The sequence below is a fragment of the Semicossyphus pulcher genome, unplaced genomic scaffold (genome assembly GCF_022749685.1).
Source record: "Semicossyphus pulcher isolate SPU_LCO1_2020_fin unplaced genomic scaffold, fSemPul1.0.p SCAF_12, whole genome shotgun sequence".
Taxonomy (NCBI): domain Eukaryota; kingdom Metazoa; phylum Chordata; class Actinopteri; order Labriformes; family Labridae; genus Semicossyphus; species Semicossyphus pulcher.
In genome coordinates this window covers 14,515,707-14,638,520 of record NW_027211626.1, presented here as the reverse complement: position 1 = coordinate 14,638,520, position 122,814 = coordinate 14,515,707, and the positions used below count along the sequence as shown (strand labels likewise).

The window sequence follows — 122,814 nt, the reverse complement described above, 5'->3', positions numbered from 1 at the left end:
CAGTCTGTATCCTGGCAACTATTTCATGGAGAACTTCACATGAAACTTGCCTTGGGTGGGATGTGCACCAGTATTGTTATGATATGACTGAATTCAAAAAGTGGATCAGCTCAGCTGGAGTAGGGTGGTGTCCTCCAGATTTGCTCCGTTTCAATGAAAGAAGCTCTTCTCTTGAACAAACTCTTCTCCCCACTGAATCATCCATCAGTAGTTGACAAAACATGATAAAAAATACAACAAAAATAAAAATTCAGAGAAATTCAGAGCTACCAGACTTTGCTGCTACCAGTTGAAGCGCATGTTCTAGAATGGGCACGGAGAGTTTAGAGCAATAAACAGGTTTTTGAATTTGGTCCTATCATGGGGTATTGGGGAACAGATTAACACCTTAAAAGATGAAAGCAAATAAATACTTTTAAACGTACACACTGTCTTGACGTATATGTAACAGGACATACACACAAATGGCTCATGCATCAGCGACAGTAAGGTAATCAACTGTAACACTGAAGGATAGACGGCTATTCATAACCACTTTGAATACAAGGATTTAATCCAAACATGGACCGAGGCATTGAGTAGTTTGTGCTTTTTTCCCTCTATGCCTTAAAAAATAGCTTCGCTCTGCATTCCAGTGGATAAAAGACATCTACCATTGTGTACCTGAAGCTTTGGCAAGCTTTAGCAATACATACTAATATCTATTTTACACAAACTGCGTCTGTGGAGGAAATAATAACATTGATCGGGTTCCTGCGGCTCTATTCAGCCTTCTGGGCCTGTTTGTCTGCACCTGAGCACACAACAGCTTCTGCAGCTAAAACACGGTAAATAAGAAATTAGCATTTCTCCAGCTTACCGCACCAACGAGCAATACCTTATCAGAGTCATATAACCGAGACAGATTCAGGGCCTGTATTTTCTTTATAGTTTCGTAGAAAAAGGTGAATCAGTGAAGCTTACTGGTTGACAGGCCTTAAAAGTGCCAGCGATGCTCGTGTACACTTCCCTGAATTTACACCCATTCTTTTACAGTTTTGTGTGCACTTATATTTCGCAGAAGTACAGGAAACTCTCTCCTCGGAGACTCCACACTGATCCTTTTCAGTTTTAGCTTACAGACAGATTTTGCAGGATGTAAAAAAGTGGCTGCTCAGCTTCACCTCAGCCAGGTTTGGACAGCTTCTGTGGCTACAGGCCAGCCTCGCCACAGACTCTCTGGCTGGTAAGGATGAGGACTCAGCTGGTTGTTCTGGTTGTCCGGTAGCAGGGATTCTCGCTCCGAAACAAAGTCAAGGTGACTCATGGTGGGTGCGAAGTCCACTCGAGTCCGATCTGAGCAAAGCAGTAGAGGAAAGCAAGCATGGGCGGGGCCACGGTAGACCAGCCTGAAATCAAAAGAAAATATAATCATCGTTATTTGATTGTGTGCGGAAATATTTCGACTTTAAATCTCAGGATTTCTTCCTTTTATCCCACATCAGGGTTTCATTTATCAAACTACACTGCTATGCTGCTTTTTAAGGTAACCACTATGAAGACGAGAGACAGGAGTAACAGTAGCAGTGACAGTTGTAGTAGTTGTAGCAGCCAGGTCTCTCTGCTGTACACTGCTGTGTTATGGTGATTCTCTTTTTCTATTTATAGCTGCTTCTTAGAGAGTGGAGCGGGCAGGTAAGGACAGCTGTCTGCACCTCCTCTGAAACTGGCCTCCCTCCAGATTATCTCGGTAACCCGCACCTGCACCCACAATGCTTTCCAATAATCTATTCTTTTCTATTCATGTCAAAATCTGATTCACATACACACGGGCTGCTTTGTGCGCAGCTGCATTGCCGGTTTCCTGCCTGCATAAGAGGAAGGTTACATCAGCTAAGGCCGGAAAAGACACGTTTGATGACAGTTGCACAACACAAAACTGAAGTATGTGAAATAATAGTCTTTACAAGAAAGAAGTTTCCAGTAAATGCCAGTTAATTATAAATTAGTTTAATCACATTACATTAAATTTGATTACCAAAGCCTTTCTACTCTGCGCCCAGCATGCATCAGTCTTGCCGGCGTGCCAAGGCGTCCCAGCGTTCGGTCTTTGCAGGTATGTAAATTTCATTAACACCCTCAGTGTGAAATAAATTCTCCAACTAGTCGTCCAACTTCTGCTGACACTGACTTCAAACTAACACAGTGCTTAAAGGAAGCAAACACAAACAGCAATATGTGGGAACAATTGAGAAGAGTGTCAGATCTTCTTGCCTTTATGGAGTGTATCAGAGTTGTTGTGCGGGCTCTGCCGTTCTAAATTACTAATCACGAAGCTCTGGAAAAGAGATGAAGAGTGGAACAACTTTTAATGAATAACCTAGTTCTGCCAGTGGCTTGTAACTATGACTCTAATCAAGCAGTGATGTAATTACACAGTTTCTTTTGCAACTTGATTATCAGAGGGCTTAGAGTTCAAATGATGTGACAAGGCCAAGTGCAGAGACGCAACTCAAGACTAAACACAGCGCTGATTAGTGATCTGAAGGACGTCTCAGTGAAGTGAAAGCGGACAATGTATTGGCTTTGGTCTCTCTTTTGTATCTCTGTGAATGTATTATCATTAGGCTGAGTGAAACATGCAACAGCTCATGTGCTTGTGACATAATGTGAGCTTTGTGCTATATTAGTACTGCTTTACGGACGGCAAAGTCTGTTTTATCTGTTTGTCTGTCTTAAACATTTTGTCTGGACTGGAACGCCGCAATATTGAATTAAAAGACATGAAATTTTGTATTAGGGCTGCAACAACTAATCGATTAAAATAGATTATTAAAATAGTTGGCAACAAATTTCATCACTGATTAGTGGGGTCTTTGCCATCATGCATGGCATGTGCTGTGAAAACGCCACTGGAGGCAGTCAGCCAATGTCGTGGCTTGTGTAGCTCACGTGATGAATTACAGGAAGTTTAAAGTTCTCCTGTCTTCTTTGGGATAAACATTAGTTATTTTTTAATGAGGAGTATTCATTTGTTGTGCAGTGCTGATGATGTGTCCGCCTCCAGTAGATTGGTGTCTGTTTACACGGACAAATGCACAGTGATGGTTTCGATTGAATCCTTCGGACTTTGGTGATTCCCTGACTTTTCTTATATGTGTGGTTTTAAGTGAAATGTCCCAACATCTGTTTGTGACTGTCACGAAAGATCGGCTATCAAGGCGAGGACCAGTTTCTAAAAGGCTTTCGTTAGCGGTTATAAGTAGATAAAAAAATGATTTCTGAACCAAGACATTCTTTTCCACGCGTTCTACATTGTTAAGAGTCCAAATAGCAACTTGAGACGCAAGAACACAGTTGGAGTGGTGAGACTACATCGTCGAGCAGGGTGTTATCTGCACTTGCATGCAGATGTCGGTTAATAAAGTTTAATAAAAAGTTAAATCAGCGCCTGACTACAGCTGACGGGGTCCGGGATTGCATTTTAGCCAATGAGTAAACATGGATTGTTTTCCTGAATACACCAAAGGCTGCTGAAACGTGATTGGACAATACTACTCAGACCATATAAACCATGTAAAATATATAATATAAACCAGAGCACTTTGACACCAAAAAACCTAGAGATAAAAGTTTGGAAAAATACTAGAGATAGACCGATATGTTTTTTTTCAGGGCCGATACCGATTAATAGTAGTCAAGGAGGCCGATAACCGATATTTGGAGCCGATATTTATTTGCAGTAAAAGTGAACATATTGGCGAGTAAAAAACCCAGCCAGCCGTCGGATAAAAAAAAATAAATGCCGATGCCGATATGCGTCAAAATGCCGAATATCAGCCCGGCCGATAATTTCTGTCATTCATCCGATTATAGACACAGATAGAGATAAGAATGTGAACACGTTCTCCATACTGTGGCTAGTGATATGTTGCGCAATAAACAACTCTCTATGTCGCTCAGCACTATTGTTTTACAGTGCTCTTACATACATACACACACACACGTGCAACTCAATGAGACACCAAGTACATCCTCAGTCAACACATGCGACTGCAGACAAAGTGTGATTAGGGATTTTCTTTTTTTCGCCGGTTAGGTCAGAGAGCAATTACGCTACAGCCTGCACCAGTAAAGATCCCAGACAGGCTGATTTAAAAGCATTGATCTTATGTTAATGAAGCGAGCCACCGCTCTCCCTCTGTGGTATATTATGCAGACACATGCAGACAAAAGAAATAGCTTTGGGCATATCCCATAGTGGGTGCATTATATTTCTAATTAAAACACAACACAAGCACACAGTGAACGCTCAATGTAAAATTCAAAGTAAGCATCAGGCAGTGGCATGTCAAATATCTATTTTTAGTATTTTAACGGGTGAAATGAATCGCTGTGAAAGCAAACTGAGATTCTCAGTTTAGTCTCTAGTTCTTACGCTCAATAATTCACAGCAGAAATGGTAATTTCAAACACCCCGTTCTTATTTTTAGGTTTCTCCTAACTTATTTAAAACAAGTCTACAGTATGGTGCGTGTGAAAGGGGTCAGGAGTGCAGGAAGCAGCGTGATGTTACATATAGTTTGCTTCAAGCTGCCAGGCTTCCAACAGCCTTTAATGTCTTAATAAAGCTTGAGTGGTGACTGGAATGGGACCTTTTTTAGACTGCTTCGACTCGACTTCAAGAGGCCGTAAGACTGTCAGCACAATCAGAGGAGAAATGTTATCCACTCTGAATAAGCGATAATGAGCGTAAAATAGGGACTGTAGAGAGAGAGAAAGTTTGAGACCAGAACAAGTGAGTTTCTTTCTTAAACAAAAATGGACTGATCACAATGTGACTGTGATTTAATGAGAAATCAAACCTTAAAAATGCTCTCAAAACGTTGGTTTTGTCACATCACAACAGATCTAACTTGAATGATTATAGACTGTCAACGTGAGCCATTGTTTTTTTACACAGAGAGGTTAATTTTTACTTATGACAGAGCCGCCTTTTGTGTTGCACATGATGCAGACGTTAAACTTAGCCTCTGAATTCAGAGAGATACAACATTTATCTATTTTAAAGCTGTACATATTAAAATTTGTAGAAAAACAATGGATCAAATTAGCTTTTGAATGTGATAGGGGTCACTCATAGTGACAAACCCAAAGACAATAACCACACACCTGGCCCTGCAGTCGTTCTAGACTGTACGGGGCATTTTAGTGTCTATAAGCTCATTGTTTTGGAGCTTAAAGAGCTCAGCAGTGGTTGGTCTGCTAGAGAGGGTAGGCGGAGCTAAGCGGCTGCTTTTCCGGTCTCTGCGAGTGTTGCGAGTAAACAGTAATCTACTATGGCTGAACAAACAAAGAAAAGATCGATGACTACAGATACAACTTCAACAATAAGTGAAAATCCAAAGAAAAAGAAACAAATCTGACGCTCAGATGAAGGCAAACAGTCTAAAAAGGAAAGCGACCGTCAGCGAGGTAAATCAAGAGTTACAACGGGATCCAACTGTGTGCAACACTGCCTGGATATCTGGTGCTCCCGCAATTACTGTTTATCGCCATAGGTGCCGCCAAAGACAACGAAGCTGAGATCTACGAGATTACAACTTGAAGCTGCAGTAGGCATGTGTTTTCACCAAAACACCTGTGATAAACATGCTACACACTACCTGTTTAGCACAAGCTTAGCTGGTGAACATAGTGAAGCATGTATCTATAGAGTCAGAGATTTCCTTCAGGGGTTGATGGAGACCAAAACAAAGCTAAAAGAAATCATAATGTTGGACTGTTATTTGGGTGGCCAGAAACAGTACTTGAAATAAATGCTAATGTTGTTTGTTTCTGCTGGATGTGTAAATAGGCAACTCTTTGCTAATACATGTCAGTGGTACTTTATATGACAATATCACTGTAGAGTTAACGGCTTGTTTCTCTAAGTGGTAAAAATCAGACCAATAAAATCTATTAATGCTTTAAATAAGTAAACTTTGCATTTTATTTCATCATTTATGAACAGTCTTCTTCAAAAGTTAGATCTCTATAATATATTTATAAATATAAATATATCAGCAGTGAGCTGAGCTCTAGGCACCGACTCTGCTCCCAGCCCAGCGGCGAGCGCAGCTCAGATTGCTTATCATTAGCATACAGGCTTCAGGAGGGGCTGCCATCTTGCTTTAGGTACCAAATGAGCCAAATAAAGACACAGGGAGCAAAACAGGGACTGGCACAAACATAAAGCAGATGTCTCTTTATTTAGGAGAGTTTGCCCATGCAGATGCATAAAATGCCCCAGTATAACCAGAGCCTCAGCATTTACTGATATTACTGCTGAATAAACAGACCTATGGAACAGCAGCATATTAAATCACTTCATGTTGCTTAAGCCTATCCTTAGCCGCCGTCACCAATGAAGGATTTTGTGAATTGTCCTACAACGCAACTAAACTGTCAAATTAAAAGACCGCATGATAGTCCACATGGGAAACAAATACATAAATCCCGGCTGAATCAAGCTGAACAATCCTGCACAATAAAAGGCAAACACAAATTCCATTGAGCGATTGTGTTGTTGAAGGCAATTTACCTTGAACGAAGACACGCTTCCAGAAGATTCTGCCAACATGTATCCCCCCAAGGAACACCAGATTAGAGAGGATGAGCATGGCAGTGGAGAAGGCAGAGAGAAGGGCAATGCAGCGCCTTTCCATTGCCGCAGAGAAATTCTGCTCCTGGGAAATCAGTAAGCACAAGTCAATTGCAGGAGAACACACAAAAGAATCTGATCATAAATCTGAGAAACAAAGAGCAGCAAAGCACCTGGCACTAATGAACTGTGTGACCATAAACTAGGAGGATAACACAGTATGCTATCTGCCTTTAACACTATTTTGAGACATGAAGCTTCCTTTAAGGTCAGAGGCCAACGAAGCACGAATAACGTCTATAATTTCAATGTATTGGAAAGAGACTTTAAATCATGTTAGTGTTGGACGTTAACTATACATGCCAATTAGATGTGACAGGATTCAACCAGTGTGCACTCACTGTTGGAGCTCCAGGCATTACCTCTTATTAAATCAGATTACATGACCCCTTTATTTCTAGCTAACAGGAAAGATGTCATCGTTCCCACACATCTTAAGTAAATGGTAATATAACAAAATACAATTATAATCTCTTTTAACAACATTTATGGGGCGTTGGTTTAGCTCAGTTGGTGGAGCAGGCGCCCCATGTACAGAGGTTACAGTCCTCGTCACAGTGGCCGCAGGATCGACTCCCGCCCTCTGCCTTTTTCCTGCATTTCATCCCCCACTCTCTCCTCACAATATTTCCTGTCTGTCTTCTGCTGTCCTGTCAAATTAAGGCAAAAAAAATTGCCAAAAAAACTTTTTTGTGTTGTTGTCACGGCCGACACAACCCTGGGAAAAGCCGGGTGAAAGTCTCTGATTGCAAACTTACAACAATGGAGCGTACAAATGATGACGTCAAGAGAGACTTTAGTCCATTCTCCACAAGAATTCCAGCCCAGTTCATCAGGGCCCAGTACTGCAAGTAGTCGTGGCCTCCGTGCCAGAGGCAGACGAATCCGAACGCGAGGCCAGTGGATAACATTTTGTAAAGAGGGCCGTGGTGTGAACCTCCCAGCGGCACATAGATGTATCTGCAACATGAGTACAAACCATGAAAAAATTACACTATCAAAGGAGATTATAACGTGTCCAACCAATCAGAAAACAGCAAATAAATGTTGATAGCACCAGACATATAGAAAGGACAGGACACAGATGCCCGTAGCCTGTAAATAGTGCTGATGTGAAACAGAGAGGGAGGGTTAAACAGCACCATAATGCACAAATGAATTGGTCTGCCTGTCACATAAATTATCATGCCATGTTCATTGATTTTTCATTAAATAAATGTTGCTCTGAAGTCCAGCGCAAAAATAGAGGCACTCCAGGGAATATCAATCCCTTCATGTTCTTAATAATGCTGCAACTGGGTTAATGGTTCCAGATTGGTCTCTGTGATTCACACCGAAACCCTGACACACGTTCAACACACTTTTTTTTATCATCACAGCTGGCTTCTTTTTTTGGTTGGGTAAGGTCTAATCTAACCTTTCGGGTAAAAATGAGTGTAAACAGTTCAATAAAAGGGCAGCAGGCTTAATGAGATGATCAAAACACATAACTCGTGCATGTAATTTTACTGTTATTACGCTTGACGTGGTGTTAAAAACAGCAGCTGTATATTAATGTGATAGCCCACTTGATGTGAAAAACATCCCACCAATCAGCGCAGATGGGGTGCATGCTGTGAAGAAAAATGGTCTCAGATATTGTGCGAACGTCGTCGCCCGTCCCAGAGGTACTGAGAGTCTCAACATGCTACATCACTTCAACACGCTTGGAAACAAACGTCAGGTTCTGTCTAGTGTTGCTGAGCTGGGAACTAATTATCTCAGCCGCCCTGTGGCTAATCAATGTTCCTGAAAGATGAGCCAGCATTTTCTGAGCCTTAAATAGAGTGGCCAGCTTGGCCATATTGAAGGATGAAAGTAGGTGCTGGAGCAGATGGAGAGGAACCAGAGTGTTAGAGCGAGAGCAGACTGGACACCTGAACATACCGAGGACCTACTCAGATATTTACATTATTGAGATGTAGATGGATTATAAGCAGATGTGATCCAAAATATGATAATTTTTGGACATACATTAACACCCTGAATAATCAGTGTGTTATGTTGCACCTGACGACTGGAAGCAGATGATGAAAACAACATGCATACAGACTTTACAGCTTACCGAAGGTCTCTGTGCTCTCATAGAGACATTCAGTGTACTCTTTTTTTTTTTGCATGGAGGGCAAACTTAAATGCTGACCCCCAGCTAACCCAAAACATGCCCCCACACATTTGTTCACAACTAATTTCCCTCAGGATTTGGGATCAAATGCCCCTTCTCATATGTTTCTGTAATAACTCAATCAAACAGCCTGTAAGAGCTCTTTATGCGTGTGAAACAGAGGACCTGAGACACGGCGGCGTACAGACGGAAAGCGTAATGGAATGGCGAAGAATGAGCCACTTAGCTGCCCAGGGAGACGGGGTGTCAGTGAGTCATGTGGAGCACATCACTAAACACCTACGCACTCATCTAGCGCTCTTCAGACAATTTCAACAGAATTTCAGCATCGCATTAAAACCTCTTTAAGAGCACTTTTACTAGAAGGAACGTCGGGGCACTGTGTCATGGGTATCATTCTGCATCTGCAGTAGCATAATTACAAGTGATTCCATTAAGCAGGAGAAAACAATTTCCAATGAACAAGGACTAAAATGGAAACTTACATTTGCAATTTAAATTCTGGGATCTTAAGCGAATTAATCAGAGCTGTTTTGACAAAATGATACTACATATTTCATCTTAAACTCGTCTTTAATATCTCAAAAGCAGATGTACAGGTACACCTTCATTCGTGACAAATAACATAAAAAACAGTCAGTACAAAAACTAATTAGAGAACATTTTCCCAGAATACCACAGTGTGTTCTCTGACAACCGTGCAAGTGCAACTGTAGCATTGCCTTAATGTAGCAACCAGCGTCTACCAAGTGGACCATAAAGCCCCAATAGGCTGCATTCAGCCGAGTGTGCATCATTAGAGGTAGACAAACTAACAATGTGTGTTGTCCAAAGTACGAGTGCGCAAACACATAATGCTCCCATTACATATGCACATATTAAACAAAGGGGCATTTCTCCTGGGCGTTACGGAAACAGTAACGCAGCAGAAGTACTATTCACCATTAACGTTCAACCTCATAATCATGAGAAAGCCTACATGCAAATGCAGCATCCTTGTCCATTGTGATGAAACATGTGGGCAGGCAGCTGGAGAAGGTTATTCAACTGACAAGTTCAGTACCCTGCAGGAAATGAGCTCTTTACAGTAAGTGTGCAATAAATAACAGATACAGTGCTATTAAACACATGATACTCCAATTATAAAGCAATTAAAACTGTAGAGAATTAATAGGGCTTATAAATGTTTAGTCAGATAGACGAACAGACAGACACACATGATAGGAAAAGAAAGACAGAAATAATAGGACAGATAGACAGACAGGCAGGCAGCAATTATAGGACAGACAGATGGACAGACAGATAGTGATAGGATGGACAGATAGACAGACAGGCAGAAATGATAGGATGGACAGATAGACAGACAGGCAGAAATGATAGGACAGATAGACAGACAGGCAGGCAGCAATTATAGGACAGACAGACAGACAGACAGATAGTGATAGGATGGACAGATAGACAGACAGGCAGAAATGATAGGATGGACAGATAGACAGACAGGCAGAAATAATAGGACAGATAGACAGACAGGCAGGCAGCAATTATAGGACAGACAGACAGACAGACAGATAGTGATAGGATGGACAGATAGACAGACAGGCAGAAATGATAGGATGGACAGATAGACAGACAGGCAGAAATGATAGGACAGACAGATAGTGATAGGACAGATAGACATGATAGGACAGACAGACAGATGGACAGAAATGATAGGACAAATAGACAGCAGACAGACATGATAGGACAGACAGATGGACAGACAGACAGACAGACAGATAGTGATAGGACAGATAGACAGACAGACAGAGAGAAATGATAGGACAGACAGATCGACAGACAGACAGAAATGAAAGGGCAGACAGACAGACAGACAGACAGATAGTGACAGGACAGACAGATCGACAGGCAGGCAGAAATGATAAGACAGACAGATGGACAGACAGAAATGATAGGACAGATAGACAGACAGACAGACATGATAGGACATACAGATGGACAGACAGATGGACAGACAGACAGATGGACAGAAATGATAGGACAAATAGACAGCAGACAGACATGATAGGACAGACAGATGGACAGACAGACAGACAGATAGTGATAGGACAGATAGACAGACAGGTAGACAAAAATGACAGACAGACAGATGGACAGACAGACAGACAGAAATGAAAGGAGAGATAGACAGAAGTGATAGTACAGATAGAGAGATAGACAGATAAGTAGATACTCTGATATAAAAGCTGTTATTTGATTTCAATGCTATTTCACATTTTTGTAAGCATTAACATCTGAATTAGTCCGTCCACCGCTCATTGAGTGCCTCTTACCTGATGAGCCATCGATACAGGCCCTCATCAAAGTGCCTGCGAGAGAACAAAAATGGATATTTGAGTCACAAATTTACATAATAATAATATAGCACTGAGTAAGGTACACCTGAGCACTGCACCTCACACAGTATAAACCGAGGCTGGTGCAGTATGTATGATGCATGCGTGTCTCTTTGTTACTCAGAAGATTAGAAAAAGCATTGAGGGTTTTTTCTTTTTGCGCAGCCTATAAACTGAAGCCGTTTTGTCAATGATGTCGGTGGACAGCTTTATGCATTCCATCAATGTTGTCAACATTGGCCAGCTCAGCACACGCAGGCCGGATTGGAGTGCATCGGCGTCAGCACATTGGTCGATCTTGTCTACAGCCAGTGCATTCTTCCTGTAAGACCACACACACAACCCTCCCTCCATCTTAACTTTATGTGCTCTTAATTAAGAAGGCATTTCTCTTTATTAATTACATTTAGGGACAGAGTGATTCTGTTATGAGAAAGTGATATATTATATGCTGTGATAATATACGGTCCTGGTGATTTTACAGTGTAACCATGACTCATTGCTCAATTAGTCACTGTCAAACACTGCGTTTTTGCATTATTTAATTGCATGTTTGTTCTTTGTTAGAGCCATGGTTATACACTCATTTGCCAGTTTATCAGGTTCATCCGGCTTAAACTAATGCAGACTTAAGTCCTGTAGTAAATGTGTTTGACAGGTTCGGATTGAACTTTATGATCATTGTTCTTAATATTTGATCTGAAATATACACTGTCTGAACTTTATTCGACCATTATTTTGTACCACCTGTTTTTGATTGTGTTCTATATAAATAGGCTTAATCATGTTTATTTCGAGGATGTAGTTTGTAATGCTGTTGAACTGTAACTCAACTGTAACTAAAATTACCGTACGAGGGAACAAACGTCTCTAAAACTGTTCAGCAAAAACTGAGCTTTAAAAACGCTGATGAGGGTAGGATTTAGTGAAGGACTGTTGTGTTTTTATTGTGGTGTAACTAATAAACCGGCAACTGAGGATCTCAAAAAACATCCCTGTGACACTAAAACCTTTTTTCTTAGCAGTCTGTTGTTAACCTTTATATTCTAAGTCTTGCTGATTAAGGAGTTTATCCCTGTGTAACAAGCACTGCAACGTGTGTTCATTAACTTGAGCAATTGTGACCCCTTCAGCATAAACCAGGCATAGTCTTTTCCTCTGATTTGTAACAAAGTGTGAAATTAGCTTATAAATGTAGCAATCAAAATCTTCTTACGTTACAATGCTTTTTGTTATTCACTGACAAACTGGCATTTGTGAGATCCTGACACTGACATACATTTATCATTGGCATCTTATTTTTTTTAGTTTAGCATTAAGACATGTTTACTCTGTGTTCTAAGCGATGCAGCTACTAACCTGGTAAATAGAAAAGACAAAAATGTGGGCAGTCAATGTAGGGATGCGCCTGCTGAACAACCCATTTTAGCTTCAGCCTGAAAGGACTATATAAAGCTGCTGGTGCAGAGGTGACCTATTGTTCTGATTGCCAGTAATGACAGGAGATGAGAAAGTCCCCCGTGTTCAGTCTGAATCTTATTGCCAAAGCAAAGTGAGTACTTGAAGCACTTGACATTAAATGTACCTTCTCCCCATGGATACCATGGATGCAAGCCTTTCCACTCATTTAAGAAATGGTGCAAAATCAAAAGAATGTATTGTATTTATGTCAGTGGTGTTAACTGGAGCTGGTCCGACTGTATGATCTTACCTCCACATCCCTGTGAAGCTGTACATGATGCTGACACAACGAGGAAGTTTTGGGGGAACTAGGTTATCCAAAGTAGCCAGCATGGAAGGAAGGCCGAACAGGACCAGATACTTCACAAAGAAGAACTGGACCAGGGCCAGGGCCAGACCGCCTGTGGGGGGGGAAATTAGGTATTCAGACTATTTTCGCTATTTTTAATAATTAAGACAAATTCTATCCTTTCCAAAGACCTTTTCCAGTTAATTTTATTTGTACAGCCCACATTTGCCTTAAAGGGCCTTACAGTCTGTACAGCATGCAGCATCCTCTGTCCTTAGACCCTGTGTTAGAAAATGGAATCATGTCCCATAAAAAAAACTTTAGGAAGAGCAAAAGAGAAGGGATTCTCTGCACGTCCATCACTGTTTGGATCTGCCACCAAACAGGACAGAAACTGCAACGGACAATCAGGACTGCAGAGAGGATTATTGGCACGGACTTGCCCTCCATCCAGGACTTATACCGGTCCAGGGTCAGGAAACGGCCAGGTAACATCACTGCAGACTCCTAAAAACCTGATCACAAACTTCTCCCTTCCGGCAGGCGTTACAGAGCACTGTACGCCAAAAACAACCAGACACAGAAACAGTTTCTTTCCTCAGGCTGTCACTCTGATGAACAGCTAACTCAGCCAGAGTGTCAGGGACGATAAATGTGTAATAACCTAATCAACTGTACATGTGAGTTATACAAAACATCCACTTTACATGGGAAATATGCTATCTATTATTTATTGTCATTGCTTAATTCATCCTCTTATCATGTATGTATTATCACTACATCGAAGGTCAATCCACATTTTCTGTAAATACCGTAAATACTAAAACCATCTACCTCTTACATAACAACTTGATTCACAACCATATTTATCTCTGCACCTTTGCACTCTCTATTGCTCCATTGCACTATTGTCTATTGTTGTCTGTCAAGGTCTGTATATAGTTTTTAGTGTCTAAGTGTCTGTGTTACCTGTCTAACCTGTCCTTGTATTTAAGTTTACTATGTCTGTTTATTATGCGAGTCTGTGCATTGAGAGCACAGAAAACCCAGAGTCAAATATATGCCAACATACTTGGCCAATAAAGCCGATTCTGATTCTGATAAATTATAATTATAATGACTGATTGAATTTAACACTCATTTATAATGAGTGAAACAAACTCAAATCCCAGAGGTGCTTTACTTCTAAGAAATTGACTTCAAGGATGCTGGATTAGCTCAGTGGTTAGAGCGTGCTCCTCCCCATGTACAGGGTTGCAGTCCTTGAGACAGGGGCGCCAGGTTTGACTCCAGCCCCCCACTTTATATTCCAAAAACCATCCACTGTCCTATCTAATAGACAGCAAAGGTAAAAAACAACAATAATAATAATTTTAAAGAATCTATAGACCAAAGTAGCCACCTGCAAAAAAATGTAAGGATATAAAATGTACATATATGCATGTACAAAAAGTTCAGGCTGTAAGTGTCCTGCAAAGACACAATGGGGCCATTAGAGGAAACATAACCTGGTTAATTATGCCTTCAATTTGTGAATCCTATCACTTTATTAAAATACAAACTAATTCACACCACTAATTATAATAACTTCATTATGAATTGAGGCAAATAAGTGAGTCAGTAATCAGCATATTTGATAACTCCTGTAGGGGTAACATATTTTTAAATTCTGCATCTCAAAAAACCTGTTGATGTGCGTCTGATGTGGTGGTTTCTGTGAGACACATCAAAGCTCAACACATCAAACTCACTTACCCAGGGCCCAAGGAGGAAGAATTTCCAAGTAGGTCTCATTGGTCTGGATGGAGTGCATGTACATTACATGGATCATGTATTCTGCGATGCACCACCACATTATGATCCGTGCTGATCTGAGCACCATGTAACTAAAAGCAGATTTGTCCATGTCACTTTCCTCAGCAGGCCTCCGCATCTGTAAGTGTAGAAAGTCAGCATGTTGTTCAGGGTGGCAAAAACAACAAAAAGGATATAGGAAAATAGCTTAAGTAACAGTCTGACAACATCAGACCAAATACATGTCAGATATTTCCCTACAAATTCAAATACTATCTTCTTGTAAACTTGTGTATTGTCTACGTTTCCAAAAAGTTGACCTGAGATCACCTGTACTAAGGAGAAGCAATCAGCCTCAACCTCCTCCTGTCAACAACCAAAGAGGCAATTTCAGACCAAACCGCAGTTTAATACAGGAGTAGCCTTTTTCGGTTCTCTTACCTGCTCAATGTAGTCTTTATATGAGATAACGGGTCCATTGTAGAAAAAAGGATGATAGAAGGTGTAAGAAAACAGCCAACAGAGCTGCACAACTCCACCACGGTCTAGAGGGCACCAGCAATGCTCCAGGCTGAAGCTGATGAAGCGTAGACCGCAGACAGCGACGCTGAAGAGTAGCAGATAGTACTCCTCCTCGGTCTCGTACCAGCCTCTCTGTGTAGAGGCAAGGCCAATTATTTTTAACACATTCCTGGGAATCTTTCTTTTTTTAGAAATAGTGACAGTTCAGAACTAAATTTAAGTCACACTGTATTTTAAATAGAATACCAACCAAAATGAGAACATTATGGGCAGATTACAGCAGATTTATACAGCTGATGATAAAAATCAGTTGGCACATCCTTATAAAAATATGCCTGTGACAACCGTTAATGAGATCTGCGAGACAGCGTGAGGAATATCATTGCTTTCCAAGTTGTGCAAATGCATGTGTGTGTGAGTGGGATGGGTGAGCAGGAGGGAAAGAGGCTGCTTTTTTAGGAGACATTCACACATCTGTCAGTTCTAATTCTCACTTACTTTATTCAAAATTGCTAACCATTGTGACCAAAGCACAGCTACTTGGCTGTACCTTTACCTAATTTGTCAGATACTTTGCAGGTAAAGGATGTTTTTGGATGACAACTAAATGCTTAAAGCAAATGTCAGCCATAACCAATCAATGTTCAAATGAATAGAATGAACTTCCTTAAGTCATAATAAACTGAGTTTTTTTTTGTTTTTGTCTGTATCTCATTGCATCATCATCGTTTTCTTTTAAAAAACAATGCAGTTTAGTAAAATCTGACTTTTCAATGATATGGCTTTTATGTTGATTGCAATAAATGTTTGAGACTTTGAGACTATGAGAGCTTTCTATGAGCATTTCTCCCACTGCCTCTCAGTGGTGGCTATTTTTAGATGCTTCTAGAAAGACACCGAGCGTCTAATCCCCAGAAAATACTGGAGATAACCTGCTTGATACAGATGCTTTCAATAAATTCCAAGAACTTTTATCCCGCTTTACAGAAATACAAATGGAGCCAAGCGACAAAATGAGTACCATGCGCCCCCTTGTGTTCTTTCCATATATGACATTTAGTAATGCAAAATAATTAATACAATCTGACTGAACAGTTATTCTCGAAATTGGCATATAAAGCAATACCATAAAATACATGGTATATTCATAAAATAAAGTATAGAAGCACATGCACATTAAGTGGCCTTGGTCACCTTAAATCTTCAGAGCCTTGTGACTCTTTATTCTTTCCTATTCTTGTAAAATGTGCCTTTTTACTCTCACCTGGGTCTCTTGAAGCGGTTTGATGTAAAGTGTTGACAGCAGCAGCAGGTTACAGGCCCATGACAGAGCCGGTTTGCGTAGTAGGGCCACTGAGAAGGACAGGCCCAAATGTACCAGCAGCACACCGATGCCTTTATTCCCCAGCACACTTCTGGCTGCTAAGAGGCCATATACAGTGAGTGCTGGAACCCTCAGCTGTTGAAGAAACATTAAAAAAAAAGTGTAGGATTAAAACACTTCCTGCCAAGAAGCAATATTCGACTGAAGAGTACTGCAGATGCTCTCTACCTTGGGGTAAAAGATGCTGGTCAATCTTGATATCACGCCATGACCAATAAGAGTCCAAAGCAAAGACTTCTTCGCCCATTCAGTCCAGAAACTCCACTCAAAGTCAGATGGGTCCTGGTCATAACAAGTAACTTTAACATGGGTTTTCAACACACCTGAAGCCTGTTGAAAAGAGGCTTTGAATGTTCAAAATATGTTTAGTGCTTTAATTTCTATATAACAATCAAATTAACTGAAATTTAGGAATGCGTTTTACTTTGTGTTATTCAAAATATCTTTAATAAGGAGTGTACACTACGTATGTAACAAAAAATGTTGGTTGTTGACTGAACTTTAAATCAGCAATTTCAACATTAAACTTACCCTTTTAAACCCCTTAAGAAGGCCCTTTTCCAGCTGGAATTCTCTCTGTAATCCTGATTCATGCTCTGAGGTAGAAAAAAACAAACAAAGAACCTTTATTCTAATTATTAGTTAACACCAACATACTGATATTTGTCCGTCTAGCTTACCTTTGGAGAATCTATGCAGTTGGTAGAAAGAGTACAAATGAGAGCCAAATGACAGCATCCAATACGCAAGGATCTCTATCCATGGCAGGGGTGCCAATTGGGCCTTCTGTTTAGATGTCATCCGGTAAAATCACTGTGCTATAGTGCACCCAAAGTACAAGTCATTAAAAATGAGTTAACTGAAATTAAATGTAAAACTAAGATTACTTTATTTATACTTTTAAAATGTTTTTTAATTATTTAAATAGCAGTTGAAGCTAGATGAAAGATAAATTACATAGAACTCCACATAAAAGCACAGTCAGGAATTTCCTTATCAAATAAAGAAATGGTGCTGTAACTACTTCAGCAACCGCATTATACTTAAAAACAGTTGTGTTTAACACCATCAAATTTTAAAACACAGGGAACATTCATGAACATCATGCACTTATCATGGTAGCGTGCATTACATAGCTGTTCGTGGAATTCAATACTAATTTTACTTTATTAAAACCTGCCTTTGAATGGTTAAACAATTTGAATTGCTGCGCTGTTAAGAACGGCGTAGCGAATGATAATAGAAGTCAGTCCAAGTTTGATTTTTTGTAGTATTTTTTATCATGCTAACTAAAGTAAGCTTCGTGAGTTTATGTCAAACCGTGAGCAATCAGAAATCACGGTCGTTGCTAGGTAACGCCGCGCGCAGAGGCTGCAGCCTATGACGTAGATCAAACAGTAAAAGTAAAGTAAGTAGCTAACGTCTCCAGCGCAGCGACCTAACTAGCCAACGCTACTTGACTTCGTTATGGCTTTTTTAAATGATAAAGACCCCACTGAGACATCGTTGGCGTGTATGTACAAGTTTTCGGGCTTATTTGGTCATTTCTTTAATACCGACATTGTTAGGTTACTGTAAAACTTCCGTACGCTTTCGTACTCGAGTGTGGCAGTTAGCTAACGTAAGCTAAGCTAGCTCATCATTCGAACAAGTTGGAGTGTTACCGAGTAATGCAGGGTTGGTGTCCATTTCTGTGCTGTAAATTGTAGTTTGCACTGTCTGGTAGCGCTTGGACCCTAGGACCATGACGTTAGTACACCCCGGCACATAACATTTAAAGGTATTGAATTCTTCTTCTTATTACCCGCTTCATTCATATTAACTGGAAAACAACTTTTTAGAGAATTACCGCCCCCACCTGCGCGGGAGTGGTTTGTCAGCTTATACCATTGAGGGTACACCGTCTGTGGCTTATACTAGGAAAATAAACTCTTATACTTGCTGTAGGTTTAAGTTAGAGATGTAAACTAACAAACTGCAATTAATTACTTGAATTAATGCTGCTAAATACTTTATTTAACTACATTTATATTAAAGCTATGGGCACTATGATAATCAAGGTTTCTAAAAACACAGCATGTGAGTAACTTTGAAAATATGATACATTTAATGAGTGAACGACCGACATAATTCATACATCACACATAGAGGATGGTTACAGTTTTAAAGGGTTTATTGTGGATAAACTGTGTTTGTACAGTAGGTAAAGTGATCAGCAACTGACTATGCATGCATCCTGAATTAGATTTCCGGGGGTTTTATACCACAACAAATTATCAGAGAATCTTAACAAAATATGCACAGGGAAATAACAAACATGGTAACAAGTTGACATCTTGACAATGTGCAAACCAGTAACAAAGCATAAATCTCTCCATCATACATGATTTATTTTTCCTCTTTAACAAAATCTCCAACTTTCCACCAACTTTTCTGACAAATTAAAAGAAGTAAGTAGACTCAACTTAAGAACTTAGCAGATAAACGTTTCATGTTTCGTCTCCCAATAACATCTATAGCTTGTGTCTTTGCCTCAAAAACAAATACAGAGCAAAATAAGAACATGACCACATTTCACGTACGCTTTCAGTAATCCACACTGAGAGATTCAAATTCATCAACATGACAGTTAATTGTAAGCTTGTCTATTGTGTGAGTGAACGTGTTTGCATGCATTCTTTCTTGTGGCGTTTGTGTGTGTGTGTGTTTTTGCATAGAGGGTGTATTCACAGTATGAATATTTTTTCACAGCTCATCGGTCTCTCCATCAAAGGGTACAGCATCCGTCTCCATATGAATACTGCTGGGCTCACTACTTCCCACCCAGCCAATAGGAGTGCGGTTGAAGGAAGGCCGGCAGCCGATGTCATGTTGGTACACCACTGCAGGTTCAGGCTCTGGTTTGGTTGTCTCGGTTTCTGGCATCTGGAATTTCAGGAACTGGTTGGCCTTCTCAAAGCCACCGAAGGGCATGGCAGACCTAGTAAAGAAAGGTGAGAGGATTCTTAAAACCCCTGTTTTTCTCAAAGCACCTATAGTACATAGGCCTTGAGGGAGGTACCTGTTAAAGCACTTGTACTTGGGTATATCCTTTTTGTCAATGGGACCAGGCATTGAAGTTTTCAGTGTGGCTATCAGATTTTCATCACCCTTCATGGCCTTCTCCCATGGCGACACGTATGTCTTCAGAAGAATTGTCTTACTTGCATCACCTTTTCCACCTCCTTTGGAGAGAGAGCATATGACACACTTGACTGAAGTTGGAAGTAAAACAATATTAAACAGACTGTGAACTGGCTGTAGTGATATATGTGATGCTTGTTAGTCATTTATGTCGATGAAAATGTTTTGGAACTATGTTTGTATTTGTTTAAGCCATACGAAGCAAAATAAAACAAAATACAACTAGTTTTATTTTTACGGGATGTACTTGTCTGTTTACCAGATTTGGTCCCAGCTGGTTTTCTGACAATCTAATGATGATGACAAGAGTGTTGAAACACTTGGGTTTTTGAACCACTAAAACAAACAAGATATAATGTTAAAAATATTGAGCTTTAGAGGTGTTGATAGGTCGATTTTGTTAACTTTAGAAGTGGAAGTAAACTAAACTGCTTTGATTAGTCAAGCAAAATCAAAAACATCTCAAGAGATATAGTTATTTTTTGCGAATTAATCCTTTGTTCAAAAAAAAATGACACCAACCTTTCAGTCCAGACCCCCCACTCCCTCCTTCTCCATGTCCACCTTTCCCTTGGTCGCCGCCGCCAAGACCTCCTGCACCTCCAGCTCCTCCTGCACCTTTGCTTCCAGGCTTTGGAGGAGGCACAGGGGCCCCTCCTGCGCCATGCATCCCGAAAATATGCACCTGCCCAGGCTGTTTGCTAACAAAATGCCCTCCAACATTTATCATCTGTCCTCCAATCTGACCTCCCATCTCACCTCCCAGAGAGGGGATAAACTTCTGCAGGTTGTCCTGAAAGAAAAAGTTTAGAATCCTGTGTGTTAATGAAATAAATCTTCTCTCAGACAAAAACAAACTCTATCTTAAAGAGTAAAGAAATGCTCTTTGTAATCACAGACAAGTGACTGGATTTGTTTTCCTCCATGAACTATGCTCTCACCATAGACTCACTGCTGAAGATGTCGGGGTTGTTCTCGTAGATGAACCTCTCCACTCTCTGCTGCCTCATCTTGAACATCTTGGAGCCTCGGTTCTTCTGCAGGGAAAGCTCCTCCAGCATGATGTCTTTAGGAGTCCTGATCTTTGTTCCCAAGTCGAACTCAGACGCTTCTGGCTCCGACTCATATTCTAGGTAAGAGACATTTGAACAAAATGTATTTTATTTCTATTCGGTTTAAATCTTTTACATTTAATTCTAACAACTTGTATCAATATATTCATAGGTATGTTTAACCAGAAGAATCAAAAAGTCCTTGCTTTGTTACCCAAATATTTATATTCACTGGAGCCAAAGAGGAAAACTAGAAAACGTGAAAGAATCACAAAAAAAACTGACTTAAACTAGTAATCAATCTTGTCTGGTGATGGGTTGTAATACTTAATATAATTAATAATTCTAATCAAACATTTATCATGTTCTTCTCTCATGGTACAATATTTCCTCATCTCTCTCCGTGCATTACCATGCATGTGTTTCGCCTCAAATAATGACACAATTTTTGCACATCTTAACACTTAAGACTTTATTTTACACACTTGTTGATGATTACATTTCTTTACACAGCATATGATTTTTTTTGTGTCATGTGGTATTTTTTATACATTTCTTATTTCACTTTTACTGCAGACATTACCCCAGTTAGCCTGTAAGGCTAGAACTGCACCAACAGTATCATCCATCTATTTATGTATTCTGTGTTTATTTGAAAGAGCTGTACCAAGCATATGGACATTTAGTTTCATATTCATGTAATGTCATGCCAGCCTTACCATCCTGAGTGATATGCGATAGGTCAGTTATGATCTTGGTGAGCTTTTTCCGCTTGTTTAGGGGGGCAGGTGTTCCCAGAGGCATGACTGGAGGTTCAGGAAAGAACATGATTTAAGCAGTTACAATATTTAAGGTTACAAACACAAAGAAAAAATCCCTACTTTGAAAGCGTGAATGTGCTTTTGGAATATGTTCAGCAGTGAAAGAAGTATTGAAACTAAACTTCTATTTGCTCATGAAACAAAAACAGACTAATGTCAGAGCTTTCCAATATAAAAATATGTCAATGTTTAGCCATGCAGTAATTCTCAATAACATGTTTCTATTGTAGAATATTTAGTACAAAATAAAACTGGAGCATGAGAGAAAAAAGTAAACATATTTTTTCTATTCAAACTAGTTAATTAGCAGTATAATAGAGCTAAATCTCCATAGCTGAAGTGCTCCAGCTCAGGTGAAATTGAACTGAATTTGGTGTTTTTGCTTCAGTTTTAAGATATAATTAACACAGTTGAAAGAAACTTCCACACACTGCTTTGCTATTACATCCGACTAATGACCCGAGTCCTCAAAATCACTCCTCACCGTCAACACTTACAGCCATCAACAACCCCTGAAAGTGAATCCACAAGGCTTGAATGTATCAGACGGACAGACACTAAAGACCCTGCTCATTTTTCAAGTTCAAGGGGGATGTCAGTGCCCTCAGATTCCCCACATTCCCCAGTGGAACAGATGTCTGCCCCAAGGAAAACGTATAGCTTAACGTGTGGTTCAGTTTTGTTTGGGGACTGTCAGACTGAGTCAACATAAACAGACGCATGCGTGGTGCAGGCAGAAGTCAGTGATCAATGTTTTCTGATGCTTCTCTACTGCAGTAAAATCGAAGGACTCAGGATCATAAAATAGGATCTGATCATATTCCCCAGTCTGCAGCCTGCTAGAGAACATGTATGCCTGTCTCATCTGTCAAAATATCACTCCGTATTGAAGCATTTTAATATTAACAACCGAATATTGAACATCTTACAACCTTTGGTGCCTGTCTATATTTTGAGATATACTCATCTTATGTGTTCATTTACACAGTTTTTTGTCTTCCTACATGCATATCCGCACCTTCAGCACACAACGTTTTCTTTAAGGCCTAGTCAAGGGGCAAAACATCACATCACATCTACTGACTGTAATTCAACCCACTGCAGCTATTTTTAAAAGCCATTTCCAGCCAAGACATTTAAGCGACGTGTGATGGCGTCATTCGACTATCAAATGGGCTTGACACAACTCTCAGGAACACAATACGCACCTCCAGAAAACAATTTATGATGTATGTTTGAACCACTGTCAAAACACTGTCGAGATCTGCACTGGCCATGATTGTTAAGAAGGAGGGTTTTGGATACTGTTTTAATGCCATAAGTAATTACAATCTTAGGGACCCTTGGTGCGCAGATTTACCACCCCCCATCAGGGTTCAGTAACACCATATAAAATCTCTGCAACGCCCACAAAGAGGGATGGTCAGCACATTCACCCATTCCTTTGGTCATTTTAAGATGTGCAAAGAAAATCTAAAAGCAACAAAGTTACTCCCAAAAAGATAGTATTCTTATTGTTGGTTGAGTCAAAAGCATTCTCATCAATAGCAAAGTAATAATCTGGTTTACTGAGTTGTTGAGGCCTTCGTCGGCAATTTTTTACCCAAAGATCTTAAACTCAAAACACGATTTGAAACATTTTGCACATCAGTATGCACTCTCCCCATTTTTGTAGTTTTTACAATCAAGCTACTGGTTGATTAGTAGAGCCAAGAAAACCGATGCGATGCAGATCCACTCACCGGGTTTTTGTTGTAATCCTTGGAGGAGAGATAGACCTATAAATACCAAACAGAGAAGAGGAGACCCTCGGCTCAATGCTGGTGATCTCGATCACAAGTTTACAAATCCCTCAGTGCCTCTGACCCTTCGTATGGCTGGACCCAGGTCCCGGGAAGTGCAAAACACCAAGCCTACACTCAGATGGCAGATCTTCCAGAGGGTTGGGGTTGTGGGTGGCAGCAGTGTTGGTGTCAAGACGGGAGGAGGGGGAAGGTTGAAGTTAGGAGTATGAATAGGGATGGGGGCATTAAGGCGGGGGGCAAGTCTCTGTTGGCTAGCTGAAAGTGCTGATGGGGATATTAAGGGAACAAAATCATTCTCACAGATGGTTCAGGAGCCTATATTTAGCAGCAAGACTGAGGGGAACAGAACTGAGCTATAAGATAACCTCAGGGGACTCTGGGGTGTGTTTGGGGTACACAGAGATATCGAGAGGGAGGGAGAGTATGTACGTATGTGAGTTCACAGTGCAGGTTTAAGGTTAAGCATATGTGTTTATATAAGGGCCATGTCGGCTTGTGTTTCACAGCAAGGGTTACCTCCTTCACCCCCTTCATTACCCTAACCTGACACTAGATTGTCACATTTTCAGTTTCTCCGAAGCATTATGTAACTGGACATGACAAACATGGAGACAGAGCTGACAGATACTAGCAATGTTTACATGTCCAAAACAGCTTATGCAAATACTAGAGTATCAAAAGGCCAATAACCAGTTAAAAGACATACCTGTCTTGTCCTGCACCATACTTTTTGATTTTGTTTACCATGAATAAATGAAAAATGTAATTACTTAAAACCCTCTGTCTCAGAGCTAGGCTGGTTGGTAATGAGCCTCTTTTGTGTGTGTTTTTGTAAATGTAGAATAGAAACTCTTCAAATTCCTTATAAAAAAATAATACAGGGGACACTCAATGGTTTTCTACCGCACTATAGTAATTGCAAAATTGTGCACATTTTTAGATTTTATAATTTCATAAAGGGGTTGCACTGTGGTGCAGTGATTAGCGCGGTCACCTCACAACTAGAAGGTTCCTAGTGCGAACCCTGATTCGTTCATAGGGGGCCTTCCTTCTGTGTGGAGTTTGCATTTTCTCCTCATGCATGCGTGGGTTCCCTCCGGGTACTCCAGCTTCCTCTCACAGTCCAGAGACATGCTCATTAGGTTCATTGGTGACTCTAAATTGCCCTTAGGTTTGAGTTGAGGGTGAGACATTGTCTGTCTCCATGTGTCAGCCCTGTGATTGATTGGCAATCAGTCCAGGATGTACCCTGCCTCTCACCCAATGACAGCTGGGACGGGCTCCAGCACCCCCGCAACCGATAAGTGGTATAGATAATGGATGGATGGATGGATAATTTCATAAAGAAAATTGCAAACCCTTAAATTAGGGCCAAATAGTATAATCATCTCATATATTGTACGCTGCGTAAATGTCTTATTTAGCATCAAGTTTGATAGATTTATTTATAATTCACATTTATATTGTTGACTTATAACTAATCATAACATAACTCATAACTAATCTTGATCCAGACTGAGAAAACATAGGGTTTAATTGCAGTACACAAGAGTGTGGACAGTATTTGTTTGATCAATAAAGTCCACTTATATTGCAGAATGTAAACTGTTGTGCATGGGAACGATGCTTTTTTTTCTGTGAATGTGACCTTGCATGCAGCATGATGCTAGGGCCATCAATGAGCGGAAGGCTCAGAATGTTGTCTGGATCCGCTTTGGCTCTGCAGCACATTGCTTGATATCACACTGTCTGTGTCTTCTCGCATATCACACCCTAATCTCAATTACTGTACAAAGTCCCTTTTTTCATTCTGTGTGCTTTTCTTTTCTTGCTGTTTTCCACATATACGTTGTAGAAATAACCTTCTGTTCCTATGTAGTTTTAATATAATGTTTTTTTGTGACAAAGTTGGGTACTACATATCAATAATAAAGGTATTTTTCTGAAAAACATGTACAGTACAACTTTGACACACAAGCTTCCATGCTTCCAGTGACACCTGAAAACATTCATTTCCCCGCTTTAGAAGATCCCTGAGAATGAATTCATTGTGAAATAAAGTGACATCAAGAAAAATTAAGAATAAGGTAATCTGATAAATATTATGCTTATCTTACTGTACTTCTATTTCTGAGACTAGAAATGATAAATGGATTTCACTATGGAGACTACTGTATGTTTCATTTTCATCACATCTTAAAATAGAAACTTTCCAGAAGCTGAGTTGCCATGTTTATTTTTTTATTTGATCTTTAAGAACCTAAATTAAGAATAAATTCTTAATTACATTTCTATCCTGGCAAATGTTATTTTCTCTATTAATAGTCTTCTGTTTGGATATTAACAGCCCTATATATAGGCACCCTGTGAGTGTGAAAGTTGGCAACCACATGCCCCTTTAATTGCACACTCGGTCTCAGTAGAGTGCACGGCAACTCCACATCACCACCTAGTGGCAAATATAAATTTGGCAATTTTATGTGGCTCACGAGGTCTAACTAAAGATATCAGAACATCCCATTAGGGTTGAATTTTTCTGAAAATATTTCTTGATTTCCAAACAGCGAAAGCAGATACTTAATGATGTGACTTTTTACACGTCAAGTTAACACTTTAGGCAAAGTTACTCAATTTCACAAGACTGCTGATTATGAATGTACCTTAAAATGCACCTATTTTAAAAAAAAATAGCCATAACAAGCAGAAATGTTATAATGTACATATATATTTGCAGTAATTTATGCTTTATTGAGTGATTCTTATGGGGTTGAGTGTGTGTATTTGCCAGACATCACGTTTGCCTCGTGGTCACATACAGGATGTTAAGGATGTTCTTTTCACTGCTGTAATGAAGATACAAAAGATAAACGTCCACTGTTTTGCTTATGGTCACTTTACCATTTAAAGACCGATACTGTGTTTGGTCAGTTTATAGAAGGGTCTGTAACCTTGCACCATTGACTCAGTGGACGAATAGGAATCCATGATGCGTTGAGACTCTTAACAGGGACCTAAAATTGCTTTTTAAAAATCTTTGTTTTCTCTTCAGCCAATTCACCTAAAGCAAAAGATGTGGAGCTCTTTTGTGGTTAAATGAAAGTCTTCGGGGCCAAACAGCCTGGAATAAAAAAGTTAGTGAAGAATCTCAAATGTATTCTGCTGGATTTTACAGTATTAGATTTTTTTATATATATATATATATATAAATCTCTCTCTCTCTCTCTCTCTCTCTCTCTCTCTCTCTCTCTCTCTCTCTCACTCTCTCTCCCTCACCAAAAAATCTCTTTCAATCTGGCAACCTCTAGTGGCAAATGTGGAACTGCATTTATGCATGTACATAACTTGTTTTATCAATCGCTTCGCTCTGCTTTTGTTTCTTTATGCTTATAAAAGCCTCCTCATGATGGAATGCTGAAATTTTCATTTTATGTCTGTTATAGTATTATTCTTTTAGTGAATTACTAAATCAAGTCAGAAAACTATCATAGAAGAATAAGCTTCCTTGGTAGGTCAGAGACTTTGTAAAGCTAGGACAGAACAACAGCAACTAGAGTTCACCATTTTATGATCTTTCTTTGTTAGTGACACTGCAATACATCTAAGGTCAAATAAATATAAATATCTTTCACTTTAAGATCAAGTAATGTATACTCATTCATGTGCATATGGTAGTGAGTGAATGGAGACCATGCTGGAAGCTAAAAGTTAATACCAACTAGGCTTCAAATACTTTATATTTGTGTGTGTGTGTGTGTGTGTGTGTGTGTGTGTGTGTGTGTGTGTGTGTTTGTTTTCTTCTGTATTAAAGACTGTAAATAATTTTTACCCCTTGAGTGTGTAGTCAAACATATTTTTTATTAAAACTAATATACACTTACAGTTATTGTATCATTTATTAATATCATTTTAAGCATGCATGCATGTGCATTAAAAGAAAAGAGCAGGATCACACAGTCAGCAGCAGGGGGCAGTGTAAAATCAGACCTGTCAGACAACTGGAGACCTTTAAAATCTAATTTTATTCCTCTAGAAATGTCTCCATGTCAGTATATCTACTCAGCATTTATAAATAGAGTTTTACATTCAGAAACAAGTATTTATTATATTATACCCTTAAACATACCTACATCAACAACTTGTAGGCATAATATTATGAAACCAATAAAAAGCTAAGAAAAATGGTTTTCTAAAACAGAAAATAAAAGTATTTCCCCAAGAATTCGACAACTGAAAAAACATATATAATTTTTGTTTCCATTAACATACCTAGTCTTTCAAGGTACATAGCCTTTGTATATATTTTCCTTACTTTTCTATTAGCCACCATTGTTAAAGGAGAGACACCAGTTTAATCTTCGCTTTTTTCCATCAGCTTCTTTAGCTAAACCAACAAGAGTCAAGTATCAAACTTTCCTGGCCATCTCCCTTTAACTTCTTCGGGCTGTGGGATTTCATAACTATGTACAATTCACCATAAATCTCAATTTTCTGCCATGCTCCCACTGACCATAACCCTTTGAGTGAAAAATTGGGCTATGACCTCATTCAGTTAACTGAATAAACTACATACTGCCTATATCCCCCCTCCACAGCCGCTCTCATTTCTTGAACCTTTTATTGTAAATGCTGGTGCCTCTCAGTCCGTCAACTTCCTGTTGCACCCCTTTAGATTAAATCACAATTACACAAAACAAAATACAAATTCCTTCTTTTGTGTTATTTGTTTAATAAAAGTTTAAGAATTTACATATACGTATATCTGCAAAGATCACACTCATACTAAGGAGGCTCTGGTGTGCCTATGGAAGCTGTGATGTCCAGTGACAAGTGTACATTCAGTGTCAGCCCGGGCACTTGTTGAATGTGACCCATGCTAAAAAGATAGCATTTCTCTCTGGATATAGTGAGCAGAGGTATTTGGCTCTGCCGCAGCTTCACTTGCAAGCGCAAACCTTGTCTTTACTCATATATCCAAGCTAAGCCTAGGTGTTTTAAAAAAAAGTCTTATAATTTCAGGGGCATGCATTATTTAAACCTCTGAATGAGAAGGGAAAGGTCATCATGGGTTTCTACTTGATAATGGTACAGACTGAGTGGGTAAAAAAAACATATTAAGCACATCAGTTAGTAAGACAAGTACTGAATGACAGAATTACATGTTCCAAGATAAAAGCCTGCAATTTTGCTTTATGATTCTCCACCTGTCAACATACTACGACAAACATCTTCAATGGTTTAATCCTGTGGTCAGGATTGAAACTATTCATTTTCAACATCTTTCAGACATTTCAAGTTTCAAAGTATAATCAGTTCAGGCTCTGTTTAGATGGTATTTCTGCTAAATTAGTAGAAAAAAGATCTCCAGAAGCCTTACACAAACCTCCCCCAGGACAGGCAAATAGTGGACTATACAGCATAAAGTATGTGCTTGTATAAGCTTTGTTGTTATTATCACTCAGATACATGTGTGAGTATACGGTATGTGAACAAATGGTAAAATTAATTACCAGAACTATTCATGAATTGAAACAAATTTTACTGCTTCTTACAATGCCCCTGGCCTCCAGACACGGGGCTGGACACCTCCCTTGGTAGCAACAAAACGTGGTTTGGGAGCCTGAACTGGGTCGGACTTGAGTGGGGGCAAAGACGCAAGGATACTGAGTTCAGGAGCGCTCTGGAACTGCTTAGCTGTCTGGAGCCCACTGTTGTACGATATTGGAGTGTAAGGTGTAGGGACTGCGGGGGGCACTGGGTTTGAAACAGGTGTGGCAGAAAATCTGGGGAGACTTGGCAATCCAGCTGGTTGGGAAGGAGGTGAAGCTGGGGTTTGGGCACTGACCATTGCTTGTGGCATGAAAGGGGCAGGGGTTGGATTGAGAAAAGAAGGTGGTGGGGAAGTCATGCCTGAATGAGTCAGACGTTCTCCAAGGGTAGTGGCTGAGCGGGGTGCAATGACTTTGGGAGTCAAAGTGGGAGCTGACATAGGAGTGGGTGTTGAGAATCGCTTGACCTCAAAGACACGGGCTGTTTTGACAGGGATCTGCTTCGGTGGGGTTAATGAGCTGCCCACCATTGTGTAGTCCCCCTGCTGCTGCCTTTGGGCCTGGTAGGAAGGCATGGCTGATAGATTAGCAGCACTGCCCCCATAGTTGAACATGGCAGAGTTAAGCTGGTACGGCTGCCTTCTCATGAAATCCAGAGCTTTGATGCCCTCTTTTTGGGAGCCTCCTCTACCCCTTCCATCTTGCTTGGTTATGTCCCTCTGAGGCCCTGTAGGGATAGAAGGGGCTAGGAGTGGGTTGTACCCAATGGGTGGAGGAGCACGGACATTAGGGGAGTATTTCCACTGAGATGGAAAGGAAGGATTTGAGGAGTCAAGGGGTTGAGCTGGACTGTACGAGGCCAATTCCTGCTTGTAAGGGGTCTCAGGTGGGGTCTCCACCACATACATACCCATGCGGTTCTGCCTGCGGGCAAACAGCTGGGCCCCCTTACCACCTGCTTGAAGAAACTGTGGGGCCTCATGGATGACCCGAGGCTTGGGGGCCACAGGTGGAGGTGCCCTGCCTATGCCAGCCTCACCACTTCTCTCCTCCTCTGTACCATCATAGAAAGTGTCAGACTCTGGTTGGCCATATTTGTGGCGGGTAGACCTGTCATCAAGGTTCTGCACCATAGACAGTAGGTCAGGATTGGGGGATTTTTTTGTGACTTCTGGCACATTAAACATAGGTTTGGGTTTCCCAGCACGCCGTCGAGCGTCAAGTAAGATTCCTGTTCGACCTGACGGACCAGGAACAGGGGTTGGAGCTACTGCCTCTGGCTGGGACACCACTGACACTGAAACAACAGGTGCCATAGAAAATTGAAGTGGAGGTGGCAGTTGAAGAGAAGGCACTGGGGCAACTGGCTCAGCTAAACCAGGAAAATGAGATACAAGAGAAACTGGTGCTGGAGCCATTGGGGTATTTGGAGCAAATGGCATTGAAGGCATAGAAACCGGGAGAGTAGTTGCTAATGGAGCCTGATGAACAGTAGTTATTGGGGTTGATGACGGCATTTTCTCTACAGCGGTAGAGATGGCTGGAGGATGAAAGGTAACAGAAACTTCTGGTGTTGGGGCTAAGGGACCTTGAGGTACAGAGGATGGTGGGGAGAACACTGAAATAGGACCAGGGGGTGGCTGTGATGTTAATGATGTAGCATTAACAGTTAGTTCAGTGGCAGTCGAGAATGGTGGTGGCATGACAGCTGCTGAGGCAGGACGCTGGGATGTCTTTGTGACAGATGGTCGGAACGTTACAGGGGCAGTCGCAGCTCGAATGCTGATAAAGCCAGGAGTGAAAGGACGTGCTGTTCTGTTGAGAACGTTACTAGCAGGTAGTTCTGGTAATGGTGTTTCAGCTGGTGGTGCAGGTCTTGAAACAACAGTAACTGAACCGGTGGCAGGTTTGGGTGCCACAGGCGGAGGGGACATCACCATGCTAGCAGTACTAACTGCAGAGTAGGATAGGTCCCCATTAGATATTCCATAGGCTGCAACCGGGCCTGGAGCATGAGACAGCTCTTGCTGCATGGCTGGAGGACCCGTTGGTAACATCTGTGGAGCCTGCAGGATTGGTTGTGCTTGCATCTCTGGATGCAACTGATACATGTGAGCCTGCTCTTGGACTTGAGACTGTGGAGGAGCCTGAGGTTGAGCTGCCTCTACCTTCTTGGCATGTTCAGCAGCCCTCTTTCTCTGCTGCTCAAACAACTGAGCACCCTTGCCTGTGGTGTCACTCAACCCTGGACTTGGAGCGTCCTCTGCCCCATCCCCACGACCTTCAGTGCCAGCAGTTGCCCTCTTCTCCAGCATATCCAAGTAGTCACTATCCCAAGTTGGGTCAGGAGCTGCTGAGAAGCCATCCTCATCAAACTCTGATTCACTTCCAGGGAATAATCCATCCTCCTCTTGTGAGTCAGGACACCTATCTTCATCCACACTACCAAAGCTGGTAAGGGTGTACTTCTTAGAGCGCTGCCGCCTCTTCTTGAACATCAGAACACCCTTGGAGTGAGGGTTAGGTGCATCAGTCAGTAGGGAGGCAATTGTTCGACACTTGCTTTTTGCTTCCTTTACATGCTTGTCTTGCTGTGTATCCCCTCGGTTCAGTTCTGCAGAGTATGAAGACCATAGATATTAGTCTTAGTTCCACAATAGCATAACAGTACTGGATGAACAGATTTAACTTTTAAACAAAAAATTGAAGCTGATGTGCATCTAAACATGCCCTGACCCCCATTCCTTTAACAGGCATCCATCTTTTAAATTGCCACAGGAGCACTTCCGGAGAAATTCCAGGCATGCTTTTAGCTTTACACATTAGCTTTACGCATGTACTCTGTCATCTAACTTAGCTAAAAATATTTGCACGCTGGTGCAAAGTTGCTGGTTGTAGGTGACTGGAAGGAGAACTTCAAAGAGTAGCATGTCCTTTAACTTGTCATGGTATTAAACAGATTATCATCGACAACCTTATTCTGTTTCTCTAATATGTACTGCCATGTGAAGGGAGTTCCTAAGTAGGACATCAGAATGTTAAACCTGCAATCAGTGATAGCAAATGGGGATTTACAAGGGTAACTTTATTTAAGTTCTTAAAACAGCCCCTTTGACTTCAAATAGCCCAGCTCTGTCCTCTTCCTGGGCTAATGATGTATGATGATAGATATAATACATGGTGAACAATGTAAAGTATAAGCTTTGACGTTTTAGATACACAAACTATAGTCTCTTGCGTGTCAAGGCGTGTTCCATGTGCCCTTTTATATTTGTAACATACCATCCTATCATCCAGGTTAATGGAAACACATCTCTCCATGTTGGTGCATTCTACACAACAATAAAAACTGATTCCATCATTGTGCTGTGTATCAACCTATGTCATATTGATTGTCATCATTAATTAAAAAAAATGTAAAGACAGGAAGAGGAAAAGTTGGAGAGAGAGAAGGGAGGGAGGGATAAGAGTATTCCAGTTTTGCTACTTGATACCTTGACACACAGATTGATTACCGGACCTTTATCAGAGATATGTACATCATGTTTGAAGAAACCATGTGAACTCAATGTTTTTCCTCAACTGTACTTACTGGCTTGCTTGGCCTTTTCCATGTAGGTTGTAGTGAGCTCCTCATCAATGGGCTTATTCACAGGACCTACCATGGGAACCAGCTGGCTGCGGGAGCTTAGCATCAGGGCCTCCTTTGCCCTCTCAGGGGATACCAGTGGCACGTTGGATGGCTCTAGAAAGCCGCTATCCTCCTCCTGCCCTCCATCTCGTGGCCCCTGGTCATCTGCTGAGGAGATGATGGAGGAGGTCTCAGTAGAGGTCTGGGAGGACCACATTCCTGGACCAGGAGGCTGGTAAATCACCTCCCTCCGTGCCACCCCCGGTAGCCCCCCTCCTCCATCTCCATCTATCCCACGTCCAGCCAACAAACTAGGGTAAACATGTGCATCAGGAGCGCTGTCATAACCACTCATTTCTGACGTCTCCCCGCCCTCAGGGGAGGCTCGTCCTGCTGGTTTCAGCGGGTTGGAGTTGCTGGGACTGCGACGTTTCTGCCTTCGCTGCCTCTCGTAACCAGCCACATCTGCATCACTGTCAGTCTCACCATAGTAAGCCTCACTACCGGGAGGAGATGTCAAGCCACTGGTTAAAGAGGAGCGGCTACGGTGGACCTCACGGATTGGTGCATGTTGGGGTTGGGTGGGTGACATGGCACGCAGAGCAGCGCGGTATTCTTTGTCTATACGAGGTGATGGGGCACGGGTCACAAGCACCACGGACTGAAAACCAGCAGGCACCCTGCAAACATGTGCATGGTTTGAAATATTGATGAGGCAAATCAAAGACACTTGGATATGACATTAAAAGCTCTTTTTCAAATTTGGATTATCTCCTTAGAGTGAGTAGGATCTTAGGATAAACATTAGATATATTTGTTAGTTCTAATAATTTTTTATTTATTTTCTGTAAAGAAGTACCCAAAATATGCGCATCGTAAATAGTGCCTTTTTGTGTCATGCCTAATGTAATTGGTTGACAATGGTTGCTCAAGACTAAGAGCATAAATCATTTGTTTCTCTGACCTTTTGACCCTGATGTGCAATACCCCAGGGGAGCTGTCGATGAGGTCCATGGCCTGGGCATGGGATAGCGTCCCACATGGCTGTTCGTTGATGGACATCAGCTCATCAGCCTCCCGCAGCCCAGCCCTGCATGCCTTGCTGCGTTTACGTACCTGCACAAGCAAAGACAAGAGATGAGTTTTGATGTATTTTAAAAATATTTTTAGTATGAAGCCAATCGGATTTTCAGTCTTTTAGGACCAGTCCAAGACAAGTCTGAAGTTCTCCAGGAGACATTAAAGTCAATCATATGTCTAAAGCGCACATCTCAAGTCAAGCCTCAATGCATTGAGGGCAAGCCCACATCCGACAAAAGTCTTCCACAGTGGAATGCTAGCAATTAAATGGAAGGGCATGTTGACACTCTGTGTAAAATGTTTCGTACTACTACTGCTTCAAAGCACAAGCCTATATTTAAGCTAAGCAGCTATGCAAACCTTGCTTGATACTGTTTTAATTATGTTGTATTTTTTTCAGGATTTTATCATATCAAATATGTCACGGAATTGGAGCCAACTATCGAGTCTCAGGTCAGATTTCTCTCTTGTTTCCCTGCTATTGTATTATTTCCCTTAGTATTGTATTATATGTTAGGCTGTTGTAACTGCAGGGACAGAAAAAAAAACGGACAGAGGTATTACTGTCTTGTCTTGGTTGTTGATAGTGACTGACAGCAAGCAGATTTTGTCCTGACAGCTTGATCTTGCTGCGGACGTATGCCACATATTGCAGCTTGAGTGGAGCACTCACACACACTTAAACAGTGAAATGCCAGCCAGCAGCCATCTTCTTTTGGTGCTCTGCTATTTGTGCCCAAGGTCTGTCAGGACCATGGCGTTCTGCCCACTCTAAATTGCCTCAGGTCTATGCCAGCCTTTTCAACACGTCCCATAATATATTCAATCCAGATTTTTCAAAGACAATTACTGCAGTGTTAACTGCATTCAATGAGTGCACTGCCATGCATTAAATGAATGTTGTACATTGGATTTCAGAGATAAGGAAACAGTGCTTTGGTTGACCTGATTAGTTTTCCTTCCAGCTATTATTGTTTGCCCTCATCTCCATTTAGCTAAGCCTTTCAAAGTGGCCTGGGCCTGCTTGTGGTCCAGGATGTCAGTTATTCATTAAGTGATACAAAAATACACATAACTGATATAAATAAACCCATAAACATGCACATACAAACCAACACTGACACACAGGCTCTTTCAGTGAAGCCCCAAAGTGTGCCACCTGTTATGAACTAGTATGAGACCTGACCAGATTACACCTTCCCGCTCTCAGGGGTGAAGGAGCATGCTGTTTTGGATAGTTGGACAGAAACAGCTGTCGTCCATTGCCATAAAGGTGATTTGGTGTCCTGTGGCAATGTGTACACACTACCACATTCTGCATAAGTCAACTACATGTAGGATTAACATTTTCAAGTGTGCTCATTCTTAGACTGCTAATTACTGTGAATGAGATTTGGGGTTTTTTTATGAATTTGGTGATATAATCGAGGTGCATGATCCATACAACCATTTATTTCTGACAAACCAGTATTGGCCGCTCACCCAATGAAGACTCTCTGTCAAAGACTGAACAAGCTTCTTCAATACCATCATTGGAAGGGACCATAATTGACAAATATTCTAGACAAAGATTTTAAAGGTACAACCAGAGAATATGCTATATGTGTGGGGAAAAAATGAGCTACTTCAAGGAAGATAAGGTTGACAGTTGGTTTCTCTCTCCTGGCCATATGTTCACAGCTGAGTTGGTGCATGAACAGGAACAATGTAAAAGTACAAGAGAACAGAGGTTTGGGATTCCAGATATTTTTTTTGTCCACAAGAACCTGCAAAAAAGACGTTCTTCTCTGTGCAGCAAGATACTAAGTAGCCCACGAACAAAAATAGTGTATGAGGAACTTTTTTGAGCGCTGAGCTGAAACGCACACCTTGGCCGAGCCTGTGACCTGCTGCTTCTCAACCAAAAATAGCCACTTAGGAAAGTAGTTCTGCTCAGTCAACAGTTATTAGAAATGTGTGTAGATATATGTATTTGTGTGATGTGTGAGCATGTTTGTATGTATTATATGTGAGCAGGTCTAAAACCAATGTTTTTTGACTTTTTCAACCATTTTTATCTCTCAGAGGCACGACCTTTTTCTGTTTGAAATCCCAATACGTCCTTGTATCCTATACACATTCCCCTTTGGCTTACGTACCAATCTTTGCTTTCTCAAATTCAGATCAAGATTCATATCTGGACTGTGTTACTGGTGCCAAATGTAGGCACCAAATTCTTGTAAAGAATTTGCTCAAGGGGGTAAAATGAGCTGAGAGGCTATGTATGCCAGTTGTAAGGTCAAATGCTTTCAAAGAGCCACTCAATACACAAAGGTGATGATATAAAAGTAACTGTAACCTCAAATATAATATATTTTCAGTATTTTTTCAACAATATCGCCTGAGTCTGGAGTAAACCACAGACAATCGACAATAGATACGCAAAAATATCTCAGGTAAACTGCCAGCTTCAACGTGACCAAGCGTGGCTGTTTGAAGGTTCTCCCTGAAATGGTGACGTAGTGGAAACATGCTAGTTCAATAGCACAAATCAGATCATGGCCATGGGTGAATGGTTTGTAGTATCCACATGGTCAAGTGTCAAAAGTCAAATAAGAACACAATGACCTTAATATACCAAAACTATTTGAATGACAGAAAATAAAGAACGGTTTCAGAAAGTTGCACAAAGTTATTTGGCAAAAGTAAGTTCAGGTTTTCTGCTCAGTATTATTGTAATTTAACAAGGACTTTGGGCTTCACGCAGTATAATAGGACAGGCTGCACTCAGTGGAAGATATGCAACAAGGTTGCCCTACATTTCCAGCTGAACTTGAAGTTTGAATTTCACCCAATCAATCATCAGAGCGCATTGCATGAAGACCATTCTTAAACAAGAAGATGACTCACATTCAGGCCCTAAACCAACTTGCGTGTCAGCCAATATTCCATATCAACTTTATTCACAGCTCCTTAAATCTCTACCTAATATATCTCGGCTTATGTTTCCCTTTCCCTTCAGCAAGGCTGATAAATCGAACACAGTTTTCTACTTTCCATTCAACAAATCATTAAGTGCGTACTTCTGTCCAACCTTTTTAGTGAGCGGCCTTACCTTAGCCACCTGGAGTGGTTTCTGATGTTCCACGCCTCCCTGGAGACGAAAGCCCCATGGCGCTCCACCGGACAATGTAATTATCACTTCCTCTGCAACCATTGTTCTGCTCTCTGTTTTTTCAGCTTTTCTTCTCGTTCTCGATTATTTTACGCTCCTTTTTGTTTTTGATATTTCTTCTGGGGGGCCCTCAGTGCGTTGGCCCCATGGTCAGCAGACAGGGCCCCCTCAGAGAGCTCTCACCTGCTCTTTGCCTGCCACACTGTCCGGGCACTGACGTCTCTCTGAGTCCAGCTCCAAGGCCGACGTTCACACCTGAACACACACACATGCACACACAAACTTCTGTGCGCCCACCCACACGCAGAGTGGGCCAACCATCATTGGAGGCCGAGGGAGAGAGTGAGGGAGAAGGAGAGAGAAATATGACTGGAGGGGGGTCTGTGTCTGCTTACACTGAGGAATGCCTGCTCCAAATGAGCGAGGGGAGGGTCCAAAGCAACACTTGTCCTGTCACTCAGACCTATGTCTCTGGGTTTCTGATAGCCCCTCCAAAAATAGGACTCCACAACCACCACCTCCGCTACTTTGCCTGGTCCTCTGCAGACCGAGGGAAAGCTCACATTCAGAACGTCCAAATGGCACTGTTTCATATCTGGCTTTACAGCACTGAGGTCATTAGTAATCTTTAGTAGGGCCACAGTGAGACTCTCAAATATCAGAGCTGAGACTTGCTATGATAGAACATTCCACCTCCTGATTAGTTACATTCAAATACCCTTCAAATATACACCAAGGGGTGCTGATAAAATGAATAATGTAGACAAGAGTGTAATGACTTTGCTGCTGAGGCTAATATGTATCCCTCCAGCTCCTCAGGACCATCCAACATTCAAGGCTGTCATCATAGAGCCTTTAGGATAAATACGTCTGCAAGCTCTGGATTAACAGTCTGCATAGCTACATTGAAATATGAAAGCTATAAGTTAAAATTCCACAGTGTTGACTGGGCGACAAATACTTCCATCCATGGTTGCTTGTATAAAGAGTGCCTGCTAATGACACAAGAAGTACAAACCTACTTTAATCATTTCTTTTCTATGCCAAGAAATTTGTCACAATCAGACCACACAATTTTACACCAAGCCAAACTCTTAGATGTGGTGTTGGCTGTGGCCATTTAACACACATAGAAACAACACCAAGAGCCTTCAGCCATGCTAGCTGCTCTGTGAGGCTGTTCTTAGGCACTGTGGTGCTTTGTGCGGAATGCTAACATCATGCTAACAAGCTCTCTGACAATGCTAACATACTGACGTTTAGGTGTAAGTGTAATTTTTATTTTCACCATCTTAGTTGAAGTGTTGACATTTGTTAATTAGCTCTAAATATAAAGTACAGTTGAGGATGCTGGAAGTTTTACATCCATCCATTATCCATACCACTTATCCTGTTCAGGGTCACGGGAGGCTGAAGCCTATCCCAGCTGTCATTGGGTGAGAGGCAGGGTACACCCTGGAGACAGGCAACCTTTCACACTCACATTCACATCGACTTTGCACAGAAAGGCCCTCTTCCTCTGAACCAGGGCTCAAACTAGAGACTTTCTAGCTATGAGGCAACAGCACTAACCTCTGTACCACTGTGCAGCCCATAGTATTGGAAAAGTTGATTCTATGACCCGGTGATGGTGCTTGACGAAATGTTAGTGAATCACCAAATTCAGTAAGACTCATTCTCTTAACAACATGGATGTTTGTACCAAATTTCATAGAAATCCATCCACTAGATGACGAGATCTTTAAGGCCCAGACAGGCTGACAAACAACAAAGTGATTCTAGTATTATTGATTCAGTAATATTTGGTGATATTCAAACTGGCGCAATAAGAGCTTTTTTTCCTTTTTCATGGATTTTGACTTGAAATAATCTTGAAATATTTTATTTATTTATTTATTTTTTCTCACTCAGATTTTGATTCTGTAGATCATTCTAGTTGCACCAATATTTATCACATACTGCAGTTTACACAAAGTAACTAAGTGCAGCTTGGCTTGTGTTCTTCCATGTGCACAGAAACCACTGCCAAGTAACATCTCAAGTTTAAAGTTATGTCCGAGTATTGGCCATCGGTTTTTTTATGAACGTGATCATGACCCAGTGTGACTTTGCTTCTATCTTTCATATTACTCCCATCTTCCTCTTCACTTTACCTCTTTCCTTCCGGTCCTTATCTTTACTGTTTCATGTACATTTTACTCTGATCTCAATCTTATTAAAGCGCTACAAAATAAGAAACAGCACAATCTCAAGAGTCTTACGTTAACTTGATTGACCTCTGCTGCAGTTTTTCATTCTGGCTTTGGCAGGCCTTGAAACCCGCAGATAGAGGCTGACCCGGTCGCTACAGAAGCAACGCTGCCATTATCAATGCTGCTGGAAGTTACCAATGATAGCTACTCCCTTTGGCAGCCGTGCTCTGCAGCTGTCTCCAGACCTCAGGATAGTAACCAAGATCACTCCTGGGTCAGACGCTCAGTAAAAATGTCAACCTCTCTTCCTGGAGACCCTCTCAGAGCTAACAGAACACCAAAGTTAAGTGGTCAACCACACAGATAGAAGTGATCCAATCCATATCAGATCTGTACTTTCACAGGGAAAGTCAATATTAGACTGATATCTGGACAGACATGTAGTTTCAGATCAACCGTGCCAACTGCCCCCCCTGGTGGTTAAAAGAGGGCTTGTTTTTGGCCTGCTGGAGCTTTTGCTCTCTACTAACCTTTCAATAATTCTACTATTTTAATGGTAATTTATGTCTCTCTTGCAGTTGAAAATAGGAGAGTTTAGTAAAAGTTTTATAGTACACGACCAGCAGTTTTCAGAGTTCTCCTCTGCTCACCTGCATGCCATCAAATCTACCTTGAATAGTCAGCACCAGTGTTTTAGAAAGACTGAGCTACAAGGTATAATTTTTTTTTCTGGTATGGCAACAAGTCAGGAAGAGGTCTGACAAGTCATTCTGCCCTGGACAGAACTTGGCTGTCTTTCAAGAAAAGTAAGAAGGTCACAATCCATATGCAGCAGCTTATGGCTGAAATAATTTACTTTCCCCGGTGGCTCCATATTTTTTTTTATTCCATATGCTTCCTATTGTGATGTGGTAACAAAATGAATGAAAATGGTGTGAGAGTGTATCAGAGCCTTGCTGATTGTTGCTTTAACTCAGGAAATAGAGGAAGCTGAGTGTTTTTTCCTGTGGACATGGGAGAACTCTTAAGTGGAGCGACAGCTTCTCCCCTCTCATGTTCCCCTTATTAATTAGTTTGTGTCTGTGTTTTTGTCTGTCACTGTTTCATAGTGTGTCTTATTTTCTTTTCCCTTTCAATCATTTTTACTGTGAAGAGCTTAAGACGTTTCTCTGTTCTCTGTCTTTTTTTCCATTTAATGACTTTTCTGTTGGCCAACTCTCCCTCCCAGGAGTTCTTTGACAGACAGGTTTGTCGAGTCGCAGCAGGCTCAGACTGAGTGGCCTTTAACTGAGGCATCTGTGCCAGCATGGCAGACACCGCCAACCAGCCCCCGCCGATCCTGCCCCCCGGCAAGATGAGGTGAAAGGAAACCACCATAGTAATAAACATGTTTTTTTACTGTGTGTTTAGGGAAGGCACAAAGTGAGCAGTTTATATAAAGGGGATGGAGTGTTTTATACGATTGAATGCCAAAATGCATAGAGTATGGTTTTTGAATAACTTAAGTTTTAAAGTGTAGCTTTAGCGAACACATTGCACTCAACACACTGTACCCTTTTAGAAGCCACATTTTATGTGACCCCAGAGACTCTCACATTTTTAAAATGTCAAGTTAAAAAGGTTGGTTTTCCCTTAGAAGGAGGTATAATTCTGACATTTTATAGTCTATTTTTAAGCTCTGTCCTTTTGCTAAGGTCAGCAATTTATATGATTTTGTGGAGTTTATTTTGTTATTTTAGTTAACTTTTGTTCAGATTTCAGTGCATGAGTACGTTCTCATAGTAGAGTTGATTGTACCACCCAGTCTGCCAAATTAAAGGACTTACAACACATCAGTTATTGAAAACAAGATGTTATGCAGATATCACACTCCGTAATGAAGGGTGTGTTTATCTTACTCTATCTTACTGGAAGTTGTGGTCATGTTTTCATAGTCGCCTCTTAATCAAGTTACACTTAGAGTAATTTGAGGTGTAGGACTTTTTACTTTATGAAATTTCCTTATAAATCTACCCTGGATTAAATTTGTATATAAAAAAAATGTGTGGCTGTATATAAAAAGTTAAGTGGTTTAGATTTGAGTTTTTTTGTTGTGTGGCGAGCCCTTCCTCCACTTTTGGTTTCTCCTGAAACTATGATGCCTTCAACAGCATTTCTCTTTATAGATTTGTGTTTGCAAAAAGCTACTGTTGTAATTGCTCCTTCACAGTGACTGACAGTGCTTCCAGCTCGTTCGCTGAACTCCTGACCCCGCTTTGTGACAGACTGTGCTGCATCTCTCCCAGGACTCCCACTGTCCGCTGAGAGATGAGTCCGGTGTCATCTGCTTCATAACACAGAGGCGGCAATGCGCCAGGTGGCCCTTCATAACCTCCATGTGCTGTCACCAGTGAGTCACACAAACACACATGCACACCTACGCACACACACCTGCCAAACAAAACAAAATAATGTCATAAAAAATATGTGATACAACAGGTGACTCTAACCGTGCTGTTATTGATCAAAGACAAAACCTGAATGATGGTTCCACTTGCTTGGGTTGCTTTAAAATTGTTTTGATTTTGTCTGTTCGTTTTATTGTTCTTTTGTTCAACTATTTAGCAGGCGTCATTTCAGGAAGTATGATCTGGAAACTCACAAGTGCATAATGAGTAATCCATAATCAGGATACCAAACGCTCTACAAGGTATTTGAGATTCATTAACTACTGCTATGTTAGTACTTACACACAGCAAGCTAAAGGCTAGCATAAGCATGCTTATATATCAACAGAAAAACCAACATGGTAATATTGCATGGTTTAACTTTAACCATGTTCACTTAGTTTTGTGTGTTAGTATGGTAACATTTACTACTTAGCACTACCTACAAAAAAACAGCTGAGGATGAGGGGGGTATGACCAGTTTTGCAGGTAGTTAAACCAAAGTATTGGACAAACAAAAATAAATGTAGCTGCATTTCAAGGCATAAATGCAGCTACTGGCAAACTCAAATACTCAGCAAACATCCTCCAGCACCTATTGTATCAGTTCTTATGTATTGCAAATTTCCATTTTATCCTCATGAATTTACTTCTAATTTCTACTAATTTACATTTTCCTTCCTCTCTGGATGATAGTACTTATAGTAAAATCAGCTTCTTGAGTAAAGATCATCATCTTTGCTATCAATCTTTATGCATTATTCCTTTAATCCTCAGGGTGGCACTCTCCACTGACTGTACCCCCAGTACTCACACACATAGTGTACACACTCTCAGCTTGTGTAATCCCTTCTATTTTTGATGAGTCAAAGCCAGCACTCACTCTCCTCTGGGGAAATGTCTGATAGGATGAAACAGCCCAGGCAAGAAAGTACCTTAAAGAGGAGGGGGGGGGGGGGGGGTTGTTATCTAAAGTTTGTGAACTTCACATAAGGCCCCGGCATCCTCCATGTTTGTTTGATGTGATGAGACTGAGTGGTCTCCCACCCACTCAGTCTCAGCTTGTCAATCCATCACAGAGTAAGATGAGAAGAATGGGGAGTAGATTGAGTTTCTGCCGGCTGGAAGATGATCCTCGAGTATGTCTCTGTCAGTGTCACCTTTAAGGCAGGTGGGAGTGAGGATGTTTGTCAATAAAGAACGGAGCTGGCAGACAATGGCACAGACAGTTGTAAAGTTGTAACTTTGGACCACCTACCCTTGGATTACTTTGGATATAATACAGTCTTCACTTAATCCTTCCTTTTAGTCAGCATAAATCTTCTGTAAGTTCCAAAACAGGAGGAGATTGTTTGCCAAGCAAAAGCTAAACATTACTGCTAGCTCAATGTTAGCAAGATAACACATCTCCAAAGTTAGCTGAAACTTACATTAGAAAAATTAGAAAGTAGCTTGTAGCCCTCTGGCAAGAGGCTGCGCTCCATCAGGACCAGAACCTCCCGCCACAGGAACAGTTTCTTCCCCTCTGCTGCCAGCCTCGTCAACAAGGCCCCGACCACCCCCCACCCCCCACTAGACATGGACTGTCATCCAGCCCCTCAGTCACTCAACATTTCACAAATGTTTATGACTCTAATTCAGACTTTGCGTTTCATTAACGCACACTGGACTCTTATACTGTCTGTTGCACTATTTTATAACTCTCACCAATATCCTGCACATCTGTGCAGTTTTTAATTACACCTGTTGTACATATTTTGTATTATATACATATTACTTTTTATATCGCTATTCTTATTGCTTATTTTTTATCTTATTCTATTTAAGTCTTTTACTTATTTTTTATTTTAGTTCTGTGTTAATTGTTCTGCACCAAAATCACCAAAACAAATGACTTGTATGTGTAAACCTACTTGGCAATAAACCCTGATTTTGATTCTAAAAGGAGCTTTTAGCTGCTTGATAAGAGGTGCTGCGGAGCAGGTATTTGTGCAATTGGCGTCATAATTTCAGCTGCTGTGCAGGAGTAGTGTCAGCAAGTATAACCTGAATTTGATGCTTTGTGAACTAGCCACATTCTTAAAAGTTCAATCGACTAAGAACAGAGTATTATTCTGTTTCTCCTGAGTTTAAATTTATATAAATAATGCAGTCAGTATAAAAATTGACCATCTTTTATGGAGATTCTGCAAAGCCAGCCCTGCATTTTGTGTTCGGCAGAGATCCATAAGTATCAATGAGATCGTTTTCCATTACTGATCCTCATCTACTGCATCTACTACATTAGTGCATCATGCTGGACTATTTGAAATACAAAAAAGGGACCTTTTAACAGAAAATAGGCATTAGTCATTTTTTAGACGCAGTTTAACACACACACACACACACACACTCCCCCCCCCACTTTAGCTTCAGCTCGACAGAGTGGCTCCAGACCGAGTGAGTCACTGATTCGTCGTCATGAATAAATCACACCCACTGCTACGCTCTTCTACTCTGCACAACTGCTTTTGCCAAAACATACTCTTGCGTACACACATGCATGCATGCTAACGCACAAATGCACCGTACAAATACACGCTGGGCTATAAGTTGCATCCTTTGGCCGGCACAGACACTCCGACCACTTTCCCCTTTGTTGCAAAGCAATGTGTTTTCTAGTGTTTGGCATTCATTGATAACATCGTGTACGGCGCAGAATGTCCTGAAACTGCTGCAAAAAAGTTGTGCGTAAAAGAGTTTTATATTTATTTATTTGACACATTACATTAAATTTTCATTTTACTTTCAAAATGAAGCTGTCATCATCATTATTGTGTACCCCTGCTGACATCATATATATAAAAGCATCTTTAACATGAGTTTCTCTGATTCAGTGTGATGCCTCTGAAATATACGGACAGTTGAGGAAAGAACACAATCCCTCGCTCTCTGTCCTCCTCAAGAAGACATTTGTCACTTTCCATTTTTACAGCCCCTCTCCCTCTCCTCCCCCCTTTGTAGCGGTAAAACGGAGTTCATGTCGCCCTGCATTTCCCTGAGGCAAACTGATGGCTACACCCAGAGACCCAGACGTACATACACAGAAGACTAAGTGGCTGCTCCTTTTATGCCACTTTGTTTATGCTTTACTCCTATCTTAGACTGTGAATCTTTTGTGTCCTTGTGTGCGCATCCTTCCTTTTTCTTTATCTCATTGTTACTTTACTTCTCTGTTTCATGCTATATATTTATTTTCCTGTTTCCCATCAATTCTTATACGTGTACCCCCGTCCACTATATCAGCTTTATCTAACCTCACTGCCATCTTTCCCTCCTATTTTATCGACCTTAATCTCTCCATAAACCTCTCACTCTTACCTGTGAAATTTCCCACTCGGTGAGACGACAACAGTTTACTTTTACAACGTAGGAAATTGACTCGTATCTGAGGCATTGATTTCCTCTGAGTATTATGGGAAGGAGATGGCAGTGATGTGAAGACTAAGAGCTCAGTGGTCGATACATATTCTCATAAAAACACCGGATGTTCCTCCGTAGCTGGATTGATCTCACTGCCCTGACATGAGCAGCAACCGTCATCGGGTGGCCTTGATTAATTGAGCAGCATCAAGCAACAAATAAAAGATGACAGGGGTTGTTTGATTGTCATAAAGGATTTAGTTTGAAGTATGTACTAAGGTCAATCATAGAGGAAATATTAGCTTTTGGCTGAGTGTCACTCAGAAAGGAATAGCAGTAATGACAAATTAGCAACATTAATTGTGGTACAAGAATGAGTGGAAGTAATAGTTCTACATATTGATTCATTATGGCTCAAATGTTCAAAGAAAAAAACAATACAATAGGGTTTTCTAGCCATTTTATTTGTCTATTTGTTTTGAAAGATTTCCTCAGCAACCCCATGAAATGAAAATAAATATTAATCTCAATCAAAGTAGTAACGAGCCAGGCTGAACTTTACTGAAATATTTTATTTTTCAACCTCAGTCCTTTCATTCTATTGAGCTAATGTCATTATGGTAGGAAAAAAATGCTATTCGCTCTGGGCCTTTGGAGGACACTATCCGCTTCTCCAACGGGCCCTGGAAAAACTCCGCCAGACGACGTAAAACACGTCATCTGGCGGAGGCCAGGGAGCTCGCTAAACTACACTTCCTCAATCTAGGATGCCCGCCTCCGATGTCTGCAGTGTTTAGTTAAAAAAAAACGTGAGGTGCCTTGAAACGCTGCCTGCACTTCTGTTTTCCCTTCCAGAAATTCGCATTTATAACTGAGTCATGTCTCGTTTAAAATCCTCAGGTTTGAATTGTAGACTGAAGTCCGGAAGTTTTTTTAGACGATCCACCGGTATATTCTCGTCGTATTTCAGATTTTTTTGGCAGAAGTTCTTTTAAACGGAGCCAGGTATGTCGCTGTTTCCAGACAACATGCTAAGCTAAGCTAACAGGTCTCCTGGCTGCAGCATTTACACGGATTTCAGGAAGAAAGCGAATAGTCGTTTGGTCTCTTTTTATGTTTTCCTCATTTATTCTTTTATGCATCTTTCACTTTGTTTCTCCTTTGAATCATCTTGTGATGTAATCAATGACTGCAGATTGAGTTTTGTGTTTTGTACCTTTAAGACAAAGAATTGAACATTTTGAGCTGCTATTAGTGTTTCTCATACTTGGTGTTCATACCACAGGAAAAGTTTAGGTTTTGAGTCAAGAACACAATGTCTCTCTATACTGTCTGCATAGTACCTATCTGGTGTATGTGCGTGTGTATTTATGAACGTGCGTATGTGTATTTTATTTGCCCAGGTTTTCTCAGCCATCGTAGGAGGCGCCTGCAAATACAGAGGAATGTAGCAAGGTACTGCAAAGAGGGAAGAAACTCTTAGTCTCTCACTTCACACAGGCTCACACACACCTCTACTCACCCTTTGCCCTTCTTATGGACAGCAGTTTTTCTCCACCCACCTCAGCAGCTGGCACCAGCTCAGCCCCATTTCACCAGGAAAAGACGACAAGTCATTCTTAATGGACGGATGAGACTTTTGGACGAGCTCTGGGACACACAGATCTGCCCATATTTCAGCATTGATCTGGTTTGAGATTTATCGACTGCAGACTTAGCAGAACTGAAAATACAGACAAAATCAAAGTTAAGAAGGTAGCCACCGAGCCTTGTCGGAGATGAGGGGAGGAATCTGCACTGTGTTTTCTCTGGTGATTGAGGTGACCTTGCTCAGTGGCCTTGGCTGCCTGGGTGAACACAAGTCTATGAATGACAGCGTTGGGACAGGGGAGAAGTGGAGGGAGGAAAGGTCCAGGCCACCACACCTTATTTTCGTCATGGTGGATGACCAGGGTTATGGAGACATCGGCTACCATGGCTCAGACATCCACACGCCAGTGTTGGACCGGCTGGCGGCAGAGGGGGTCAAACTTGAAAATTATTATGTCCAGCCGATCTGCTCCCCCTCTCGCAGTCAACTCATGACAGGGCGGTGAGTAATGTCCTCGTCATTATATCATTATTACGATGGGAAAGTGATTCAGTTTCTGCATCTGTTCTCAGATGATATAATTATGCATATGCTTTATAGGCCTTTTGTCTGGTTCTAACATATTTAACAGTGTACTCAATGATGGGGCGTCTTCCAGTAGAACTTAAGCCATAAAATAAAATCTTGCCAGGATCAAGTAAATCATTTTCCTTATTTAATCCAGACCAAATGTAGCAGATATGGATGGCTAAAAAGAAGCAAAGAGATCATTTTCCTTTTAAATCCAATTATACTGGAATAAAATCCAACATGACCTTTATAGGACAAACTGTATATTCATTGCAGAGAGTTTTCTGGCAGATGTTTTGCAGGTACTGAAAATTGGATGCAACGAATAAGTAAATTCACAGCTCGAAATATTTTGGCTTGATGGTGCATAAAAGTATGAGAGTAGCCAGGGGTGCAAATTTCTTAAACCATCTGTAAAATTTTAACATTATTGTGTTATTATACATCTTATCAAGACTCTGCTGTCTTCACATTTTCTCACACTCTTGCCAGCTACCAAATTCACACTGGACTCCAGCATTCAATCATCCGATCCCGCCAACCCCTCTGCCTGCCCCCGGATGTTCCCACTCTACCAGAGCAACTGGCTGAAGCTGGATACGCCACACACATGGTGGGGAAATGGCACCTCGGCTTCTGCAGGCGGAGCTGTCTGCCTACAGGACGCGGCTTTCAGAGTTTCCTGGGAACCCTCACTGGCAGTGGAGACCACTTCTCCTATCGGAGTTGTGACGGGACTGAAGCTTGTGGATTTGACTTGCATGATGGAGACCGGCCTGCCTGGGAGATGACTGGGAACTACTCCACTCTGCTCTACATAGAGAGGTGAGCATGAAGGTATAAATTCAACAGATTCATTCAAACAGAAAGACAAACCTTTAAAAACCTTCCCATGGTTCCTCTGTCCATCCAGGGTAAAGCAGATCCTGAGGAGCCACAACCCCCATAAACCCCTCTTCCTCTACCTGTCCCTTCAAGCTGCTCATACACCCTTGCAGGTACCGGATCATTTTCTCCACCACTATGATTCCCAAGGGAATCGTGTCAGGCGTCATTACGCAGCCATGCTGAGCTGCCTGGATTACGGGGTAGGACAAGTAGTCCAGGAACTGAAGACCAGCGGGCTCTATCAAAACACAGTACTGATCTACTCATCTGATAACGGTGGGCAGCCGCTCTCTGGGGGCAGCAACTGGCCTCTGAGAGGTGGCAAAGGAACATACTGGGAAGGGGGCATCCGAGCCGTGGGCTTTGTCCACAGCCCCCTCCTGAAGAGGAAGGGTGTAGTGAGCAGAGGACTGATCCACGTTTCTGACTGGCTTCCAACATTACTTGGACTAGCCGGGGCCCTGAAGTCCCACCATGGCTTAGACGGTCACAATGTGTGGAACACCATCAGCGAAGGCCTCGTCTCTCCCCGCACTGAGATACTTTTCAACATTGACCCAGTCTCCAGGAAGCCTGGGGAGCCATATGACAAGGCATTGCTCAATGGCTTCGGGATCTGGGACACTGCCGTAAGGGCAGCGATACGGGCTGGGGACTGGAAGCTATTGACAGGAAATGTGGGTGACGGGGACTGGATACCACCGCAGGCTCTCCCTGTTGGTCCAGAACGTTGGCAGAAACTTGAAAAACGGCGCAATGAGCCAGGGAAGACGGTGTGGCTCTTTAATATCACCTCTGACCCCTACGAGAGGTCGGACCTGGCAGCAGCTCACCCAGAGGTGGTGAAACATCTCCTGATCAGGCTGGCAGAGTACAACCAGACAGCTGTGATGGCCAGGAATCCTCCAGATGATCCTATGGCTGACCCTGAGCTCCATGGAGGGGTGTGGAGCCCCTGGCTGGGCCTGGAGGGACAGGACGGAGATAACGGAGAGGAGGATGGCAGGAAAGAAAAGATAATGAAGATAAGGCACTGCAAACTGTGCAAATTAAAAGCTCTCTTCAAGAAGGTCGGGTCACGCCTGCAAAGAACAACCCTCTTCTAAATGAATCAATATTTCTTGGAATAAAGGTTCTAGTATGCTTCAAAGGAACTAGAGAGTGTAGACTGAAAACATCCAGAGTCAAATAGGTAAATGATAAATCGGGATGTGGCTGTTTGCTAATCAGACAACCCTTCATTTGAAGCATACTGACACCTTGACCATGAAAAAGTGAAAGGGAAAAAAGACAAACAAAAATACAGACGGGCAGAAAAGCAGGCAGCTCAGATTGACAAGATAGACCCAGAATCAAATACTGAAGATCGCAGATAAACAGGCAGCCTGGAAGACAAAGCAGACAGGACTATACGGCTGACTGAGCAAGCTGACTCACTCACCGTCCTGTGGCCAAACTGCAGCAGGGTGACTTTGGGCCGTCGCTCGACTGCATAGGGCGCAATGTGTGTGTCATCGTGCATGTACGCCTGTATTCGTGAATAGCTTGATTAATACAGATAGAGTGTGTGCATGTGGAAGTAAAGCCTGAAGAGATGCGAAGAGGAAGAAAGGACCTGGAAGATGACCTCTCGATGTCTCATCGCCTAATCATACAAGAGGACCCTTTAAGGGCGACACGAAGACACCCACAGGGGATGCTTTCTGTCAAATGTCACCTTGTTCTCTTGTAGAGGTTATATAGATTCACTCCTGCTCATTCTGTCGCCTCTGCCTTTGAAAGACCTCTGACCACACCATGATGTCTAATCCCTGCAGCCATAGCTAAACTAAAGCTCAGTAGCAGATAGCATCATCCTTCATTCTCATCTATTGTGTTATAAAATGCTGGAAAATTGATTCAAAATATCTGAATAAAATCATGAATGCAAAAAAATCTTCACATCACAAAATCTCTGCAGAAAGACATGGGAAATGGTGGTTTTGTTTTACAGGTTCTACATTTTGTAGGCATTTCCTTACGATATCCAAGACATGAATTCAGGTCACCTGACCGTGCAAAATTTGAATACAAGTCAAAAAATATGAAGAATACAACTTCAGATAATAAATGAGTTATAAAGAAATTACTGACACATATAAGAGAGTTTAACCCTGACACCACATGATGGATTTATCTTTTTCGTAGGTGTTCTGAATCAGGTTTATAATGGGTTCTTTTTAAGGTTAAATTGTTAAAGCAGTTTAAAAACTAACTCATTAATATCAGCTCTTTGACAGGAACTCCGTAACTCCTGCATGAAGGTCAGATGTGCAAATAGGATCAAAGGTGGCACTGTTGGACTCATACAACATGTACGACATTAGACAAGGTTGTTTTGTGTGTCTCATTCGCAGCGTTTGTGTGTAAGTGTTTCTGGGTGTCAGCAGCATCCCACACACAGTAGCAACAGGATTTCCCCCCAGTGGCCTTCTAATGAATATTCAGCTTCTCCATTTCATCCCCCTCTGGTCAACTCTCCTCCTCCTCCTCCACCTCCCTCCCCTCATTTTATCCCTGAGCTCTTTGTTCGTTCCCTCTGCATACCCTCCCCTTGTCTTTTTTCTTATTTTGTCCTCATTTGGATGATCGAGTCAGAAGTATTAGCCGTGTTTTGCTCTGAGCTTTGTAGCATACAGTTAAATAAAAAGAGCGGAGGCGGGAGCAGAGAGTTCCCCAGGGGTTGCAGGGGGCTGTCATGTCTGAAAGGCTTGTACTGTAGATCAGATTAAACCATCTTTTTAGTGTAAAAGCTTCATTGCATACTTGAAACACGCTGACTTTGTGGCAAATTTAACGTTTTTTCATTATTTTAGGACAACACTGATACGATAAGCTATATAAGAGTTTGGATACATTGACAAAACTGGAAAATTGCATTATTCCATTGTTAGTTTTGGGATTTTTATGGGATTTTTTTCCCAAAAAAATCTGTGGAAGCGTATCCTTAAAGGGGTCATATCTTTTGAATGGATGTAAAAAGTGAAAACTGCTTAATTCTGTGTTTTTCCAGAATGACATGTTTAAAAAGGTCGCCTCTGAAATGGGCCGTTCAGAACATCTGCAGGTTTCTATGTAGAACTTTGCTTTTGCTGAAATCGACCAATCATTGCTCACCATCATTCACCTCAGGCCTTCTTGCGCTCGATTGTAGTCAGGTCGTCAAGATTTCAACTTACCATTCCGATACCTCCTGGTGATTCTGGCTCGTACATACATAAGGCTGCAGAACCGATCCTAGAGCAGCCATGTTTTCTACAAATTTGGAGTGACAGTGCAGTGTGGCTACGGGGTCACTCAAAATGCTGTCAGCCAATCGTGGCTAAGGTCTGACCTTTGAATGGCAACACGGCTTGTTCATTTCAGGAGGGAGGAGAGGCTCAGAAAAATGATTAAAAAAACGTGATTCAAAAACACATTTGAATAATAGAAAATTGATTGCATAGCTAAAATATGTCCCCCTTTAAGATATACCAGAAAGGTCAATTTGGTAATTTATTTAAGAATTGCATCAGTCAAGTCATTGTTGCTTCTGTGTTAAATGAACCACCACTTACAATATCAACAAAAAATAGAAAAAGTATGTTCAGTTGTGCATTACCAGGAACCAAGGAGCAGTTTGGACATCAGTGTCTGGGTCAAGGACAAAGTTACAAAGCAAAGCAATCCGTCCAATGGGTGCACCAACCCACTGACTGATAGACCAATTTTACCATCAATAGCGTGGTACCGTTTGAGCATGACACAAGAAAGAAAAACACTACTACTATACAGTTTTTAGCCGTGCTAGCATCACAGCTCTATGAATGGCAATCTTGTTCTGTCAGCCAATGGGCTGTTCAGTCAGCCACTATGGTTGGGAATACATTTTCTCTCTTCTCTTTTCTCTGGATGGAAGGCAGGGAAACACTGTACAGCCACTAACGGTCCCCAGAGGATGATTGCTAATGACTTTGGTGAAGCCTTGACTTGTCATTGGGGAAAATACAATCTGTCCAAATACTTGCTAAACAAACACATTAACCTCGGCTCTATTTTGTGGTTAGCGCTAACTTACAAATGTGAGCAAAAATGAAGATGGTTAAATCGTGTTAACATTCTTCGCATCACCATGTTAGCATTAGCTCTTTGATTCAGAGTTGGGTTGGGGAAAAAAGGTTGGAAAGGGTTAAAAAAAAGGTAACCCAGAAAAGGGGCAGTAGACATATTGGAAGACATTTATAGTGTTGCACTTTGAGATAGAAGTTTAAACCCTGGCTCCTTTCTTATCTAAACCCACAGAGTACATTTTTATTAATCTGATTATACAAGAGGGCTGCACGGTGGTGCACTGGTTAGTTCTGTGCAGAGTTTGCATGTTCCCCTCATGCATCAGTGGGTTCCCTCCGGGGTCTTTGGTTTCCTCCCACAGTCCAAAGACATGCTTGTAAGGTTAATTGGTGACTCTAAATTGCCCATAGGTGTGGGTGTGAGTGCGAAAGGTTGTCTGTCTCTATGTGTCAGCCCTGTGATTGACTGGCGACCAGTCCAGGGTGTACCCTGCGCTTCACCCCAATGACAGCTGGGATAGGCTCCAGCCCCCCGCGACCCTGAACAGGATAAGCGGTATAGATAATGGATGGATGGATGGATGATTACAAGACAGCGCTATGGAGATAGAAAAAATGTAAAGGGATGCCGGTCAGAGATTTTCCTCTTTACACACAGTATTTCGAAAGCAATCCAAGACATGTTTCACCAAAAACAACTGCAGGCTTTCTATTCTCAAAGACTCTCCATGTGCCGGTTCATGACTTATATGACATCCCCCCAAGAAGCATAAAGCTAAAGGCATTTTGTTCACTTCCTCTTTGTGTCCATGCGACAAACACACAACGAGAAAACCTCACACACCATGAGAACATAGACTACGGTGATGAGATTTGAGGAGACTAGAGTGGGTTAAGAACAGGAATGTTGCTCAGAGTCCCTCAGAGTCCTGTACATGTGAGAAACTGCTAAAGACAATCGTTAGATGCCCACTCATCTGATTCCCAGTATACTGTGATGGCCTGCAGAAATAAGGCACCGTCAGATGATATAAATCACGGAGGAGGTGTCACAAAGAAACACACACACACAAACATGCACACTGGAACACACTGCGATCCAGTACGTGGGAGAGAGCTGTCATACCCACTGTTGGATAATCAGTTGAAGGTAAAGTCGTGAAGTTATACACAATAGGCTAGTTGCAGTGTTTTAAATACAACTTTTATTTTGTTGTTGTGCTCCTGATGAGGGTATTTGCAACACAAGGAGAGTAAATGCAGCCCCGCCTCTGCACTCAGAGAGACAGAGAGGTATCAACGACTCGATCGGGACACATTCAGTAGAGTCTCTTGCATCGTAAATTGCAGCCCATTACACAGTGAAATAGCCCTGATGTACTTTTAAAGACTGGTGATATGTCCACTTTAATGGACTGTGCATGACAGACTGTTCCCAGAAAAAACGATTAAGGTTCAAACTTGGAAAGAAAAGATTTACTGAATTACATCCAGGCAGCTATCTCAGAGCAGCTCGGCAGCAGATAGGAAGGTCTGACCTGGGTGTTTTGCTATGGAACAACAGTGGTCACACCTTAAGACACACACGCACACGCACATACACACACATACACTTCAAAACCATTAAAGTGTTGTGATGTCACTGGTCAGTCTGAGGGGAGGAGAGACTCTCCAAAGATATGCAGCACAGCCACAAGCCAAGTTCAAAACATTCTTGCATAATGAGTCACTTCTCTTCGGCCTTAGCTCCACAACTATGCTGTACAATGTCACCACTGCGAGGGGCTTTAAGAGCATCAGAGCAACAGAAAGGATTGATTGTGAATAAGATCCAAAGCAACATGTGAACTTTGGATGCACAGCCTTTATTTTGCATCATATTAAATAAGTTCATCATATGGTTTGTATGTCGAATCAAAGTAACTTAAGTCACTAAAGAGCAGTAAGAAGTGCACAACATACTGTATGTTCCTCTGAAATGTATTGAACATAAGCAGCATAAATTGTACACTCAATTTAAGAACATGGTCTTTCTGGGCTCTGGATACATCCACTGCTGCAAGGTTTATTTTTCTACTGCTAAATAATGCAGTGTCATGTGAAGAGACAGGAGCTATCCAAACAGGAAGACAGCTCAGTGATATTACTAATGAGAGGCAATTAACCCACCAAAATACAGCCTGCTGATACTGCGTATGGATTAGAGTTACCAACCAGCTTTTGTGTCAGTATTTTTCACTGTCTAGCTTTACTCTTCTCGCTGTTGTCTTCTATAGCAGGGCTTCTCAAACCTTCTGGGGCCAGGGACCGCTTACAGGGGAGAACATTTTCCAAGGATACCCCTCATAATCGTAACACCCAATTAACTCACTGCAGCAGGGTCACTGCAGTGAACGATAGCTGCCATCTCTACCCGGAGTTTCACCTCCTCCTTACATGGACTTGTCTTTAATAATGTCACCTGACTTCCTCTTTTTCTCGCGCCAGAATTAAACAGTCACTAGAGGACTTTTGTCCCTTCAAACATGATAGGAATATTAAAAGCATACAGAAGTCCAAAACAAATACAACAGTGTTTAAACATGATGCAAATAAAAAAATTCTCAACTTGCAGCTTGTTGCTCCTAATGGAAATCATTTGGGTCTTTGCAGTGCATTTGCCCTTGTCTGCAACCGTAGATTTCTATTTTAGGCGTATAACTATAAGCCCAATCAAAGTAGAAAATCAGGTTAGAGGGGAAAGCAAGGGTTTACATGTAGACCCTACTTTATTCAAAGAGGTCACAAGCCTGTAAATGTGAGAAGAGCTGCTCTATACCAATGTTTCCACCGTTACCACCCACCCTTCAACCTGCCTCTGCACAGCCTGTCTGGGACTCGGCTGACAGGCACATCACAGAGAAACACAGCGATTCAGCAATTAATGCGACGGTACCTCTGAACTCTCACTAATTATGCTTTCATATCAGAGCGGCTCCCTGTAATTATGGCAGAAAGTGGCCGCAGTGCTCCTGCGCTCACTGCAAACACTCATTAATCGCCGGCAGAGCTCTCTAAACACTGTTCCACATACACACTCACAGTTCAGAGGCAAGGCTGAGGGAAGGAGAGAAAGAGCAGATACGCATAACATGTTAAATGCGGTGTACTGTTTTATTTAGTAACATTTTTCAAGCGATTGTTTTATTGAGAAAAGGCATGTTGACTTTTCAGTGCTTTTGTCCATGCAATCTGTCATCAATGCTGGCAACAGGAAACATAACCACACATCTACAGAGAAAGAAGGTTTTAAAGGCAATTTATTGTGAAAGGATGGCACGGTTACTTACTCCAACAGGCAGGCAGGCAGAAATGGCAGGAACACAATGGCTGCATCACAAATTAATGATATAGCAAACAAGAGCTTTCTATTTATAGTGTGGAGCTAATGACTGAACTGAGAACAGCTGTGGAGGAAGGCGACTGATCACCAGGTGATCGGTGAAGGGAAAACTTGACAGGGCGACTGGTGGACAGTTGAGGGAGCTTTTAGTGTTGAAAAATGGATCTACATACATTTGCAAATACACATGAAAAGTAAAGAAATAATCATAGTTTTCCCTCCTAAATTGCTAAGTTGTTCTTACTTAGATGCTTGAATCGTGGTCGTTGGCTCTTGCCCTGGGTTTTGCCTCGCAGGCTACTGAAGAACCAGTGCAGGACGCCTTCAGTTATTAGCGGTTTTGGGAGCTTTGTGCAGCCTGATAATAATACCGGCAGACGATACTCAGGGCTGAGAAAAACCACCAAAAATGTTTCCTTTTTGAAACTCTGCAAATAAGAAAATATCACATCGATATCTTAATTAATTCAGATAGGGTGACCCCCCCCCATGACCCTGAATAAGTTAGCAGTAAAGATAATGGAGGGATGGATGGATGATATGACTGAGATGGATCGGTTGGTGAAATATTGCCTCTTCTGTCTTTGAACCATGACTTTCGACTTTTTTCCATCATATCGGGGCGATAAAACAGTATCCACAATAGCCTACATTCCTGACATTAACATTACCTTACTGGAGTGTGTGCAGCTGTAATTACCCGCAAACACACACGCGCACGCACATACTTAAACATAGTGCCTAGAGGATATATTAATACCCTTCATGAGATATTCATGAAAGCTCAGATGAACCTTTACAGTGCAGCAGCCCCATTACATAACACATATAATTCCCCGTCTCTCTTACACCGATGCTCCCGCTCACAGTTTGCATCCCTAAAACTGAATATTTTTTTCTGTCTCTTTTTTATTTACTTAAGGTGTAATTTAAAGTCCTGAATTGCATTTTGACTAATTTCAAGAGTAAATAAGGGTGACAGTTAAGATGTGTGAGGTAAAAAACTGTGGCCATGTTGTGATAAAGATGCTGATTTTTGTAATTATGAAAAAGCCTTGTCAGCACTATGAACGCATGCTCACAATAGTGAAACACAGAGGAGGGCATGAGCATTTAGCTGTGAAGGTGAAGCCCATATGCAGCTGCAATGTTACAGGGAGCCTTAAGGGAACACTAACACAGTGTGATATCACAGTGACTTGATATTATAGGATAAAAGTAAAGAAAAAAAGATCATACCTGGTCATAAATGTGTTTCTAGCTCTAGATTTGCCTTCAAATCAGTCCCAGTGATATCGAAGTTATTTCCCAGTATATAGAATCTTGTGACTAAAGTCTCTTAACAGCCTCAGACAAATGCTGCATTTCAATATGAAGATCCTAAATGTCTCAAGACAATATGTCAATTTCAAATAATAATTCTGCACTATAAGCAAAGTTTATGCCAATACTGAAAAGATGACTGAACAACAAAAGGTGAAAATAAATGTAAAGAACTGCTAGCAGGAGTTTGTAAAATGATTTCTACTAGCTGCAGGTGTCTGTTACATAAGAGGTATATTTTTGTTGACATTTATAAAATGGTCTGTAATACGGACAGAACAGTATAAACTAAATCCAAACAGAGACTCACGATGCCAAATTTTGCGTGTTGAGTGTTTTCTTGTATTCTCAGGAGGCTCAGTTGAGGAAATAAACACCATAATATAGTGGGCACGCAGCTCATTGCTCTGTGCCAATATTAAAATATTGCGGCATTACATCTCCCAACACGACTTGTTCCTTCGAAGGACGCTGCTCCTTTCAGCTGATCCGGGTTCAGTTTTTCCTTTCCGCGTTTTTATTAAGGATAGAGGGAGGCGATTGTCAAGCTGAACCTGGATCTGTAGCTTTGGGTACATGAGGAAAGATCTCGCGTGGCTTTCATCCCACCTCCACCACTACTGCCAGAGAGGAGAAAACAAAAAGAGGTCTCACTCTGCCGTCTGGTTTGAGGAAAAAATCGAGTCAAAACACACCAAAACCTTAAAAAGAGTATCAGCTTTCAGGGTATGGGGGTATGGTTGGGATTTCACTGTGCATGGAAGTCATCTGCATAGTGACACTCAGGTAGGAGACATTACAGGCACTGAGCCTAAAAGAATACAAAAAAGAAAACTGCAAAGGTGGTTGGAAAACTACCAAAACCGGTGTGCATTTTACAATATATTTAAGTATTCATATCATCATATTTAAGTTTTTGCTTTATCTGCTTTCCAAATGTTTTATCTGACCCATTTATTATCTACGTGTTGTTTTGGAAATGTATTGTATGTATAGTCCACAGATACTTGATTCGAGCAGCATATTCTAATTAGTTCCCAAGCCAAGTCCCCAAAGACTGAGCTACTGGACAAAAAGGGTGAAATACCAAATGTCATCACAACAGAAGCAGAGAATGGCCATGATTGCAACTACTTTTTAAAATCCTGTTCATCTCGGCCCATCGTTATCTAGCTCTGTTAGTTCTAGACGATGAGATAATGAAGATTTTCACGATAAAAAAGTATGTTTAATGGACATCGGGAATGCCCATAGCTACAGGCCTAGATGCTGTCTTGACAACTGTAGCAAGTGATTTAAGCTTGAAATATTACATGAAAGACTTAATCATTTACATTCACCAATTAACTCTGAACTGTGGAATCTATTGATAATGACATAACATGACATATCCTGTAAAGTGATAATGAAAATTGTATTATTATGAGATAGAAAAGAGAATTTATACAATTATAAAAGTCATAATTACGATTTTTAAAAAGTCATAATTATGTGATAACAAATGATATGATTTAAACATTGACTTTTATCTTATAATTATGACTAACTAATGTGACATTTTTATTACCAAGGCAAAGTTTTCATTTCATTATTTTCTTTTAATGGCAGGAATGGGCTTCTGTAGAAATTACATAACCCCAAAATATCAGTATCCTGTCAGGAATAGTGTTATCAGAATCAAAAATACTTTAATAATCCCCGGGGGCAAATTCGGTGTTAGACTGTAAACGCCCTCTTTAGCAAACCCAGTTTTTAATTTTTATTACGTTTGATTATAAAAAAAATAACCCGAGTGATTCATCTTCTTAACAGAGGATCTTTGTTACTACAGCTAGGCTCTCCTCCCCCTCCCTCTCCTCTCCTCTCCGCTCTCTCCCCTCCCACTCCTTGCTCCTCTCTGTGAGCTTGAGCGTCTCTTTCCCCTCTCACTGCCTTCACGAGCTCTCCTCCCGAAACCTGCGCGAGGCGGCCACTGACTGAAGCGCGAGCCGATTCCCCCCCTCTATCCCCTCGTCACTTCAGTCAACATGGCTACAGTGGTAACCTCGACCAGATTCACAGACGAATATCAGCTGTACGAGGAACTCGGAAAGTAAGCGACCGTCACCCCCGCTGCTGCTGCTCTTGTTGCATTCAGTGTGTGTATATGTGTGTGTTGGTTTGCACGTTTTTCTCCTTTGCTGCTGCTGCCATTGTGCGCGTTTACTTCAGTATTGACAAGGCACGAGACGGGCTGTCAAAAAATACAGGGAATTTAGAAACACCTGAGCAACAATAAGCTGTAGGCAGGTTCGTGTTAACAGCACGCCGGCTTGTGTTTAATCCCTGAATGCGTATTTAAAGGTTTATCGCTTCATTACGGGCGCTCTGTGTAACAGAAAAGGTGTTAAACATCCGCCTTTAGAACCAACTTGTTTGTGAATTCATCTGCAGGTAGCACGCGCCGTTGCCTGGTGGCATCCTCGCGCTCATGTTCAATCATTCAGCGCTGTTTTTGTGCATTTCTGAGCACACTGCAGGGCTACTGTATGTCAAGCCACGAGAAAAACAAGAAGATGAGGTTTTGCTGCAAAACAACACGTTGTCGGGTGCACATTTCAGGATACGCGTTAATCTACTGCATTCAGGATTAAAACATGAGAGGACGCATAGGTTACAGTGTATATCCTGGCTACAAAGCCACTTTGTAACATCTAATCTCTGCGTGTGGCTAATAGAGCTGCTCCGCCTACCAATACAGCCGACAGCATGAGTTTAAAGGAGCAGTCTGTGCAGAAACAGACTGAGAAGACGCATTTATTCAACTATTTCCTTTTAACAAGCTCAATTGTACAATAAAGTCAGATGTTCAGACACCCATTAACGGGATTAATAGTGTCCACAAACACAGAGTGGAATATATAAATAGGATCGATAAATAAGTATATATACATTATATTCCTGAGAGTGATAATAATTGGAAGGAGATAACATTGAGTGTTGCTGATCAAAAGAAAAAAAGAAAGGAAAAAGAGAAGGGAACAACGTATAAAAACATTATTAAAAGTTACATTGTAATATGAAATAAAAATGAGAAAATAAAAATAAACATAATTAAATGAAGAATATATATATAATATATAAATATTAAAATAAAATAAGAATATAATTAAATTTAAAAAAAAATTAAATAAATAAAATATAAATAAAATATTTTAAATAATAAAAATGTTTTTTAGGGGACAAAATAATAATTAAATATATGAATAAATAAATATTACAATCAAAACTAAAAACAAAAAAATAAACAAATAAAAAACAAAACAATTGTGAAGATTTAAATGATACTTTTCCTCTTCTGTAATCCTGCTCACGTTTCTTCCTGCAAGCTAATGACAAGCCCTCTCCAGCAGCCAAGACCTCCTCTCACATCTCATACTCAGAATATCAGACTGTATTAATTATGCATGTGACTTCCTTTCCCCTTTCTTTAGTTGTAGGTGATTAATGCGTGCCCTTTATGTGTGACAGGTCCAGTGTACAGCGCACTTTCCCCTGTGACACACACACACACGCACACATGGACACACTTAATGCAGAGTTTTGTTATGTCTTTGATTTCACTGATGTTTAATCTGGGTTATTGATTTCTTCTGCTCCAGGGGTGCCTTCTCAGTCGTTCGCCGCTGCGTCAAGAAGTCCACCGGCCAGGAGTATGCTGCAAAAATTATTAACACAAAAAAGCTCTCAGCCAGAGGTAAGTGCTGCCAATACCATTATGTAGCTTAGCATTATGCTAACTGCTGCATAGAGAGGTCAGCTCAGCAACAGGTTTCTTTCTTCATTGCCTCAAGAGCGGCGTTCAAAAAGCAGGTGCTTTGTCCTCTAGCGCAGATTCCTGAGAGCTGGAGGTCTGCTGTTGTTGTACAGCGAGGCTCAGTGATCTTTGGCAGTTGTGTCTGCAGCCATTTTTGGTTTGTTATGGTTACTGTTGGTCTTGTATGTGTGCCAGCTTGACCCTTTCGCCGAAAATATCCTCAACTCTGACTGCAGCTCGCAGGATGAGATAAAGGAAAGTTCTGGGTCGTTGTTTTAGAAGTATCGGCCACAGCTGGTTTTGGTTACGACAACACTAATTCACAAAGTTAATCACTGAACTCTAGGAGGAACAACTACAAAAACGTCAAACAGAGAAAGAGGCAAAAGCAGCATGAAACGAGGCCCAAGTTAGCTGACGTCACAGACTTAACTCCTCGTTCAACTTTGACCCACTGTGCTTACCGTAGATGAGATGCGCAGTTTTCCTCCAGTGTTTTTAATGAAACTAAATGATAGAATTAGGATGTTAGCAGAGTCTACCAGCCTGTGTGTGTGTGTTCAATGCAGCAGTTTAACACATGTTGAAATACCACCACCTGTGCCTCAGTATTTGCAGCAGATTTGTTGTCGCTGTCTGCCTGTTACTCTGTCTTAATGTGTCACATCACTCCGTCTGCCATGTATCTGAATCCAAGCATCTTTCTTCTGTTGATTATTTTGGCTGTCACATGTTTTTGTGTTTGCTCATGCTTTCCACGAATCCGTCGCTGTGTCTCTCCTCGTCTCGGTGTGTGAACATGCTGCAGACTCTGTGTGTGTGTGTGTGTGTGTGTGCTGCGTGTTTGTCTGAGTAAGCGTCTGAGCAGGGCCACCAAAGGTTGAGTGATGATATGAGCTGCAGATCAGGGCCGGTTCTGGACTGATTGGGCGTCTCTTCTCCCCGGGGGGACGCAGGCTGAATTGCTCTGTCTCGCTCGCTGCCTCTCTGTCTCCCTCAAACACCCCCACCCAAGTGATTTCCCCTCCATTTTAAGTAGTTTCTCTCTTCCTCTCGCTCTGTTCTCTGTAAACAAAAGATTGATTTGAGGAAGGATCTTAAAAAGCCCTCTCACCAGGCGATTTGATCTAGTGTGTATGTGTCTGTCTTGGCTGTGGTCTGGAGCTAGTAACCCGGCAACAGCAGGGGTGAAACTCTTCATCCCATAGGCTGTCTGGCAGAGAAGCCGCGTTTGTGTGTATTTGTGTGTGTGTGTGTCTAAATCGTGGTCACAATTATCACACACAGACTACTGCTCTTTTCTCACTTGAAGCACGAACACAGTTGCTCACATTTTTTTCTCACCTACTTAACGGTTCTCACACTCAATGTGAACAAGGCCTGTCTGTGTACAGTTTCACATTGTGAGATACACACACATTAATCTCTCCTCCAGTGCGCAATGTCCTTAATCACAGATGAAATATGCTGGTGCTGCCAGTGTGTGTTGTTCACAAACACAAGAAGCATGTTCTCCCTGTCTCAAACCCACTCACTCACCATGTCTGTAGAGATGAAAGAAAGGGGAGGAGAAATGCTGATCAGAAGGAATAATTCTTGAGTTATTATGTAATTTAGTCAATTGTGTCTTTAGGTCATAACAACCTTGTTAACCGCTGAGATCAGGCAATGTTGCAACCGTGCTAAGAAGAAGTCAGACGATTAGAGGTTTTGAATGAACCCCCGGGCTAGCCAAATGTTTTTAAATGGAAGACAGAGACGAACAAACCTTCAGTTGTAAACATCCATCACAGTTTTAAAGCCAACAACTTTGTGCCACCATAATGTTTGTACTTCTGCGCTTACATTGTTTTCCGTAGACCACAGTATGTTAGAGATAGACCGATATGGTTTTTTCAGGGCCGATACCGATACTGATTATTAGTCTAGGAGGCCGATAACCGATATTTGAAGCCGATATTCATTTGCAGTAAAAGTGAAAATATTGGCGTCAAAATTTTGAATAATACAAACTCCAACACTTTGTTTAAATGCCTTTAAGCATATGCATCAGAGCCAAAGTAACCCAGTTTTAAATTGATCTCTTATCGGCCGTCGGATTAAAAAAAAAGGCAGATAATCGGTCTGTCCCTACAGTATGTATCTCAGTTACATGTATGCAGGGCTGCATCTACATTTTCTTCGTCATTCTCACATAAACATTGCAAAAGACTCTTTTATCAAGGAAGATCAAGGAACGTGGTTGACCGTTGATTTCACATTATATTGCAGTGAGCGTGGGCTGCATTAAGGTTTCAAAAGTGTAACCACACTTAAGACTTATTCTGGCTTGCCATTGGCCTGACTCAGTAGCGTAGTCCTGTGATGACATCCTATTAGTTATCCTAGCCTTCAGTTACACCGGATCGAGCGCTGAATTTTTTTTTAACACTGCAGGCCACCTGTTTGCGCCTGCTTTGTTAGTTAGGAATAAATAAATAAATAAATAGTTTGTTAATGTGTCAGTTTGTCAGTTTGAACCATTGCTTGCACCAGCACAGTGAAATGAAATGGACCAACTGTTCATTGGACCACCTCTCTCTTTCTTTCTATACATGAGGCTCCTACGTATAGAAATGTGGCAACTCGTTTGTCTCACCCTTTTTACACTGCGGTTTTTACATAGCGCTGCGGCGTTGCGGAAGCAAAGTTTGCACGGGGTGTAAACAACAAACATCGCATTCTTCAAATGCACACACACACAGCACTGTTCTGCCCTGCCGGCTCCGCTGTTATCACTGACGCCATTTCGCCTCTGATGCCCGCTCAGAGGCGGAACGACTTCGCCCCACCATTCTGCCTCCGTGCATTTTACACAGAAGACGGAACAGAGCCGTGATAATCCCGCCTTGAACTGGCAGTAACCAAGGGGCTACAGTGATGCTTCATCAATTCATCCTGGACTATAGAAAACATCTCATGTGTTTGTTACCTGCCACTGGTGGTCTTACCACTTTCTCTGATCCAAGGTCTGAGGGTATTCTATTACAACTTGAATCGGTCCTGGTAGTACGTACTTGATTTGGTTGGTATCCCCAACAGTACCAAGTCAGGTCCCCGACCGTACTTTTGTGTCACAGTGTTCGATCGCCTGTTCCTCCCTCCCTGTCAGACACTGTTGTAGTGCTGTTACCATGTTCCCAGCTCAGCTATGACTTGAGGTACATTATTATCATAACTAATTAGGGATAGATAGATTATCGGCCGGGCCGATTATCGGTGCCGATATCGGCATCGGCCTTTTTTTAATTTTTTAATTTTTTTTAATTATTTTTTAATCCGACGGCCGATAAGAGATCAATTTAAAACTGGGTTACTTTGGCTCTGATGCATATGCTTAAAGGCATTTAAACAAAGTTAAGTTGGAGTTTGTAATATTCAAAATTTTGACGCCAATATTTTCACTTTTACTGCAAATGAATATCGGCTTCAAATATCAGTTATCGGCCTCCTTGACTACTAATAATCGGTATCGGCCCTGAAAAAACCATATCGGTCTATCTCTATAACTAATTATAATTACGGCCTTTAACCCAAAAATAACCCCAATTTGTGTCCAAGAAAACAATAAATTGCTTCATTTTCAGTAATGGCTCGATACATGCACAAGCATTAGTACATCAGGCTTCACGACACACACATAGTCCTGTTTAATGCAACACGGCAGCAGCCCGTGTGTTCCTGTTGGTGTTTGCAAACACTGAACATACGTTAATACTGTTTTAGTGGATTGATGTCAGGGGGGAACTTTTGAGTATGGCTCCTACTCCAGAGATGTGTGTGTGTGTGTGTGGTTGTGCGTGGGCAGGATTAAGCCCTATTCTCTGTGGCTCAGAGAGGGCACATTGGCTAGCGGTGAGGTCAGCGATTACGGCTGGCTCGCGTGGCGTCACATGCATGCGCACGGTCGCTCAAGCGGATAGTGACACACGCACACGTGGTCCGTCACTTCCACTGACATTCACACACGTTTGCATCCGCATTGCAATAACTGAATGTTGTTATTTGAAATGTAGTCACACTTTTTATTTTATATATATTTCCTCATTAATTCACCTTGATTAACACACCTTAAAAATGTTGATATAAATACATATTTACATACATTATGTTAAAATATATTACATTATACAATATGACACCTCTTTTTTATCTGTCTGTTAAGTCTGACGTCTTTAGGATGCAAAAATGGCACATTGCTGTTTTAATTCTTCGAGTACCATCCCCTTTGACCTTCCTGCTACGCTGTAGGCTGTTAATACTGACTGCTTCTAAGGTTCATCACTGTATTTCACAAGTGATTCTAGCATCAGTTTACAGAAGTGGATAATGACAGTCATGGTCAGCCTGAGGCAGCAGTGACTACCTGATAAAAACCGTGGGAAGCAGAAGTTTAGAAGGGAAGTGTGCTCGTAAGCTTATGTTACTTTTCTTTAGCAGTGGAGGGCTCTCACAGGCTTTTGTGCACTCTGATGAAAAGAGGAGATAAAGTGTTCTCCTCTCCGTGGCTTTTCTGATGAGACAGGACTTCTGTACATCTCATGTGGAGCCTTGAACCCTTTTTGTACAAAGATAAAGAACCAGACGTCAGTGGTTAGATGTTAGAAATACAATAAAAGGAAGTTTTGGGAGATATTTTTATATCTCTTTTCTGACAGGAGATTCATCACAGTAGCTCATCTCATAGCGCCAAAAAAAAAAAGTTGCATATCTCCACGTATAAGAGCACGTCAGCATTTGCTTTTGCCCTCTCAGCTTTCCATTTATGGAGCTCAGTGTCTTCTGCTTTCACTGCTTCCTCTGATGGTGTTCACAGTTCATGAAATTACTTGGTAAAGGAAACAACAAGTGCACCAGTAACAACAACGCTAAGTCACTCAGGACTGAAATCTTATCTGTGAAATCGGTATTTTAGCGTCGGAAGGTAATGACAGGCTCTTCTTAATGCTATAGGACACTACAACATTAGACAGTTGGGCTCTTCCATCTTTGTGGCAGGCTTTTTGCTTTCCCAGCGTGGACGTGTCCCTGTGCACAAAGCGACATCAAGAAAGACGTGATTGGACGAGTTTGATTTCGAGGAACTTGATTGGCCTGCACATGACCTCTTCCCAACTGACCACACTGAGGAGGAATTAGAACCTTCCAGAAGAAGGCCATCTGTTGTAGCCGCAAAGGCAGCCCAACTGCTGTCTACTGACTTCTGGTCATAAAGTAGACATGTCACTGATAATCCCCCGTCAGCGTGAGTTGTGTTCTCTTGCAGGATTCTCTTTGTGCATCTGTATAAGTCCTCCGAAGCTGCGAGCCTGTGATTAGACTGGTCCTTAGTGGCACTGTCTTTAAAAAACGCAGGGGACTGCAATGACGGAGGCGCGCTGCTGCTACAGGGACCAAGAGGAAGATAAAACTCGAGCTGTATGAATAATACACTGCAGAGTGGTGGTTCAACTCTTTGGCTGAAGCATCTTCATCAACTCAAGTGTGTGCCTCACTTCCTTCATCTTTCCCATCTTATTGTTTGTTTTAGTTGTGATCAGAACAAAAAAGATTTCCTCAGAGCTGTAAGGAACTAATCCACTTTTAATTTGCTCAATTAATTGAACTTGTTTGGTCTATAAGATGTCATTAAATGCTAAAATCTCAATCAGAAATCATTTGTTTTGTCTGACTAACAACGCTAACATATTCAGTGTTCAGCCACAGAAGACAGTTTGTCAGTCATCCAGTCAAACTTCATTTTAAAGCTGCAGGTGCACATGCCCAAAACTCTCTGTTTCCAGCTTCTCAATGTGAGTATTTGCTTCTTTTTCTCAGCAGTTAATTGAAGATCAGTTAATTGAATCCAGGCTCAGTATTGAATGTAGGTCACCCACGATTTGGTAGCACACAGAGCCAAATACACAGTCGCTGTAGTTACGTGAATACGACGTAAGATATTACACTTGAAGCAACTTAAAAAATGTGCGTCTGGTCTCGAGGGCGAGTGAATTATAAGCAGTTCCCCGGCCTGTGAAGAAAGACACATGCATAAAAAACATATAAGAGCTCATCTCCTGCACTCCACTGAAGAATGTGGCTGAAACGCCATCTGTGTAGATGTAGCACCCAAAGGAAACACTGTTGACAGTGCGATATCTTGGTGCTGTTTCATGTTATTTTTAGCTACAATTATGTGTCACGTATTGTGTGTATTTTTACACCGTTATTAGGTAAGGCCTTGTGATGTCAGGGGGAGAGGGAAGGAGAAAGAGGGAGGAGAGGCTGGCGGCACTCGTCCCGCTGTTGAATTATTGAGGTGCAAGGCTGCTCGGCTCTCGCTGAACACGGACAAGAGCGGAGGAGGAGTGGACCCTCGCACTTCTTTTTCCTCTCTCTCCTTTTCGTCATCATGTGTCTCATTTCTCCCTCAGCCACCGTCCCTTGTCTTTCTTCATCCCCTCTTTCTAGTCATCTCCTCCCGTGTCCCCTCTCTGCATGGCTGCCACATCGCAGGCCATGCAGGCAGACGATTTGTGTGCGCTTTTTTTTTTTAAGGCTTTGGTGGGCTTCTAGTGCACTCGCTGGGGGCTGATTGGCGGAGGGCAGATAAACGTAGCAGCGCTGCGCGGTGAATGTTTAATGGGACCAACTGTGAATATTTGATGAGAGAAAGAGAGGGAGTCATATATGGAGAAGAGAGAGATGTAGATATGGAGACGGTCAGGATTATACGCTCCAGAGCAGATGTAGTGCATTGAAACACATGCATGATGTAGGTCTTCCTCTTTTCTTATCAAGGCTTTCAAACAGTGTTGTAAGTGTATGTGTGTGTTTTCCAGGACTCCTATCTTGTCATACTCATACTGCCCCCTTTTTCTCTCTTTATCTGCTCTTCATTATCCCCCCCCATCCGAAGCATATGGCATCATGTGGGAGCCAACTTGAAGATTAAATTTTCATGTAGTGCCATAGAGTTACTATTAAGTGACTGTTTTATCACCAGAAAGTGACCCTACGAGCCGGGGAATAACAATAAGGTTTCTATAAAACGTCCCACTACAGGTCATCCGAACCCCAACGTTAATAAAGACGTTTCTTAAACCATTAAATTATGAGTTGCAGCCCTCCTGTGTTCACATCCATTCGTCTCATCGCTCCACTGGAACCATCACTCTGTATCAAAGGGAAGCCGGCTTCAACACTTCTTGGAATAACATTACATTAGAGAATCCCAGGTGTGTGCGTACGTTCGTGTCCATCTGTGCGTATGTGTGTGAGCCTCTTTGTCAGTTGCTGTCACGTCGGCGTGTGTGAGTCATGCAGGAGGTCCTGTTTAAATGTCCCTGTTCTGACAGCCGCAGCACATTTGTTCATGTGTGGCTTGAAGCTTGAAGAACGTCCTTGACTGAAAAGTATTGCACAGACTAGAGGGCGTAGATGCTCATACTTTTATTTCCACTCAATGCTGCCTCAAAAACTTTATTTTGTGCGAGGGACTCCCTTACGACGGACTTGCATTGGATCTTATGTGAGAGGAAATATAGTATAGATTTAAGGTTTGTGTGCCAACTACAAAATGAAGTGTCTTGAGGAGGTACAGTAGAAGTTTAATGCACTGTGTGAGTCTCTGTCAGTGTATAAGATAACACACACACACGCACACACACACACACACACACACACACACACACACACACACTCTCACACACACACTAGACTGATATTTATTGTGCGATGGGTGCAGTAATTACAGTTTACAAGTAAGTAAGTCGGCAACAGTGCAGTAATGCTGTTCTCTAAATCGAGAGGTTTTTATTGAGATGATTTATTGCGACAGTTGAAAGATTGAAAAGGCAATAAAGCCGGCACACACACGGGAGAGGCATCCAGCAATAATATGAGACTGTGTGTGTGTGTGTGTGTGTGTGTGTGTGTGTGTGTGAGACAATGAGATCAGATCAAGCTTGTCGTGCTCTCCCAACTAAACCGACAGCGCCCAAATTTTACCCTTTGTGTTTTCACTCTTTGCCTTTCTCTCTCTTCATCTTTTTTTTTATTGTGTTTTACATGTCCACACATTTTCTGCATTTCATGTGAGCTGAAGTTAAAGTGCTGTGTTATGTTTTTAAAGTTGATTTTAATCCAAACAGTATAGATTAAGAAAGGAAGTAAGGGGTTTAACAGAGGAAAGGGAGGATGTTAGGAAGTAGGGGGGAGGAAGAAAATAGTTAAGTAAGCAGCAAGTGAGGGAGTACGGGGGTAAAGGATTGAAGACAGGATTGAAAGTAGGAAGTAAAGAGGTTAGGAAAGAAGAAGGAATGGAAGAAAGGGAGGAAGGAACAAAAGAGCTAAGGGGTAAGGAAGTCAGGAAGGAAGGAAAGAAGTAGGGATATATGGATGGAGGAAGTATGCAAAGAGGAAAGGAAGGTGGGAAGGAAATAAAAAAAGGAAGTAAGTGGTTAGGGATGGCAAAAAGATGGGTAGAAAGAAAGAAGTAAACAGGTAACAAAGTAAGGTAATAGGTAAGGAAGGAGGCTAGGCATGATGGGGAGGCATGAAGGAATGAGGTCAGGAAGTAGGGGGGTTTGGAGGTAAGCAAGGATGGTTTTAAGGAAGGAAGGCAGTAAGGAGGCAAGGAAGGAAAGAAGTATGTAAGGAAGGAGAGAAAGAAATTACAGAGGGTGGTAGTAAGGGGTAAGGAAGACTGTCTTGCAATGTGTGTGTGTATACTTGTGTGTGTCTGCGGCTCTCCGGGCTCTTCAGATGGGCCGGGGGATAATCTATTCCTGATCACACACTCCTTGTCATGCTGTCAATCAAGCAGATTGTCTCCATGGCAACCGCTAGCTTACACGCATCCTATTCTTCACACCTGACAACCTAAATGATTGGGTGTCTTGTACAATAAATAGTAACACAGTGTAGTCAGATCCACCGTTTGAAATCCAAAGTCCTTCAGCCAATCAGACGCTGATGCTTTTCTTTGAGCACTTTATCTGACTGCAGCTAAATCTTCCACATCAGGGATTAAATTCACAGATTAACTGGAGGTAATATAGTAAATTAAGTGTAGTGAAATTTGTCTTTATGGGCTAAAAGTTATATAAAGTCATGGCTCCTGATACAGCTCTGTGAGATCTGCCTCAAGTGATGTCACTTGAGGCAGTGCTGCTTGGGGCTAAAGGAAAAGTTTTGGGTTGTGAATTTAAAAATGAAGAGACTCCTACTAACGAGCGTGATACATCTGAATCTCCACACTAACGGTCTGTGGCTGAGTTGCATTGTGGGTAATGTAGGCACCAAATTTTGACAAGAGGGGGGAGTGTGTGGAATGAAATGGACATGACCTTTGGTTCTGCATCAAGGTTTTTGTCTTAACGCATCTGCTGGGAGTGAATGTTATAGAAGTGAACTCCTGAATGAGATTAATTCACACTTTTCATGTTTTTGTGCTCCCAAAAGTCTGTCTCCAAACAAACACAATTTGTGTGGATTATTTCCACTGCATTTCTTTTGGGTTTAATCTTTCGAATCAGTGATGGCTTATTGTCATGTCCTGAAGGAGTATGACTAATAAGTTGACTCACTCACCTCCTTTCACAACTCCAGTGACTTGCAGCATAAAAACCACCTTTATTGTTCTTGTCAGCTGTCTTCATCAAGGTGACAATAAAATCACGTTAAAAGAACAATGACTTATCTTTGTAAGGAAGTTAATAATAGTTAATAGCACATACTGAACTGATTCTTCTGTGCCATTATCATCCTTTCAGCACGACTTTGCTCCCTTGTTTCCTCCATTGTTATTTATCCACTCAGTTTTTTGATCCATCGGTCACGCAGCAGGTAAAACTTGTGGACCAAGAGGCAGACTTTATTAAATGGGCTGTTGCAACAAAACCTGTGTTATGTCTTTAAACAGGTCAGGAACAGAAAGAATATTAAATGTTTTCTCATGTTTGAAGAAATGCTTGAATTTCGAATAAGAAGTGGCATTGCAGGGCAAGTCAATTTGGTTTGAAATATGTGAGTCATAGGCTCTGGCTCTCAATACTTTCTGACCTCCCGACACTATCGGTGGCATTCCCCAACCCCATTAGTTTCTACTCACAACAGAAACCTTTAAAAAAAGAGTTCACAAACATGTAGTTTTACTACAAAGACACTTCTGTTACTTCTTTAGAGCTGTAAGCACACTAAGTTGTGAAAAATGTCACTCAAACCGAAGTAAAGTTTGTAGTTTTGGGGACTATTTTCAGCCGAGGATTACTACACTTATGATTCTGTGGTTTATTGCAATGGGACGATGTTTGTGGGGTCATCGCAATGAAGGAATGTGTAACAGTGCGGCTCATCGATGACTTTTTAACACGTTTTGAACCACAGTAGGAGGGATCGTCTGATTATCGGCCGGGCCGATATTCGGCATTTTGACGCATATCAGCATCGGCCATTTTTTATTTTTATTTTTTTATAAATCTGACGGCCAATAAGAGTGCAGAGTGCTCACACACACGGCGGAGAGGAGAAAAAGTTCATTTCTTTGCAAATTTTATTTAACTTTGTTTTATTTACTTAATAAAACTTCAGGAAGTTATTTATTTATTTATTTAAATTTTCAGTTAACTTTATAATAGATGCTGCGGACCCTTTTTGTTTGTTTGTTTGTTTAATAAACATATGCTGAAAGGCATTTAAACAAAGTTAAGTGTTGTAGTTTGTATTATTCAAAATTTTGACGCCAATATTTTCACTTTTACTGCAAATGAATATCGGCTCCAAATATCGGTTATCGGCCTCCTTGACTACTAATAATCGGTATCGGTATTGGCCCTGAAAAAACCATATCGGTCTATCTCTACACAGTAGTGCTTTTGACCTGTCTTTAGCCATCCATGTAGCTGTTGAATGATGAGAAGTGTGGCTGTAAACCTTGTTAAATAGGGGAGGATTTTTATTCATTTTTAATGCTTCATTTATGTTGAACCTGCCAAAGCTTACCTACTGGTACATATTTCTAAACATTGCTCTCTCTGCCTCGTTTCACTTCTTTCATCGCGTCCCTCTCTCGCTCTCGTGTCACTCAGCAATCCCCTCTTAAACGGTGCTTTATATTCATCCAGGCCAGAGACCTGTCAGCCTGTCACTTCACATATCTGATCCTTTTATTGCTGCATGCTTTTGGCTGCTCATTTTACAAGATGTAAACCAGGTTTAATATAACCAGAGCCAGGAAACAACACCGACGTCCCAATTTGGATGTAAATGCAGAGAAACACAGGCGCACACAACGAAATGATCTGTGTCAATGTTTGTTCACCTTTTGTTCTCATTATCTCCATTTACACTGAGGTCTCTTTGCACAAGGCTGCTGTTTTCCCAAGAGGAGGATGTTTAACCTGCCACACAAACACACACACCCTGAGTTGCTCACACTTATTCCCACATACACACTTTATTGTTGTCCTGTCTGTGCGATGCTGTTCAGTTGTCTGTTTAATAGCCTTTTTACCTTAACAATAGACACCTGCCTGCAGGCTCTCGACCAAGTTAAAACCATTTGATTATCCTCGATGACAGCTGCTCTGCTGTAGTCCCCCAATAAATGTGTTCAATGGAGTCAAGTGTGATACTCCATCGTTTAGTTCAAGTGAGTACTCCTCATGACTGGCACACCACCAACACAGTTTGTGCATTTGTGTCTGCTTCCAAGGTTACAATCAGAACAGCCTTTCATAATAAAAGTCTTTTCACAAGGGGCCCACACACTTTTGTGTCAGTGTGGTTGAAGCAGGTTCTGTGAAAGCTTTAGTGGAATGAAGCACAACTTCCACTTAACCAACAGAGGATTATAATTACAAAATGAGCCGCCACATTAACAGGGGAGTTTGATGTCTGCACTTTTTATCCAGAACCGTGATGATTTAGGATTAAAACAAGTAACCTGCATAATATTTTTTTTACATTAGCTGAATAAAAGTAGATGCATTCATCTGGATGAGCGCTAAGTGCACTATGTTTTTGGACCTTACTTTGAACTCTTACATCTAAATGTTGAATTTGTTGGACTGTAGTTGTCATCTTTGTTTTTTTCAGCTGTAGTAACACTTTCCTTGCAACGCTGCAAGAGATTGGAGAAACAACTTCGCCCACCACACACCAAACAGTGGGTCTGTTGCCTTCCCATTCTGGCAGACCAGCCACTGCTGGGTGATGGAGAAAGTGTCACTTAATGTTACTGCTCGTGATTTTTTCCTGGGAAAATTGCCACTGAGACCCAGTTTGTAATACTGCATAATGCAAGGGCTTTCAGCCGTGGGCTCTTTGACTAAACAAACCCATAATAGAAAATCTTTGTGATTAAAACTTTACATCGGTATTTATTTAGGTATCCCAAGCTTTACCAAAAAGGGATACATAACTTTTTTATACCGTAAGATTCAGTGAACAAGACGCACTTTTAATAAAAGAAATGTTCCATCTAAAAAGAGGGCTGCATCCTATATACCGGTGCGACCAATATACCAATATAAATAGCTGTAATAAACCTTTTTTCCCCCCTGGGATACTCCTAAAAACAGTCTTATATTCTGGATTTTACGGTCACCGTCAATGTGTCCTTCCAATTAAAAATCACTCTTACTGTGCAGGTCACAATAAACATTTTAGTTTGTAATCAGTGCTACATCTTCATCAGCAGAGCTATTACAACAACTCAATCAATCAATCAATCAAATTTTATTTGTATAGCGCCAAATAATAACCAGGGTTATCTCGAGACACTTTACAGAAAGAGCAGGTCTAGACCGACTCTTTGTTAAGTTATTTAAAGAGAGGCCCAACATCAATCCACCATGAGTAGCACTTAGCAATTCGGCACATTGGCAAGGAAAAACTTCCTTTTAACAGGCAGAAACCTCGAGCAGAACCAGACTCATGTTGAACAGCCATCTGCCTCGACTGGATGGGCCGAATATGGGATAGAAGGAGATGCAGGATAGAGACAGGCAAAGAGAGCAACAACAACATATGTTCTTGTTACCACAACAACATATGTCCTTGTTACATGAACAACAACAGACACATACTTATGGTTACAATGCCAATAATAGTGGTAGACTAGGGTGAAGATTGGCTAAATAAATAAATAAATAAATAAATTAGCGAGAGAAGCAGAGTAATGATAAAGGCTGATGTAATCGTAATTGTAACAGTTGAAGTCAACAGGTCTACTATTAGCATTAGCAGCAACAATAATGATACTATGGGGAAGGCTGATGTTAGTAGGTGACAACAACTAATCCAATAATAATTTTACGCAATCTTGCTTATACAAAGTGCTGTAAACCTGCTCTGTTGTTACGTCAAGCCAATACGTCCACTCCTTCATGTTACGCTTGGTCTTTGCACACACAACAAAGGGACTTGTTCCACCAGCTACTAAGTAAATATGGAGCAACATGTATTTGTGTCGCTAGAAATGGTGGAAGAATTCTTGCAAATGTAAAATAAGTTCAGTGTTTTCTTACGAGGAGGATAAACTCGTAAAGTCTGTATCCCTGCTCAGTCAGACATGATATAGCTGCTTCTCTTTACACAGCTTTTTTGGTGGCATTCAATTTTTGTCGATGTGTCTGTGTGCGTCTCTTTGTGTCTCACCGAAAGGATCGGCAGTCTGACCACACAAAGGCGGTCTTTATCTCTCGGGGAACAACCAGGAGATAAGTCAGTGTGTGTGTATGTTTGATCACCTCTCAGGGTTGAAGCATGTCTCCCTGGAACAGCCGCTCGTCAGTGATTAGTTATCATTAAGCGAAGGCTGCACTCTGACACATCAAGGCTGGGAACCGAGGCGGTGTTATTTATGTGCTCGAATAAAGGTGTCAGTATTTGGCTTCAGATCTATTCTTAGTACTAATTTGGGTGTCATCATCACACACTTTTTTCAACATTGAATCTGAACTGTACCATAAACACGAGATATTACAAACACTGCTGTCATAGTTTAAATTCTCAGTATTCAAATATGGGCAGCACAAACACAGGCTCGGTTTTTATTATAGGCCAGGTAAAAAACAAACAAACATACAAGTCAAGGCAGATATGTTTACATGATGTTTGAAGCACAATGCTCAAAGATGCAGGTAAGATCACTTCCTTTTTACTCCACAAGCCACAAGCTTTCTTTACGTCTTCAGACGCCACTAATGCCGACCCATATAGGGTCATATAGTCATTCAGCCCACCTGCAGGGTCATGCTCTCAGCTCACACAGCTCTAATGCTGATCAGCTTTCAAATGTGCTTAATGACATGTGGCACGATGAGCAGGTGGAGTAGTTGTGATAAATCTAATTTACCTTTAATCTCATGATATATTTACGTAGCCGCGGTGCATTCAAGTTCAGATAAAAATAACAGAAAAAGTTGTACTGGAGCAATATTAGAAACCACAGGTGTCTGCTGTTTATTATATCACGTGTGAGTGTTTTCACTGACGAGTAAAATTACTGTCAAACATTTACATGCTGGACAGCGTCCTGCTCTGATCCATTATTTTAAAAGAGCAGTCAAACTAAGAGCATCAGTTTGGGGTCACTGGACAAAGATGATGAGATGATGCTGCAGCACTAAAGCCCAGGGTTCCCTCTGTCAAAAATGGACGTTAAAAGGGATTGTACGCGATACAAAGCATACTTTTATGTGAAATACTTTTTGTTTGGGGGTTGGTCATTTTTTTAAGTGAATGGGAGTGTAGGTGTGTTAATCCCATATACGGGTGGGGAGCAGAAGGCTGGCTTGTGTGGTCCGATCTAACAGAAGAGCTTCTGTAGCTCAAACTGCTGAAAAAGTTAATGCTGGTTCTGATAGAAAGGTGTCAGATCAGGTTGTAATATTAGTAAAATCAATAACCTTAAAGTGTGAAAATACCCTGTGGATTAATTTTGTGGCCTACTTTCATTAAAGAAGAAGCACGTTCCAGTCCTGTCATGTTGTACTTCCAGCATATGTTTTGATTATCCCATAACATCAGTGACCTAACCCAGGCTAGCTGGTGTAGACACAGGTCAACGGTAAATCCACTTTGTGTATGTGCTGCTGTTAGCTGAGTGTGAAGCCTGTCGTCATTCACAGCTATGTTGATATCTGTTCACCGTAAACACCATCAACCTTTCACAGTAGGCAAAACAGAAAGAGACCTGCCTCAGACCAGACATAAAAAAAGATGTTTAAAACTATAGCTCATCATAGCTGAGGTCTACATCATTAATATATGCGTGTAAACTGTTTACACCCATTCAAACCAGGAAGTGGCAGAGCAAATTTTGTCTTGAAAAATCTTTGGTTGTAGAGACTTGAGCCCCTTTCCCTCTGGTCAAAAAACCCGCTAACACCCCTGGCTTTTTTGCTTAGTGGGAAAGGTTACAATCGGCATTCAGACCCGGGTCAAATGACTCTGCAGTAGACCCGGGTAATTATCGCCTCGGCTCCGATCGGCATTGATGGGAACACAAAACCTGTGTCGACACGCTAATCTCCGCCCCCTTTCCGGTGCGACACTATGCTCCTTCGGTAACTCTTGCGACTTCCCGTCTCCGTCCGAGCAACGCTCGAACATCGTTCCAAATTTGTCAGCGCCGAGTTTGATGAATAGACTGAATGACTTATAGATGCAATAAAGACCAAATGTCTGACGGTGACGCAGCAGAAAAGAGACCGAAAGGCGTATACTCCACTGGCAATGGGAAAAGGTACAATCGGCATCTATAAGCAGGTTTTCCCGGATCTGAAAAACCTGCGTCAACATGCTAATTTTGGGAAAAGGATTATTGATGACCTTGTGACTACTCGCAGGGTTAGCACGTCAGCTACATGCTATTGGCAAGGATCACCCTTTGCCTGTCAGTCAAAAAAGCTCCAGCTTTCATCCTCCTGTCATCTTGTTCTGAAGATAACGCATCATTTCATTCAACAAAACTCTAGACTGCTGTATGAATCAGATGGTCTACTATTTGTACTTCTTTATGTGTTGCTGGTTGTCTTCCATGGTTGTATTGTACAAGAGCCACACGAGGCCTTTCAGGCAAAGGTCAGGTCCCCCAAAATAACCTTATTCCACCTCAAAAATTTCCTCGTCCTAGAGAGCCTCTCCGTTATTGCTGCCTTCTTCCTATGGTGCCTAATTCCCCCGGCGTTTGGGATCATAAAGACGAGTCCATACCCGCTCCTGCTATCTCCCTTGAAGGGAGTTTAAAGGAGGTGAAGCTGTAGCTGTATTTGCTCTCCTGTTGGTCAGGACCGCTGTCAGGGGTCCTGGCAGAGGGACACAGGCTCCTTTCACAAGGCTGTGCACCGGCCTGATGTTAATGATCTCTCTGTTCAAGCTTCATTTAGTGGATCAACTTCCTCATCATCTGTCCTTATATAGTGCTTTTCTAGTCTTTAGACCACTCAAAGCGCTTTTACACAATATGTCACGTTCACCCTTTCACGCTTACATTCACACACCAATGGCAAAGGCCTCAGTGCCAATCTCCAATCAGGATCTATAGACATTCATACCTGATGCCCTCGGAAGCAATTTGGGGTTCAATGTCTTGCCCGAGAACACTTCAGCATGTGACTGTAGCAGTCAGGGATCAAACCCTTAACCTTCCGATTGAGAGATGGCCCGACGACCGACGACCGCGAGGCGTACACACCTATGTACTTCAGCAGAATGGCCTGGTTGCTGTGTTGCGCCAGACAAACTCTGCTATGGAGGAGTTCTGCACTGGGACATGTGATTTTTCTGAGGGCTAAATGATCGTTTTCCATTGCTCAATGTTTTGTTTTTTTAAAGCTGCGTCACCAGCATTGATAGCTACTGACGCTCACATGATACCAAAGCAACCCATGCAGATCATTCGGTGATGTCCGGACACACAAATCCGATGTGATCACTTGGAAATAAAAGTGCTGCCAGTCTGTTTGACAGATCTGATGAGAGAAACAAATCTGATTTGCCTGCAGTCTGAACAAAGCCGAAGTCTTGTTTCTTTCTCTCCTGCTCGTCTTTCTCTTTTCCTCCTCTTGGCTGAGTTGTGGAAGGGCACTGCGTCTGTCTCTGGGGTCCAGCAGAGCAGAGCTGGTGTCTGTCTCTGTCTAATTAGCATACTGCAGGGGATGGAGGGAAGAGACACTGGACGCTGGTTTAAAATAAAAGAGGTAGCAGCTCACTCCTGTTTTTAGTGGTTTCATTTCTGTGTTTCAGTGCCATCCTTAGCATCATCAGCATTGTGACATTATCAACGCCGTCCTAATCTTCCCCCTTATCGTCCTCATCACAGTCCTCCTCGTCGTGTTTACATCATTATGCTCTTGGCTTTGCTCATCAGCGCTGGCCCACTGACACCAGACTGACCTCTCGCAGAGACGGGACGTCTGACTGAATCACTTGTTGATGGCGGACGCTGTGATGCAAAAAGAAATCAGTCCGCAACTCCTCGTCCTCCGCCTTTCTTGTTTCTCCTTTCGCCTCCATCTGTCAGACTGTCTCTGTCTCTGTTCCTGTGTCTCTCGCTTTCTGTCTCATTGTGTCTCCGTCTCTCTGCTTGGTGATGCAGGCCGGGCCGGGTCAGCGTGATTCAGGGCTGTAAGCCGGAGGAGGATTGGATCTATTTATAGTCGTGTCTGCTCAGGGCCACACTGACCCAAGTCTCTGTCTGCTTGTCTGTTTCTGTCAGTCTGTCACTCATTTATCTGAAATCAGTCGGTCCTCCTTTTATCATCTCACCCTCGGATAGGAGGACTTTACCAAATGCCAGTCTCAAGATATAACACTTGAGCTTCAGAGTCATTATGAACAATTCCTCATTATGTCTGGCTAGCAGTGAAAACATTTTTCAATTAACTTACAACCATATAAGAAAAGAACTATGGACTATACTTCATATGTTCAGTAATTGAGTGCCTAAATTGTTGTCGATAAAGTTGCTGCTGATTTAAGTTGAAACGATTAGTGAGTGTATCGATTAGACATTCTGTATTAATGCATTAAACAATTAATTAATTAATATATTATAGCTCAGTTGGTAGAGCAGGCGCCCCATATACAGAGGCCAGAGTCCTCCACGCACTGATCGCAGGCTCGACTCCCCTGTCTGCCGATCATTTGGTGCATGTCACTCTCTGCTCCCCACATTTCCTGCCTCTCTTCAGCTGTCCTTTCAAAATAAAGGCAAAGAGCCACACATATTCACATACAGAACAATATGTACAATATCATTTGACCATTAAAAACTGTTTTAGTCAGGGACGCTCCCAGTTTCATCCTTAAAGTTTGTTTCCGAGAAGGAATCGGAGCATCCAAAAATGGTCTGTGCGTATTTAAGTTGCGGCGATGAAATACGTTTGAGAGCAAGGCTTTTAGTTGTGCTCACAGCGATGTTTCCATTGACTTGACTGGAACGAGATGGAATCAGTGGATTATCTAATGGCTGTACTCGAATGAAAAAGGCGTGTGCAACAACACACACACACACCCAGTCACTGAAATGCACACAGCATTCTTTAATACAATACACTACTTGAAGTGTAAGTGCATGTCGAAAACAAAAGAATCTGAGTCATGTCTTTTTCAAAATAAAAGTCTGCACAATCCACTAGTGATTCTGTCGTGGCAATTTTCATTCTGCTCTTAAAATCCGGGCCTGTGCTCCATGAAAGCTCGACTTGCAGCTGGAGACATCCCTACACACATAAACATGAACACAGATAAAGCACATGAGATTAGGTGTTTGACATTTTACTGTGTTAAGTTATTTAGTAGCACAGCGGGCCGCAGATGTCTGTCTTATCTAGCAGCATGAGTGAAAGACACCTCACATCCACATACTTATGTACACATCATGAAGCTGGACTGTTTGTGAGTTTAAATGTACTCTGGCAATACGAGTCCTTCCCTGCAGATATTTAAAAACTTGTTTGTGTTTAACTTTCCTGATCTACAAACTCTCTCTTTTGTATTTCATCATATATTTATTCAGACATATTACTTAGGTCATTAGGACAACTGGGATGAGCTCCAGCTTAACAGTGTTGAAGTCTTCCCAGGATCTTGTCAAAAGCACAGTAAACTTTTTTACATTTGCACATAACTTTAGCACTTTAGTTGAATTATGTATTAAGTATACTTACATAACTTCTACATTAATTAAGATTTTGATGTTAACTTTGATGGAAAACACACAATTATGCAACTTTTTTCAGAGCCTATTAATTTAGTTGGATATCAAAAATTCACTAAGAAGTAAGTAACTGCTTATAAAACCAGTGAATGCCTTAAATGGGAGAAAGATTGCATCAAATTTTCCAGAACACAGTAGTGTGTTCCTATGTACACAGGACCTGTGACGTATTTGAAGGCCAATTGCTTCACAGCGGCACGTCGGAGGCTCCTTCAGTTGTGGGCGACAAATGCGTCCTCCTTTTCCCGGGCCACGAAGCATCCATCTGGAGCATCCTTCGCGGTCCTACCTACCCCGAGATTGACTGTGTGCCAGTTCAAAGGAGATGTCGAATAGCTACTCAGTCGAACAGCTAGTGATACACATGTTAAAAAAACTAAAGGGGCCTTGAAACAAATTATCTTTACAATAACAGGTCAAGTTATGTGACGTTAGTTATGATAGCTAGTAAGCTCGCTAGCTGCCTGTTGCTAGGCGACAGGATCAGCGTTTTGTTAGGCAAAGGTAAGGGCGGGAACAGCTGGCGATGCAAACAGGTAATCCTCCACTGACAGACAGTCTTATTTCAGTTCGGCCTTAGCGGTCTACACAGGCTACGGATGGTTTATCCCTCGCAGACCGCGTCCTCGTGCATCGAAGGATGCAGCCCCTGAAGTGGGACTTAGTACACATGACACAGGTCCTCTAAAACTTCAGTAAGTTTATGCAATCAGGTTAAGTCAGAACAAAACACTGTATCTGTACTTAGATTAGTTCTTCTTTTGAAATAATCTTTAGGCCTGTTTTCACGTTAACATACGCAAATGTTATATATCACAGGTATTGTTGGGTTTTGTAAATGGCTGTTTCAGTATTTGATTAAACTCAGACTCACCTGTGTGACTTCAACAGCATCGGTAATATATTGTGACAGTGTTGTCCTGTTACTTGTACAGAAAGTTGTGTGTGACCACTTCAGAACATAAACAGCTGCCCATGCACGAGGGACCTCTTATTAAAAGTTCTTTAAACGCTGTTGTGTGTGTGTGCTGGTTGTGTCTAATCAGCTTCTCATCATGTTAATATCCTGCTGTGCTTAGGGTGCAGGTTGCCAGGTCAGCTCGAGTCAGCAGAGGGAGAACGGTGCATGGCAACCGGGCTCTTTTGTTGACTCTGCTCGGGTTCTGACAGTCCCTGAGGAGAGGGGACTTTGACGGGGCTGCAGACTGACACGCTGACTATTGAAGATGGTGTTAGTGACGGTTATAATCTCGACACGGTCGGTCAAACCTGTGACATGCACACTTTAAACTAATGTTTTACCACAACTTATAAAACCTGGTCCTGCATCAATGTCAAGTCGTGACATCTTTAACATTTTCTTAGAGAGCTTGGAGTAAATAACTGTAGGACAAGAAGTTTGGTGCAACTCAAACAGAAGTCAAACTTGTGTTTTACGAGCTTCATAAATGTGAAAATTCAGCAACAAAATCTGCAGACAGTGCAGAGAAAAAAATGCACACAACTACTGGTCATCAAAATAAAACAGTCAAGTTTAGCAGACGGAGTGTTTTCGGCTGTTTTCTGTCTTTGCCCCCTGTGCCGTGCTCAGTTAGGTGACATTTATTCTAAAGTATCGTCTGTCTCCGTCCCCGCAGGCACAAGTTAATTGATGTACATGAGGGAGGGGGTATGGATCGTTTTTCAAACAGTGCATGCGGCCTGAAAGAAGCCATCTATCCCTCCATCCATCCACCCATCCATTCATCCACCGCCTCAGTCGGCTCCGAGCGCCTTGATGAGATAATAATAAGGGGGAGGGCTGCATGGGTAAATGAATATGATAATGTGCCACGCTGTTGGTCATCACTCAATCCAATTGGGCTAAGTGCTGCGAGTTGTTCTTTTTGAGCAGACATGATATCACAGCATCTCTCTGGGAAGCTGTTAAAGGGGTGTGTGTGTGTGTGTGGGCGGGGAGGGTGAGGCCAGGGCATGGCATCTGTTCCAGTGCTACAAAGTTAAGACGGGAAATGATGAGGTGTTTAGCACGGAGCAATGGCTAACACTCTTGTTTTGGTTTTTGATTAAGAGAGGGAGCACAACACACACACACTCGCCACACATTTTATAACTTTCAAGCAAGTTTTCTTAAGTTGAGTTCTCACTGAGGATAAAGTGATATACAGTTACAATATGCAGGACAGATGGTACAATGTTTAGTTTTTGTTCAAACTGTCTGAGAGCTGTTGATTCAACTATAAGAGGATTTTGGAGTGACAGTACTCTACAGTTGAGAGATTTTTCCATTATTTAGCCTATACGCTCTTTAGTAGAAAGAGGTGGACAAATTCAAAATTAGTCCAAAAACGGGACACTAGTTACAATACCAGCCCACTAACTGGCCTCAGTTTTTGGTGTTAAAAGTATAATCTGGAAGATTTTCTTGTAAATAAATGTCTGTTAAGTCACTATCGCAGAATGAGGTAACACAATGGAGATTGAGCCTATGGCCCACTGATGAAAGCCTTTGCATTTGCAGTATTATGGACTGAAAAAAAAATCACAAGCGGCACCCAGCAGTGGTTGGTCTGCCAGAGAGGGTAGGCGGAGCTAAGCGGCTGCTTCTCCGGTCTCTGCAGGTGTTGCGAGTAAACAGTAATCTACTATGTCTGAACAAACAAAGAACAGATCGATGACTACAGATACAACTTCTAAAATAAGTGAAAATCCAAAGAGAAAGAAACAAATTTGCTGCTCAGATGAAGGCAAACAGTCTAAAAAGGAAAGCGACCGTCAGCGAGGAAAATCAAGAGTTACAACATCAACAAAGGGAGCCAAGCGTAGACGTCTGGTTAAATTGGGAAGTCTACTCCTGCAATTACTCATAGAGTTTAGACATTTAAGTTTTATCCACTGAACAGCTGCCAAATTTATCTTGTAAGAGCTCAGCCTTGTATCTCTGGAGGTGGAATCATATGCCTTTATGGATGTGTAAATTCTGAACTCTTCATGACTACTTGTGTATTTTGTTGGTCTATTATCGACTGGCAGCAACACAATATGCTTGACTGCATTATTTTCGATTGAAATGTGCGAACTTGCTGCAATGACACAGTGCTGCAAAGTGCGACACAGTGCTGCAAAGTGCAACGCAGCAACCTGTATAAAGCTGAACTTTTGTTGGACGCATTTGGGCTCCATTATTGCATACAATAGAAAACGTCAGTACTGCTCGTCACATTGGAACTATGTTAACACAACAGCAAAGCACCAAACCTTTAAGAGTGTTTTTACATGTAGTCCAAGGTCACCAAAGAGCTGCAAACTCTTCCTGTTGCTTTAGAGCTCATCTCACTTGTGATGCTCTATTTTGGAACTATAAAGAGCCTGCAGTTAGCTTCTGTATTGGACACAGATCAGCTTCTATTACGATGCAGTTAAATCATCATTTCTCATCTTCATCATCATTGTCTATACAATGTGTCCTTTTGAACCCTGTGTTTGTTCTCTCATCTTTCACTCAGTTTTGACTCTTTCCAAGCAGCCAGCTGCCAACACTGTCCGCCATCACAAGCTTAATAAAGCAGTCGTCTCAGGCCAGCACAGAAAATAGTCCTATTTTTGCAGGCGGATCCAACTTCTAAGAATACAAGCAGCCAAAATAGCCTGATATGGCTCTGAGAGGAAGGCTGAGGAATGTCTGCTGAATGCTTTGGTTTCTCATCCTCTGAGCACACTGGTCAGATTAGAACTTGTGTGTGTGTGTGTGTGTGTGTGTGTGAGAGGTCTTAACCAAAGGCACGGGCAAGACATGTACACTTCTGTAAGCAGAGTCATGTAGGATGAAAGCTGCAGCTGATTGGCTTGGCCCTGTGGGTCAGAGGTTTGGGAGGGTAGTTTTTTAATCCCTCCGTGTGTTTCCTGCGGGATCTTTTTGGTGGTGAAGAAATTGGATTTTAAAGGAAATCAATGCGCAAAACTTTCAGGAAGTGCCTTCACATGTACTGATCCAACTTTAAATCTGCTATTTCTTTCTTTTATCCAGTCTGAAAAACATATATGTACGTAGACAAGAGTGTCTATGTAAAAAAAAAACAAGCTAATTTGATCGTCACTATCTTCAAAATTTGGGATCACAAAGGAAATCCCAATAAATGAACCTTAAGGTTGCAGCTAGAATTGACTTCATTAATTGATTAATTGAATTCACTTTAGAGCTGAAGCGAGTCGATCAGCAGAACATTAACTTGCAGCTATTTCTACAATCAATCAGTTAATTAGCTGTACTACTTTCTCTACTTCTGGCTTTAAAGATGTAACATTTTTTTATCATGGCAAAATCAATGTCTTTTGGTATCTCAAAAGAATTTCTCAAAATGTTGATTTCTTTAAATTGTTCCTTCTTCCAAACCTGAAAGATACTTAGAGATATAAAAAGAGAATAGCAGCAAATACTCACTCACTACAGGCGGTGCCATGTGTAATATGAAAGTATAAACACTCTGCACATAAGACCACAAACTGCATATTAACATGGTGGTTGTGAATCGATTTTCCACTGCCTCTAAAGGCCCCTCAGTGTTTGCTGTAGAGGAAGGAAGTGTTTCCTCTTCACTTTCCTGTAAGTGTTTTTCCAGCCATCAGAGAAGCTTTCTCTAACCTCTGTGTTACCTCCACCCTGTTAGCTGGATTCATCACATACAACTCGTTTCCTATTAAGAGCAGGACAGAAACAATTCTCTCTGAACGACTGTAGGGGTTTATGGACTTTGTGGTGCTGTGGAGTATTAACCTCAATCTTTGGGTATCTACCAGCATCGATAACAATTGGGATACCATTAATCTAATTATCACCCACATTATCAATCTGTCTAACAGCAACCTCATTGCATGGAACGAGGCATGCACCAGAGATGCTGTCAGGTCAAGTGTCGCCTGCAGCAGGTTTACCAAAGCACGTGTTACTGTTGAACAAAGCCAGGGGCGAGTGTTGTGTGTTTGTGTCTCCACTGTACATGCAGATGTGTTTGAACAGCAGGTATCAGTATGATGGATTATCCTGACACCAGGACACTGCCTGAAACAATTTGCAAAACAAACGTTGTTGTTTTGGAGAATGCTGCTATCTATTGAGTGCAAAGGTTGTGCATTAAAGGGACAGTTCTGATTTTTTGAAGTGGGGTTGTATGAGGTACTTATTCATATTAAGTGTCCTGTGTACACTAGGTAACAGTCAGGACGGCTGCTGTTAGGAGAAGCCGGCCGGAGTTCCTACACGGAAGCTAAGCTACGTACTTTAGCCACTCGAGAGAGTCGTACATATAAACAAACATTTCAGTTCAAGTGTGCGCTGTATTTCAGTTTGTCCTCACTTCACACTGACTTCCGACAGCCCCTTCCCTCGGCACTATGTCTCACTCTGCACAACGGCCCTTTATACATGCAGCGCACGGTATCGGATCAGCTGTTTGGGTCAGCGGTTTGTAGAAGACGCAACAAATAAAATAAGAAAAAATATTATGGAAACGACAAAGTGCCGTTCACAGAGGAGACTAGAGGATACAGTTTTCCTACAGTACGCATGCCGTGAAGTGTATTATGCCGTATGTCAGCTGTCTGGGTTGGAAAGTGCCTCGGCTAGCACCGATTGAAAACAAACTATCCCTTTAATGCAGGCAGGTAGACAGCAAGATCCCTTATATCCCTTATTTTATACAACAAACAGAGAATCATTAAAGGAGGAAATAATGAGCAGATTACTAAATGTTCAGAGTTATCGCTTGTTGCTGCACGAGTGGTTATCTAGACACCATGACACCATGCCAGGACTTGGATGAGACATCGGATTAAGGATGTCCAGTGTCCAGCCCTCTCTGTCACATACACACACACACACACTCACACGCATGCCAACAAAACAAACACACACACACACACACACAGGCGTTACTCTTTCACGTAAGCAGCCCATCTGTCCCCTGAGACGAGCAGCTGGCGGGTGGCATGAGTCTGAACTTGACCTCTGACACCCTGTAAGAGGAGAGGTCATCAAATGTATCAGTCGACTGTATCAGTGCTACAACCAATCTGCAGCTGTGCTCTCTCTCTCTCTCTCTCTCTCTCACACACACACACACACACGGAAATCCCCCCTCGCCATTAGAATCATTAACTGGACACTGATTACATTAAGGCTAGACCCACAAGACTAATTTCACTAAGTGCAAAAAGCTTGTACTAGAGGTTGTGTGTGTGTGTTTGTGTGTGTACATTTCAAAGCCGTCTGTCCACTCGTGCAGGATCACATGAGTTGACAGCCCTGTTTTGGCCTCGTAGCTTGTCTGCCTCACATTGTGCTTTAGCTTTTTGACATCCTGTCTCTGCTGAAAATGTTCTGCTGTCCCCTCCAGTTCAAATCGATTTGACGTCGGTCGCAAAGTAGAGGAAAAATATTGTTCTGAGTGGAGCAGGAGGTGCAGGAAAGATCGGCGAGGAAGGGAATAAAAACAGCTGTTAAAAAAACTGTTTAATAAATTCACACAGTCGCTGGTGCAGGCGTTTCTGAGATCCTTCCAAACACGATATCAAGTTTTAATGCCTGCTAAAATCTTTGCTTTGGAAAACTAAACAAATTATTTATTATTTATTAGCACCACGTCTGCTGAAAAGTCGCGTAGAAGAAGCTGTTTCCAAGATGCTGCATTGCAAAAGTCTTATTGAACATCATGAGCTGCAGTCACCCTGTGTGTTGGACATCGCGTCCTAACCGTTTCCTCTTTCTCTCTGCCCTTTTCTTTCTCCTCAGATCACCAGAAACTGGAGCGGGAGGCAAGAATCTGTCGTCTGCTCAAACATCCAAACATAGGTGAGTCACTTTTGGGAGCCAGCGGACTAATGGATCAGTGGGACAGCGGGGCTAATTCAGAACATCGGGGGAAAAGGATGTGGACAATTAAAAGGTTTAAGTCACTGCAAGAGAGTTTTTATTTAAAGAGCCATAAACTCAGTTTGTACTCATATTAACCCTTGTGTTTACTTTATTGTTTGTTGCATCATGAAAGTTTAATGTTTTTTCCTTTAAATCCATCTTTCTTTTTCTTCTGAGCTTGGTCAATTAATAGACTAATCTGGGCTCCGGGAGGTTCAGTGCTGCATTAATAGTTTGTCCATGTTGATTACAGCCGTGTTTTTGGGTGGTAAAAGAGACAATAATAAAGGCTAACTACTCCCAAAAGCAAGTGAATTGTCCCCATAACCTTAATGAACTGCAAATGTTGAACCATAAAGAACAACTCATATAACAAGCACAAAACTACCTGCATTCCTTTACAACAAACCCATCGACAGGTGACATGCAAATGCTGGCTCATTCATAAAGATGTTAAGATCTTTGTTAAAACTCTTTAAGGGAGTGTTTGATTCAACTTTATGAGGATTTTAGAGGCAGCAGTGTGTAGTTCTGTTGCATTATACTGAGAGGTGTTTCTGTTATTTAGCCCAATTTCATTGATGTGTATATCTCGCTATAATTCCGCATAACTTACTCAAATCTTAGACTAAACCGTCTGTGGTCAAGATGCATTCTGGGTAATGTAGGTGACCTGTTTTTACTTTGAAGAAGAATGTTTGCGTGGATAAAGAAAACCCTCCGTCGTGAGTCTCTGAGAGGGAGAGACATGCCGAGGTGAAAGAGACAGCTGCATGACGTTGTTGTGCAAACTAGGGCTGCAAAATGATTCTTGTCAATGTTGATTTGTCCGCTGATTATTTGATAAAGTAATCAAGTAGATGTTTTGTCTGTAAAATGTCAGAAAACGGTGTTTCAAAAAAGAAACAGCTGAAAGAAGCTGGAATCAGAGAATTTTGACTTTTCTCCTTTTAAAATTTACCCAAAGTGTTAAATTAATTATCAAAAATGCTGGCGATCAAATTAAAAGTTGACACTCAAACCAATTAGCTGCTGCAGCTGTGGTGGAAACAACAGAACAAATGTTGGACTGCTCACCAACACGGTCAGCAGTAACGGGAGACGCCGTCACACACAGCTGGTGGAGGCAGTTAGCGCCTGATTGCTAAAATTTGCATCATAATTTCACTCCTCTTTCTCTGAGTCATAACGCAGTGAAATTTGAACACGCCAATATAACACACATATTTTTAGATTCTGTGTGACTTTCCAAGGATGTCATTATCTCTGATGTCCATTGTTAACATCTGTGCACAAAATAGGCAGTGGCCTCTTGAGAAAGGAAGGAAATGGCAACGTATCTCTGTGGCAGAACTGCCAAATGCCTTATCACCCATAGATAGTATGCTGCTCAGTACAAGCTATATTCCCACCCACCCACACACACACGTGCACACATGCACACACAGTATTATAATAGCATAATAGATATGGTTTCTCTTTCTTCTTCGTCCCTCCTGATTCCTGCTTATTCATCACCCTTTTCTTCCTTTCTCTTCCTCCCTCAGCTGCTTTTTCTTATCCCACTCTCGAGGGAAGAGCTTGTCAAGTTTCTCTTCTCCCAATGTTATTCATCTGAACCTAGAAGAGACTAATATATAACAATTAAAGGCTAATTTAAGCACTGCAGCACCTTCACTTACCTTGACACAAGCAGGTTTCTAATCTCCTTGGGAGCAGCCAGTTTAGTAGGCCACTGTTTTTCAGCTGTTGGCTACAGTTGTCCTTGTTGGCAACAACTCTGCTCCCTGTCTGCTTTTGTGCTTCCTTAACAGAGAGAAAACGTAAAAGGAAATTAACAGTATCAAATTAATTATGAATGATTAAAACATGGCAACCATTCTGTCAACTTTATCCTCCACAAGATTTCTGGTTGCCAACCGGCCAGGTGGCAGTCAGGCTTTACAAACCTTTTGTGGAGCCCTGGAGGGGATCATTTCAGAGACGCAGGGGAAGCTGTGTGTGTATTTTAAAGTTGTGAATGAACATAGCATAAATCAAGTGCAGTTTATTAAAAGCTTTCTACATACATTGAAGTTTTCACTTCAATAAAAGCTATTTATAAAAACTGTCACAGTCAGAATACATTTACTTATTTCAGGAAACACAGAAGTGCGCTCTTTCATCATAGTCTTTATATAACAAAATAATTCCAGTTTCACCTGTCATTGTTCGATGAATGCTAAAACTATTAAGATCAATGTTTGTGTGGATTTAAGAAATTGCCATTTCCAGTCATCAACAAGAAATTATTTATGGTGGGTTTACAGTTTCGGCTTTACAATGGGCAGGAGGAAGAGGCAGGGCCCACAGTTCTCCTAATAGCTTCTTTCAGAGGAACTATGCTTATAGGAAGGGGGGCCTTAAAGAGACAGTCACTAAAACGGCTTGTTTCAGATAGAGGGTGAACGGAGGGGCAGTGTTAAGAACCAGTGTGACATAAACAAGTATTTATTTTTTAAAGATCTTGAAATAAGAATAACACAGCATGACCCATTATTTTATCAGCGACAGCTAATTCTTGACATTTTTATCAATTGCTTAAAAACAAAATGTGTTGCCCCCAGTGACCTGACTGTCTTGTTTCTTGAAGGTGATTGTTTATTTAGCTTTTGAGTTTTCACACTAAATATTACATGTTTTTAAAATTGTCTTATATTATGCACTGTTTTCTTATATATGTCACTCTCTGTTTCTAGTACGACTCCACGACAGCATCTCAGAGGAAGGCTTCCATTACCTCGTCTTTGACCTGTGAGTGAATCACATTAGCCCACACAAACACACACAGGTCACCGGTTCAGCCAGGACTCTCGCTTCAGGACAAATTGCTTCACTCAAGTAGCCAGTGATCATGATTCATAGAAGAACAGTATAGTTTTCCACTAAGCTGCCGTGACCGAGAGGGTCATTAACTCAATTAAGCCCTAATTGAATAGTAGTTGTAAAAAGGGATGTTTACTACAACTTCACTTGAGTGATGTGTCACCTTTTTTTTTTTCATATGCATGATAATATTTTGCTCCCTTAGAGATGTTCACGTACAATGCTTTACTTCCCAGCACCCCTTCGACACCAGTGAGAGAAAACAAATATACATGATACTAGTGATTTTTCACTAGTAAACTAGTACTAAAGTACTTCTTTTGCTAGCTTGACAAACTGTACACTCTTTGCTAGCACCGCTGTGTTTTGTTATTGTCACAAGATAATTTGCCTGAAACAAGTTGATTTTTTGCATCTATTTACGGTATTAGAGCGTTGCGTTGATTTGGATACTTGCCAATATTTCATACTGAGATTAACGCAGTATCAAAGGCCTAAACTCATATTGGTATCGGTATTGGAACGACTCTATTTACCAAATAAATAAAAATGTTCTGAAGAACTGAGAGAGCTGGCTTCCTTTTTCATACCATGAATTACTTTCATGGACCATTTAAAAGAAGTGAACAAAGACTTTATGTCTGGAAAACGAAGCGAATGCAGAAGTGCAGAAATGTCGCTCAGTAAACATTTGAAAACATTTAACAGAACCAGATACTGTCAGCTAGAGTTCTGCACATCATATAGTTTAAAGAAATAGTGCTCAGAAGATATAACTCTAGTTTACTGCCATCAGCATAAACCAGACATGCGAGTCAATCTTTTCGAGGCTTGTGTTGTCAGCAACCAGTCAAGTGGCCTCTTAAAGCATCATAGAGTACAAGTTACACAAAGCTACACATGAACTCAGAACATGTTGGATTACAGAGGAGTTCTCCTCCAAAATCTTCAGCTTTACCACCTTTTAAACAGAGCGAAAGCTAAAACAAGATGGCAGATCAAAATACCAAAGTTTGTCCTTTAGAAAACTCATTAAAAGATATTGTCATGTTTTTGTCAGCTTGTGTTTTTTCAATTTCAAGAGGGAACCAAGTCTTTGTTTTTTCTGTGTGTCTGTCTGCAGTGTCACTGGAGGAGAGCTGTTTGAGGACATCGTTGCCAGAGAGTATTACAGTGAGGCAGATGCCAGGTATGGTATTAGTAGTCATCATGCTTGTGTGTAAACATGTTATGTAGTGCATTTGATGTGTTACTTCTCTTTTCTCCTGCGTTTTCTCCCTCTGAAGCCCACCAAAACTTGACCACCTCAGTAAAGTTGTTATGAAAGCACAAAATGTGTAAATGTACTTTGTGCTTTGCTAGCAGAAGCAATGCCTGTGGTTTCCTGCAGTTCTCTGAGGTTGTTTTCAGTATACGCTTTATTTTTGAACATGGGACTCAAGGCTTTTAAATTTAATTCCATTAATAAATAATGACAAAGCTGTTAAAAGTTTTTAAACCTTATTTTTTGGCCGTTGTCAGAAGTTGCAGTTGGATTTTTTTTGCACTGCAGCACATTACTCAGGTGGATTGAGCAGACGAAAGCACATTTTGGTCATGTTGGAGTTAGTTAGGGCGACAAGACTCGTAACTTTTGGTTTTGAAATGATGGAAACAAAGGCTGCATTAGTAGAGGCGATCTTACACTGACTATAAAAAGGAAAGAAGAAGTAAAGGCTGCAGAGATATGACTATTGGAGACTAGTGGAGATGAGTGAGGAAATGAAAGGCTATCCAAGGCTAGAGAAAGTCAAAACAGCAGCAAGTTTTTCTGACAGGCAGTATGTAAGCTGCAAAAACAGGCAGTGTGAATGTGGAGTTCAGAAGAAGCCTAATTTGGACACAACAGCAGCAGATTTCTTTTGATTCTGTCTTGCAGAGAGAGGACACCACTATCTCACACTCTGTGTACCCCCTGCTGCTGACCCGAACTTCACCCTTACCAACGTCAAGCTCAATTATATTTAAAAGAAATAGTAGATATTTTAACTGCGCATCAGACCAGCAACATTACTGACTTGTAAGCTTAGGACAAGCTTACATAAGAGTTATTTCACTGACGCAACAACACACTCGCCCTGACTGCTGTACTTCCTTCCCCACATTCATTCATATAAATATGCACCACATTCACCTCTAAGGGCCTGTGTCCACTAACGACATTTATTCCCTAAACAAAACCAATGAAGTTCAGCGTTTTCAGCTGTCAGCGTCCAAAACGCTCTGGGTGTCAGCTTTCAGTTGAAAATAGTTCAACTTTTAGAACACCGCCACGCTCGCCAATGTCACTTCTCCCTCACCGACCAATCAAAATCAAGAAGGGGTGGGACTTCAGTTCAACTTTTTAATAACACTGGTGGAGGAGAAGCTAATCCTTTGTTTTTTATGAGGGTATAATTTTCATGTCTAGAGCTGCTGCTAACACCAGGACACGATTCCTTTCCATTGTTTTTATGTTTTCTTTGTTAAATTGAATTTAAAACAGACTTAACAATCACTACCGAGAGAAGCGGGTGTGCAGCCAGACAACTTTCGGGAACCTAGCAACACTAAGCGCTGGTGAGAAGCGCTCTGAAATTGAGGTAGTAAGCGCTGCCAGCGGTTAGTGGACACTGGCCCTTATCCTCTTGTCCACCGTCGTGCAGACCTCGATTTTGTCAGAATGACTTGCAACGCGCAACTTTGTGTAACAGGCTTCTGGTTGCAAGGACTTGCTCTAATTCAGCCACAGAAGAATTAGGTTCAGTTTATGGAAGAACAGCTGTTTATACCAGCTGCAGGGAAAAGCAGAGTACAATGTGTAGAGAGGGTGGAAACTTTTATAAAACATGATGATAATGAAGCTCATTTTCAAACTGTCTCTCAGTGCATTCAATGCGTAAAGTTTGTCCCAGGTGTTTGTAATAGTTCCTGCTGTCCGCATACTTTTGGCCATGTAAATGTAATTGAAAAGCTCAACGATGACGACATGGTTGTTGAGTTTTTCTTCCTCTACTTCACTGTGTTCACCAGTGCGATCTCTTTTGGATTGACAGACGTGTCTCTCCTCAGTTTCTCATCCCTCTCTGTCTCCTCCAGTCACTGCATCAATCAGATCCTGGAGAGCGTCAGTCACATCCACCAGCATGACATTGTGCACAGGGATCTCAAGGTGAGTTATCGTATACCAGTGGAAAATATTAAAGGACCTCCTGTGTGATCTTTGTGTACAAAAATCTGTTATATACAGAAGCACTGTGTTGTGAATGAAGATAAAAGAGACTTCACACTCATGCAGACGTCATGCTGCGACGTTGAACAACTTAAGAGATCAGCGTCACTCCTCCCTCTCTTCACCTGCTTTATCCGCTGCTCATTTCTATGTCCTCATCTTCCTCTATGTCTACGCGTCCCCCTCTATCCCCTCCTTTCCTTTCCTCTCTTTTTCCCCCTCTCTGTCTTTCCCCCCCGTCCTGCACTGCTGAGGAGTGACGAAAGCAAACCAGCTGCTATTAATAGCAGGTCGGTGGGTGAGATGACGGCCAGTGACGATTTCCCCTGCAGCAGGACTGTTCACCCCTGGCAGACACCAGCAGCACTCTGACCTCCTCAGCTGTGTGATATTTAATTTTAACGCTTCTGTTATTGAAGGCAGCAAATTGAACTGAGATTTAAACACCAGGATAATTGCACCTCACTATCGAGTTCAGAGTCCCTAACTTTAATAGTTTACTTAAGAATCTTGTCCATTACTTTTATGAGACAGAGCGAGATTAAACCATTACTCTTGGGCAAGCAGACAAACATAATTAGAAAATGAGCAATCTGTTGTGTGGGAGAGTGGCGTAAATGGACTCGTGTTGCTTCTCATTGATTCTCAGCTTGCATATAGATCTCAGTATCAAACAAACTTAGAGACGGAAGAGCTTTAGAGAGACGATTTGATAGATGATGAGGGAAGAGGTCAAAAAGGGCTTCCATTAGATTTGAATGTACAACTCTTATCATGAATCTATGCTGCATCATTACTTAAAAAACTCATTCAGCCAAAAAGCATTCAGACTCACTGAAATGTATTTTATATTCTAGTAGAGTTTGCTACTAGAAATGATACCAAATATGTCTGAATTGGAGGAAAATGTGTCTTAAATAATCCAAAGGAAATGGCCTAGAATAAAGTGTTGGATTTCACTATCTAGCTCACTTAAACTATTTTAATAGATTACATGAAATTACATGCATTTGGCATTACCCAGAGGGACTCACAGTAAGTGCATCAGGCCCATTATAGCTTCAGTGAAGGGCTGGAAAATGCTGATACAGAATATAGAACACAGTGGAGCAATTAGCTAACCTGAGCTAAAAGGACTGTGAAGGTTGGACTTTGTCAGGTTATTATGGACAAATTATATGCCGATGTTGCGTTTATGACTTCTTCTGCTGCCTCCATGTTACCAAGAAGCTTTAATGCAATAGTTTTCTCCAACATAGAACAAACCCTCCAGCTTAAAAATATGATTTTATCTGATTTATATGAACTTTTCCCAAGAACTTCCTGGGGACAAAGCTGAATTGGAGCCACAGAAATAATAATAATGATGCCAACAAAGTGTGCCACGGAGAGTTGTGACCTCGCACCTTTCATATTTTTGCCTCCCCGTCATCTCGGGAGGGCCACTCGCGGAGAGGGGAAAACAGGAATCAGAGAGAAAGAGTTGAGTGCTCTTGGCTGGTGGCAGACTGGGTTGCCATGGTAACTGTGGGGTGAGGTCACCCGGCTGCTGCAGCACCATCATAGGGACTCATTATGCCACCTCCCATCTATCTGTGTCTCTCTCGTTTCTTCTGTTGCCCTCTCTCCGGCTCAGTGTCCCTGTGCAATTCACCCTTTAAAAAAAAAAAAAAAAAAAAAATCTCTTTCCAATTGTTTCAGCTCGGCTTGATGGAGGGGGAGGAGGTGGAGGAAGAGGGGATGGATGGATTGATAGATAGAAGGACAGAGAGAAAGAGAGAGACTATCAGATGAGAAGAAACAGCCTCAGAGCATAAAGACGGTCGGTACAAGTGTCAGACTTGTTTACCTGTCTGAGTTTAAGGCAGTGAGGAGGGCTTTGCACAGCTCTATGACCTCTAGACACACAGGAACACAGAAACAGATACACACATCAGGCAGGCAAGTTGGGTTATATAGTCCAGAATAAAGGGCCAATGTGCAGACAAAGAAAACATCTACAGCTGTGTAGACACTGTGAAGGTATTTTCCTACATTGGGTTTTAAGGTGATATGACAAAGTGTATTCCTAGGTCACTCTCTGTTTCAACCCTAAATGCAGAAGGACAACAGCCTTTCTCACTCGAAGCCACAGATCAGTTTTCTGCCTCCTTAAGATGAAAGTTCATGTCCTGATAAAGCTGAACTGGCCTGGAGAACTATATTGTACAATTAATATAGATGTTAGGTAAGAGGAACTGGCTGAAAAACTAGGGCAGAGGTCTATGGAAGCAATGCAGGACACTCTTTAAAGGTAGGGTCAAGAGACAGATGGAGACCACTAAAGCATCTGTAAGCTAATTTTGTAAGTTTGTGTTCAGATAACCCTACAATTGTGAAACTTGATGAATGTTTCCTCGCTATGTGGATTTTAGTCGTTGTTTGCTTTCACTATGTTGCCATTTTGTAACATTAATACGAAAAATATATACATTTTTTCTTCTGTTTTACACTGTAGTTAACTGTGTTAGGATTAGCAAGAACCAAGCTAGTTACTTAGCCAACCATAAATACAGCTAACAGCTACAATAACGTTACTGCAGCAGACTAAACGGAGCTCTTTAGAGTAGCTTGCTAGCTGGCTAATATTTTATGTCAAACTCTTCTGAACATTTGGATGCTCTTTAAAACAACGCATTTCCCCTTGTGTGAATGCAAATGTGCTTCAAGCTCGGCTACGCAACATTGTTGTGAAGGCCCTCCTGGTGTCTGTCATTACTAGCATGAGCAGAGTCAAGTGCTACTTTCCTGAATCGAGTGCGTCTGTGTGAGATTTTAGCAAATATAGGGTTACCATCTTGACATAACCACTTCTCAGTAGCTCTGCTCGTTATGCTAACATAAGATAGAGTGTAAGAAGGTAATTATTTCCCGTGGAGATGCTAGCACTAGCATAGCCACCACAGTCGATCGTGTGAGTCACGCCAACCTTAAATAGTCTCAAGAAACAACGCTGTCTATAGTCTTCTCTTCCGTTTGTGACTTTTTGACAGGCAGCTTAGAAGAAGAGGAGGATGTGATCTTGTGATCTTTCAGCTTATTTATCAGATTTGGATTCTTAAGGACGTGGCTTTTACACAAGATTGAGATTTGATCAAAGTACAATTGAATTGTATTCCAATTGTAATTTATTGTGCATGCTTTAAATCTGCATTAACAACCTGTAATTTACACCCTGGAAACTCCCTTTAACTCTTCAGTTGTGCAGCTTTACTTCAGGGAAGTAATGCTTATGAAGAAGACAGGGATATGCAAAAACAGAAAACTGCAAAAATTTAACAGCAAAAACAAGTGATCACATACATGGGGCACCTTTTCTATCCTCCTCTTTTCATCATACAGCGTATTAAAGTGATCGTGCATGCGATGTCATTTTAAGTTTATGACAAGTCCTGACTTTTTGCCTTATTTTTTGTCATCAGAAGGACAGAGTCAAAATGTGACAGCTCACTGAAAAGGTCTTTCCTTTGGGGGAGCCCTTTGGAGCCTGTTGGACCAAATCATGCCTCATTATTACTGTAGATGTCATCAGGGTCCTGCAGCTCACCCAGTCATGCACACAAACAGAACATTACTAGGAGCAGGGAACATGCTGATCTCTGTCGCCCTTAATTACATGTAATATCCCCCCCTTGTGTTGCTTTTTACTGTGCTACAATAAATTAACTTGTAATGAGAATTTTGTCTGTATGTTTGACATCTTGCATAAAAAAGATTTACAAAGGACTATGGAAAACAGTCACTATTTGCAGCCTGAGTGATAATATTGTCCTGTTGTCTCTGTGTGTTGCAGCCAGAGAACTTGCTCCTGGCCAGTAAGATGAAGGGAGCCGCAGTGAAGCTGGCAGACTTTGGTCTAGCCATCGAGGTGCAGGGGGACCAACAGGCATGGTTTGGTAAGAAATAATGACTCTTATTAACAACTTAAAGCGATGACCTTGTTCTCTGTTTTATCCCACAGTGTTCACTTTCAGCGGCAGTGGTTGCAAACTTTACATTTTTATTTTTATTTGCAGGTTTTGCAGGGACTCCAGGTTATCTGTCCCCAGAGGTGTTGAGAAAGGACCCGTACGGCAAACCAGTGGACATATGGGCATGTGGTGAGTTAGTCTCTTTTTACATATGGTCATCAGGAAAGATGAACCCCTGAAACTACACTTAACATACTTTTTCTAAAGGCTTCACATACAATATGTTGATCTGGATTTTGTTTGTGTCCATCAGGTGTGATTCTGTACATCTTGTTGGTGGGGTACCCTCCCTTCTGGGACGAGGACCAACATAAATTGTACCAACAAATCAAGGCTGGTGCATATGATGTGAGTACTGAGTCATCTTGAGAGCTTCATGTGTGTCATTTGTGTGAAGTAGTTTAGTGCAAACATGCTATGATGTAAAATAAGTCTTAATAGTTAATATGTGCAACATGGAAGGCGGGGAAGATAGTGGACACAGAGCATCACTGTGACTAAGGATGCACGATATTGGATTTTTTGCCGATTACCGATACCGATACCGATATTTTTTTCCCGCACACCTAATTGCAGAGATCATCAACTCTCTTCTGTATTGGAATTAGCGTACAGTATAATGGTGATACTCTTATCACATTTGTTACAACGGTCGGGGTGACGGGTCTTGAGATGGTTAATCAAGTTTGTAGTGTTGAAAGACTTTGCCTTGGCTCCTCCTCGCATCACTGAAGCTGAGCAGTCATTGCAAACAGCAGTTTTGCTATCTATTTTGGACACTTTAAAACACTTCCACACCACGGACATTTTGGCTTCTAACTCTCTCATGCTGCAGGTAGACACACGTGACGTCATCACGCTGCGCCGCGCAGGTCTTCTTCGCGCCGGGGACATTGCGCCGAGGTCGGGCATTTAATCAAGTATACAGCAGACCATTATTTTATCGGTTAATTATATCGGCGGATATCGGCCAATATCGGCCAATACCGATAACATGCCGATAATATCGTGCATCCCTAACTGTGACTGCATACTTATTTTCAAGAGGGACAGTTAATTACATACACAAAAAAACCTGCTTATTTTTGTTGTAAGGGAGTAACACATTCATAAGACCAACAGTCTCAGCGTGCGACGGCAGGACAGTAATACAATAGAACAGAATAGTAAAAGGCGATAAAGCTGGAAGTAAAATGTGAGTATTTTGATAGTAATTTGATGCTGCTACCTTTTTAAATCTTTTGAAATACATGCTCAATTAATCGTGTGTCAAGCACTACATTTACCTAGGATGAATCTGTCTGATAATCAAATTAAAAGCTCACATTTAAGAGACATTTTTATAAGACTCTTAATGTGAAAATAAGTGTTAAACTCATAGTTACTGAAGATGATTTGGGGATAAAGGTGAAGTAGAAGGCCTGACGTGACTCTTGTATTGACTGAAGTAGTGCCGTGGACATAATTTATCAATACCTCGTCCCTCCTCTGCTGAGATAAAAAAAAAGAACACTGTTTGAGAATTTATGGTATTCATTTCATCCTTAATATAAAAGTATTGATGAGTGCAGCTTTAGGACACCTCCAGTTCAAGTCTCGCCATAAAACACAACCTGAAATCTGTCGTTCAAATGATTTAGAAATTTAATTTAAGTTTTTTTTTATTGCTTGTTATTTTGTGATTTTTATCCTGCTGTAGAAAAAAAGTGAAGCACGATGAGAGAGCCTTATTTATCAGATCTCACCACAGTCCTGAGGGAGATAGGAATCTATTACCCGTATTAATTTCCATAATTGGAAGCAAGCACATCTAATGAATGTGCATAATATGAGCATTGTTATGAAGTGACTGTGACAAACGCTTGTAATAATCTTCACTATTATCGCTGTCAGGCAGATACCTTGAGTCTCATTTTGTCCCTGACTGCTGACTAATGCTTGAAGTTAATGTTGCTTGATGACTGACTTTAATTATTAGAAGTAAACATGTTTATACGACTTTGATGGAGGGATGATGGAGGCAGAGATACTTAGTCGGCATGACTTTTAAAATGTCACCTGTTTATACTGAAGGGTGTCATGCCTTATCTTAGCCACCACAGTTTAAAAATCACTCTTACTCACTTTTACCTTCAACATAGAGTTAGTAGATTCGTTTGTGTTATCCAATTGAAAAGAAGAAAATCACTGCAACATTTCACATATTATTCATGTTCTTAAAGGGGGGGTATTATGCTAATTCCAGGCTTCATATTTCACTCTGTGATACCTGTGGAGTAGCTTAGCATCATTTACAGTTAAAAAACTCCTCATTTTTCCCACACTGGTGCTCTGTGCAGGCCCTCATACAGCCTCTGCCTGAAACGACTTAATCAGCTCTGTCTCTTTAAGAATCCCTGCCCCTACAAGCCCACTTTCTTCTGATTGGCCAGCTCTCAGAAGCCTTGTGACATCACAAAGTGCAGCGTGTAGAAAAAACCTGTGAAACCTGGTGTTCACAGCAGACTGAGCTGAGAAGCCTGGGGATTACTCCAACATACTTTTACCTACAGATTTAAAACTTCACCCATGTTTAGTATGAACATCCAACATTGTAACATTATATATATATGTCTTAAAATGTTAAACATGTCTTATAAGAAATAAACTGACAGTACAAAAGTATCTGTCTAGTCTGAATAGTTATTTGGATCCTTAACATTCATTCACCCTCTTCATCTTCCTCCTCAGTTTCCCTCTCCAGAGTGGGACACAGTGACCCCTGAGGCCAAGAATCTGATCAATCAGATGTTAACGATTAACCCTGCCAAAAGGATCACCGCCGACCAGGCCATCAAGCATCCCTGGGTCTGCGTAAGTAACACTTCTCGTCGTCTCCTCACATCAAAGACCATCTTTTCCAGGCTGTAGATGTTTGTGCCAATTACTCCAACTCCAAATTATGTCACATTTTTTCATTAAGTAGTCATACATTGACTCTATTTACAAACATCTTGGCAAGGCACCCTGGCCAGGGGCTTACACACAGTCCCCGAGTTGAGTTGTAGCGTTTATACACAGACAGCTACACATCCAATAACTCAGTGTCAAAAACATACACGTGCTATACATAGAGACCAACATTATCTAAAGCAGAATTTGTAGTTTTGGGTTGGATGAAATGCACTAAAATGTTTCACACATTTGCTTAAGACAACATGTAAGAGCTTTAAACAACACTTGGATAAATGTAGCACAATACCACAACAAATCGTAGAGATGTTATCACGTTTAAATTTTTCAAGTTGTAATGTTGTTTCCCCTTCTCTCTCTCCATACAGCAACGCTCCACTGTGGCCTCCATGATGCACCGTCAAGAGACTGTGGAGTGTCTGCGCAAGTTTAACGCCAGGAGGAAACTGAAAGTGAGTGTAGACACTTACTCACACGCACACTCACACATACATACACCCACCCACGTAGCACATATTCTTATATTGTTTATTTTTGTGTCTCTCTAGGGAGCTATCCTCACAACAATGCTGGTGTCCAGGAACTTTTCAGGTGAGCGTTGCAGCGATACTAATCTCATATCGCAGACAGCTATTTAAATTGGCACCTTATCGTCAATAACACAGAGAAGCACGGGAATGTTTTGGTGACAGATAACAACTGACAATATCTTTATAAAAAGACATCTATAGACGTTGCATACACTTTTTCCTGATCTTATCTCTCATAGAAGCCAAACAACATGTATCACCGATGACCTGCTGCTTTACTTCCTGTCTCTGATCAATATTTTCTTTGGTGTGAATCAGGTTCCCTTAACCGCACATCTTTATTCCCGTTCACGTTTGCTTGTCAGCTCTGTCTGCAGTTTTGATTTTTCACTTCAGGGGTTTGGCTCGGATTTCTTCCTCGTAAGCAGTTCGATCGCAGCAACACAGAGCACTTTTGATTGAAAACCCAATTTGTGGGCAAGCCGATGGCCTGGCGAGCTAATGCATTAATGCTATTGGCGCTGTGTTTATATGCTTTCATGTAAGTCAATCAGCTCCTGTGGATAACAGCCAACTGCTTTCACCGGCCGAGATTGATCGAGACTGAAGAGACAGACGAGCCAGACCTCTGAATTGTTTTATACCTAACTTTAAGCAGTCAGTGTCTAAGATTGAGAATTTCAGGGCACAGGTAGTTTGGAGCTGAGAGGATTTCCCGCCTGCTGCTTCACTTCATCCTGATGAAATGGAGTTTGCTGGTTTGCAGCTCATTGGGTGCCACAGGATCAGAATGTCCACTTCCTGTAAACCCAATGTTTATCATACTTGTCTAACACGCTGTAGTTCATTAAAGGCTGCCAGACTTTAGCGAGGCTCTTGTCCCACCTGTGCCTCCACATTCAATACTTCTCTGTCCAATAGTGGGACGGCAGCATACCAGCCCTGCCGCTACCACCAGCACGGCCGCAATGGCACAGGAAGGTACGTCTGCTCGAGGGGGTGTTGGAGTCGGGCACTGCCAACTTCAGACTCAGGCTGTTGGCATGTAGCCTGAGCTGCTTGAACCCCTCCACCTCGTGCCTGCTGCTACTGCACACTGATGGACCAGTTTTGAATGGTTGTCATTGCACTGGAGCATCCTACACACGCACACAGACAGACACACAAACATGTAAATAGAAACCACAGACGGAGCTCAGCTCTCGACCTTTCAGCACTGCTGCGTGTTTTGATGCTCTAATGAACAGAGCGCCTCTCCAGGACGGGCTATTTAATTTCCCGTGTCGAACACAACGGCCATTTAACTGACACCCAGCATGACCTTCTGACCTCCATCCAAGTGCTGCAGCTGCCACGTAGCAGAGCTCTGTTTACACCTCTCTGCATGAACTCAGTGCGCAGGCTCTCTATCATATCCTCTGCAGCAGACCCATTTAACCTTTTATATTATTATGTAAACAGACTCGCCAGCATTCAGCCTCCACAACACTTCCAGTTTTGCCGTCTTTGAACTGGTTTCTACCCACAGTGCTCAGCGGATGCCCAGTCGATGCCTGCCTGTGATCGCTTCAACCTTCCCACCGCATGGCTCTGGCACTAACCGCCAGCCAAGCATGTGTATGAGCGTACAGTACAGTATGCTGACCTGCATGGGAAGCTGGATTAACAGAATGCACAGTGTCCTTTGTCATCTATATTTTTGCTGTCTCCTCTCTCCTGCCTGAGTCGATGTTTTTGTGTGAACAGACCATGCCAAACCATGTAAAACCTAAAGGCGCTAGTATGCTTCAACAAACTGCTTGCCAACCAAACCGGTTCATCACTACATCAGGATGTAAAGGTGTCTCACCTTTGCGTTTAAGGGGCACTTTGTAAAGAAATGCATGTAAAGAAATCCTTAATGCTGAAGAGTGTTTCCATTAGGGTGTTTGAAAGGAGTTTTTCCCACATGAAGAGCCTTAAAGAGGTTTATTGACTATTTTAAACATACAGTCAACGAGCACACTCGCTCCCCGCTGTGCAAAACATTGATCTCAGTTATCCCCATGTGTGTGACTCTTCCAATGCCCTTCCTCTTGTGACAGCAGGCATTTACTGTAGTTGTCGTACTGTCTGGTTTGTATGAAGCATACTGAACCCTTTACAGGTCAAACAACAGGGCGAGCTGCTTGCTTTCAAGGCCTCTCATACAGGAGTTATGGTTTGATGGACAAGTGGATGCTACATCGCTAACTCTTTAATGCTCGATTCTGATCGTTACATTTCTTCACTTTCTGATCATGAAGACAGTGTTAAAGTGAAGAATTTGGTTTTGAGATGATGTCCTGAACTTAAAGGTTTCTGTTCAATCCGTCTGTAACGAACTCCTCTGTAACGTTTTGAGATTAACACCGTGAAGCTGCTGCTGCATGCCGACACGTCACCGCATGAACCCACCACCTCTGTGACAATAATGAACACGTGTTTTAACACAAGCTAAAAGCCTGACAGCTGTTTGTGTCTGCAGTCATCTTCAGTTTCAGTTCAGGTGTTAATATGCAGATAATAAACACATCACTGTTTTCTTCTTCATTGCCCTCCTTCCTACTTTATAAATGGAAGGTAAGGGAGGATCACGAGTCACCAAATTGAGTGTATTATACAGTATGATTAATTTTAATATGTGTGTGTGCATGCATGTGGACATTTGTCTTCAGTTTCCTGTTAAATGTGTGTGTTGTTTTTTACTGTGTGGTGAGGTTTTTAAATGCATGCAGATGATGTAATGTCAAAGTTTCTCTTAACCTGCAGCTGGTGGTCAATGTCAGCTGTATCACACTGAAATATAAGCACCTCGTGGTTACAGTGACTCATTAAATCGTATTAGTTAAGTCATTCATTCTTTCATTTTTGATACCTTGAGGGAAGAGGATTGACTGAACCAGGATCAGTTTATCTTTTGTTATTAGTAATGCCCACCTGTGTGATATGCTTTGACACTATGCTGGCATTAATGTGGCACAAAAATACTCTTCTGCTTTCAATGCTTTGAACTGCATTCGCAAATGTAAACATTTTGAAGGATGGAGGATGATTTTATTCAAACATGTTGAAAAACGGAAAGTCATGTGATCAAGTTAGAAAGCAACATTTATGATGCAAAAGCTTGATTTTAAACTATTATAATTGTGAATAAAATATTCACATAAAAGCATTTTAAAGATTTTTTACTTATTTTTTTGGTCTCGGATGTTTTGAAATCAGCTCACAAAACTTCGAAGCTTATTTCTACAAGAAAAACAATTATGCATGATAAAAAAATGTACTCGTGGTAAATCGAGATAATAGGTCAACAATGTTTTCACTTAATTTTGACCTATTGTTTCATGTTTGATGTTAGTATCTCATAATTTATATGCTACAATATTCTAATTTACTAATTCATCATTTTGACTCTTTATATCATCAGTTTTACTAACTTTCTCATGATTTAACAAGCTCATAATTTTCATGTATTTTAGCCTAATTTTAACTTAACTAGGTGTATTTTTTTACTTAAGTTAGTACATTTTAATTTTATCATGTCATGTTTGGCAGGTATGGGCTTCCATACAAAGTATCGTAGAATAAAACTTTGGGCGTTTGGGTTGTTATTGAGCTCTATACAAAATATACGAGTGTATATTTACTAAGACAATTCCATTGATAGAGATAAAAACGCCCTAGTACACTTTATTATTTCATTAATCTGTATCTTATATATAATACTTCCCACTTAAGTGTGATTGTTCTTATTCTAAAGTTTTACTTTTGATGTGAAATCAAGTTGACGCCTCACCAGACCTGATTTGCTTTAGTTTACGATGGTGAAAACCACAGTTCTGACGTTGTACGGTAACCTCTGACACTGTGTCCTCACCATCTTTTCTCTCTTCTTCCAGCGTGCAAAACCTTGCTAAACAAAAAGTCGGACGGGGTGAAGGTAAGCTCCCTCACACATGAGGGCTTTATTGACTTTACTGTCCTTCTCTCTCTCTTCCTGTCTTCTGCTGTCTTCCTCTTCGGTCTGTCACCCTACCTCCTCTCTCTTAACCAGCTTCTTTGATATTATGAGTGTATGCAAAGTGTGTTCTTTAAGTTGAATAACCTGTGTGCTCTGGTGCTCCCTTGTTAGTACACTTATTATTTACTGAATTTAAAGTAGCTGCTCGATCATGTTTAGCAGTTAAAGGCAGGTGATACTGATTAAAGTGACAGTAAGTGGAGACCAAAAGACTTAACATTCTGTTTGTTTTCTGTGATTCTCAGAGATTCGAGCTGCCGTTATGTCCTTTGTTTTGATGGACAGTCAGAGTCTTTGCATGCAGTGAAGCGCCACGATCAACAAGGGCCAAAATAACACAAAACATAACCGTAGCATAACAACAAATAAACCCCTTAAAAATAGCCCCAAAACATGAAACAAATAAACTGCAATTTTTCTTAAGTTTTTCTTATTAATATCTGTCTTATATTGTTTCTGCAGCTTATTCTTTGTATTCTACTGAAGCCCTGTTAGTACCCTTTGTCTCCTCATTGTTTTAAGCTCCTGCAGCTGTTTTGTTTTCCTCTCTCTCTGGGATCAACCCAGCAGCTTCACTTTTTACTCTTTTGATTAGCTCCTTGTTTCCCGATGACCCCTTATTTTTCCTCCTCCTTTCCATTGCTGTCTGTCAGAAAAGGAAGTCCAGCTCGAGTGTTTGTTTGATGGTGAGATCGGTTCCGTCGTTTTTGTTTCATTTTTCATTGTTCCCCTCTTTTCGTCTTTGAGTATTCCCCCCCCTTCGGCCCCCCTTCCTCCCTCCTCTCTGTTTTATTTTATTTATTTCTTTGGGGCAGAGATGCTTGAGGCGTCCTCTATGAAGGTTTCCGTCTTGTTTGACATCTGTTGGATTTCCCAACTCCATCCAACATCCCTGCATCCCCTTCTGCCATAAGCGCCACCAAAACCATTTCAGCTCCTGACAGATGACACACCAACACACTCACACTGACCAGTGTCAGCTTATTTACTTCTGTTGCCTGCCATTTGGATAAGATCAGGAGTAAGGGACAATACTTCGCCTTTTTTAATTATTGCATATTTAATGTTTCCTCACAATTTTTTTTTATGTTCTTCCCCTTTTGCTTAAAAAACAAACAAACAGCTGTCCTGGTCCCCTGCAGGTAAACAAAAGCTACTAGAGATACTTCAGGACTGATAGATTGATGATATAAAACTGTGTCCAAAGTAAATCATCCATTGGAATTTAAAGATAATATTTGTATATGTCTGGGAAATTGGTTTATATATCTTTTCATATAGCTGCATGAGGGTGCGGCAGGAATGACATATTTTGTAGGCACCGCCTGGAAGTTGGCGTGGTTCCCTCAACGACAAAAACGTTGGGAAATTATATCTTTTGGCAATCACAAGATAAAAATATGTTTTTGTTATGTATTTATTTTGTTCTGCAAGTTCATCCTCACAAATGAACGGCAGTTTAGGACTTTTTCTTGTGAAATACAATCACCAGTCGTAAAAAGCTATAAAGGACTATACAGTGCTCACATGACTTCAACATTAGCTGCCTTTTATGGGCTTCATAGATGCTTCAAATTCCAAGAGTTGGGTATTTACCAGTGTATATTATGTCATACCTTGTGTGAACAACATATTTCATTCAGGCAGACTTCAGCTGGTACCAAATAACTATTTGATACCCGGCCCAAATACACAGTTTCACTTAAACATGCGTCTCTGAATATTTCAAATCTGGTAAACAACTCAACCTACTGAAGTAAGAGAGATCGCAGCTTTAGTTTTAGCACAGTGTGATCCAACTAAAACTCAAACTGTACTGAACCCAGCTTTGTCTTAAGAAATAGTCTTAGCCTACTGGACAGAATGAAATTGTAGTAAGTTGGAATAAATAGTATTTTGTATCCAAATAGTGTACTTAGATAACATTATCTCAAGTCATCTCAAGGAAATGAACACTTCCTGTAGTGGCGTCCTAATACTCCTCACAACAAGGGCTGACTGTCACAGCTATGGATACTGTTAGAGAGATATAGCCTGCCTGTTTGTACCTATTGAAGGCACTATACTTTGCCTTGTTGGTCTTGGTGTTTTAAAATAGTTCCTCTGTCAGAAGATGATCCTGCTGGGCCGCAGAGACACCAAAATAGTTTTTCAGGTCCCTGTGGGATAGTCGCTCATTTTAAAGTTGCAGAAAAACAGCTGAAAAAAGCTCCCGACATTTTGCTCTTAACCTTTAGTTGATGTAATCCATTCATCCACACCTCTGAACTTTCTTTTTGTAGCACTGATTTGCATTCAAGCAGCTTCTCTGTCTCCTTCCCCTCCGGTCAGCCTGAGGCACAGTCCAGCTCAAACTGTGCTTTCTTGTTCAGATCATACATTTCACCCGTGATCTGTAGCCATATTTTACACCTCTGTCATGCAGCTGAACCACTAATCTGGACTGAAGTGTTTGAGTGAGGGAGCAACAACAAATTAAAGAAGTACTCCATGACTACTAGTATTTTCTCCCATAAAGTTAGAAGAACCACAAGAGAGGTTTTAAAATACAAGATCAAAAGCAGCACAGGCTGAGATATCCTCATGTTTACTAGAGCCTGCATTTCCTGTAATGAGACCAATGCCATAATATTGTTAGTCTCTCCTTGCCTGGTAAGTGCACATGTTTTCCAAACTCCACATTCTCAGTCTGTAACGGAGAATTTTCAATAACAGGGTTATTTTGTCCGATCTGATGATGTTGCTCCTTCAGCGCTTTCACAGGCTTAGTGGTGCAAACAGAAGGCATTAAAGTTCTGTATTGTTTGATTATAGATATATCTACAATATATTATACACACACACACACACACACACACACACACACTGTTTACCTCGATTAGAGAAAAACTTGTCATCAAGGCCTTTCACTGCATGCACAGACCTGGACTGGTTACCATTATCAAATTATGTTCATGCTTTGGCGGTGTTGCTGCCATGCACAGGCCACCACACTGCTTGTCTTAGAGAGAACTTATGATTTCTTATCTTGGAAACAACTAGCGTACTTGTAAAAGTTCTGGGAAATTAATAACCATGTGTGTTATTTTAAAATGCATTTGCTGACTAACTGTTCTGTATTTCTACTTTTTCTAATGTTGTGCACTAAACGCAGGCATACATCAGGACGCTAGACTCATAGAGCCCTAAAAGAGTTTCACACACAGCTTTATGAGAGAAATAAAAACACTCATGTCACTTTAACAAGTTAGGAAGAGAATACAAGAATGACGATGCACGAGGCAGGAAAGGGCAGATAATTTACACAGTTATTAATGTGCTTACAATTGAGCTGCACTCTTCTCCTCCTTTATATTGGCCACGTTAAGGCCATAAGTTTGTTCTCCGCCTGAGGTTCCCGTAGTGTGCTTTATGGTATAGCCCCAGTGGGAGCAGCAGGAGTCATTGTGTGTTGTGTTTCTTTGCCCCAGTCGCAGGGGACCAACAGTAATAACAGTGTAGTAAGCAGCAGCAGCACCAAAGACAGCAGCATGTCATCTACAGCACCAATGGTACATCATCTCTATTTGTTTTCTCTCACATTGCTTTTTCTGGCATCATGTCATCGTTTTCCTTCTTTTTAATGTTTAGTTCTGTCTCCTCCTCATCTTTTTGTCACATCCCATGTTGAGTAAAGTCTTCTCTGTACCTCACCCTCTCTCTCGTCCTTCATCCTCTGCCTCTCTGCTTCTTGTATTGAACACAAACTGTGATGTTGGCAGTGGATTTGACAACTTTAAAATTGAATCGCTGGTCGGGGCCTCAGAGCGTCTCTCCCGGCTTGTGTTTTACCCAGACGTATTGCGGCCACACGCGTATATTCTCTCACACGGAGCACAACACTGACAGGTAGACAAATGACTTTCATTTTGTGATACAACAGCAGACGCCTCAATCAAGCTCTGCTCAGCCAGATCCTGGTGACTCCTATGTGGGTTCAAACGTGTCACCTGAGATTTGTTGATGGTTTGTCTTTGAAAAAAAAAGTGTTTCTGCAATTTCTCATAAACTCAAAGGTTGAACCCCTTTAACTTAAAAGGAAAGCCATTTACAAAATGCTTTTCTGTATGTTCCCTGTATTTCTGGGTAAAACAGGAGCTGGAGGCGATGGGTAACAGAGAGACCGTTAATGTGTGAGGATGCAGCCCCTGTGCTCATATATGTAATGGGATTGAGACATATATACAACACACTAAAGAGTGTAAAGAAGCCTCAAGGAAAGGAATAATTCAGTCGGGTATTGAGCTAGAGCCTGGTTGTGATTAGCTTAGCATTAAGACCGGAAGCAGGAGGAAACCGCTAACTTGACATTGTCCAAGTTTGTTCAGCAAGAAATAGTTCCAGCACTTAACTATGTAATCTTAAACTGCTTTCCCACTGGTCAAAAAACCTGCTAACACCCGGCTTTTTTTGCTTAGTGGGAAAGGTTACAATCAGCTTTCAGACCCGGGTAATTATCGCCTCGGATCCGATCGGCATTGATGGGAATACAAAACATGTGACGCGCTAATCTCCGCCCCCTTTCTGGCGCGATGCTATGCTCCGTCGGTAACTTCTGCGACTCCTTGTCATCTCAGCTACAAATTTCTGGCCGTCTCCGTCCGAGCAGCGGTCGAACATTGTTCCAAGTTTGTCAGCGCCGAGTTTGATAAATAGACAGACAGAATGAGTAATAGATACAATAAAGATCTAACCGCCATAACATCTTCACTGTTTACTAACCCTGTCTCCGGTGCGGTAGTGACGTCAGACGTTGATGCAGCAGAAAAGAGACGGAGACAGAGACAGAGACAATCAGCCTCTATAAGCAGGTCTGAAAAACCTGCGTCAATGCGCTAATTTTGGTGGGAAAGAGATATTACATTTGACTCTCCAAAGGTAAAAACATTTGACTATCAGTACGTTTTAGCACACCTTTGGAGACTTGGAAAATTGGAGACTTGTCTTCATAAAGAGGTTGCCAGGTAACCAGCAGAGACTACAGAAGGTCACGGCTCACGGCCAAGATTTTTTTACGCAAAAGAGTCCTGAAAAATCAAAATGCGTTATTCTATCCTTTGGGTTTTTTATGCATCAAACCAACAAAGCACAATGTGTTTATCAGTGAGCGTTAGATGGGCTGTATATATTTGACTCCGGCTAGCTGTTTCCTCCAGTCCTCAGTCCTTAAGCTAAGCTAACTGAGGCTAAGAACTGCCTTTCCGCAAAGGTTAAAATACTCTTGTTTAGATTCCTGATACCCCCATATCTCAGGGGTTACAAACATAGATCACAATGTCTTATCTCCCAACTGTCTACAGTAAAGGCTTAAAATGCTTTAAACTCCCCTTAACCCATTATGTTGTCTCAGGGGCTGCATGCTCAGAGGCTGTAGTTCCTGGATGTTCAGAGGTCCAGGGTTGGTCACGATCAGGAGTCTGCGTGTGTGTCTGACTAGCTGGTAGTGTTACAGTGGGTTTGTTTTTCCAAATAATGCCACACATGGAGCTATTTAATTGCTTTGTGCGGGATGTGTCTGGGGCAGGGTCAAAGGTGAGGATGAGGCGCTGTGAGACAAACACAATCACCTTGCAGTTTTACACTGTAGGTTTTCTTTGTAGCGTCAGTTTTCCATGTGCAGGGCTCTGAGTCAGGAACAGAGCAAAGCATCTGCATTCACACTGTTCTAAAGTTATTTACAGACCCTCCTCCTCAGTCTTGGCCCTGGCTGATGAATATGTGTGTAGCTGCTTTAAGTGTTCATGCATTTTGGAGACAATCCGTGGGTAACAACTCAGGTGAAAGGGTCACAGACTGACACTGAGCGCCCTTACATCCATCTACTTTATCACCGTAAATGCTCCACAGCCTCTGTACTGTAGCGTTGTTTTGGTGTGCGCACATGCTTCTGTTTTGTATGTTTGTTGTCATGGAATACGCTGGTATTCCCTGGCACCCCCTCCACCCACTCATGCCCTCCCTGCATGGTAAAGTGTCTCCTACCTCCCCCCAGGAAGCCCAGACAACTGTTGTACACAACCCAGCTGACGGCACCAAGGTAAGCCCCTCCTCCTCCTCCCACCACTAGCCACCAGCCACTGCTAACACTCGCAGGTAACTCGTGGAGGATTTTCTCTAAATGCGCTCCATACATCTCTCGAAACAAAGGACTCTGAACGCCTCATTGAGCACCTAATGTGAGCTGGCTTCTGTCAGCATGTTGCATTATTTCTCTCCCTGATTACCAGGAGGGCTTTCACTGGAGAACTGCAGACAGATCGGTGCAGCTTGTAGTGAAGGTGCACTTTAAAGGAGCCACTTTAATGTAGGTGTTCAAGTTCAGTGTTTGATTAGAATCAATTATTACATTAAAAATACCTTTAGCTTTATAAGTGATGCGTGACTAAACATATCCTTATTCTGTCTATAAATGATTAACACTTAAATTAGAAACAGGAGCTCTTTAAGTCTTACTCCACCCAACTCCTGCCAACACAGAACAGCTGACCAATCAGAGCTCTAGTTGCTGCACTGTGGGACTGACCTCTGTGAACTTTAGGTGTCATACTGCTTTTTGAGCAGCCCAACGAACTGTTACTTAAAGAAATTGAAGAGACACAACATATTTTGTAATTCCATTTAAAGACAAAAATTGGACAATAGACGAGTAATTGGTGAATACAATGGTAAAATTGAACTCTGAGTTTGTTCAGGCATAATTTAAAGACCAGCTCCGGTCATGTTTTAAGACGTATAAAAGGCTCTGCTTGAAATGACCTTGTAAAAATCCTCCCAAGGCATCTCCTCCTTCCGCCCCCTCTGTCGCGAAAACAAAACACGTGTCTGCCATCGTTTAGCGGCGACTTGTTGAAACTTAGCTGGCTTGAAATGTATTAATTAGTAGTAGTAACGTTAACGCTAGTAGTCAGTAGTGAGTTGACGATGACGGTTACAGCTGGCTCGGGCATCACTGAAGTGGTTGCAATAGGTTACACAAAATGATATGCATAGCGTCAACCCATCCATTAACAGGATTGGCTCCTTAGGTTTGTGACGTCTCAAACCTGCCGATCTGAAAACGTGTTGTTCAGCCTGTCCTCGGTGCACTGCAGTTTAAAAGCAGACAGGCCCAGCCATGGAGATGACTGCTGATGTTGTCCCTGATATGTCTTGTAGCACAGGACAAACTCCACATGGAGATGTTTACAAGGTTAAACTCTGGATTTAATAAAATTTTCTTCAATAAAAATTCAATAATGTAAGAATAACATTTTAATCAATTGTTTAATTCCCACTATAAAAACTTTGAACCAAATTCAACTCAATACAGCAGTTTTTCTCTCATATCAGCACCTAATTATTTTTATTTTTATTTTTTTTAAGATTATTTTTTTGGCTTTTTGCCTTTATTCGATAGGAAAGCTGAAGAGAGACAGGAAATGTGGGGAGTAGAGCGTGGGGGCTGACATGCACCAAATGATCGGCAGACCGGGAGTCGAACCTGCGATCAGTGTGACGAGGACTGTAGCCTCTGTATATGGGGCGCCTGCTCTACCGACTGAGCTAAACCAGCACCCCATCAGCACCTGACTTTGACGGATGGAAACGTTTGTCTTGACTTATAAAAACTTGGCTCAATCGATCGACTGATCCCCTGCTGAGATAGATCAGACGTATCAACCATCCATATAACATTGTAGCTAATTTTCAAATAGAAATGAAGAGAAAATCCTACACGTGCTGTCCTCAACATCAGCACAGAACACTGACAACTTTATCTTCAAACACTAACGTCACACTTTGAACTTAAACAGTAACCTACTGCCCTGCTGCTTGCACTCTATTGTTAGAGTATTAGCCTGCTAGTATCACTAGATATTTAAACACAATTTTATTAATATTGACAATTTTACACACTAACATGCACTCACACACTCTTTCTGTTAAAATGAGCTACACATTTAAAACACTCTGATACGTGTGGCTCTCTGCGCTGCTGTCCTGGCTGGTTTGTGCTCCTGGGAGGGAGTCGTCCACCCATCCATCCATCCGTCTGTCGGGTTGTCTGTGCGTCTGTATGCGCAAAGTGTCCAAAGCTTCCCAACCGTGTCTCACTTCCACATTAACAGATGATTTATCTTGTTGTTTCTCCTCCCTCTCTTTCCGTCTCTCCTCTCTCCGCCTGACAGGGCTCCACAGAGAGCTGCAACAACACAGAAGAGGAGGAGATGAAAGGTAGGAAAGGTACATGTCAAACTTCCACCTACTCTGCATGCCTGTTTTTGTTCACTTTGTATCCTGTTAAAACTTCAGATTGGGCTGAGAAATAAAAACATCTCACGCTGTGTGTCCTTACTGTATATGTGAGGTAATGCCTTTCTACTGGGTAGAAGTATCAAGCAAATGTCAACACAACAACGAGCTTCTGTCAGGGTGATACAGGCTTAAAGATCCAGAGAGTTGAGTAGTTGAAAGGTGAGAGATGCCTTTGAGCATCGCTGGAAGGACGAGTTGTGGCTTGAACAATTGGATGTGAACACTGCGTACAGTATCAGCACATATACTTCTACTGTCATCCACCTATATTTCTCCTATATAAACTGACGTTGTGCTGGTGATGCGGTTTGTAAGAAAGACTTGCACAAACAACAGGTAACAGCAGCCCCTCCAAGAATGGCCACCTTAGCGTGGGGGAGGGGTTTGCGTGTCCCTGTGAACCTGTTGTTGGGGGCACTAGCTCCTGGTTGGGGCTCTAAGGCCAATTGGTCCACGTGTTTACATAGTTTAACGACCTTAAAGCTCTACACGTGTAGGAGTGGGTTTAAGGCAGGATTGTAATGATGTATTTTATAGTATTTACCTTCAAATCTGCAAACACTTAATACATGATCCCTTTAATTAGACATTTCAAACATTCACTTTCTTTACCTTGTGGGTACGTGTGCCCCGTTTTGGTTGTTGCTGCATGCGAGTGCGTGCATGCATGCCATTACACACGCCACTTAAGCCTTTAATTAGTCGCCTTCAGGTCGGGGATGACCGTCAGCGTCTTCAGATGAGTGAAGTAGGACGGAGCTACCTGCAGCTTTCCAGCACACAGTTAATCCAGTTACTCAGGGCAGCTTTCTGCAGGTTTACAGGCACTCGATCTTATAGCGGCTCATCACTGACATGCAAAAGGGAGGCTGTTGTTCCTGTCCTGTAATAAAAACTCGAACAGAAAAAAAAACACCAGAGTGTTGCAAATTGTGAAACTGCAAAAACAACAACTCTGCAGCCTGTTGCACCAGCTGATTGTTAGCTTGGTCCAAATTCTGAGTGTAAATGAACACAAACTGTTTTGTTTTAACACCTTCGTTTCACACTTAACTCCTCGCTTTGATCAGTTGCACCATCTCGTAACAAAGTTGGCGGTAATGAGATCGTTGTCGCAGATATATCTTCACTAACTCCTGTGCAAAAAAACTGTTTTTAACTTCCGCTCTTTAACACTTTTAATCAAAGCTAAATTTGAGTTTAGTGATGCACAAGGCCGCTGACCTCCGTGTGGCCTCATGCTCTTGCATAAAGCTACTTAGATGTTTGAAGGACAAGTGACCTGAGAGGTTTGGCAACATGTGTGGCTGCTTCAGCTTGTTTGCTGTGACTTTCACCGTCTCTGTTAAAGTATGTGTGTGTGATGCAGTCGGTTTCTCATAAGTGAGAATTTGCTAGCATTTTATAGAGTGATTTCATTTACCTTAATCTACTCAGGCTTTCTGTCAGTGTGCATTTGTTTGTATTCATGTGTTTGTGTTGTGATGGGTGCAGTGGCTGCCTGTGAGTCCACTAGCACAGACAGTGCGGTGTTAAGCCAGTGCAGCACTATTGAGGAGCAGACCCAGACCCTGTCTCCTCGCTGCCCGCCACCCACCTGTAAGTCTGCAGCAGTTTACCTGATTGACCTCTGTGTGCCGACCTTTCCTCTCCTTCTGCAACAAATCTATCCTACAAGCAAAACAAGACGCTGTGACTCCACATAAAGAGTAAAAACAATCTGTCCTCTCCTCCTCCACTCTTTCCACTGCCTCCTCCGCCTTCCTGTGCTGCCATCTACTGGCACCAAAGCCTTACTACAAGCATGTTCCCCTTCTTTATCTGAGTGTCTGGAGTCTTATTTCCTTTAATGACGGCTTGATTTACTTTGTGCAGAATAAGCAACATTTAATGCCCTGTGAAGAGTTGCATCCAAGGCCTCTCAGTTTGCTAAATATATCTTTATTTCACCGGGATCGCTGCCTGCAGCTCGTCCCCTGCAGGAGGCTGCTAGCGGCCTCAGTGTCCCTCAGACCGGTCCAGCTCAGAGCTGCTGTCCTGAGCCGCAGGTCGCTCTGTCGCCCCCCGCAGGCAGCAGCAGCAAACCGCAGCAGAGTAAGTGACAGGCAGGTTGTGCAGTGTGCCGGTTGTGCTCCTGTTGCAGTGTTCATACCGTCCGTTCTGACTTGAACTCAGAGTTGCATGTCATGAACATTGACTTTCATGTTACACACAGAATCAAACACTGATTGATGTTGTGCCTTACATGGAGAGTGGACAGTGTGCTGTGGTTTGTACAGAGTGACTTCATATGTCAGTTAACTTATCACCACAGGCTCATGTCATTTGAAATGTCAGAGGTTTTTAGGAAGTTCAGGGCCAGCATGCAGAGCAGTGTTTGTGTGTTCAACCTCCAAATGATTTCTGACAGTCTTCAACCTCGCCTGGTCGTCCTCACGTGCCTCTCCTCTTCTTCTCTCTGTCTGCTTTCAGCTCGTAAACAGGAGATAATAAAGATGACCGAGCAGCTGATTGAAGCCATCAACAATGGAGATTTTGAGGCTTACACGTACGTTTCCAACTTCGGTTTTGAGTTTCACCTACACCTTTATCTCGCCAAAGCTATAAAATTAAACCCTCCCTCTTCTTCACTGCAGGATAGATCCTTTAGCTGATGTTTATTTATGCTCCTGTTTTGCTCTGACAGGAGAATCTGTGACCCCGGACTGACTTCTTTTGAGCCAGAAGCTCTTGGAAACCTGGTGGAGGGCATGGACTTCCACAAGTTCTACTTTGAGAACTGTAAGTTGATTTTCAAAATAAAAGTAAGATAAATATTTGATCTTAAATCTGCATAAAGACAGATTATTGGGAGATCTGGTCCCATTTTTGCTGAAGGAAAATAGTAGTAAAACAATGTGTTGCAGAAGGCAGCTGTAAATATAAGAGCTTAGCTGCAGACCGTCACCTGAGACTTTAAGTGCACATTTCATCCCCACAGTGCTGAGTAAAAACAGCAAACCAGTGCACACCACCATCCTCAACCCCCACGTCCATCTGATCGGAGAGGAGGCCGCCTGCATCGCCTACATCCGCCTGACGCAGTACATGGACAGCCAGGGCCGGCCGCGCTCCTGCCAGTCGGAGGAGACGCGCGTGTGGCATCGCCGGGAGGCCAAATGGCTCAACGTGCACTTCCACTGCTCAGGAGCGCCGGCTGCACCCCTGCAGTGAACTGAAGGCCCAGGCCCAGGTAAGGTGATAAACCCTTTCTGTTATTACAGTCTGATGGAGGCGGTTACAGTTTGATGCTACTTTTAAGGATTATGGTCGAGTGTAAAAGCTCTTTGCAGAGGTTATTTGTGCCATTGGAGGGTTTTACATTTTTTTAACGCTACGCTATATGAAGTAGAGATAGACCGATATGGTTTTTTCAGGGCCGATACCGATTATTAGTAGTCAAGGAGGCCGATAACCGATATTTGAAGCCGATATTCATTTGCAGTAAAAGTAAAAATATTGGCGTCAAAGTTTTGAATAATACAAACTCCAACACTTAACTTTGTTTAAATGCCTTTAAGCATATGCATCAGAGCCAAAATAACCCAGTTTTAAATTGATCTCTTATCGGCCGTCGGATTAAAAAAGAAAAAGAAAAAAAAAGGCCGATGTCGAAATGCTTAAAAATGCCGAATATCGGCGCCGATAATCGGTCTATCCCTAATATGAAGCTTGTACAGTTGCCTTAAGGCAGCAGTTAGTCCTCATTAGTCTGCCCCTCCTCCCTCTTTGGTAAGCATGTCCCTGCCCAGAACTCATTTATGTCTACCTTTAAAGCAGGAGCATCTAAAGTCTCCTGGACAAAGTAAGCCATGAATAAACAATAGACATGTAATGAAGAGAAATTTTTATAGCTTCATTTACGCTTAATTTTCCTCATCATTTGTCTCATTCTTTCATTTTCCTTCAAACAGAGTTTCAAACATGTACTGATGGCTGCTTTCTTCTTTTGTGTTTATCACCTGATAACTTGTTTTCTTTTCTAAGACTTTTATAAGACGCTTGATCACATTCTTGTTCTGTTCATGAAATATGAAACTACAATCAGGATGTGATTAGCCTAGCTTAGCATAATGACTGTAAGTGAGTTTGAAACATCCACAAACTGAGACAATCAGTAACACTTTTTAACTATTTCATACACATCACTTCAGTGCCCAAAGTGGCCTCCTCGGCGCCAAGTTTTTCTTAGAGAAATATTCACAGCACGTACCTCTCCCTAAAAGCACAACGTAGGTTAAGGTACTGATAAGACAAACAAGTAACATTGTGTTTATATGTGAGATTTGATGCTTGTGGTCCTCTTCAGTGTTAAGGTTAATGTAGTTAATGTAGTTAATCAGTGCCTACATGTGCCAGGATGCATTGTGCAAGAGAAGCTGGAGCCTCAGCCTGCTGCCGTTCTTTACCTGTATACTCTGGTTCAAATGAATACAGCTGAATTCTCTAGTCGGTCTCCACACTTGAATTTAGGGATGCCGTGTTGCTGTGTAGTTAGACTGCGATTCAAGTACAGGTGCTTTTATCTTCCTAACTCAGATGGCTACTGATAAGTGTGAAAATGGGCAGCGATCATGGGAAGATAACGTTTTGAGGAGTTGTTTTCTATTTACAGTTTTAATCCCAACCTGAATTTCCCCCCGGGGATTAATAAAGTATTTCTGATTCTGAACACATAGACATGAAAGTATTATCAATCAATTTTTCTTTTTGTTGTAATATGTTCTAATATTTTGATCGTATAATGCAGCATTTGAGATATACGGTATGTAAGTCCCCTAATACGACTACTAAGACTGCTATGTTGAATTGGTGTGAAGGCAGATATCTCCCCTCCTCACGGTATAAAAACTTTATACATAGCTAGAAACTTTTTTTCCCCTTGTTCTTAAGGTGAACTTCCCCTAGAAAGTTTGCACACTAACACATGTACCCTTCCCTCTCCAGCTTTGCCTGAACTCTAAAGCTGTTTGGAGCATTTATCCTCCGTGGTCGGATTGGTGCCTGGATCCTTGCCGGGGAGAGGCTGCTTGGAAACCTATACAAACACAAAAGCGGGGAACATACATCATAAATTAAAAAAAATAAAAAAACAAACTTTAAAAACACATATTTAAAAAGCTTGACTGAGTGACGGACCAACACCGACCAACACCGATCCAGTCCCACCCTGGCTAGAGGAGGGCGGGGCCCGGCTGACGTCAGCCCCTTTTCTTGCAGATGGTGCATGTTTCTGGAGGCGACACAGGGGTGATGCTGTCCTGGTCCTTATCTCCCATGGCCTTTATTTCCCCGTCTCTGTTTTGTCTGCTGTCTGGAAAAGTATTAACATGTTAAAAATATATATACAACAGAAAAACACCTTCACACACATAGTGAACGGGACAGGGGCTGCAAGTAAAACACATGAGAGATGTGATTTATTTCTGTTTTGTCGCTCGAGAGCAGCAGAAGGTCTACTTTAATAGAAGTATTGTTAGTTTTAAAGTGTATGTGCGGGGAAAGGAAGCAACTAATATCTACTTAATATCATAATTTAACAGCCATGTTACGTGTCTGGTTTGATCATATGCACACAATGTTTTAAAGGGTTTTAGACGTTGTTACTGAAGGGACCTTTTGTTTTTATTTTGTCTTTTTGTATGATGTCTTATTAAGCTGTTTGTTTTTATCTCTTGAATGATGTATTTTAACGAATTTTGTGTTGAAAAAGGATCATTTTTAATCAAACTGGGGACTTTATTTAATAGAAATGTGTATAAATAGATATTTATATAGGTGAAAAAGGGGAACATGACTTACTTTTGGGTGTCGGGAGGGGAGCATGAGGGTTGGTGTTTTTGTTCTGCTTTGTTGTCCTGAGGTGTAAATACACACACACACGCACACACGCACACACACAAGTCCCCTGTGCTCCAGCCTCTCTTTAGGGTCGAGCCTCTCTTGAGCTTTAGAAACAACGTCCTGGGCGGCTCACCTGAAGTTGCAGAAGGCCTCCACCTGTCTGCCCTGCAGTGTTTGAAATCAAACAGTAGGAGGCGCCATCAGACAGTCGTATCTGAACTACCTAATCTGAAAGCACGGACACACGCCAACTATTTAAGTTTTCTTTTGGGTGTTTTAATGTGAAGCATGAGTTATTTGAACTCTTATCTAATGGCCTGTACTGTTTTTGCACAGACACTTAAGACTCGATGCTGTTGCGTTCGCTCTTCCGAGGAAGTGAACCTTTCTGCAACTTCAGGTTACGCTCGCCTAAATCCCTCTCTTCCGCCCCTTTACTTCCATCATTCCTGCCTCTTACTCTCTCCATTGCTGTCTAATCGTGTGATGATGATGATGATGTCACCTTTATGCCTGTCTCTTGTTCTGGTCGTGTTCGTAAGTCGTCCGTCTTGGCTTGCTGTGTGACGTCCTGGCACTATTAAAAAAAGCATGTTTAAAAAAAAAGAATGCAGCCGCGAGATTGGACACAAAAAACAAGGCATGATGGGAAGAGGGCGACGCTTGCTTAAAGGGCTGTGAGACCATAGCTGATGGCAATCAATGGATTTAGTCCCCTTTTGTCACAGTTTCTGTTGTAAATGTTGTAGCTGTTAGTGTTTGGGTGTTGATATTTTTACCAGTTTTAGGCAGAACTATAAAAAATGAGGGGTTGAAATTAATGGAGGCTGAGAATCCTCCTTTTTTACCGTCACTGATCAATGCACACACTGAATGCCGAAACACCTGACACACTTCTGTGGCGGATTATATTGGATTTCGCAGCATTGTAAAAGCACATGAGTGTAAAGATTCTCCCTTTAAAGAGGACGAAACATATCCGTGTGTCACCGTGTTTTCACTGTGTCGTACAAACTTTGTGAGTGTGTGACTTCGTACCGGCGGAAGGGTGAGGCTTGCCGTCCGTCCTGTGTGCTACGCTGCTGCATAGTAACTCATGCTCTGTTTAGGATGCTGCTGGTGGTCACATAAAACAGCAGCGATGCTTGACAAACCATCGTCTATGTTTGTGCGTAAGCTGACGCAGTGGAGCCGATTTTTAAAGTGTTGTCAATCATATGTAAGACCCGCCCTCCTGTATCAGCCGCCTGTGCTTCTGTGACATATCTGACATGAAAACTGTGCCCCTCACCATGACGACGAACACCAGTGCTGAAACTATGTGATGTTTTTTGACTAAGTGGTTCTGTTTGTGGTCTGACCAGATGTTTTTCTCTTATTGTGTGTGTATTTCCACACAGTCATGGGATGTTTGGAACAGAAACATGCTGTTAAACTTTACAGGTTATCTGAAAAGGAGAGGGTTAAAGGAACAACCAGCTGCAAAGTATCTGAACAGTTGAATGAAGATGAAATTTGCATTATTGACGGAGCCAAAATACAGCTACACAGATGACATTTGTAGCAGGAAAAGCACAGGTCTAAACTGTCATCAATCAAGGATGCGTGCCATCACTATCGATCCTGGCATGGCCCTGTTGCATGTCTTTCTGAGGCACAAATTGGAACAGAGCGATCACTAATTTTCTTATATTCTTAATTTAACCAGCCTCTACAGCAGCATAAACATGAACAGTAACAATACAAAAAGACAGCGGCATCTGTCAGACACCACGACTGACTGGGCCCAATATTAAGCCACTCAAGGGCAAGGACAGAAATCAATGCATGATGCATTATTGTTTCAATACTTTAAAACTGAACTAAATTCTCCTAAAGTAATTAGCTCTAAAAATGTCCTTTTGTCCTCTATTCAGTTACACCCGAGCTCTTCCTGCTATGATGAATCAATCTGTCTAAATCTGATTTTGGTTTTAAGATGAGGCAGCCGATGCACTCTGTTCTTTAACAGTGCTTTCCAAACTTTTGGCTTCATGACTCCTTAAAATTAGATCTACAAAACAAAGCCAGGCTTGTTCTTCCTACCCTGTTAAAGCTTCCCTGTGGAGTAGATGTTTTTTCAGCTGAATGTAAACAAACTTTGTTTACAAAAAACTCCACAGGGTACATTCAGTCATTTTAGTCTCAGATTGATCCAGGTTATGGAACCACTTCAATCGCTATAACCACGCTTTTCAGTCTTTTCTCCCCTCATGCAGCTCAATAACAGCAGCTGATGGATAATTAACGTCACTCCTCATTGTCACCAGTCTTTGAAACGTGTGTGAATGAGCTTCATAAAACAAAAAAACATTTTCTCTCTTATCGCTGTTTTTACATCCAGCCATGCAGATACTTTTGGATTTATTTGTCAGGTTTGAGGTCTCCTTGAGATTTCTGTTTCCACCAGGCCCCGACAAAACGAGGCGAAATACACTTCACCAGCAACACTTCTTTTGCAAAACATCTGTAACTCTGACTAATCCTTATTGTGAGCATGGGGACCATTGCAGTATTTCTAATGAAACTGTTGTCATAAAACTATCTGCGTGGCTGGACTGAGCTGAAGGTAAGAGAGAAAACGATACATGAACTGTCCCTTTAAAACAGCTCACTTCATCGTCCATGTAGTCTACATCTCATGATGAAATGTATGGAGGCAAAGAAAGGTCAAAATGATTTAAAATTAATCAAATGTAATCACGAAAGAATACTTAATGTTCAGATTTAAATATCAGTACACTCACTGCATTTAAATGTTTTACTTTGAAAACTATCTGCATGAATTTATGTGGGGAAAAAATGTTTATATGTTTAAAAGAATTCAGATTTTAAAAATGTAATTTGATTATTTAAACGTGTGTCTTTCTTGGATCATGTGACTGACAAATTATTACCTGTTAGGGTGAAAAATTTACATTTGAATTTTCTATCGAACTGTGGTGTTTTAATTTCACCAATAAAACTCGAACTCGCAACTTGATTTATTTACTGGCCGATGTAATCTGAGTTATTTGCAAACTGTTTTAAAAAATTGCAACCATAAACCATCAATAAAACATAAAATCTGATTGTTTCAATAGACAATGTTTCAAATTTGAAGACCACTGAAGTCATAGCATTTCAATAATTCACTAATATTTTGCAGTAATTAAATGTCATATATGTATACAGAATATTTGACCAGTCTTTGCCTCCATAGCATTACTACCGAGTGACCTCTGTGCTTCGGCTGAGGTGTCACTGAGATCCATTGTAATGTCATTAACTACATTCTAACAGACAGGGTATGGACTTCAGAGTCTAAAAGTTGTAAATAGGAAACGTGACCAAATAGAAACTCTACACAGATTCACTTCAGGCTGATCGCACCAACTACCTACAGCAGAAATACAATTCACAGTAGGTACAGTAGTCTGTTGTTTCGCTTCATGTAAAATTTTTGTGCAAAATAAAATAAACTCCATTTATTACATATTTGCAACAATTATTTTGCAAATGTGTACTAAATCCAAACAGCAGCTGTCTGAACTGAGGGGAAGAAAAGATCCTTGAAATGCTTCAAACATGTTGAAAAGGGATAATTAACGACCACAATCTTAACAGCAACACTATATATGCAGTTTTACAAATGGAAGAAATATGCATGTCTACTTTCTGCTCATTTTTCACTGTTGATAAACAAATGGAAATCTATGTTATTTGCATCCTCCAGGTTATGAAACGGCTCTGTCTGAGATGTCCAAATGTTATCTCACATTAAAGAGCATAAAAGATTAGCAGAAGCCCAGCTTGTCTGTAAGTACATTTATTGCATTGTAACCTGATACTACAAAGGGGCTACGTGTGTCTATACTCTTTGAGTTTCAATTGGATGCTGGATTTTTTGCATGACCATACAGTTAATAAACATCATACATTTAAAACACGCTTGTTTGGATCGTTGTTCTTCGCAGCTTTATTACTGAAAACGTTTTTCAAAAAGCTCCGCATGTTGTTGTGCAGTTTACCAGACAGCAATAAGGACACAATATACTGATGATGATTTACTGGACTTATAGTGTGGAATAAGGAAATATGGTCATATATTTAAATTTTATTTCTAAATTTAAAATGATAACTACTTAAGGT

General features: G+C 41.5%; 5 protein-coding genes across 27 annotated transcripts; 2 read left to right on the top strand and 3 right to left on the bottom strand.

Annotated features, from left to right (window-relative positions):
* Positions 1–1,302: 1,302 nt before the first annotated feature.
* hhat (hedgehog acyltransferase) lies at positions 1,303–18,441 on the bottom strand. Its single transcript, XM_069659216.1, has 12 exons — positions 18,354–18,441; positions 17,370–17,507; positions 17,221–17,285; positions 16,858–16,971; positions 16,570–16,764; positions 15,225–15,437; positions 14,745–14,922; positions 12,951–13,101; positions 11,177–11,212; positions 7,441–7,642; positions 6,563–6,707; positions 1,303–1,388 (listed from the first exon to the last, which is right to left on the bottom strand). The coding sequence occupies exons 2-12, from the start codon at positions 17,488–17,490 to the stop codon at positions 1,303–1,305; spliced, it is 1,506 nt and encodes a 501-aa protein (XP_069515317.1). The 5' UTR covers positions 17,491–17,507; positions 18,354–18,441.
* Positions 18,442–18,829: 388 nt separating this feature from the next.
* myoz1a (myozenin 1a) lies at positions 18,830–23,682 on the bottom strand. The gene is made up of 6 exons (XM_069658104.1): positions 23,488–23,682; positions 21,644–21,730; positions 20,814–21,001; positions 20,395–20,665; positions 19,751–19,913; positions 18,830–19,669 (listed from the first exon to the last, which is right to left on the bottom strand). Exons 2-6 carry the CDS (start codon positions 21,726–21,728, stop codon positions 19,435–19,437), a joined length of 942 nt encoding a protein of 313 aa, XP_069514205.1. The 5' UTR covers positions 21,729–21,730; positions 23,488–23,682; the 3' UTR covers positions 18,830–19,434.
* A 3,747-nt stretch (positions 23,683–27,429) lies between these two features.
* Positions 27,430–37,274, bottom strand: synpo2la (synaptopodin 2-like a). The gene is made up of 4 exons (XM_069658095.1): positions 36,902–37,274; positions 33,692–33,843; positions 32,689–33,407; positions 27,430–31,710 (listed from the first exon to the last, which is right to left on the bottom strand). The coding sequence occupies exons 1-4, from the start codon at positions 37,001–37,003 to the stop codon at positions 29,096–29,098; spliced, it is 3,588 nt and encodes a 1,195-aa protein (XP_069514196.1). The 5' UTR covers positions 37,004–37,274; the 3' UTR covers positions 27,430–29,095.
* On the top strand, positions 33,710–50,182 carry LOC138588179 (arylsulfatase I). 8 transcript variants are annotated; one of them, XM_069658103.1, is made up of 9 exons: positions 33,710–34,260; positions 36,889–36,977; positions 40,382–40,512; positions 41,363–41,542; positions 41,758–41,842; positions 46,385–46,436; positions 46,552–47,073; positions 47,635–47,967; positions 48,056–50,182. In XM_069658103.1, the coding sequence occupies exons 7-9, from the start codon at positions 46,760–46,762 to the stop codon at positions 49,134–49,136; spliced, it is 1,728 nt and encodes a 575-aa protein (XP_069514204.1). In that variant the 5' UTR covers positions 33,710–34,260; positions 36,889–36,977; positions 40,382–40,512; positions 41,363–41,542; positions 41,758–41,842; positions 46,385–46,436; positions 46,552–46,759; the 3' UTR covers positions 49,137–50,182. The 8 variants fall into 8 exon arrangements, with proteins under 8 accessions (XP_069514204.1, XP_069514201.1, XP_069514202.1 ...); XM_069658100.1 differs by having other exon boundaries at positions 46,549–47,073; XM_069658101.1 differs by having other exon boundaries at positions 46,529–47,073.
* Positions 50,183–58,736: 8,554 nt separating this feature from the next.
* Positions 58,737–122,609, top strand: camk2g2 (calcium/calmodulin-dependent protein kinase (CaM kinase) II gamma 2). Of its 16 annotated transcripts, XM_069658210.1 has the most exons (22): positions 58,737–58,915; positions 60,465–60,559; positions 86,656–86,715; positions 89,517–89,571; positions 90,767–90,832; positions 92,761–92,833; positions 96,726–96,828; positions 96,949–97,032; positions 97,157–97,251; positions 99,634–99,756; positions 100,224–100,307; positions 100,404–100,446; positions 101,307–101,366; positions 104,306–104,346; positions 105,081–105,113; positions 107,898–107,978; positions 110,459–110,503; positions 112,635–112,680; positions 115,234–115,309; positions 115,448–115,542; positions 115,742–115,993; positions 117,748–122,609. In XM_069658210.1, the coding sequence occupies exons 1-21, from the start codon at positions 58,851–58,853 to the stop codon at positions 115,972–115,974; spliced, it is 1,656 nt and encodes a 551-aa protein (XP_069514311.1). In that variant the 5' UTR covers positions 58,737–58,850; the 3' UTR covers positions 115,975–115,993; positions 117,748–122,609. The 16 variants fall into 16 exon arrangements, with proteins under 16 accessions (XP_069514311.1, XP_069514313.1, XP_069514312.1 ...); XM_069658212.1 differs by lacking the exon at positions 110,459–110,503; XM_069658211.1 differs by lacking the exon at positions 110,459–110,503 and having other exon boundaries at positions 112,635–112,689.
* Positions 122,610–122,814: the final 205 nt, after the last annotated feature.

Bases quoted from the DNA above. Each gene is read 5' to 3' on its own strand.
- hhat (XM_069659216.1), bottom strand. From the start codon at position 17,490: ATGACATCTAAACAGAAGGCCCAATTGGCACCCCTGCCATGGATAGAG. The intron at 13,102-14,744 runs GTAAGTGAGTTT...CCCCCCCCACAG, and splicing joins TCTTCCTCCTTGGGCCCTGG to GCGGTCTGGCCCTGGCCCTG. The intron at 11,213-12,950 runs GTAAGATCATAC...GTTCTCTCGCAG, and splicing joins AGCTTCACAGGGATGTGGAG to GCACTTTGATGAGGGCCTGT.
- myoz1a (XM_069658104.1), bottom strand. From the start codon at position 21,728: ATGCCTCTGGGAACACCTGCCCCCCTAAACAAGCGGAAAAAGCTCACC. The intron at 21,002-21,643 runs GTAAGGCTGGCA...TCTCTTACCTAG, and splicing joins ATCGCATATCACTCAGGATG to AATATGAGTCGGAGCCAGAA. The intron at 19,914-20,394 runs GTTGGTGTCATT...CTCTCTCCAAAG, and splicing joins TGGGGGGTCTGGACTGAAAG to GAGGTGGAAAAGGTGATGCA.
- synpo2la (XM_069658095.1), bottom strand. From the start codon at position 37,003: ATGGTTGCAGAGGAAGTGATAATTACATTGTCCGGTGGAGCGCCATGG. The intron at 33,844-36,901 runs GTAAGGCCGCTC...TTGCTTGTGCAG, and splicing joins AACCACTCCAGGTGGCTAAG to GTACGTAAACGCAGCAAGGC. The intron at 31,711-32,688 runs GTAAGTACAGTT...CATACTCTGCAG, and splicing joins GGAAAAGGCCAAGCAAGCCA to AACTGAACCGAGGGGATACA.
- LOC138588179 (XM_069658098.1), top strand. From the start codon at position 46,760: ATGAGGGGAGGAATCTGCACTGTGTTTTCTCTGGTGATTGAGGTGACC. The intron at 47,074-47,634 runs GTGAGTAATGTC...CACTCTTGCCAG, and splicing joins AGTCAACTCATGACAGGGCG to CTACCAAATTCACACTGGAC. The intron at 47,968-48,055 runs GTGAGCATGAAG...CTGTCCATCCAG, and splicing joins ACTCTGCTCTACATAGAGAG to GGTAAAGCAGATCCTGAGGA.
- camk2g2 (XM_069658210.1), top strand. From the start codon at position 58,851: ATGGCTACAGTGGTAACCTCGACCAGATTCACAGACGAATATCAGCTG. The intron at 89,572-90,766 runs GTGAGTGAATCA...GTCTGTCTGCAG, and splicing joins CATTACCTCGTCTTTGACCT to TGTCACTGGAGGAGAGCTGT. The intron at 96,829-96,948 runs GTAAGAAATAAT...TTTTATTTGCAG, and splicing joins GGACCAACAGGCATGGTTTG to GTTTTGCAGGGACTCCAGGT.